This window comes from Neoarius graeffei, chromosome 1, assembly GCF_027579695.1.
Source record: "Neoarius graeffei isolate fNeoGra1 chromosome 1, fNeoGra1.pri, whole genome shotgun sequence".
NCBI lineage: Eukaryota > Metazoa > Chordata > Actinopteri > Siluriformes > Ariidae > Neoarius > Neoarius graeffei.
Window position 1 is genome coordinate 37,014,093 of NC_083569.1, and position 144,179 is coordinate 37,158,271.

At 43.0% G+C, this 144,179-nt stretch overlaps 3 protein-coding genes across 3 annotated transcripts in view; 2 read left to right on the plus strand and 1 right to left on the minus strand.

Annotated features, from left to right (window-relative positions):
• Positions 1-13,452, plus strand: part of eif2b3 (eukaryotic translation initiation factor 2B, subunit 3 gamma) — a 183,459-nt gene extending 170,007 nt beyond the window's left edge. The window contains exons 10-12 of the mRNA XM_060931294.1: positions 110-258; positions 4,744-4,847; positions 10,017-13,452. Coding sequence (XP_060787277.1) covers positions 110-258; positions 4,744-4,847; positions 10,017-10,069 — 306 coding nt within the window. The 3' untranslated portion in view covers positions 10,070-13,452. The remainder of the gene's footprint in view (positions 1-109; positions 259-4,743; positions 4,848-10,016) is intronic.
• A 19,563-nt stretch (positions 13,453-33,015) lies between these two features.
• ptch2 (patched 2) lies at positions 33,016-65,818 on the plus strand. The gene is made up of 22 exons (XM_060931309.1): positions 33,016-33,626; positions 36,160-36,352; positions 45,221-45,410; positions 45,537-45,606; positions 46,541-46,632; positions 48,760-48,955; positions 49,049-49,170; positions 49,478-49,625; positions 50,263-50,394; positions 50,543-50,698; positions 50,794-50,886; positions 52,570-52,695; positions 53,410-53,528; positions 53,698-54,449; positions 55,275-55,417; positions 55,523-55,703; positions 55,791-56,071; positions 56,661-56,798; positions 56,905-57,047; positions 62,345-62,735; positions 62,842-63,364; positions 63,491-65,818. Exons 1-22 carry the CDS (start codon positions 33,375-33,377, stop codon positions 63,523-63,525), a joined length of 4,476 nt encoding a protein of 1,491 aa, XP_060787292.1. The 5' UTR covers positions 33,016-33,374; the 3' UTR covers positions 63,526-65,818.
• A 36,792-nt stretch (positions 65,819-102,610) lies between these two features.
• The window catches only part of kif2c (kinesin family member 2C), a 43,675-nt gene continuing 2,106 nt past the window's right edge, over positions 102,611-144,179 (minus strand). Inside the window, exons 4-21 of the mRNA XM_060931321.1 lie at positions 135,811-135,859; positions 132,444-132,572; positions 127,462-127,560; positions 127,113-127,210; positions 126,937-127,032; positions 126,765-126,819; positions 126,439-126,601; positions 121,518-121,608; positions 121,345-121,408; positions 121,168-121,253; positions 114,647-114,789; positions 114,183-114,387; positions 107,908-108,018; positions 103,619-103,686; positions 103,370-103,457; positions 103,117-103,191; positions 102,947-103,040; positions 102,611-102,848 (exon numbers count right to left, since the gene is read on the minus strand). Of these exons, the coding sequence (XP_060787304.1) occupies positions 102,784-102,848; positions 102,947-103,040; positions 103,117-103,191; positions 103,370-103,457; positions 103,619-103,686; positions 107,908-108,018; positions 114,183-114,387; positions 114,647-114,789; positions 121,168-121,253; positions 121,345-121,408; positions 121,518-121,608; positions 126,439-126,601; positions 126,765-126,819; positions 126,937-127,032; positions 127,113-127,210; positions 127,462-127,560; positions 132,444-132,572; positions 135,811-135,859 (1,779 nt within the window). The 3' untranslated portion in view covers positions 102,611-102,783. The remainder of the gene's footprint in view (positions 102,849-102,946; positions 103,041-103,116; positions 103,192-103,369; positions 103,458-103,618; positions 103,687-107,907; positions 108,019-114,182; positions 114,388-114,646; positions 114,790-121,167; positions 121,254-121,344; positions 121,409-121,517; positions 121,609-126,438; positions 126,602-126,764; positions 126,820-126,936; positions 127,033-127,112; positions 127,211-127,461; positions 127,561-132,443; positions 132,573-135,810; positions 135,860-144,179) is intronic.

Sequence of the window (144,179 nt, forward strand, 5' to 3'; positions counted from 1 at the left end):
CGCACGTGTCAAGCTCATGGTTCAGTCGACCGAGGCTGAATCGTGGACGACCGTGTCCACCTGAGACGTCGACGCCCATTTTACAGAAGGTCCTGCTGTCTTTTCGAAGGTCGGAGGAGACAGCATCATCGGCGCGGCGAGCCAGATAGCAGACAAAACATCCATCAAACGCTCAACCATCGGCGCGGCCACTACAGTCAAGGAGAAAGTCAAGATAACGAACTCGATCATCATGAATGGTGTCACTATTGAAGAAGGGTAGGTGCTTTGGAGGAAATTATTATTGTTGTTTATTTTTATGGGTTCGGATCATACCTGCATCCAGCGCTCCAAGCTGCTTCTAATACAGCTAGGATTGAGCGATCACCATATCGAGACGAGCCATTTCTGTATTTCGGGAGTCGAGACAGAGGACAGGCCACGCAGCGTGATCAGACCGTCCTGCTACGAATAGCGCGAAGGGGGGGATGGAGGCTGCGTTTTATTGTTTGACAAAAAACAGAAACTTGTGTTGTCAAACCACTGAAGGTGCTCGCTGACCCTGAACAGGCCGCCGCCGCCGCTGCTGCGAGCACCCAGAAAAAGTGATGAATGTCAATGTAATGATTGCCAGAAAGAGACAAGTGCATCACTGTACAGGTCGCGCAACCAAACGCCAAAAAGGCACGCTCTTGCAAAACGTCCTAGAAAGAGAGCTTGTAGGAACTGAACGAATTCCAGCTTTCTCCTCATATTTTTTTTTTTAAGCTGATTTGTAGGACATTGCAAAACAGACGAGCGAGCGAGAGTGAAAGAAGTCTGGTTTTGTCCAAATCCAAGGAAAGCTTTATGGAGGGTTTATTCTTTTTTCCAGCGCGAGGTCGGTGCCAGCTATGGGGACCCTCACATCCGAATTAAAGCTCACATGAAAGCGATGGGTGAAAGAAACGAGAGAGTGGGGAACAGCAATTCTTTCAGATTGATAAAAAAAAAATGTAAGAGGGGATTAGCAATGTTAAAGAAAGCACTTGCATTTTTTCGGTCTCTTTGTTTGCATGGAGGAGTGGTTGTTTACAAAGCTCTGGGGACTCTGGGCGAGGAGGGGGGGTACGGAGCAAGGGATGAGAAGGGGTGGAGGGCAAAGGAGAGGCGGAGAGGGAGGGGGGGGTCACCATGAGGAGGAACACAGTGTCAGTAATTAGTGGTGTTTCAGCACGGCTTCTTTGGTGGTCTCTCTGTTTAATTCTTCAATCCTTGTAATCTCTCATCACTACCGAACCGACCCCCTTCTCGCTCTCTTTCTTTCTCTCAGTCGATACCTCCTTTCCTTTCAATGATTTCTCGACCAGACACTCTTCAGCACCTTACTTGAATATGAAACATCGCTCTGTGTGTGTGTGTGTGTAGAAGGTTCCTAACCCGAAGATGAGAACGGCGGAACAGCAGCCTCTCTGTCCTCACAATCAGGGGGAAAGTGCTAATCCTCCGGAGTGATTTTTCACTTCCGAAAATGCCAGCCCTTCCGCCGAACACAACGCATAGGCCATTTGCATATATATGTTTTGGCTGCGGAGAGCACAGTGGGCCGCCTCGCACATCAGACGCCGCCGCCGTTGTTTTTAATCCACGCACTAATGGGCAAGTATGAGGAATAAAAGAAACTGGCAGAAAACAGAGCAGGATCGGGTTTCCCCTGCAGGGGGAGGGCGGCGGCAGCAGCGTTCGGGTGCACAAAGGACAAGACCCTCAGCTGTGCAATTAGTGCAAAGACATGAAAGTGGAAGACTGGTGTGTTTCTGAAACGTATTCCCGCACCCGAGAGCGCGAGAGGAGAAGAAAGCCAGGCTTGGCTCAATCAAACTTCAAACTGTGCAAATACGATTTTACGGTGCCAAAGTGAGCCTAGGAAAATATTATTCTTCGTGCAGCGTAAACAGCGAGCAGCTTAGAGCGCCGCGCGCACACGTCACGGCATGCACGTTTTAAAGCGCTGTCCAGTAAACACGAAACCGCTCCGAACTCGTCGACAACATCTCTAACGTCGTCCTGATGTAGGCATGACAACAGATCCACGTTACGGATCCGACTCGAGGAGTTAGTCCAGGTCAAATGCAGGCCCATATACGCACATACAGAGATGTGTGTGTGCAAAAGTTTTTGCCCTCACCCCACCCGTGATGATGATGATTTTTTTTTTTTTTTTTTAAATAGCCAAAAAAATAAATTTTTGGAAAAATTGAGCAGTTTGATATACACTACCGTTCAAAAGTTTGGGGTCACTTTGAAATGTCCTTATTTTTGAAAGAAAAGCACTGTTCTTTTCAATGAAGATCACTTTAAACTAATCAGAAATCCACTCTATACATTGCTAATGTGCTAAATGACTATTCTAGCTGCTGGTTTTTGGTGCAATATCTCCATAGGTGTATAGAGGCCCATTTCCAGCAACTCTCACTCCAGTGTTCTAATGGTACAATGTGTTTGCTCATTGCCTCAGAAGGCTAATGGATGATTAGAAAACCCTTGTACAATCATGTTAGCACAGCTGAAAACAGTTGAGCTCTTTAGAGAAGCTATAAAACTGACCTTCCTTTGAGCAGATTGACTTTCTGGAGCATCACATTATTTTGTGGGGTCGATTAAATGCTCAAAATGGCCAGAAGAAATGCCTTTTCTATTCATTTTACGACTTGTAAATAAATAAAAGTGTGACTTTTCATGGAAAACACAAAATTGTCCGGGTGACCCCAAACTTTTGAACGGTAGTGTACTTCGAACCCAAATCATGAAGTCAAGCTTTGGCTATGACCTTGATGTTCTCCAGATCTGCAAAAGGCAGCATATGACATCTGACAGAGCTGGAACAGATGTGGGGGGGAACTGGCAAAGACGAGACGGGTTACATGGAGCCGAATGTATGGATCGAGGAACTCCAAAAACCTAAGCGATAACCAAAGAGGAATCGAACCGGAGGCAGATATGAAGATAAACTGGGATTAAAGTCAAGAGGAAAAAAAACAAACAAGATATATAACATATAGTACTGTGCTAAAGTCTCAGGCACTGGATTTTTTTTTTTAAATATATACAGGAATCACCCTGTCCGTCTGTCCATGTGTCTTGTAAGCGCAACTCCTCCCGAACGGCTTGCTGGATTTTGATGAAGCTTTACACAATCGCAACGTACCACTTCAAGACGTGCATGAAGGAAAATAATCCTGGTCCAACGTTTCAAAGGATGACTAATAGGAATTTGAGTCATGGTGGTGTTTTTTTTTTTTTTTTTTTAGTTCACACACAGTTTCAATTGACAGTTATTCTATAGTGGGTTTACTCAGTTCTAGTTTATACAAACTTTGTTGTAGGTTTCTATTTTATGACGTCTACATTATCAAGTCAGTACAAAAACGTTTTAAAGTTCCAAACGTTCGTGGTTTTTGTTTTTTTTTGTTTTGTTTTTTTCCCCAGCACAAAATTAAATGTTACAGGGGAAAAAAGTTTGTATCTGAGCAGCGTATTCCATAACAGAGCACTTTTCCGATTAAAAAAAGAAAATGTAACGAAGGCTACTGGGTTTTGGTGCAGAATGAAGAAGCGAGTGTGACAGTCAAAGTGTCCAGAAGAACTCAAACTGCCCTCACTGGACCTGAGACTACCAGTTGTTTTTTGTTTTTTTTTTAAAGCAAAGGATCGTCTCAGACTAAGTACAGGAAGCTTGTTCCTTGCTTCTGTAACTATATAGCGTGAACGTGCGTCTGTGAAGGCTAAAGGCCAATTTATGCTGACAACCCAGCCTCATTCGCCGGTTAAATATAACATGCAATAACATGCATTGTTGGCTACAGACCGAAACATACTTTCAGAATGCACTGGCCAAGGCAGGACTAAACTCCATGTGCCTTCTAATAATAATTAAAAAAAAAAACAGAATAGTAATTTGTAAGCTAAAAAGCCTGTGTCTACACTTTTTTCTTTCGCCGAGTGGCAGCGGTCTTCAACTGGGGCGGGACATGACTGAATGGGTGTTTCTGATTTGTCAGCTGTCTTCAACTGGGGCGGGAGGGCGGGACATGACTGAATGGGTGTTTCTGATTTGTCAGCTGTCGTCCTTAAGGCCAATTTATGCTGACAACCCAGTCCTCGCAGATGGCGTCGCAGATAGCGTCTGCATAGGCCCCCCCACCTTCGCAGAGACCACCGCAGAAGCCTCGCAGACAGCGTCGCAGACAAGAGGGCTCTGATTGGTCCACTCTACATCCGCTGTACACGCACTTCCGCTTCCCTACTTTCCCGGTTTGGTTTGTTTTCACGACCGGCATTTTTAAAAACACGAGCGAAGATGGAGCAGCACGAAGAGCGGTTGATCGAGGAAGTGAGGAAGTACGTACATCTATACGACTCCAGTTCTAGTCATTATAAGTAACCGGAGGATAAACACTCCACTAACCACACCCAACAACTACTCCTAGCGACTTCGCGCCCCCTTGCGTTGTGGCGGTGAATAACATCGCGCACGCCTATTACTCCCCGCTCAACGATAAATTACAACTGTGTGCGAAAAGCTGTCTGTGAAAGCCTTGTCGCAAGAGCATGCAGAGGCCTTTATAGAGTAGTAATAAGGGTGTAATGACCGAAGTGCTGAGCTAATTGACATCCGCATAGCTGGACATTTGATTCGTCACGTCCGAACAAATTACAGCAGAGACTCATTGTGTGTGTGTGTGTGTGTATTCACAACTGATTTCAATCTCTGTTCGTCCTCAGGTGTAACATTCAAGGCAGCGTGATCTGCAACAACGCCACGATAGGACGAGGTGCCGACATCAAGTACTGTCTGGTGGGAAGCGGCCAGCGCATCGAGCCAGAGGGTGAGCACATGCGCTGTTTTACAGCAAACACAACATCAAGTCGGGCCTTTGTGTTTGTTTCTGTGCGCTCTTGCACGGTCGTGCCTGGCTTTTTGAGCTTCAGTGCGTGTCCACACTGTTATGCGTGTGTGGCTTGTCTGTTAATCTGTTTCAATAGCGCATTAAAACGTAAGCTTGCGCGAACAATTGCGCTTTATTTTTTAATATTGTTAATCCCTTCAGTGTTGGATCATACTGTGAGGTGTGTGTGTGGCTCCAGGCTGTTGTATTGCGGGTGGTCTGCACTCACTCTCCAGCCTCTCCATCAATGACTATGCCTAAGGCAGCCTTAAGATGTCCAGAGGCTTCCTGGTCTAATTGACTGAACAACAGGGTGTTGCTGCCTCAGCAACCCCCCACCCCACCCCACCCCTCACTCGCACGCACACTTTTTTTTTTTTCCCTCCCCCCATCGCACACACCCAAACTGCATTTCTCCACCCCCCACCACGCTTTCCTTTTCCCTAGTCACTTGTGAGCTGGACCCGATTAGTCAGCCATAACCTCCTAAAAGACAGGGGCTTATTGAAGTGCTCCCAGAAATCCCAAATTACAAGCTAGACCCCTGTACTTCCCAAAGCATGGGTACACACACACACACACACACACTGCTGAAAGCACAGTGAGCAACTGCAATTCAGTTGCCCCAGCGAAACCAAGAGCATTTTATTTCTTTAAACATTGCATTTAATAAGTGCATCCGTCCTCCAGAGCCAAAATCTCAACGCTTTAATTTAAAACTAAAGGATCCAAACCAGGAATGTGTCAAACTGCTGCGTTCTCTGACATGCCTAAAGCCCCCGCAGTAAAACATTGTCGGTTATCGATGCCGTGCTGCGACGCAACTTGAAAGTCACGTCAAGCTGCGAGACACAAAGACAATCCTGCAAACGTTTACACCTTATTCAAAGCACATCACGGCCTCTCGGACCTCTACTTCTCCGTCGGTATGTACAAACAAAGGAAGGACGTTTGTATTCCTGTGGACTCCATGCCCGGAGAGCTTTTTTCCACTCACCACCTGTGCCCTTAATGTTATCATGACCACTCGGCTTATCACACCAGTAAGCCTATCTAACTCGCTGTTGAGTGATTAGAGCACTCGGGAAGCCAGTAGACTGCACTGGAGCTCTACTCCGGTGGTCTCGTGCAGTCATTGTCCATTAGCTTCACACTTCAACCTGACAGCTTCTACACGCGCGCGCGCACACACACACAAGCGCGTGTGCTTGTTCAGACTGTTTCTGCGCTGTTCACCCCTGCTGCCCGTTAGCATGCGTTAGCCGAAGTGCAGCCATAGGCATCTCGTGAAGTGTTTCAGCTCAACAGTTGCTTTACAAGGCACTTTATACAACCCCAATTCCAAAAAAAGTCGGGACGCCGTATAAACTGTAAGTAAAACCAGAATGAGAGAAATTCGCAAATCGTGGAAACCCTATATTTCATTGAAAATAGGAGAAAGACAACATAACAAAATGTTGAAACTGGGACATTTTATTGGTTTCAATTTGATGTCCGCAAGACGTTTCAGAAAAGGTGGGACAGGGGCGTGTTTACCACTGTGTTGCATCACTGTGTAACAACACCCTGTAAAGGTTTGGGAACTGAAGAGACCAGTCGCTGTAGTTTTGAAAGAGAAATGTTGTCCCATTCTTGTCTGATATATACAGTTTCAGTCGCTCAACAGTTTGGGGTCTCCTTTGTCGTATTTTGCACTTCATAATCCACCAAATGTTGTAAATGGGAGACAGGTCTGGACTGCAGGCAGGCCAGTTTAGCACCTGGACTCTCTTACTGCAGAGCCAAGCAGTTTGGCATTGTCTTGCTGAAAGAAGGAAGGCCGTCCCTGAAAAGGATTTAGTCTAGATGGCAGCATATTGCTCTGAAACATGGATATATCATTCAGCATTAATGATGCCTTCCCAGATGTACAAGCTACCCATGTTATGCGCGCTAATGCATCATCATACGTTCACAGATGCTGGCTTTTGAACTGTGCACTGATGATAAGCTGGATGGTCCCTCTCCTCTTTAGCCTGGAGGACGTGGTGTCCATGATTTCTCAAAAGAATTTCTACTTTTGATTCGTCAGACCTCGGGACAATTTTCCACTTCCCCTCAGTCCATCGTAAAAGAGCTCAGGCCCAGAGAAGGTGGTGGTGTTTCTGGATATTGTTTATATCTGGTTTTAACTTGCATTTGTGGCTGCAGTAATGAACTGTTTTCACAGATGATGGTTTTCTGAAGTGTTCCTGAGCCCATACAGTGATTTCCACTACAGACACGTGTCTGCTTTTAATGCAGTGTCGCCTGAGGGCCTGAAGATCACAGGCATCCAGTGTCAGTTTTCAGCCTTGTCTCTTGCATACAGAGATTTCTCCAGATTCTCTGAATCTTTTAATGATATTTTGTACCACAAATGATGTGATCCCCAAATTCTTTGCAATTTTACATTGAGGAGCGTTATTGTTAAATTGTTTCACCGTTTGCCCACGCAGTCTTTCACAGAGCGGTGAACCCCTCCCCATCTTTACTTCTGAGAGACTCCGCCTCTCTGGGATGCTCTTTTTATACCCAATCATCTTACTGATCTGCTGGGAATTAACCAAATAATTTTTTTTTAGCATTATACAACTTTTTCAGTCTTTGATTGCCTTTGTCCCAATAAACAAAGCAATTAAATTTCTCTGTTTCAACATTTTGATGTGTTGTCTTTGTACCATTTTCAATGAAAATGAAATAGTGGGTTTCCACGATTTGCAAATGATCGCATTCTGTTGTGAATGTTTGATACAGTGTCCCGACTTTTTTGGAATTGGGTTTGTAAGGTTTGAGTCTGTGCAGCGAAAGCCAGCATGCTGGGGTGTCCTGGGAAATTCATTGGCACTCCAGGACTTGCTGTCAAGTGTTGGAGGCCATTAAAGATGGCGCCCAGGCTGATGATACCTGCTGTTCTTGTGGCATGCTCAGTTTGTCTTTGCCCAAACTTTAAATGCCAAAAAAAAAAAAAAATTGTCGATTCCTTCTCACTAAAATCCATCTTTATTTGCAACATCAGTCACCCTTGCCAAGGTTTAGCTTGGACTTGGGAGGTTTTCAGTAAAAGGAGAATATTTTCGTATTTATCTGTCTGGATGACACGTATTTATAAATAGGGCCTCGTCTGTCAGGCCACGTCCATTTCCTTTGTCAATACACAAAGGGATGGAGATAAACTTTGGAGGCAAATGCACAGACTTTCAGAGACATGTTTGCTTTTTTTTGATTGAAAACATAGGGGAAAGCTTGCTCGAGTCAACATTTCAGCCTACGTAATTATTGAGTGACCCTCAAAAACAGACTTTTTACACCAATATTTTGCATGTGTGTCCTTGGCAGCAGGATAAATATACTCTCATGCTAGTTAGCCCTCAACACACTGGAAGATGGTCGATGCCTATGCATTGGTACAGTTCGGTCAGAAGTTTACATACAGTGACATGAATGTCATCTTGGATATGAATGTCATGGCAATATTTGGGCTTTCGGTAATTTCTTTGAACTGCTCTTTTTCTGTGGCAGAATAAATGTACAGCATACACCTTTAATAAAAAAAAGACTAGAATTTGATGCACAAGTTTTAATTTTCTTTGGGTTTTCTGAAATCAACACAGGGTCAGAATTATACATGCAGGGTCAAAAATGTACTTACGCTCACGTAGATTATTAATTCAGAGGTGCTGAAACTTCCAAAATGTCTCTTATCTTGCCAAGGCCGAGGTCTCCTAACTTCCTGTTAGTGACCATGATTGACTACAGCTGGTAGCTTCTCTGCACCTTCATAAAAAGGGTTTGTTTACAGCACTCTCTGGATTGACCAGCACACAGTAAAATGGGAAAGTCCAAGGAGCTCAGTGCAGATCTGAGAAAGAGGATCGCAGATATACACAACTCCGGAATGTCTCTTGGAGCCATTTCTGAACAACTACAAATTCCAAGATCAGTTCAAACAATTGTATGCAAGTTACTGAGAGGTGTAGTCACTTTGCCAAGCCACTTTGCTTCAGGAAAACCCAAACTGTCACCCTCAGCTGAAAGGAAACTGGTTTGGATGATCAGGAACAACCTGGGAACCTCCATGGCACAGCCTTGCCATGAACTGGAAGCTGATGGATCTCTGTCTCCAGTTCAGATCACCATGGACTAAGAGGCTGCTATCAAAGAAATAACCCCCTGCTCCAAAACTGACCCCTTCTAAAGTTTGAAGCTGACCACACGGACAAAGAAAAAGCCTTCTGGAGGAAAGCTGTATGGTCCGATGAGACAAAGATTGAGTTGTTTGGCCACAATGACCACCATGTACAGAGGGACACTGTACCAGCTGGTAGTGGTGGTAGGATCATCATGCTCTGGGGCTGTTTTGCTGCCAGTGGAACTGGTTCATTGCACAAAGTGGATGGAATAATGAAGAAGGAGGACTACCTCAGAATTCTTCAGCATGAACCATTGACTTGCAAGTTACAACAGGGCAATGAACCCAAACACACATCAGAGCTGGTTGTGGAGGATAAAGCAGGCTAACATTAAGCTTAAAACAAGCCCTGACTTCAACCCTATTGAAAATATATGGACCGTGCTCATAAGTCGAGTCCATGCCAAGGAAAAAAAAACAAATTTAATTGAACTCTACCAATTCAACCATGAAGAGTTGTGAAATATCCAACCAGAATTCTGCCAGAAGCTTGTTCATGGTAAACAAAAACGTTTGGTCAAGGTGAATCTTGCAAAGAGACATTTTGACCCTGTGTTGATTTCAGAAAACCCAAAGAAAATTTAAACTTGTGCACCAAATTCTTGTTTATTTTTTTAATTAAAGATGTATGCTCTACAATCATTCTGTCACAGAAAAAGAACAGTTCAAAGAAATTACCGAAAGCCCAAATATTGCCATGACATTCATATCCAAGATGACATTCATGTCACCGTATGTAAACTTCTGACCACAACTGTATATATGGTGGATGGTAATATTTTCATGACTCCTGTGATACGATCTCAAGCTGACTCTCCAAGACACGGAGGGCCTCCTGCCTGCTTGCCCTTTCTGATTGTTACCATTTACATTTGTTTTTTGTTTTTTTTCCTTTTCAGCTGAAAGGACCAATGAGGTCATTGTTGGATCAGATCAGCTCATGGAGATCTAGAACCAAGGAGAAGACAGCTCATGGGCATGACAAGATTTTCACCAAAGAAGTCTTGGACACCACTTTTTTTTTTTTTTTTTAACTGAACATGTTCAAATAAACATGGAATTATTTATCTTAGCTGACAGTGTCTTATTATTTTTTCACCGTAATGTCCTGAGTCGGGAGCTTCTGCGTTTCTTGGATCATATGAATGTTATTGAGCTTTGGTTTCTTTACTGCATCATGTACAGGGCAGCCAGATAATATGCTTAAATATGAAATGAGAAGGTGTGTGTGTGTGTTTAAATTCCAAAATGATGGATAGAATAGGTTGAACAACTTCTATCAAGAATGTCATTTCGGTGTGTTTTTTGCGACCATGCTTAGATGTCATGCTATACTGGTGTTTGTACTCCCAGTCCTGCTCAGTGGTGTAGGTTCTCCAGCTGCCTGTGAGCGACGACATGCCCTGCTGTCAGAAGAAACGGATAAGCACAATAGGGTTAACTTTATTTGTACACCAAAAAAAGCAGAGCAATGGACCACCCAGTGAGAACATAACAGCTAATCGTCTCCCTCACCCTCCACCCACCACCACTACTCCAACTCGGAAGATGCTCTAAAGAACTAGTCTTCGAGATTTTTTTTTCTTTTTCCTCTCTTCGCTGTCAACGATTTATGACATTCCATTGCAGCTCCTAAATTACAGGCTTGACATTAGTTCTTCAGTCACGAAGCCTGATGAGCCTCCGGAAGATTCTCAGTGATGATTTATCATGGCTTGCTCAGTCTCCGTGGCCAACCCGAGTCATTTAGTGTCACTAATGAAATGATCATGAGTTCTTTGTCTTTGCAGCCTTCGCCTCCCTGGACTTTGTCGTTTTTCTTTTTGGACATGCTGAAATAATTTCCCCTGACTTTCGAACGGCCCGCTCTAAATCCATAAACTAATATGTGTATTTATGAGGCGATTGCTGCGCTTTTTGTCCTCCCTTTTTCCTCTCTGGCTGAGTTCTGTCCAATTCGAGACCTTCAGCACTTCATCACGTCGCCAAGCCGCGGTAGTGGGGATTGGTTTGTGCTGAATTTATCATTTATTCGCCTGCCGCGCTTGATTATTGGCCTGAAAGCTTTTGCACGTACCAGCCAAGAACGAAGAACAGACCGAAATCAGGATGTCAAATCCCCGGTCTCTTCCATATGTCTGTCCTGGGTTTTGTTTTGCTTTTTCAAACTAATACGTACCACGTGTGTACTTGTGATAGCTAATCAGAAGCTGTGCCCTCTGCCCTGTCTCTGCATCATCCATGGCCAGACCTCCGTGCTGTGCTTACGAGTCACTGCATGGGTCATTTGGGGAAAAGGTTTGTATATTTAGGCAGAGCCTCCTGGAACCCCAAGAGTCCCGACAGTTAAACTGGGATCGGAGCCCACCAGAGCTGTGTTCAGTGTCAGTCCCCACCCTCCGGGGCTGAACGTGACAGATGCTTGTGTTTTCCAGCGCCCAGGTTCAGATGTCAGCCGACAGATCGTACATCAGGCCCCGCTTACTGTCTCTGGGTAGCTTCCAAGAGGCGCATGCTCATTCACGGCAAGAGATGAAGGGACAGGATGGACTCGAATCGGACGAGACAAAAATGTGTCCGGTGTTAAAAAACAGACTTTCTGGAAAGAACTTTGTATAATTTATACGCGTCGTTGTGAGAAAACTGGTGTTCTGGAGGTTTGTCGAAGAGGCTCGTGTCTTCTGCAGGTGATCCGCTCCAAAACGTGAGCACATTAGCGGCTAAACGAGCATTAAACGTTGTGGTGTAAGTGCGTCGGCACTTGGGAAAGCTCGAATGGTCATAAATCATTGAGAGTGACATGATTTGAACGTGGAACAAGTCCAGATACCCCACTGCCAGCCAAGTCATGGTGAAGTCCCGGCTCAAGCGAGTGGGAGGAAGGACTGAGCAAACGACCGAACTGAGTTGAGTGGTCAGTGCTTCAGCTCTGAGGAACCCTCTGTGTGTGGGGTGGTTTATTTGTGTGTGTGTCTGGTTCGAGGGCATGGGGGATGCTCGGCTCCAGGACTGAGCGTGGTGCAGGGTGTGAGACAGCCTTCCTCGGCCACCCAAGTGGCAGAAAACCTGCGTGTTTGCAGCTGACCCCTACACATTAACAGAACACTTCCTCAATTTGTCTTGTGTGTTCTTGAGGCCCAAACGAATTTCCTCTCTTTCGCAGCCACCTTTTGAGACGCTGCATCCCCCGCAAGCCTCCCTCGAAATCACGCCCACCTCCAGCACATACACACACTTAACAATTAGTACTTTCTTACTGCCGAACAAAGACAGTATGCAGGCTGTGTGGCCTGTAAAGGCGTATAACCTCAAAGACACGCGAGGCGAGGCGAGGCAGTGCAGCGCAGCATGCAGCTTTGAAATAAACACACAGGCCACGGTACAATGATCCGAAAGACAATTTGCACTGTTTCGAGCTATTGTTTAACTCGGTCAGCTGCTCTAGGGCCGTGAAAGGTTTTATATTCTCTTTTGTAAAAGTTTGCTTTTCGTTTTTGTGTTTAGTGGAATAGATAGATAGATTGGAGTACCAAGATTTTTCCTCGATTTGATCAACTCCTTGCTGTTATATTTCGAAATATAGACAAAATCATCATGAAAAGAACTTCTTCATGGAGCAGCCAGATCATTTCCAAGCCCTATACCATACAGGTTTGACTAATATGAATGTGATTGTCTGGCATAATGATGATAAATTATTAATAATTTAGTTTTATTTGGTAATGACATTCACTGCAAGCAACACTGTCTCTTGAGACCTTTTGTCAGATCACCTGAAAATGCACTCTGTCTTGTTCGCGCTTTATCGTTCTCTTCTTTCTCTCGCTCTGTCTGTCTCTATCCTCTTTCATGCTCATCGTCTACACATATTTTGATATTCCTCTAAAGGGGGGGAAGAAACTCTGAAAACAAAGAGCTCTGATTTCTTGCCACCTGCTAGCTCTGCCCTCAACAATACCACTGTTAAAGGACCACAAACAAAGACGCCTCGAGGAAAGTTTGGGGGACCATTCATTACGATGACAAAAGAGACAGAAATATATTATCATAATTAATCTTATCTGTGACTGTGGGTGGCAAGTCTTTCCCATTTGCGACTGATGGGTCTTTACAATGCCAACATGTACACATCAGTGTGTCACAATGCATGCTGGGGCCTGAGAATATTTAAGCTTTGTAAACATTCACTGAACAAGTCCCGCGTGTTAGCAGGAGACCAGCGTCACCCCATGGCTTTTAGGATGGGCAGAAAAACCCTTTTCGGCCTTTTTGGATACAAATGTAATGTGGCTTCTGTTTTCAATGGCTAATCTAAATAATAAAAAAAAATCTGTATGGATTGTGTGGTTTATATATATACATACACAATGTCTTGCATTACAAGCTGGAATTAAAATGAAGATGAAAAAACAAATCTGGAGTGTGCGTAGGTATTCACCCCTGCAGAGTCAATACTTTGTAAAGCCACCTTTTTCTGCAATTACAGCTGCAAGTCTCTTGGGTCATGTCTCTATTAGCTTAGCACATCTAGCCACTGGGATTTTTGCTCATTCTTCAAGGCAAAACTGTTCCAACTCCAAGTTAGATGGTTTATGTTGGTGTACAGTAATCTTGAAGTTATGCCACAGATTCTCAATTGGATTGAGGTCTGGGCTTTGATTAGGCCATTCCAAGACATTTAAATGTTTCCCTTTAAACCACTCCAGTGTAGCTTTAGCAGTATGTTTAGGGTTGTTGTCCTGCTGGAATGTGAACCTTCGTCCCAGTCTCAAACCTCTGGCCGACTCAAACAGGTTTTCCTCTAGAACTGCCCTGCATTTAGTGCCATCCATCTTTCCTTCAGTCCTGACCAGCTTTCCTGTCCCTGCAGATCAAAAACATCCCCACAGCATGATGCTACCACCATCATGCTTCACTGCAGGAATGGTGTTCTCAGGTTGTTGGGTTTGCGCCACACATGGCATTTCCCATGATGGCCAAAAAGATCAATTTTAGTCTCATTTGACCAGAGAATCTTCTTCCATGTGTTTGAGGAGTCTGCCACATGCTGCTGGGCAAACTCCAAATGTGGTTTTTTAGTTTTTTCTTTTTTTTTTTTTCTGGCTACTCTCCCATAAAGCCCCGCTCTGTGGAGTGTACGGCTTAAAGTGGTCCTCTGGACAGATACTCCCATCTCCACTGTGGATCTTTGCAGCTCCTTCAGTGTTATCGTTGGTGTCTTTGTTGCGTCTCTGATTAATGCCCTCCTTGCCTGATCTGTGAGTTTTGGTGGGCGGCCTTCTCTTGTCAGGTTTGTAGTGGTGCCATATTCTTTCCATTTTGCTATAATGGATTTAATGCTGCTCCCTGGGATATTCAAAGTTTGGGATAATTTTTATAACCCAACCCTGATCTATACTTCTCCACAACTTTGTCTCTGACCTGTTTGGAGGCTCCTTGGTTTTCATCTTGCTTGCTTAGTAGTGTTGCAGAGTCAGGGTCCTTCCAGAACAGGTTGATTTATACAGACATCATGTGACAGACCATGTGACACTTTGATTGCACACAGGTGGATCTTAATCAACTAATTATGTGACTTATGAAGTGAATTGGTTGGACCAGCTCTTATTTAGGGGTTTCATACGAAAGGGAGTGAATACTTGTGCACACTCCAGATTTCTGTTTTTGCATATTAATTATTGTTTGTGTCACAATAAAACAACAACGTGTGCACCTTTGAAGTGGTAGGCATGTTGTGTAAATCAAATGGTGCTAACCCTCCAAAAATCCATTTTAATTCCAGCTTGTAATGCAGCAGAACAGGACAAACACCAAGGGGGATGAATACTTTTACTATATATATATATATATATATATATATATATATATATATATATATATATCACATACTCAAAGGACACTTTAATAGGAACTTGTTCTTGATTCTAAGATTCCTGTTCTTGGCTGCCAGGACTGGAATCCAGTTAAGGCTTTAGGGCCTTGCTCAAAGGCCCAGCAGTGGACCTCTAGCAGTGTAGGGATGTTAACTCACAACCTTCCAGGACACAGGACATTAACCGCTGAGCTCCCGCTGCACCGTGTTCCCTGATGGTGTCTTGTCTTTGATTGCACTGTAACGTAGAAACTTAAAGACATATATTCCATTCATTTTTATCGCCAGGAATTCATTTCTTAGAAATATTTCTCCCTGACTTTTTTTTTTATTGACAGCAACCACTGTGCCTTTATTTTATATACAATTGGAAATGATATATATATTTTTTAACATTGGTGTAGTTCTGTACTAATTGGACAGTCATGAACAAGGACACACTTTGAATGACACTCTATGGTCCTAAACTTGATCCCAAAGGTTCCTCTGTCTGTAGTACGTTAGAGTTCTCACTGTCTCATCTGTCTGTTGAGGTCAGTTATTATTATTATTATTATTTTTTGCAGTCGATACACTTGAATATTTTAAGGGGCAGCAAGATAGATTTTAAAAAACCATCTATCATTAGCTATACAGTGAGTAAGTCTCATATTATTTGTTACAATGCACCTGCTGAAGCTATGAGAGATATAGCAGGTCAAATACACTCGGCGGCCACTTTAATAAATAGGAACTTGTTCTTGATTCTATGATCCCTGTTCTTGGCTGCAGGAGTGGAACCCAACGTGGGCTTCTGCTGTCGCATGCCGAGATGCTTTTCTGCTCACCACGGTTGTAAAGAGTTGCTATGAGGAAGTTGCTAAATCCTTCCTGGCACCTCGAACCAACCTCTGACCTCTCTCATCAACAAGGCGTTCGTTTCTACCCACAGAACTGTCGCTCGCTCGCTCACTCACTCGGTGTTTTTTGTTTTTCACACCATTCTGTGTAAACTCTAGAGACTGTTGTGTGTGAAAACCCCAGGATATCAGCAGTTTCTGAAATACTCAAATCAGTCCATCTGGCTCAAACCAACACCCATGCTGCAGTGAAAGTCACACTTTGAGATCACAATTTTTCCCATTCTGATGTTGGAAGTGAACATTAACTGAAGCTCTTGATTTGTATCTGCATGATTTTATGCATCGTGCTGCTGCCAAGGGATCGGCTGATTAGAGAACTGCATAAAACCGCAGGTGGATGGGTGTACCTAATAAAGCAGCCAGTGAGTGTGTGTGTGTGTATATATATTTTTCAGTCAAATTATTCTTGTGTTCATCTCATCCTTGAAGAACCTTTTCCATCGGTCATCCAGGATATGTCATGAAACATACATTGTACAGTATTTCCTGCAAACATTAACTCAACCCTGTTACTGGACCGCATTCCGCCGACAAAGTTCAACAAGAAGTTACATCGTCAGAATATCCTGAGCATCATGGCAAGAAGAAAAGCAAGGTTCTTTTTTTTGTTTGTTTTGTTTCATTTTTAATGATGTAATGAACTGATGAGGCCACATTAGTCATAAGTGTGACCAAAATTACAGATTGGAAGTACAGAATTGTTAAACAAAAGCTACAAAGTAAATAATTCGAATGTCCTGAATGTTTTCATGCTGCTACCATCGATGGGCGTTAACCACATTTTGTGTATTGCTAATTCTATAATTCTTTGCTCAGCCCTATTACTCATCTTGGAGCAAAATGCAGCCATTGTGAGCAAAGAAATCTTGTAAAAATGAGTGGGATGAATCTTTGAGAATCATGCGAGCTACACGCCACCCGCCATAATCGTTGAATTGAGTAATAGGACCAAGGTGCGTTTTGTCTGTGTTCTTCCTTTTTTTGCTTTTTTGTACCTTTTAACCCTATAAGAATACCTGTTCAAGCAGGACATTCCTGTCATTGTCATAACTACAGTGTCTTGCAAAAGTATTCCTCCCCCTTGGTGTGTGTTCTGTTTTGTTGCATTACAAGCTGGAATTAAAATGGATTTTTGGAGGGTTAGCACCATTTGATTTACACAACATGCCTACCACTTTAAAGGTGAAAATTGTTGTTTTATTGTGACACAAACAATAATTAATATGGGGGAAAAAAACAGAAATCTGGAGTGTGCATAGGTATTATTCCCGAAATAAGAGCTGGTCCAACCAATTCACTTCATAAGTCACATAAATAGTTGATTAAGATCCACCTGTGTGCAATCAAAGTGTCACATGATCTGTCACATTATGTCTGGATAAATCAACCTGTTCTGGAAGGACCCTGACTCTGCAACACTACTAAGCAAGCAACATGAAAACCAAGGAGCCTCCAAACAGGTCAGAGACAAAGTTGTGGAGAAGTATAGATCAGGGTTGGGTTATAAAAAATATCCCAAACTTTGAATATCCCAGGGAGCGCCATTAAATCCATTATAGCAAAATGGAAAGAATATGGCACCACTACAAACCTGACAAGAGAAGGCTGCCCACCAAAACTCACAGACCGGGCAAGGAGGGCATTAATCAGAGATGCAACAAAGACACCAACGATAACACTGAAGGAGCTGCAAAGAGCCACAGCGGAGATGGGAGTATCTGTCCATAGGACCACATTAAGCCATACACTCCATAGAGTGGGGCTTTATGGAAGAGTGGCCAGAAAAAAGAAAAAAACTAAGAAACCACATTTGGAGTTTGCCCAACAGCATGTGGCAGACTCCCCAAACACATGGAAGAAGATTTCTCTGGTCAAATGAGACTAAAATTGATCCTTTTGGCCATCATGGGAAATGCCATGTGTGGTGCAAACCCAGCACCCTGAGAACACAGTCACTACAGTGAAGCATGGTGGTGGCAGCATCATGCTGTGGGGATGTTTTTGATCTACAGGGACAGGAAAGCTGGTCAGGATGGAAGGAAAGATGGATGGCACTAAATACAGGGCAATTCTGGAGGAAAACCTGTTTGAGTCAGACAGAGGTTTGAGACTGGGATGAAGGTTCACGTTCCAGCAGGACACTGAACCTAAACATACTGCTAAAGCTACACTGGAGTGGTTTAAAGCGAAACATTTAAATGTCTTGGAATGGCCTAATCAAAGCCTAGACCTCAATCCATTTGAGAATCTGTGGCATAACTTGAAGATTGCTGTACACCAATGCAACCCAGCTAACTTGGAGGAGTTGGAGCAGTTTTGCCTTGAGGAATGGGCAAAAATCCCAGTGGCTAGATGCGCTAAGCTAATAGAGACATACCCCAAGAGACTTGCAGCTGTAATTGCAGCAAAAGGTGGCTCTATGCACACTCCAGATTTCTGTTTTTTCATCTTAATTATTGTTTGTGTCACAATAAAACAAGTGTGCACCTTTAAAGTGGTAGGCATGTTGTGTAAATCAAATGTTGCTAACCCTCCAACAATCCATTTTAATTCCAGCTTGTAATGCAATAAAACAGGACAAACACCAAGGGGGATGAAAACTTTTGCAAGACACTCCTTGTATTACTAATCCATCAGAATTCTCTTCAGGTCAGTCGGTTGTTTTCATGAGTAAACCAAATAACCAGCTTGCTAAGGTGACTGATGTACACCATGAATAAAATGTTTATATTGCATTATGTCATCATGTTTCATTTTAAGCTCTTATGGGAAAAATTATCCATAACAGGAAGTGATCCGACATGAAGTGAATTTCCTGTTCCCAGACCGAAGTGGATTATTATCCAATAACAGCACATCCTGAAGCGTTTTATTCCTTTTATACTGCAGCAATTTGCCAACAACAGTTTGTTTGTTTTTTTAATTAATGAAAAACATTTTATACTTTTTAACTGTTACATTTAATATTCTGAGATGACTTATTTCCCTTTATCACTTACATTAGCAGCAACATTCCTTCACAAGACTTTTTTTCTTACTTTTGTGTTAAAACAAAAATGCTGCTTGCCATGTGAGCAAGAAAAAGTGCAAAGTCCTCTGTCCGAAGCGTCCCCTGATTAAAAACATGCACTCTTACAAAGCACTGACACCTGCGCCTCCTTCCATACACATCTCCTTACAACTTACAAACTTCACCACGTCCATGGCATTTTTCGCAGACGCTCTTATCCAGAGCAACATACAACATACCTAGAACATCCTGGGGAACGGTTGGGGGTTAGGTGCCTTGCCATTCCTGTTGGTCCAGGCAATCAAACTTGTGACCTTTTGGTCCCAAAGCTGCTTCTCTAACCATGAGGTCATGACTTCTCCTATAATGATACACAGCATTTCTTTGTTATACAGTGGTGCTTGAAAGTTTGTGAACCCTTTAGAATTTTCTATATTTCTGCATAAATATGACCTAAAACGTCATCAGATTTTCACACAAGCCCTAAAAGTAGATAAAGAGAACCCAGTTAAACAAATGAGACAAAAATATTATACTTGGTCATTTATTTATTGAGGAAAATGATCCAATATTACATATCTGTGAGTGGCAAAAGTATGTGAACCTCGAGGATTAGCAGTTAATTTGAAGGTGAAATTAGAGTCAGGTGTTTTCAATCAATGGGATGACAATCAGGTGTGAGTGGGCACCCTGTTTTATTTAAAGAACAGGGATCTATCAAAGTCTGATCTTCACAACACATGTTTGTGGAAGTGTATCATGGCACGAACAAAGGAGATTTCTGAGGATCTCAGAAAAAGCGTTGTTGATGCTCATCAGGCTGGAAAAGGTTACAAAACCATCTCTAAAGAGTTTGGACTCCACCAATCCACAGTCAGACAGATTGTGTACAAATGGAGGAAATCAAGACCATTGTTGCCCTCCCCAGGAGTGGTCGACCAACAAAAATCACTCCAAGAGCAAGGCGTGTAATAGTCGGCGAGGTCACAAAGGACCCCAGGGTAACTTCTAAGCAACTGAAGGCCTCTCTCACATTGGCTAATGTTCATGTTCACAAGTCCACCATCAGGAGAACACTGAACAACAATGGTGTGCATGGCAGGATTGCAAGGAGAAGGCCACTGCTCTCCAAAAAGAACATTGCTGCTCGTCTGCAGTTTGCTAAAGATCACGTGACAAGCCAGAAGGCTATTGGAAAAATGTTTTGTGGACGGATGAGACCAAAATAGAACTTTTTGGTTTAAATGAGACGCGTTATGTTTGGAGAAAGGAAAACACTGCATTCCAGCATAAGAACCTTCTTCCATCTGTGAAACATGGTGGTGGTAGTATCATGGTTTGGGCCTGTTTTGCTGCATCTGGGCCAGGACGGCTTGCCATCATTGATGGAACAATGAATTCTGAATTATACCAGCGAATTCTAAAGGAAAATGTCAGGACATCTGTCCATGAACTGAATCTCAAGAGAAGGTGGTTCATGCAGCAAGACAACGACCTGAAGGACACAAGTCGTTCTACCAAAGAATGGTTAAAGAAGAATAAAAGTTAATGTTTAGGAATGGCCAAGTCAAAGTCCTGACCTTAATCCAATGGAAATGTTGTGGAAGGACCTGAAGCGAGCAGTTCCTGTGAGGAAACCCACCAACATCCCAGAGTTGAAGCTGTTCTGTACGGAGGAATGGGCTAAAATTCCTCCAAGCCGGTGTACAGGACTGATCAACAGTTACCGGAAATGTTTAGTTGCAGTCATTGCTGCACAAGGGGGTCACACCAGATACTGAAAGCAAAGGTTCACATACTTTTGCCACTCACAGATATGTAATATTGGATCATTTTCCTCAATAAATAAATGACCAAATATAATATTTTTGTCTCATTTGTTTAACCGGGTTCTTTTTATCTACTTTTAGGACTTGTGTGAAAATCTGATGATGTTTTAGGCCATATTTATACAGAAATATAGAAAATTCTAAAGGGTTCACAAACTTTCAAGCACCACTGTATCGCAACAGGAGGATCTGCTGTCCAAGTTGCATTGCATTTAAGTTTGCAAATGTTAAATCTTTTATTGTTCAGAGTCTGAATATTCTGGACAGAGAGTAGCTGGGTGCTTATTGTATTAGTACGTGCCATTAACAGAAGCAAGGCTTATAGCTGTGGTTGTTTATGTTTTGTAGGGGTGGGGGGTGCATGATGGCAGCTTTCTGGACAGTGCATGGTCATCTCCTGAGTTTATTTATCCAAGGCCTGCAGACGTCAGGCCGGACCTCCCTGAGTTTGTTAGCCTTAAAGGGGCCCTGACCGCACGGAGCAATTCCTTGCATTCCACATGAGCCCTCATCGAATTAAAAGTAAAAAAAAATGGAGTTGTCTTTCTCGGCATTGCTGGAGCAAATACACATGCTTCATCACCCTGTTATAGTTCATGCATGTGATTGACACCCACCTCCCTTCCGGCTGCCTACAGTTCCAGCACCATCTGGTGTGGTGAGAAATCAGCATATTAGATTTGAGGGAAATGTGAAGTCGGTGGCACGGTGGTGTAATTGTTAGCACTGTCGCCTCACAGCAAGAAGGTTCTGGGTTCAAGCCCAGTGGCCGACGGGGGCCTTTCTGTGCGGAGTTTGTATGTTCTCTGCATGCAGGTGTTCCGGTTTCCCCCAAAGACATGTAGGTTAGGTTAATTGGTGGCTCTAAATTGACCGTGAGCGTGAACTGTTGTTTGTTTATCTCTGTGATGACCTGGCGACTTATCCAGGGTGTACCCTGCCTCTCACCCATAGTCAGCTAGGATAGGCTCCAGCTTGCCTGCGACCCTGAATAGGATAAGCATGGATGGATGGATGGATGAAGTAGCTACACTCATTTTATTTCCTTATAACTGTAAATTATGCCTGACTCTTGTATTGTAGCAGAGTAACCAAGCACTGTAATATCATGATATGTTTTTAAAACTAATACACTGCAATAATTCCTAGCTGAAATCACTGCCAGGCCCGTGGCTATGGGTGACGCAATCTCACACCATACCTGCCTTTAGTCCGAGCAAACGTGCTCACCTTGCTTCACCTCATCTCGTCTCGCCTCAACCCATCACCCCTTTATCTCTAGATGAGGCCTGATACTAGCACATTGGGGAGGATAAAGGAGTCAGTTATCTGTGCTATCACTTGACTCAAAGGAGGAATTCAAGGTTAAATTCATTATCATTTCTCTTCACTGCCAATGAATAGTGAGATTATTCCAGTCCTGGGACTGAACAAGAGGCCTGATTGGACTGTACACATGACTAAGATTTTCTATACACGGATATAAATCAGTGAAACCTTATAATTTATCATTTCGTCACAAATGACAACTTGTGCACAAGGGTGGGGCTTTTACAATACCAAAAGTACCCACTATAATTAACATGATAACGTGTTACCGCTACATGATACTGTATATAGCACCTTACCGGATCTGTTTAAATATACTACACTAGCGTTCAAAAATAATCCGACACTATCAGGGAAATCAAATACTCTCCAGTACCCACAAAGGTAGAACTCTTTAGCAGCTCTTAAGTTTCATGTGTTTATGTTCGAAATGTACTGTAAACTTAATTCAATTTCTCAGATAACTAAAAATACACAAGATTGAAGATAGTGATAAGCCTTTGAACCTGAAAAAGGGATTTTTTTTTTTTATCCCTGGATCACGTCTTTGAGCTTCATAGTGTTTCTTCTAAGACGTGTTGGCGGAAAGTGAGTCGTGAACATGCCCCATAAGTCTGTTTTATTTTTTTAGTGACAAGTTCTCTTACCTTTTTACAACTTCTTATTTAAAACAATGGATCAAAAAGTTTGATATGTGTAGGTATGTATATATTAAATGGACACAAGTGTTTTACTGGGAAATACATTTGGGAACTTTTTGTTTGTGCATGTGTCTATATAATAAAAAGAAAATCACATGTCGGCTTGAAGATATGACGTTTATCTTATCGTGTTGAAAAACTCGCATATTTTCATACAAAATGCATCATGGATCTGAGAGAGATATTTAAATAATATTGGCTGGCATTGAGTGGTCAGATGTATTCAGATGTATCAGATCTATCAGATGTATTCCATTCAGCTAGCAAGATACTGAACGAGTTGACGATGAGTAGCTGAATGGAATATATCTGATATACCATGAAAAAAACAGTCATTATTATTATCATCTCATCTCATTATCTCTAGCCGCTTTATCCTTCTACAGGGTCGCAGGCAAGCTGGAGCCTATCCCAGCTGACTACGGGCGAAAGGTGGGGTACACCCTGGACAAGTCGCCAGGTCATCACAGGGCTGACAACCATTCACACTCACATCTACAGTCAATTTATTTATTTTTTAAAGATATTTTTTGGGGCTTTTTTTCACCTTTATTGGATAGGACAGTGTAGAGACAGGAAATGAGTGGGAGAGAGAGATGGGGAGGGATCGGGAAATGACCTCGGGTCGGAATCGAACCCGGGTCCCCAGATTTATGGTATGGCGCCATATCCACCTGAGCCACGACGCCCCCACACCTACAGTCAATTTAGAGTCACCAGTTAACCTAACCTGCATGTCTTTGGGGGAAACCGGAGCACCCAGAGGAAACCCACGTGGACACGGGGAGAACATGCAAACTCCGCACAGGAAGGCCCTCGCTGGCCACGGGGCTCGAACCCGGACCTTCTTGCTGTGAGGCGACAGCGCTAACCACTACACCACCGTGCTGCCCCATTATTATTATAATACTACATACTCTCTTCATATCAGCATTCTTGAAGGCCGATGCTAGCTTACCTGTGATTTGGTGCTGTTAGCGCAGCAGTCCAGTTACCTTCCAGCTGGTGTAGCGTTAGCGAAAGCCAGTGCTAGTGCAGTCAAGCCAATTATTATTATTATTATTATTATTATTATTATCCCTGTGCAATTGACTGAGTTACTTTTAAAATCGACATCGACAGCTACACAAAATGGAGCGACCTGGCAGCCAGAATTATCTCAAAATCTTCCGTATTTAACAAAGCAAACCTGGTGGCCATGCTTGTTTACAAATTGTCACAGTCGCTCGCTAGCGTGGACGTTTTACATCTCTGATGTGTGACGTCATGTTGCCTTGAGAACAGTGCAATAACGTAAACCATATTCAACGCTCGTTCTTCACTGGGTAGAGTGAGGTAATACACTTAGGATAAGCAATATGCTAACAATATTGCAAGCTATCGAACCAAATAAATAAAACCCACTAGGAGGGAAGTGAACACGTTTTTATTCCATCGAAAAAGTATCCTGTACGTATAATAATTCCCAAAATTTCACTCAGATGATGTCACTCCCAGTGTTTTCCCACTGATTTGACGCACATGGTCAAAGTGGCGAATCGGTTCAAAGTTAAAATCCTTTTGATTAACTTATAGATTTTTTTTTTTTGTGGATGTGTCCATATAATATAAAGAACATTACACGGTGGTGTGAAGATATGAAGTTTATCTTCTCCTGTTGAAAAGATTTTGAATGAAATACATTAATATGTGTATATATTATAAATGTATATATAATATGAACGATACATTCACCACACAAAGATGAATGTCATATCAACACTCCACCATGTAATATCCTCTAAATATATAGGATACAGAAATACACCGAGGGCCTCCCACCCAGGCAGTATTTTGATGGTTGAATGTTCTAGCTTTCTTCACAGGCTCTACTTGGAACATTTTCTACAAAAAAAAATTTCAAAGTGAAGACAAAATGAAGAATCCCTTGAAGGTGCCAGATTACAAGTTATAAATAAATGAGTTTTTTTTTTAAATGACTTTCTTGGCAGGCTTTAATCATGTAATGTTTAATACTGTCACAGGAATAATAACGAAGTCGTAGTAAAAGATGTTGCTGCTGTTTAATTATTAAATTACCTTGAGAGCCCACAGTAATTGGCTAATGCTGCTGTGGTTAACCTGCCATATATATAAATTCCCCCTTTCTTAAACTTGTAAAGATTTTTTATTGCTCATTTTATTAATTTTAGAATTGATGGTGAAGCGAATAAAATAAAGAAATAACTCCGTCAATCATGTCTGTTAAAACATTTCCTCTCTTCGGCCTATCAGGCCAGACATAATTGACGAAAGCGACATAAACAGACCCACAGTGCTCCTTCCATTTCAGACCTGTTCACTTTCTCAGGGAACTAAAAGGGCACAAGATCACTGATCATTGAAAGTGCAACCTTAATGACATGGCATTTACCCCTGATGAAAGGTACTTTTGTTTTTCCAGATAGCATTTGGATTAGGGGCGGCATGGTGGTGTAGTGGTTAGCACTGTTGCCTCACAGCAAGAAGGTTCTGGGTTCGAGCCCAGTGGCTGACAAGGGCCTTTCTATGTGGAGTTTGCATGTTGTCTGCGTGGGTTTCCTCCAAAGACATGCAGGTTAGGCTAATTGGTGGCTCTAAATTGACTGTAGGTGTGAATGGTTGCTTGTCTCCATGTGTCAGCCCTGTGATAACCTGGTGACCTGTCCAGGGTGTACCCCACCTCTTGCCCATAGTCAGCTGGGATAGGCTCTAGCTTGCCAGTGACCCTGTACAGGATAATGGATGGTGGGATAGTACTAGTAGTGATCATGTTGGTGCTGTTTAATTCTTTAATAGTAGGAAATTCATGCCTGGGTGAAACATTTACTTAGGATCACTCACTCACTCACTGCTGTCTTTGTCACTGGTGAAAATTAGTAACCTTGTCAGTTTGTCGTCTGTGGCGTCTGGCCTCAGCTCTTTCTGCAAGCTTTGTCTCAGCAAGCGCTTTGCCCTGTCTTAGTTTGTTTTGCCATGCATCAAGGTTTGATGTTTCCTCGTACCAGTTTTGCCAAAACCACAGATGTTCAGATCCTCTTTGGCACAGTCTTTCTTTCCACCTTTTTCTTGGGCACCCTCTGGACCTGATTCCACTGGCTAATTCACCAAATAGGAGCTGTTTTGCGGGCGGCACGGTGGTTTAGTGGTTAGCACTGTCGTCTCACAGCAAGAAGGTCCTGGGTTCGAGCCCAGCGGCTGGCGAGGGGCTTTCTGTGTGGAGTTTGTATGTTCTCCCTGTGTCTGTGTGGGTTTCCTCCAGTTTCCCCCACAGTCCAAAGACATGCAGGTTAGGCTAATTGGTGGCTCTAAAGTGACTGTAGGTGTGAATGTGAGTTTGAATGGTTGTTTGTCTCTATGTGTAAGCCCTGCGATGATCTGGCGATTAGGGATGACTAGCTGGATGACTGGAATAGGCTCCAGCTTGCCTGTGACCCTGTAGAACAGGATAAGTGGCTACAGATAATGGATGGATGGGTTCTAAAGACCGGGTGGCACAGTGGTGTAGTGGTTAGTACTGTTGCCTCACAGCAAGAAGGTCCTGGGTTCGAGCCCAGCAGCTGGTGAGGGCCTTTCTGTGTGGAGTTTGTATGTTCTCCCTGTGTCTGTGTGGGTTTCCTCCAGTTTCCCCCACAGTCCAAAGACATGCAGGTTAGGTTAATCAGTGGCTCTAAATTGACTGTAGGTGTGAATGGTTGTTTGTCTCTGTGTCAGCCCTGCAATGACCTGGCGACTTGTCCAGGGTGTACCCTGCCTCTCGCCCATAGTCAGCTGGGATAGGCTCCAGCTTGCCTGCGACCCTGTAGAACAGGATAAGCAGGTACAGACAATGGATGGACGAATGGGTTCTAAAGACAGGGTGGCGCAGTGGTGTAGTCGTTAGCACTGTTGCTTCACAGCAAGAAGGTCCTGGGTTCGAGCCCAGTTTGCATGTTCTCCCCGTGTCTGCTCTGGTTTCCCCCACAGTCCAAAGACATGCAGGTTAGGCAAATTGTTGGCTTTAAATTGACCGTAAGTGTGAAAGGTTGTTTGTCTCTATGTGTCAGCCCTGCGATGACCTGGCGGCTTGTCCAGGATGTACCCCGCCTCCCGCCCATAGTCAGCTGGAATAGTCTCCAGCTTGCCTACCTACAACCCTGTAGAACAGGATAAGCGGCTACAGATAATGGATGGATGTATGGGTCCTGAAAACTAGTTGGCACAGTGGTGTCATCATTACCACTGTCGCCTCACAGCAAGAAGGTCCTGGGTTTAAGCCCAGTTTGCATGTTTTCCCCGTGTCTGCTCTGGTTTCGCCCACAGTGAGTGTGAATAGTTGTTTGTCTCTACTGTACTGTATGTGTCAGCCCTGCGATGACCTAGCGACTTGTCCAGGGTGTACCCTGCCTCTCGCCAATAGTCAGCTGGGATAGTCTCCAGCTTGCCTACCTACAACCCTGTAGAGCAGGATAAGCGGGTACAGATAATGGATGGACGGATGGGTCCTGAAGACCAGTTGGCACAGTGGTGTCATCATTAGCACTGTCGCCTCACAGCAAGAAGGTCCTGGGTTAGAGCCCAGTTTGCATGTTCTCCCCGTGTCAGAGCAGATTTCATAAATTGACCGTATGTGAGTGTGAATAGTTGTTTGTCTCTATGTGTCAGCCCTGCGATGACCTCGTGACTTGTCCAGGGTGTACCCCACCTCTCGCCCATAGTCAGCTGGGATAGTCTCCAGGTTGCCTACCTACAACCCTGTAGAACAGGATAAGCGGTTACAGATAATGGATGGACGGATGGGTCCTGAAAACCAATTGGCACAGTGGTGTCATCATTAGCACTGTCGCCTCACAGCAAGAAGGTCCTGGGTTCGAGCCCAGTTTGCATGTGTCTGGTCTGGTTTCGCCCACAGGCGTATGTGAGTGTGAATAGTTGTTTGTCTCTACTGTACTGTATGTGTCAGCCCTGCGATGACCTGGTGACTAGTCCAGGGTGTACCCCGCCTCTCGCCCATAGTCAGCTGGGATAGCCTCCAGCTTGCCTGCGACCCTGTAGAACAGGATAAGCGGCTACAGATAACGGATGGACGTATGGGTCCTGAAAACCGGTTGGCACAGTGGTGTCATCATTAGCACTGTCGCCTCACAGCAAGAAGGTCCTGGGTTCGAGCCCAGTTTGCATGTTCTCCCTGTGTCTGCTCTGGTTTCACCCACAGTGAGTGTGAATAGTTGTTTGTCTCTACTGTACTGTATGTGTCAACCCTGCGATGACCTGGCGACTTGTCCAGGGTGTACCCCGCCTCTCGCCCATAGTCAGCTGGGATAGTCTCCAGCTTGCCTACCTACTGTACAACCCTGTAGAACAGGATAAGCGGCTACAGATAATGGATGGACGGATGGGTCCTGAAGACCGGTTGGTACAGTGGTGTCATCATTAGCACTGTCGCCTCACAGCAAGAAGGTCCTGGGTTCGAGCCCAGTTTGCATGTGTCTGCTCTGGTTTCGCCCACAGGCGTATGTGAGTGTGAATAGTTGTTTGTCTCTACTGTACTGTATGTGTCAGCCCTGCGATGACCTCGCGACTTGTCCAGGGTGTACCCCGCCTCTCGCCCATAGTCAGCTGGGATAGTCTCCAGCTTGCCTACCTACTGTACAACCCTGTAGAACAGGATAAGCAGCTACAGATGACGGATGGACGGATGGGTCCTGAAGACCGGTTGGCACAGTGGTGTCATCATTAGCACTGTCACCTCACAGCAAAAAGGTAATGGGCTCGAGCACAGTTTCCATGTTCTCCCTGTGTCTGCTCTGGTTTCGCCCACAGTGAGTGTGAATAGTTGTTTGTCTCTACTATACTGTATGTGTCAGCCCTGCGATGACCTGGCGACTTGTCCAGGGTGTACCCCGCCTCTCGCCCATAGTCAGCTGGGATAGGCTCCAGCTTGCCTACCTACCTACAACCCTGTAGAACAGGATAAGCGGCTACAGATAACGGATGGACGGATGGGTCCTGAAGACCGGTTGGTACAGTGGTGTCATCATTAGCACTGTCGCCTCACAGCAAGAAGGTCCTGGGTTCGAGCCCAGTTTGCATGTGTCTACTCTGGTTTCGCCCACAGGCGTATGTGAGTGTGAATAGTTGTTTGTCTCTGTGTCAGCCCTGCGATGACCTCGCGACTTGTCCAGGGTATACCCCGCTTCTCGCCCATAGTCAGCTGGAATAGTCTCCAGCTTGCCTACCTACAACCCTGTAGAACAGGATAAGCGGCTGCAGATAACGGATGGACGTATGGGTCCTGAAAACTGGTTGGCACAGTGGTGTCATCATTAGCACTGTTGCCTCACAGCAAGAAGGTCCTGGGTTCGAGCCCAGTTTGCATGTTCTCCGTGTCTGCACTGGTTTTGCCCACAGGCGTATGTGAGTGTGAATAGTTGTTCGTCTCTACTGTACTGTATGTGTCAGCCCTGTGATGACCTCGCGACTTGTCCAGAGTGTACCCTGCCTCTCGCCCATAGTCAGCTGGGATAGCCTCCAGCTTGCCTGCGACCCTGTAGAACAGGATAAGCGGCTACAGATAACGGATGGACGTATGGGTCCTGAAAACTGGTTGGCACAGTGGTGTCATCATTAGCACTGTTGCCTCACAGCAAGAAGGTCCTGGGTTCGAGCCCAGTTTGCATGTTCTCCCTGTGTCTGCTCTGATTTCGCCCACAGTGAGTGTGAATAGTTGTTTGTCTCTACTGTACTGTATGTGTCAGCCCTGTGATGACCTCGCGACTTGTCCAGAGTGTACCCCGCCTCTTGCCCATAGTCAGCTGGGATAGTCTCCAGCTTGCCTACCTACTGTACAACCCTGTAGAACAGGATAAGCGGCTACAGATAATGGATGGACGGATGGGTCCTGAAGACCGGTTGGCACAGTGGTGTCATCATTAGCACTGTCGCCTCACAGCAAGAAGGTCCTGGGTTCGAGCCCAGTTTGCATGTTCTCCCTGTGTCTGCACTGGTTTTGCCCACAGGCGTATGTGAGTGTGAATAGTTGTTCATCTCTATGTGTCAGCCCTGCGAAGACCTGGCGACTTGTCCAGGGTGTACCCCGCCTCTCGCCCATAGTCAGCTGGGATAGCCTCCAGCTTGCCTGCGACCCTGTAGAACAGGATAAGCGGCTACAGATAACGGATGGACGGATGGGTCCTGAAGACCAGTTGGCACAGTGGTGTCATCATTAGCACTGTCGCCTCACAGCAAGAAGGTCCTGGGTTCGAGCCCAGTTTGCATGTGTCTACTCTGGTTTCGCCCACAGGTGTATGAGAGTGTGAATAGTTGTTTGTCTCTGTGTCAGCCCTGTGATGACCTCGCGACTTGTCCAGGGTATACCCCGCTTCTCGCCCATCGTCAGCTGGAATAGTCTCCAGCTTGCCTACCTACAACCCTGTAGAACAGGATAAGCGGCTACAGATAATGGATGGACGTATGGGTCCTGAAAACTGGTTGGCCCAGTGGTGTCATCATTAGCACTGTTGCCTCACAGCAAGAAGGTCCTGGGTTCGAGCCCAGTTTGCATGTTCTCTGTGTCTGCACTGGTTTCGCCCACAGGTGTATGAGAGTGTGAATAGTTGTTTGTCTCTGTGTCAGCTCTGCGATGACCTGGCGACTTGCCCAGGGTGTACCCCGCCTCTCGCCCATAGTCAGCTGGAATAGTCTCCAGCTTGCCTACCTACAACCCTGTAGAACAGGATAAGCAGCTACAGATAACAGATGGATGGATGGGTCCTGAAGACCGGTTGGTACCGTGGTGTCATCATTAGCACTGTTGCCTCACAGCAAGAAGTTCCTGGGTTCGAGCCCAGTTTGCATGTTCTCCCTGTGTCTGCACTGGTTTTGCCCACAGGTGTATGTGAGTGTGAATAGTTTTTTGTCTCTGTGTCAGCCCTGCGATGACCTGCCGACTTGTCCAGGATGTACCCCGCCTCTCGCCCATAGTCAGCTGGAATAGTCTCCAGCTTGCCTACCTACAACCCTGTAGAACAGGATAAGCGGCTACAGATAACAGATGGACGTATGGGTCCTGAAGACCGGTTGGCACAGTGGTGTCATCATTAGCACTCTCGCCTCACAGCAAGAAGGTCCTGGGTTCGAGCCCAGTTTGCATGTGTCTGGTCTGGTTTCGCCCACAGGCATATGTGAGTGTGAATATTTGTTTGTCTCTGTGTCAGCTCTGCGATGACCTGCCGACTTGTCCAGGATGTACCCCGCCTCTCGCCCATAGTCAGCTGGAATAGTCTCCAGCTTGCCTACCTACTGTACAACCCTGTAGAACAGGATAAGCGGCTACAGATAACAGATGGACGTATGGGTCCTGAAGACCGGTTGGCACAGTGGTGTCATCATTAGCACTCTCGCCTCACAGCAAGAAGGTCCTGGGTTCGAGCCCAGTTTGCATGTGTCTACTCTGGTTTTGCCCACAGGCATATGTGAGTGTGAATATTTGTTTGTCTCTGTGTCAGCTCTGCGATGACCTGGCGACTTGTCCAGGATGTACCCCGCCTCTCGCCCATAGTCAGCTGGAATAGTCTCCAGCTTGCCTATCTACAACCCTGTAGAACAGGATAAGCGGCTACAGATAACGGATGGACATATGGGTCCTGAAAACCGGTTGGCACAGTGGTGTCATCATTAGCACTCTCGCCTCACAGCAAGAAGGTCCTGGGTTCGAGCCCAGTTTGCATGTGTCTGGTCTGGTTTCGCCCACAGGCATATGTGAGTGTGAATAGTTGTTTGTCTCTGTGTCAGCTCTGCGATGACCTGGCGACTTGTCCAGGGTGTACCCCGCCTCTCGCCCATAGTCAGCTGGAATAGTCTCCAGCTTGCCTACCTACTGTACAACCCTGTAGAACAGGATAAGCGGCTACTTATAACGGATGGACGTATGGGTCCTGAAAACCGGTTGGCACAGTGGTGTCATCATTAGCACTCTCGCCTCACAGCAAGAAGGTCCTGGGTTCGAGCCCAGTTTGCATGTGTCTACTCTGGTTTCGCCCACAGGCATATGTGAGTGTGAATAGTTGTCTCTGTGTCAGCTCTGCGATGACCTGCCGACTTGTCCAGGATGTACCCCGCCTCTCGCCCATAGTCAGCTGGAATAGTCTCCAGCTTGCCTACCTACAACCCTGTAGAACAGGATAAGCGGCTACAGATAATGGATGGATGTATGGGTCCTGAAAACCGGTTGACACAGTGGTGTCATCATTAGCACTCTCGCCTCACAGCAAGAAGGTCCTGGGTTTGAGCCCAGTTTGCATGTGTCTACTCTGGTTTCGCCCACAGGCATATGTGAGTGTGAATAGTTGTCTCTGTGTCAGCTCTGCGATGACCTGCCGACTTGTCCAGGGTGTACCCCGCCTCTCGCCCATAGTCAGCTGGAATAGTCTCCAGCTTGCCTACCTACAACCCTGTAGAACAGGATAAGCGGCTACAGATAATGGATGGACGTATGGGTCCTGAAAACCGGTTGGCACAGTGGTGTCATCATTAGCACTCTCGCCTCACAGCAAGAAGGTCCTGGGTTCGAGCCCAGTTTGCATGTTCTCCCTGTGTCTGCACTGGTTTTGCCCACAGGCGTATGTGAGTGTGAATAGTTGTTTGTCTCTGTGTCAGCCCTGCGATGACCTCGCGACTTGTCCAGGGTGTACCCCGCCTCTTGCCCATAGTCAGCTGGGATAGTCTCCAGCTTGCCTACCTACTGTACAACCCTGTAGAACAGGATAAGCGGCTACAGATAACGGATGGACGTATGGGTCCTGAAAACCGGTTGGCACAGTTGTGTCATCATTAGCACTCTCGCCTCACAGCAAGAAGGTCCTGGGTTCGAGCCCAGTTTGCATGTGTCTGGTCTGGTTTCGCCCACAGGCGTATATGAGTGTGAATAGTTGTTCGTCTCTACTGTACTGTATGTGTCAACCCTGCGATGACCTGATAGATGATAGAGGAGAAGCAATAAATAAATAAATAAATAAATAAATAGTTCTTCTTATCAATAGACAGCACTCCCAGTGCTGGTGCTGGATTAGTGAAAGAGCTCTCTCTCTCTCGCCCCTCCCGCCTCTATTTTTTTTTTTTTTTGGAGGTCTCTGCCTGGGTGGTCTCTCTCTCTCTCTCTCTCTCTCTCCGCTCCGCCGAGCTGTTGCTTAGCAGCTAATAATAGGCGATGTTTGCAGAGTAATTTGCCTCTTCCTCCGGCCAATGAGAGCCAGAGCGCCGCTCCATCAAAACCCGGGCGCTTTTTTTCAGCTCGCGCTCACAGACCTTCCTCCAAACGCTGAAGTGCTGTGCGAGCGCGGCCACACTGTCCGGAAAGAGCTCGCGCACCACACACACTTATATACATATATACATATATATACACACACACACTTCCACACACTCTTTCTGACTGAGACTGAGAAGGAAAGGAAAGGAAGGGAAAGGAAGGGAAAGGAAGGGAAAGGAAGAGCGTCCAGACCGAATGAAGACCGAAGGATCTGCCCGGATTGGAGCCCAGAATGTTGGCATGGTGCTGCAGGAGATCGGTTCACAGGAACACTAGCACGCACAGATCCTCGGAGCCGCGCGCGGCGGATGCGGCTGCGCTTGCGCTCGCGCTCGCTCATCCAGGATTACCAAGGCGCCTCTCCTTCTTCTTCTTCTTCTCTTTCATTTTGTTCTCCTCTTCCCAGTCTCGTTCGGACTATGGCCTCGGCTCCCACACTGGCGGGGGCCGAAGGGTTTGGAGTTTTACCCCCGAGCTACACGCGCTCCGGTAACCCGGACCTCCTCACCCGCAGAGCCGCTTACTGCCACGCCGCTTATGCGCTCAAACAGATCGCCAAGGTGACCGACACTCAGGCTCCGAGTGCACAAGAGTGCACACACTATTATTATTATTATTATTATTATTATTATTATTATTATTATTGTTTCCTTTTCTTCTTGTTTGTTTGTTTGTTGCATGTGTGCTGCTTTTCATCTCTTAGAAGTGACGGATCATTAATGCGCTCGTGCAGGACGCACGCGCACTCACGCGCACGCGCAACATGACCGGCTGTAACTATAATAATAATAATAATAATAATAATAATTTATTGACTTGCACTACCGTTCAAAAGTTTGGGGTCACCCGGACAATTTTGTGTTTTCCATGAAAAGTCACACTTTTTTATTTATTTACAAGTCGTAAAATGAATAGGAAAGACATTTTTTTCTGGCCATTTTGAGCATTTAATCGACCCCATAAAATAATGTGATGCTCCAGAAACTCAATCTGCTCAAAGGAAGGTCAGTTTTATAGCTTCTCTAAAGAGCTCAACTGTTTTCAGCTGTGCTAACATGATTGTACAAGGGTTTTCTAATCCTCCATTAGCCTTCTGAGGCAATGAGCAAACACATTGTACCATTAGAACACTGGAGTGAGAGTTGCTGGAAATGGGCCTCTATACACCTATGGAGATATTGCACCAAAAACCAGCAGCTCGAATAGTCATTTAGCACATTAGCAATGTATAGAGTGCATTTCTGATTAGTTTAAAGTCATTGAAAAGAACAGTGCTTTTCTTTCAAAAATGAGGACATTTCAAAGTGACCCCAAACTTTTGAACGGTAGTGTGTGTGTGTGACATTCTGAATCAAATCCAGATTTCCAGACTGTAATGCATGAAAGATTTCAGATTTCATGAAGCCCTGAAACATGGTAAATTCTGAGTTTTTAATGATCCGAATCATTTCTGAGTATCAATATCGGAGGCGAATCGAACAGCTTCCTAAAGAATCACAATTCAGAGGAATCGATTCGTTTTGAATTGCTTCCTAAACCAGTGATGGGAATCGTTTAAGATTTTGCCTCTTTTGTTTGTTTGTACTGCAAGAACTAACCATCCTAATATAAGGAAAAGCGCAGTAAATTTGAGAACCTTTCGCCTATAATCAATCTGCCAGTGCAGTAAGATAATTACATCTTCAAATAAGTTGGTTGCAATCTAGAACTAGGTTTAATAATCTCAAACTTGGTGTCTTGTTTTCTTCTAATAAGAAATGCTAGATCTATTTTTCAAGATATGCTAAGATATTTTTTTGCAGTGTACTTGCTCGTGCAATCCATGAATGGTTGTAGGTTAAATGCTCGAGTCCCAGGCATGCCCATATGTCATGTTCTCATCTCTGATTAGTCTAGTTAGACAGAATATGTCCTTCATGCGCCCATCCATTTGGTGTCAAAACTTCATCTGGTGGATCAGCAGCCCAGTAATGAGATGCTGTTGAGGCGAGATGATGATGATTTAGTTCTTATCGGAGATCTACACTTTATCACTACCTTCATCTGGACCTAGTTGTGTTTGAAACCTATTGGTCTGTTCTGTAACTTTATAGTTATACACTGTAGTTTTATATTTATACACACATGGGGAGAGAGAGAGAGGGGTGTTTAATAGAAATGTGCAAAAGATCTGAGACACTTCCTGGACAACTAAAGCAGAAATCATACATCTAAAAATTGACAAAACATATCTACAGCAACTTCCAGAAGAAGAAGAAGTCGTTGATAAAATATACAAGTTATACACGTAATGTATAACAACTTCCTCTGATTTCCTCATGTCAGCTTTTCCAAACCATTCGAGGAATGTTTGAAGAAATGCAAAACCCAATGAAGGTTGCTCCTACATAGCGTCTGCTGTGCATGAGTTTGTGTGTGTGTGTGTGGTCCACATCAAGCTGTGACGTTTGAATTGCTTGGCACATGAAACTGGATAGCTCAAAATCGCCATTTCCGTTTCCTCGAAGCCAAACAGTCACCCAGGCGCTGATTATGGCTCGTTTAAAAAGCGCCCGTCCTGCAAGGTGGTCAGAGAGGAACCAGAGTAACATGATGTTTTATTCACTGTACGAGCCTTCCAGTTATCAGGGTTATGCAATAGTGTTTAGCTATTTAGCTCATGGAGGGCTTTCGGCGTTCAACTCGGGTCACTTTGGATACGAGAGAAAATAAGCCTGCACTCAATAAGTGTGAGCTGCATTGTATTGCAGCTTGTACAAACCAAGCACGGAAATACAGATTGTAATAACGAGTGAAAATTTAGCAGAAATCAAAAGTAGAACGCTTTTTTTGTGTGTGTGTGTGTGCCACTTTTACATTCAAAGTTGATACATATTACTAAGGAGTTAAATTTATGGCCTGTATGTGGCGTTCCGATTTTTTCTCAATAACTAAATCTGTGTTTTAAAATACAACAACAAACCACACAGTGTGTTCTGTGTTGATGCCTGGTTGTGAAATGCTTTACAGATCCAGGCTTTGTGTGGCATTGCTCTGAATCTGAAATAAGTGTCTATGGACCAAGTGACTAAGTGTTCCTCTCTTGTGTCACAGGGGAAGGCTGTGGGTCAGAAAGCTCCGCTGTGGCTCCGGGCAAGGTTCCAGGCTCTCCTCTTTACTCTGGGTTGTCATATTCAGCGACACTGTGGAAAAGTGCTTTTTATTGGACTCCTCGTCTTTGGAGCCTTCTCGGTTGGCCTGCGAGTGGCCGCCATCGAGACAGACATCGAACAGCTATGGGTGGAAGGTGAGTCTGTGCCGTTTGGTCTTTTTGGAGGGTTTTGGCTGGGATTGTAATGGGTGAGCCAAATGAACTTGTTTGTGAGTGTTACGTTCTGGTGTCAAGTCGTGGGGGGTCTCGGAAAAGAGAGAGACAGCACCATATGACCAAGCACACCATTCCTTTTGCTTCACTGCCTATTTTTGGAGAAGCTTCCCTGTTTTACTGCTGTACAAACAAGCTGACTGACAGCAGGGTACTGAATGGAAATTAGATTTTGCTTCTAGCTGTATGTACGGTTCTTGGGATTTTTTTTCTCTTCTTTTTCTTTCCACCAGCCACTCTGTGGGCTTGCAGTATGCAGTAGCGAGGTCTTTGAACATGGACTGTGGGCTCAGGAATTCCATATCTCCTGTCACGCACAAGTAGTGTTCTTTTTTTTTTTCTAGTGCATGCAAGCCTTCTCTTGTTCTCTCCCCATCAGGCAGTATTGTTTGCCTTTGCGCCGTGTGTGTGTGTGTGTGTGTGTCTGGTTTTTTTTTCCCCCCTTCCCTTCCTCATTCGACGTCGTTTCTGCACGCCTCACTTATCTCTGCGTTTTCGGGCATCTTTATTTGGTTTTCACACTGCCAAATTCCTTCTAAGCCCCCTAGGCTTTCGCAGTGGTGCTGATCCCCTGCACAGATGGGCTGTGTGAATTGTTAGCCATCTTGGAGGCACTGACCCCCACCCCTACCCTCCACCCTCCCTCCCTCCGGCTCTCTGTGTGGTCCTTAACTATTCTTGGATTCCGTTCAACAATAAAGGCACCCTTTTCCTCTAGCGACAGGGCAAAAAAAAAAAGGGAATACAGCTGAAGTTTATTCACCTGTTCTACACATATATGGATATAAACACGTATACTGACATGGTACGGCGCTATAAATGCATTATAAATCTGATTTTAGTAACTTGTTAGTGCATGATTCCGTGAAGGGGAAATGTGGATTCCAGGGATGTTTTTTTTTTGTCTAGCCAGTTTACGTGCTGTAGTGAAGTGAACTGATTTAATTATATGGTTTTTTTTTTTTTGTGTGTGTGTGTGTGTGTGTGTGTGTGTGTGTGTGTGTGTGTTTGTTTTGCCATTTGCACTCGTTTATGCTCATATATATTCCTTCACATGTATATCATGTTGTTTCATTGCATACATGAGTGTTGTATGTGGGCCATGCAGAGGGAGCTGTCAGGGTTCGTCACAAAATTAGGGCACCTATGGAAAGCAGACATACAGCACAAAGCTCAGAGAGAGAGAGAGAGAGAGAGAGGTGCAGATGCTGTAAAAGGGCTCTGTGCCTTTAAGAGGCAGGGCCCATGTTACTAAAGTTTCTGCTTGCGTTGTTTCCCCCAATAGCCCATTGACAAAGCTGCTCACCACTGAATGGAGAGTAAGTGGTTTGGTAACATGGAGAGGTTAGTTCTCACACACAGGCACACACAAACACAAAAGTCATACGGACAAAGGCAAGGCTTTTTTAAATAGATCTTTTAATACACAGCACTGTTCGCAAGTGTTTATTAAAGTTTCGTCTCGCCATAGGACATCAACCTGCTTCGAAAGAAAAAAAAATTACTCAATCAGCTGAGAATCCAAAATGAAAAAGGACACACAGGGGTCACTGTTTATACATGTGCAGCATGAGAGTGGTGCCTGTAAAAGGGAAAAGGCTCACATTTGTCCAGCTGTGCATTTGGGATCATCATATACCCTAAGCACCATCACTCCAACCTCTGCCCCCACACCCACCCACCCACCGGCCGACCCAACTGTCACTCTGGCCATCAGGACCACCCGGGCATCCGTGATTGCTTCCTCCTTCCCTCAAATGAAGTGCAAAGAAGAGAGACCACAGAATGTGAGGGAGTTCGGGAGAACCAAGAAGCCTCCGTGTGCTGCATTTTGTCTTTCGGCACACTGAAGTAAAACCTCCCTCCCTCCCTCCTTGTCCCTTATGTACTCTTTGAGCCTACCATCTCTTTCTTTCTGAAACGTAATGAAGAACGAGAGAAGAAACAGACTCTTCAGGGACATTTCTGATTCGCTACTGTCTACTGTATTAAGCGTCAGCATGTTCGTTTTTACTTATTTCAACATTTTTTTTTTTAATCGGTAAACACAAGTTTGTACTTGTATCATTATCATCTGCTGTGTATATTTTTTAAATAGATTTTTTTAATGAAAGATTTTGGAAAAAAAAAAAAGTCTGCCTTGTTTTAAGAGGGCTGAGGTCATTGCTGGAAGCTTGGGAAAGTGCGAGCTGGACCCCATTGTCAGGAAGAAGAAAAGGGGGGTAATAAAGTAGAATGTGGGGTGAAGGGTTGGGGGCAGGGGAGAGCAGTGTTTTATCAGAGCTATCCTTAAATGTTCTATACATCGGAACTTTATCACCATGTGTGTACCCGTTCCAGGGGATAATTTGTTCGGGGAATGAAGTAGGACTCTCTGAGGTGGCCACCATCTTGTTTCAATCATATAGCAAGCCATGAGAGAATGTAAGTCTGTTTCTCTTTCAGAAGGAAGCATAAACAACAGCTTGTTATTGACAAGCCATACCATTGCGGTGGGCTGGGAAGACCAAAGTATTCATGCGCACTCACATGACTAACGGTTTAGGAACTAAATGTAAACGGTCAATATTTAAAAAAAGAAAATGTCCGTTGGGTTAAAAGGACGGTACCGTTTGTTAAACAGAAAAAGATGTTTGTGTACTCGTGCACAAGCTGAGGTTAATTCATCTCATCTGTCTTGACACAGTTTTGGTGCGCTTGACAGACATGGGCAACACAAGCAAGCTGTGCAAACATTATGGAAAAAAGAGAGCAAAGCTTTCTGGGTAGCAAGCTTGGCTGAGATTTTTAAAGTCACCACACACTGGCGAAGAGCATGGATGGTGGGAGAACAAACATCGTCACATTCGCGTCAATTCAGTGACCCTTTCCTCTGCCGCTCAGAGACCAAGCATAGAAGGGAGGGAAAAAAAAAGAAATGAGGTAAATCCAACAATTAGAAATGGATAATTCTCGAGTGGCTGCTTTAACAGAAAGGACGCTCTATGAAGCATTATTGGACGCGAATGGCAAGTCGCAGCAGCGGAGCTGCATAAACAAACTCGGACCTCACCAGTCGAAAGAACAAACAAGGCCCGAGTCAACCTGGGTCAGTTGAAAATGTTTATTTCAGCCCACCCCCTTCCATTTCCCAACCCCCTACACACATCCACCAGAGCCCAGACTCCCAGCACTAGTTCCTCAAGAACAGCCTAGGAGTTGAATACTCAATTCAGCAGGCCTCCCTTTTCCCCGAGTCCTGCTCTGCTAGTCCCTTTCAAAGAGCAAAGAGTTCTCCCTTCAAGTCTCTGACCACAATCAGTACATCTGGCTGAGCATTTCCCCGACAACATACAACAATTTTATAGACGCTGACGGGGCAAACTGCTCTATAAGTATCTCAGTGAGATGGTTCTCATACGAACAAGGCTACGTACTTGGCTGGTTGGTTTTAGTGTTATTCGTGCTATACCTCTGGTGCGCCGTGACTTCTATATGCTCTGTCTATTCCCTTATTAAATTAGACTGCTCAGAGGCTGTACATTTTCCATCATTTTTCTTTGTGCGGAGATAACATAGAGTGTCTTTTGATTCTTATAGAAACGCACAGTGCTGTGCAGAAGTCTCAGGCACGTGTAAAGAAATGCCGGAGACCAAAACTAGCTGAAAAATAATGAAATGAAATGTTTCAACATTAAAAAAATAATAATAATACTGTAATAATGAAACGAAGCTAATATTTGGCGTGATATTAAAAAAAAATAAAAAAAAGAGTGCAGTTTGATAAGGAAATGAGCTGTAGGTTTTACTGAGCGTCTTACAGAACCAGCCCCAGTTCTTCTGGACACTTTTATTGTCACACTCGCTTCTTCATTTTGCACCAAAACCCAGCAGCCTTCATTATGTTTTCTTTTTTAACCGGAAAAGTGGTCTCTTATGGAATACGCTGCTCAGATACAAGCTTTTTTCCCCTGTAACATTTACATTTGTGCTGGGGAAAAAAACCGAACGTTTGGAACTCCGAACATGTTTTTGTAGTGACTCGATAACGTAGAAGTCATAAAATAGAAATCTATAACATGTCTATATATGTTTCCTTCTTTGGTTAAAGGGATTATATTTATATCTTCGAACTTGAGAAGAATAAAAAATGGCTCTTGGGCTCAGTAAATTCATTTCCAGTCTGAATAAGACCAGCAACGTGGAAAACTTTTGCTTTTCAACATGGCTTGAATGTATGTTTCAACTACACATTAAGCTGTATTAGCAGCCACTGGAGTGCCTAATGTGGGCATTTTTCCACAACAGCCAACACTAGGGATGATTAGCATAATTAGTACAGGCTTGGCTATACATATGGAAATGGACAGGGTCTAAATGCCAGCACTAGTTGAAATTTATGTCAGTGCTGACAGAAGCATCAGGTTTGAATAGATGGTAAGAGGAGCTTAGATTTTGTAATCTGTCTTGATTTGTTTTTGGTTCTATTTTTTCTTTTTCATAAAAAAAAAAAACGAGATCAAAGTATTATTTAAGAACAAACCCATAGTGAACGAACCACTTGACGGAAACAGAAACACCCTTGACATAAGCAGCGTTTCTTTAGGTAAAGTGAATCCATCCCTCCCTTTTCTTACACATTGTTTCAGCTGCCTGGGAAAAAGTCTCGATCCATTTGTTTTTGTTGAGTGGGTTTCTCGCTTTAGTTTTTTTTTTTTTTCCACTGTTTGTTGGGAAACATATATATAAAAGGGGGGCTGGAAACGAGAGTATCCCCCCATGCCCTTGCCTCGGCTCTGGGTGAGCCAGAGGTGGAGCCGTCGCCATCTCGCCCAGGGGCGGTAGAGTAGAGACGGGCACAAACGCTCCTTCAGGGACGTCCCATTCATAGTGTCCGTGATTGAGAGTTGCACTCGAACTGCAGCTTCGAAAAACGTTTGTCCTTTGGCCAAAATCGACCCTTTTGTTACCCCAGTAAGTAGCGTGCCTTCAAAACAGAGAAGCAAAGAGCCTGGAATGGCTGAGATGAATCAAAGTCTAGGTGGCAAATGGACTCGGTTTGTACGTGGTGTATGTCTTTGTGCTCGTTGGCACTCGCTTGTGTCTTCGTATTCGAGTTTTTACTTGGGTGGCAGAACCAGGTAAAAATGTCTCTTTCAGCACTCTTCCTTGTGGGACTTCCTCCAAATCAGCATGGGTCTTTTCACTGGCCTCCTAATCCCACTAATCTGGTCCACAACACTTTGAAGGTGGCCTGGTATAATGGAGTGAGGACTCAGTGCCAGCAACTCCACACTACAGCACCACTTGCAACTGTTACACACACACACACACACACACACTAGAAGCCACTTAGAATGATCCTGGAATGAGATCCATTTCTTATTGTCCTGGTGAAATGGCTTTAGTTGGGTGTTTTTTTTTTTTTTTATAGTTTTGCAGCAAAAGTCACACAGCTTGTTATTTCCATATAAACGTTTCTTACTTCCGCTGTTTATAATTTTTTTTCAAGCGTGATGATGATGATAGTTTATCGGGAACTTTTATCGAAGCCGTGGTATTTGACACCGCCGTAACCATGAACTGGTATGTTTATGTCATGCCTGGTGTCGCACTCTAACTTGGTAGGATACAGTGTGCCGCTTGCTGGGTGGTCCAATGGGCGTGTAGGAGAATGCTGTTGAGAGGGTCCAGCAGAGGGCTGACCCATGGAGGAAGAGGGTTTCTTCTCCATGCTTCATTACATGTCAATTTCCAGACCGCCTGCTGGGAATGTAGGCCCTCACACAAGCGCCGTTCCTAGCCCAAGCCGTAAGAAAGGCTGTGCGAGAGATTAGGATGGATTTAGCGTTTAGCATTGGTGTTTCAGTCGCAGGGCAGAAAATGTGGGGGCAGTAGATAAGCAAATGATTAGTTTACAAGATATTGAGGTTAGTTTGTTTTTTCTTGGTGGGGAGCAGTGGTCAGACCCTCCTGGTGGATAATTGGCCTGTGGTGGTGATGTCACTCCCAGGGCTGTGAAAAATGATGGGAGACACAAAAGAGGTGCTCAGCCTGTGTGAGAGAGAGAGAGTGCTGCTGAGATATCAATACACATCAGCCTTTTATAGTATGTTAATAGAGTCTCATTTTTACTGCTTTGAATCAACTTTCTGGCTATTAAAAGTCTGTATAGTCCTCCCTCAGGGCTGGACTGATTTGTAATGGGAAGTTAGGTAAACCTCTTTACAGCGAAGCGCAGGTTTCCTGAAAACCTCCCCCTGAAACCAGCATAGCAATGGAGCACTCAAAACCTCCCCATTCTCAAATACGTATTCCAGCTCCTATGCCCATTTCCTCCCGTTCCCTGTGGCTGTATTTCTGGCTGTGAAAGTATTTGCGCTCCTGTCTCTTTAAGCGCACAGCAGTGGTGGGTGGAAAGAGAGAGAGAGAGAGCGAGCGAGCGAGCGAGAGAACTCCCATCTGGAGACTGGCTGAGCAACAGCTCTCACTCGGCCCTCTATCTGGGTGGTCCAGATGGGAGGAACCAGACACAAATAGCTATAATTTACTTCAGGAGCCCCTGTAATTACAGGCCCAAGGACTGCAGCTCGATTCCTGCAGATGTCTGAATGTATTAAATGTGAACATGGCATCAGAACAGCAAGACGAAAAAGGAAAGAAAAAAAGATAATAAATAAAATCACGCACACATTTCTGTGTTGCAAAAGGATCAGTACATGGAAAGTACGTCGGAAAATGTAGACCAGTTGCAAGAGAACTTCCAGTGACGATCACTGAACAGGATACCGAACGCTTTGTGCATGTAATCAATTTGTTTGCAGCCATGCAAGATCAATTCCCCGCTGTGTATACAATAGCTTGTATTTTGTATGACTGCACTGCATTTTAACTCGTATCTCGAATAAGACTGGTCATGCAAGTTAAACAAACATTTTGATAGGCGCTTGCATCTGCTTTTAAGGCAGAATAAGCAAGACTTTTTTCCTCAGCCAACCCTGGGTGATATGCGGGAAGCAAAACATAGCTTGTCGACCAGTCACTGCAGGCTTGTCATCATGTACTGGGATGTGGAAAGGGATACAGACAGGCTCTGATCTGGGCCACTGTGTTTCATGAGGAGTTGGCAGAGCCATCGCTACCCCATGCACTCTTTTCACCACCGCCTTTGTTAATTAGGGGGTTGGACTCTAGATCTTCCTCCACTCCCTTTGATGTCTTTCATTTCAGCTCTGCGTACCAAATGAACAGTGTTTGTGCCTGTCCTTTCTTTCTGCTATTCCTCCAGATAGGTCCAAGCGTAGCTCCAACTTTTGCTAGTTACATACTAGTTCGTACATGCTATGTTCGACGAAACCATAGTTCTCCAAGGGTATACCTGTTTTCAAACCAGGACACTATCCAGTCCATCCGTCTTGGTGGCATTTTCTGTTCATGGGTCATCTTGGGAATAAAGGGCTAGTCATGGAGTGTAAGGTGGACTTAAAGACCTCCAGGCCTGAGGATTGGGCTCTTGTACCAGGAGCCAGATCCTAGGTTTGACAAAGCAGGATTACAAAATGGGTCGACTTTCTCTCATCTCATTATCTCTAGCCGCTTTATCCTGTTCTACAGGGTCGCAGGCAAGCTGGAGCCTATCCCAGCTGACTACGGGCGAAAGGCGGGGTACACCCTGGACAAGTCGCCAGGTCATCACAGGACTGACACAGACAACCATTCACACTCACATTCACACCTACGGTCAATTTAGAGTCACCAGTTAACCTAACCTGCATGTCTTTGGACTGTGGGGGAAACCGGAGCACCCGGAGGAAACCCACGCGGACACGGGGAGAACATGCAAACTCCGCACAGAGAGGCCCTCGCCGGCCACGGGACTCGAACCCGGACCTTCTTGCCGTGAGGCGACAGCGCTAACCACTACACCACCGTGCCGCCCCTGGGTCGACTTTAGGATTCAAAATATCCATACATCCAGATCGATTGACGGCCAATTTGTGTCTCAGGTTATTGAGAATGCACGCCTTTCTCAGTGGGTCCAAGATTAAAACCGAGAATTAGATCAAATTTAATTAAACGAGAGGAAAATAGTTATTAGAGGCAGTACTAAGACCTTTCACGAATGGGCGAACCATTTTTGAAGTATAATTTTTTTGTTTTTATATCCAGCTGTATCCTCTGAAATGTGGATTGAATTAGATGTGAATGTTGGCGAGGATGAGGCCAGGAGTTGTTCTATCTTTGGCCAGGCTACTCAGGCTTAGTCTGTCCTTTGAATAGCGAGGTGGCAAGGTTGGCCGAGAACTGGGCACAGGCTAGCCTGTATGTTCCAGCCCCTCAGAGTTTGGGAGAATTTGCAAGTTTGGGATCTCGTGCAAAGCCCTGTCTTCCTAGCTTGGTGGGACAGCATTAGCGGTGTCATATACTTTACACAGCTCTGGCTCTCTTTTCCAGCCAAAGTGTCTCGTGTGACCCTCACATCTGTTTCTGGGATTGGTTGGACATGTGAGATACATGTGGGATTTACAACTGCAGAGCTTAATTAAGCCTGGTGCTTATTGAGAATCCAAATATCTGTCTGTCTATCTATCTATCTATCTATCTATCTGGCATCATTAAACTTCAAACAACTTGTGAGTTTAGCCACGTCCCTGATATTTTGTTGCATAAACATTTAGCGAATGAACAGTTGGTCTTCGGGGTAGAGGGAATAAAAACAAGCTAACTTAGCATGATTGTCCGTTTTGCTCTCTCGTGCCCATTAATTGGTTTTGGTCTCACCTCCTTTCTTTGTCTCTTCCACTCTTTTAGCTGGCAGTAGGGTGAGCAGGGAATTGCGCTACACAAAGGAGAAGCAAGGAGAAGAGGCAGTGTTCACCTCACAGATGCTCATACAGACACCCAAACAGGAAGGAACCAATATTCTTACCCAGGAAGCTTTGTTGCTCCACCTGGAGGCAGCTGTATCCGCCAGCAAAGTCCAGGTGTCTCTTTATGGAAAGTGAGTGCAACCTCCAGTAAGATTGTGGGATACATACAGTGCGTGTGTGTGTATACATATATGTATGTGTATGTATTTTTTAAGAAATACAGACCTGACAACTATTCAAACAATTTCTTCCCACAGATCCTGGGATCTTAACAAAATTTGCTTCAAATCTGGAGTTCCAATTATAGAAAACGTCATGATTGAGCGGGTATGTTACCATTAAGACACGCTGTTTCCTTGACTATTTACATTTGCCTGTATCAAAAATGGGATATATCACTCTTCTGGTATAGACGTGCTATATTGATGATTATGATACATACAGGATACTTTTTCCATGGAATAAAAGCACGTATTCTATTCCCTTCTCGCATGGTTTGATAGCATGCGGTATTGTTAGCATATCGCTTATCCCACATATATTACGTCACTCTACCCAATGGAGAATGAGTGTTGAATATGGTTTATGATATTGCATGGTTGTCAAGACAGCATGACGTCACACGTCGGGAGACATAAAACTTCCGCGCTTGCGAGCGACTGTGACAATTTGTCAACAAACATGGCCGCCAGGCTTGCTTCGGTAAATACGGAAGATTTTGAGAGAATTTCGAAAGAGAAAAACGCGTCGAACGCTTGAAAGGAATGTGTATGTGTAATAATAATAATAATAATATTGGCTGTATTTTTTTTTTCAGTATATCAGATATATGCCATTCAGCCACTCAAGTAGAGTCAAGTTTATTTTTATAGCGCTTTTAACAATAGACATTGTCGCAAGCCTGTGGCGACGGTGGCAAGGAAAAACTCCCTCAGACGACATGAGGAAAAAACCTCGAGCGGAACCAGACTCAAAAGGGAACCCATCCTCATTTGGGTGATAACAGACAACGCGATTATAACATTTTTAGCAGTTTTAACATGAAGTCTGTTTCGTTGCTGTTATAAACTCTTCATTGATGGAAACTTGAGTGCAAACTGTTCATGACAACCGCAGTCCTAAAGTTAGCAAGTCAAAGTTAGCTACTCGTCTTCGACATCATGCTAGCTGAAAGGAATATATCTGATATACCATGAACAAAAAAGCCAGCCAATCTTATTTAAATATTTACCTTATGGAAATTGCTCTGTTTTCATTTTAGATGATTGACAAGCTTTTCCCCTGCATGATTGTGACCCCACTGGACTGCTTCTGGGAGGGCTCCAAACTGCAGGGAGGCTCAGCCTACTTACCGTAAGCACGACCCTCTTATCTGACACTTTCACATACTGACACATACAAGCTGTACATAGCATATCTTAGTTCATACAGCTAAAGTTAACCTCAGGTGGCTGGACGGGGCATACTTGACCTCCCTAAATGTAACACATGCTCTGTTAACGAGAGCCCCCCTGCCTCCTTGGCAACACTGGCAGTGACAAACTTCAACATCAAGCTCCAAGCAAAAGGTTGTTGAGAAGCCAGGGCTTGCTTCCTTCATCACCTGGACTTGTGCTGTCATCAGAGCAGTGACAGGGCTCTTTCCATTTATTTTCACCCATCCTGCTATAAAAGCCAGGCAAAAGAAGCCCTCATGGATAGTGGACAGAGGGAGGAACAGAAGAGATGGCTGCTGCTGGGTGGGTAGGAGGTGGGGGTGGATGTCCAGGCGGGTGGAGGGGGTATGCTTTTGGTCAAACAATGGTAAGCATTCTCTGGGTTTACGACTGAGTGTCCATCAGTGAGGGGGCCCCAGCTTTGTCAGCACTGGGTAACACTGTGCATTCTCATGGTAATCGCTCGGGTTCTGAGCTGTAAGTTGTCCAACAAATAAAATGGGCATTATTCAAGTCTTGGGTCCAGAGAGAGAGAAAGAGAGAAGCATGCAACAAATTTACAGCAAACTTTGATCTACGTACCTATTGCTTCAAGTTATCAAAGTGTCTAGCATAGTGGTTGGACAGGAAGAATTTGCCCTGCATGTTTTGTTTTTGTTTTTTCTTCGTTTTTACTGATATAGATTTATAAATCATTTTAATCAGATTATGCACTGATGTGCATGCAATAGATGAACATGTGTTTTTGCTATCTTCAGTTCACTCAAGGGGCCTTTGCAAATTTCAGAGATCCAACCACTGCTTCTAAATTTCAGGGCTTAGTGGGTTTTTTTTTTCTTTACCAAACAAATGATTTTCTCTTTTCCTCAGTGTTTCACCATGTGTGCATGGCGCTAGGGAAGAAGTGAATGTCTTTTCTTGCTTTCACTTCAGTAAATTTGAGGGTTTTTGAAAGCAGAGAGAGAGAGAGAGAGGAAAAACTTGACAGAACAAAGAACAGCAATCTATGGAAAAACAAAAGGACCTAGGCCAGTTCACTCAAGCAAAAAATAGGAGATAAAGGAGGCTCTCTTTGCAGGCAGGAGCAAAGGCGCTTGGTATGTGGGAATGGGAGAGGCACAGCTTTATTCGAAGCTACTCTTCATGAGTTATTGGAGATTGGGCCCAGTGTTAGGACACTATTCCCTCTCTCTCTCCCTTCTGCAGCCAGCACTGGCCACTCTGAAAGACCCCCCGCTCTCCTTGGTGCATATATCAACCTGCGTTTGCATCATTTTAAGGGATATAAACAGAAGAATGACTAGGCTGAGAATATCGCTTTCTCCCAGTATTTCTCACTTGCTTCATCTTGATCTCTTTTAAAGCCTTGACACTGCATAAGTGGCACAGTGATCAGATTAACTGCAACGGTGCATAAAATTGCTCTTTTTCTTCAATTGGTTGTGTCCATGTTGTCATCTGTGAGCATTTTTTGGCTCATTTGATCACAGTGGCCATGATAAGACGCTTCCCCGTTGACCATACATGGAAAGCAGCGGTGAAATGCAGCCTTCAGACATCTCCGTACAGCGTAGTACTTTCCTGTTATTTCAGATGTAGATTCGAGTTGGGGCTCTTTGGTATTGAGTAGGAGGCTGTGGATTAGAGCCTTTAGCCAGAGACCCGGCAAGCATCAGTTTGGAGCTATAGAATGGGTTAGTGCAGATCTCGACCCACCGCGACTGCTCCTGGCATCTTATCAAGATGTTTGGGAGGCAGCGGTAATTGTTATGACTCTATGTACAAGGGTTAAGATACCGGAGTCCACAGCCTGCTAGCGCTTTACGCCCTAGCCGTGTAATAGGATAATAAACGCTACTTTATACTGTGGCTGTGGCCCAAATGAAACCAGCAAGAATCTAGTGCTGTCCAGCCTAGAGACCAGGCAATAGTGAATAATGATGATGGGAAGGCAGAGGAGGGGGTGGTACTGGAGTTGTGTTTGCAGACATCCAGATATTAATAGTCATTGATGCATGCCGTGTATGTTGTGTGGCTTCTCCAGGGGCATGCCTGACATTCAGTGGATGAATCTGGACCCTCTGAAGCTCATGGAGGAGTTGAGCCAGTTCACCTCATTGGAAGGTTTCAAGGAGATGCTGGACAAGGCTCAAGTAGGCCATGCATACATGAACCGGCCCTGTCTTGATCCCAATGACCCAGACTGCCCGCTCAGTGCCCCCAACAAGCACCTGCGGCAGGTGGGCATGGAGCTTTTATGATGAATGCCACATTGCCACGAATGAGATGAAGATTTTAGGTGTTTGAATTACATTTGTTGCTATGCTGTTCAGAGTCCAGATATTGCTATGGAACTGCAGGGTGGCTGCCATGGTTTCTCAAAGAAGTTCATGCACTGGCAGGAGGAGCTGATCCTGGGGGAACGGATGAAGAGCTCGCAGGGGGTTTTGCAGAGGTGAGAACGGAAGATGAGTTTCTGAACCTGATTCCAGCGAAGTATAGAACCGTTAACGGACAGCCAAACTGTATAAACGCTACACACCAGAATAAAACGGTATTGCAGACGAAAAGTACCATCTCATTAATAATGGACATACAGGTTAATGGAGAACATAGTAGAAACCGAGCAAATGACATCCTGTCTAACTTACTATTCACAGTCTTGTATGGTCGTCCATGTAAGTCAACTTCATTTGTATAAATAAAAGACTTTGTCTAGGAGGACAAAATGGCTCACCCACTGCTTCCTTTTCCTCTTGCAGTGCAGAGGCTTTGCAGACCATGTTTCTCCTCATGAGTCCCAAGCAGCTATATGAACACTTTAAGGATGACTATGAGATCCATGACATCAACTGGAATGAGGATAAGGCCACTGCGATCCTGGAGTCCTGGCAGAGAAAGTTTGTCGAGGTATTTTTTTTGTGTCCTAGTGCCATTGAAATGATACATGAGCATGTCTGGATCTCTGGATTTACCTGCCATAGAGCTCGGGGCAGGGCTGGGTCTCGGGTGAGGCTAAAAATGGAGGGGACTTTCTGTGTATAGTCAAGAATGGCAGTGTTTGCCTTAATTCCATCAATCCACGTAGTAGATGGAATCCTCCTAGGAGACTTCTGTCAGACTTCCAGTTATAGAAATAAGCCGTTTGAGAGAGAGAGAGAGAAATAGTGAGCAAAAGAGGGAAGTGGAGTTGGCAGAAACAAAGTGCTGGCATATTTAGTTCCCCTTCAGGTTGTTGGCTCTTCGTAGAACCGATGGAGTAGCCTGAAGGGGAATCTCATCTGATCCATCTGACCCCTGACCCTGGCATCTGTGCTCTTTATTCCATGCTTATCAAACTTCCTGTGGGCTCACATTATGTTGTTTGGGAGTTATTAGCATTGAAACAATATGAGCTGACCTGCTTGGAAAGTAATTTTAAATGTCATCACACGATGGAGATGTCTGTATTTCAGTAATATGCTCTGTAGAGTAATAGTAACATTTTTCTTATCTGTTTAGTTAATTGGTTCTGGTTGTAGCTCCTGATGATTTGTCCTCTTGCTAGGTGGTCCATGGAAGCATTCCTCAGAACTCCTCCTCTGACGTCCACGCTTTTTCTACCACTACACTCAATGACATCATGAAGTCCTTCTCCGATGTCAGTGTCATCAGGGTCGCAGGAGGTTACCTGCTCATGGTAAACTAGTAGTTACAACCAATGTTATTATAACAACGCTAAAGACATAGTACTGTATATGCATCTAATATGCTGTTTTGTGTGTGAAGCTGTTGCGTAACTTTTTTTTTTTTTTCCTCTGTACATTTGTGTGTTTATGTGGGTGTAGCTGGCCTATGCATGTGTGACCATGCTCCGCTGGGACTGTGCTAAGAGTCAGGGTGCGGTGGGACTCGCTGGAGTGCTACTGGTGGCTCTATCTGTAGCTGCAGGTTTAGGGTTATGCTCTCTGTTGGGGTTGTCTTTCAACGCTGCCACTACACAGGTACACACAGACACCCCTGAACATGCTTTAGCCTTGTTTCTCATAACCGTTTATTTCGCACAGATTCTAAGACAGAACGGTGTAATCCTCCACAGGTGCTGCCATTTTTGGCGCTGGGTATAGGGGTGGATGACATGTTCCTTCTGGCTCATTCTTTCACAGAGACTGGCTCCAACATCCCCTTCAAGGCAAGAGGCTCTCGGATATGCTACCGCAATCCACGAAAAATCGAGTCGTACATGAGGTGATAGCCGACAAGGCACGTAGGGTCGAGTTGGCTATAAGCCATGTACGACAAGATTGAGTGGAATAACTATTTTATTATTAAACTTTATTATTATTACAGGCTCGAGGCCCACAAAGAATACGTTACAATACATACATCAATAAAACAATACACCACACATTCATATACATAAAAAAGCTAATAAAGGCACTCATACCAGTGTTCCAAAATCACAGGCATGTACCTAACAGAGCTATGACTTGGATCTACTAATTGTGCAATAAGTTGATTTGTAGAGCGGTCCAGCCTGCTCATAAACTTAAAGGTGAGATTTCTCACCAGTGCCGTGAATGTAGTTAGACCTAGTTTGCAGAACAACCCACTTGCTCTAGTACTTCTTGGTTTCTTCAAAAGAATCCTGAGACAGTCATTGTAAGCTACTTTCAGCTTGAGCAAGCTCTCCTTCTTGTATCTAACCCAGAGTGGAGCTGTGTAAAGAGGGGAGCAGTACGTTCAAAACAAGTTGACTTTAACATCTGTAGTGCAGTGATGGAATTTTCTAGCCAGCATGTTAGCTTGGACATATAACACTCTCCTCTGTCTGCTAATGTCGGCATCATCCCCCAGCGTATCAGTTAGGATATGCCCCAGATATTTTGTTACATTAGCTACTCCCAGCTCTTCTCCAGATAGATAAAAAGGAGGGAACTTGATTTTGAAATCATCCTTGGTCCTACAAAACATTACCACACTCTTCTTAGCATTATATTTAATGTCAAACTCTACCCCATAATCAGAACAGATATTGAGGAGCTGTTGGAACCCACTGCTACTTGGGGATAGAATGGTAAGGTCATCTGCATATAAGAAGTGATTAATCAACGCGTCACCAACCATACAACCTTGTTTGGCATGCCCCCAACTGCCTAGACAGGTCATCCATATAAACATTGAATAAGGCTGGAGATAAAATTCCCCCCGCCGTACCCCGTTACTGACATTAAAAGGTGTAGATAGGATGTTCCCCCATTTAACCCGCACACTTTGGTTAGAGTACCAGTAAGCTAAAATTCGTACCAGACTACTGGGGACTCCCCTTTGCTTGAGTTTATTAAACAATTTAAAATGATTGACACGATCAAAAGCTCTCGAAGCATCAATAAAACCTACAAGGACAGTAGAGCCCTGTCTCCTATATGCCTCTACAACCTCTTTCAGTGCATAGATACATTGGTCAGTGCTATGCTTAGGCTTGAAGCCAAACTGATTGTCGGTGGTAGTTATGTAGTTACTTACTCTTTCAAGAATTAGACTTTCAAAAACTTTAGAGATATAACTTTATTCTATCCACAGTCACTGGATTTTGAGAAACAGAGCATTTTTATTTTTTGCAAATTGGATAAATAAAAACTTTTTGTTGGAATGAGTTTTTATTTCGTCCTCGGTTGGTTCAGCAGCACGCGCCGCCATTTTGTTTTTCTCTACTCACGGTATATGAGCTGATAGCCTAGTAGTAGAGTAGCCAATCAGAGCGTGCGATTGCTCCTATCCAGTGAATGTGTATAGAATAATAAAAATATATCTCCACTTGTGCTGCTGCATTTAGACTGTGTGTTTACTTTGTGCCCTTTGTTCCCTCTTTCAGGAAAGGACTGGTGATTGTCTCAGAAGGACTGGCACTAGTGTGGCTCTCACCTCTATTAACAACATGATCGCCTTCTTCATGGCAGCCCTCGTGCCCATTCCTGCCCTTCGGGCTTTCTCATTGCAGGTATCACTCGGACTGTGAGCGTGCATGTGTGTATGAATTTGTGAGTGAGAAACCTGGAAACGTCTGCACCTTGTGAAGGCTATTTAGTAAGCCGGCAGGAACAGTAGCACTCTGAAAAGGTCAGTGAAGAGTAGACATAATAAACGACTGACTGCTTTTGTTAGGGTGGTTTTTTTTTGCCATCCCTCTTTCTCTATGTTTATGGCTGCTCCCCCTCTGTCTACCTAAAAACGAAGCCTGTCTCTCAGGTTCTTCTACAGAGTCAGGGAGAGAGATAGAGAAGAGCGAGTAATAGGATGTGTGAATACTCAGTATATCACCAAGCTGTCAACCCACATTTCTCTGATCTCTCTCAGCAAGCACTGGGTGGTCCTGCTCTTTAGTGATATGGAGTATAATGTCTGCCCCAGGCAGGCAGGCAGGGTGTGTGTGTGTGTTGGGGGGTTAATACTGCTCAGGCTAGTCGTATCCTTAGGAGTCCCCTTTCACTTGCTTGTTGACTATGTTTGGAGCCGAAGGAGGGGGTAAAGCTGTGTGATTTAGGATGCATATTTTACTATCCAGGATTCAGTCTCAAGGCACTAAAACAGTAAGGGAGCTTGAATGCAAAGAGTGTTTTTTATCAAGTCGAGACAGCAGCTGTGGAGTTCTGTGTTGTAAATGAAAGCTCTGTGCCTTTCTTCTAATCGCTCCTGTACTTTGCACTGTCTCCAGGCTGCTATTGTGGTGGTGTTTAATTTTGCTATGGTCCTGCTCATCTTCCCTGCAATCCTAAGTCTGGATCTGCATAGACGCAAGGACAAAAGACTGGACATCCTCTGTTGCTTCTACAGGTAGCCATCACAGACTATAGACACTATACCTGAGAAAAACCTGGTTAATACTAACTTTGTTCAATTCAGTCGGTCAGTTACACTGGTGTATTCAAAGATGTTTTATTACGTCATGTTAAACCTTATAGGGTCACACATCAATGTTGTTTATGTATCTACCTTTGCGCAGCCCATGTTCCTCACGAGTAATCCAGATCCAGAGTCAGGAGTTCTCTGATGCCAATGATAACCACACTCACCCTCATGGTCCAGCCACCCCAACATTTGCTGGTTCCACAATCACCACCAGCACCCACATCACGACCACGGTGCAGGCTTTCACCCAGTGTGATGCTGCTGGTCAGCACATTGTCACCATTCTGCCCCCAACGTCTCAGATCTCCACCAGCCCTCCCTCTGTGGTGCTGTCACCTCCAGACCCCAGACCAGCTGCTGACCCTTACGACTCCCAGCTATTCATGCCCTCCAGCTCTACCCGAGACCTGCTAGCCCAAGCAGAGGAGCCTCAAATGGGACGCGAGTGCGTGCCTCTGCCCTTTTTGCAGTGGAACCTGCCCCGCTTTGCGCGAGAGAAGTATGCACCGCTGCTGCTTAAGCCTGAAACGAAGACAGTGGTGGTGGTGGTATTTGTGGCACTGCTCAGTCTTGGCCTCTATGGTACCACCATGGTCCACGATGGCCTCTACTTGACGGATATTGTGCCCAGGGACACAAAGGAGTATGACTTCATTTCAGCCCAGTTCAAGTACTTCTCTTTCTATAATATGTACTTGGTCACAATGGATGGTTTTGACTATGCCCGCTCTCAACGCGAGCTCCTGCAACTTCACAACGCATTCAATTCGGTCAAGTACATTGTAAGAGACAGTAATCAAAAACTGCCCCGCATGTGGCTCCACTACTTCCATGACTGGCTCCGAGGTAAGAACTCATCCCATTGCTTGTATCATTTCCACGCATACAGAAAAGGCTTTGTTGGGGGGTGTGTTAATGAACATTTTATGCTTTACCATGTATGTTTCCATGGGCAAGTCCATCATAAAGTAATGCCATAATTTAAAGGCACCAATATACTTGTCTGAAGATTGGTTTATTGGGACTATAGATGACCTATCCAGCTTTGGACTGGGTATTTCAGCTCGCGTAAAGTGAAAATTTGCTCGAGCACAGGTAAAGGAAAGAGTTCAGTGAAAGTTCAAGCCTGTCTGTCATCTTTCCCCTCCCACTTTGGCCTTAGGGAGGAAGATCAGGAAGGGTCAGAGGTTATCTCTGCCTGCTTATAACCTCTGCACCTGGCCATAGACTAAAAAAAAAAGCAGAATAAACTGGAAGGAGAACCTAGAGCTGGTTCAGGAAAAAAAAATAAAGTTTAGAGTGAAAAGAAGACCGATATTTTGAAAGGAAGTGGAAACTGGAGGCGGTTCAAAGGGTCTTTCTTTCTGCCTGTCCCCCTGTGCTATTTCCTTTTTTGTGTGGAGATCTCTGTAATTAAAGAATTGTTGAGGAAATTGTTTTTCAGCCGTTGCCATACTTTGTAATTTGAAGGGCATGAAAGGTTCTTGCTGGTTGGTTTATTCAACTCCCACACACTCCCTAACTTGGGGAATGGGGGAATTTTATTTTACGTGTCTGTGCGTATGGATTGGTACTGAGTCATCTAATTCCCTTAAGAAAGTCAGGTTGTTCAATGGACAAACATTAGTTGTTTTTGAAATTCAGGCTAATATAAGATTTCCTTTTTAATAGGACTCCAAGCTGCATTTGATGCTGATTGGGAAGCAGGCAGGATCACCTATGACAGTTACCGCAATGGTACTGAGGATGGAGCATTAGCTTACAAACTCCTCATTCAAACTGGCTCGAAAAAAGAGCCATTCAATTACAGCCAGGTATGTGTAAAATCTGATTTTCAGTGTTTGATTGTTTAAGGGTGTGTCTGATATCTCAGTTAAGGTGCAGAAGCCAGTATTCATTCAGACTTGTTTCTGTCTTAGCTGACATCTCGCCGCCTGGTAGATAATGATGGTCTGATTCCCCAAGAGGTCTTCTACATCTACCTGACTGTATGGGTCAGTAATGATCCACTAGGCTATGCTGCATCACAGGCCAATTTCTATCCCCACCCTCATGAGTGGATCCATGACAAATATGATACCACTGGAGAGAACCTACGTAGTAAGTGTCCTCTTTAAACTCTTTCTCGATGAACTGTTCTATGTCTGTGCACATGTTGTGTCTTAATGCCCTGTCTTTTTCTCCCAGTCCCAGCTGCTGAGCCTCTGGAGTTTGCTCAGTTCCCCTTCTACCTGAATGGTCTTCGGCAGGCTTCAGACTTCATTGAGGCCATTGAGAGTGTGCGCTCCGTCTGTGAAGAATTTATGCGCAAGGGCATCCCAAACTACCCCAATGGATACCCGTTCCTTTTCTGGGAGCAGTACATTGGTCTGCGCCACTGGTTCCTGCTGTCTGTCAGTGTGGTGCTGGCCTGCACCTTCCTGGTGTGTGCCATCCTGTTGCTCAATCCCTGGACAGCAGGAATTATCGTAAGTCCACTTTTCCCCTTCCCCTGCTTATACCTATTTCCACAAGAAGAGCTTTGTTAGCTTGGAAAGTTAGCATAGGTTGAGTTCAGAAGCCAACGATGGAATTACTTTCTTCCCTGTCAGTCAGAGTGGCACTAACTAATGGGCATCGGTAAGCTCATATATCTAAATAACACTGTCCCACAAGAATCTTTTCTGAGAGAAGGGCAGGTTGTCCAGAGGGATCTAACGCACATATACCCATGTGTACACTACCGCACTCATTTATATTTTACTTGGCGCTGTAAGATGGGTTTTAAAGAAATGCAAAGGAGTGGCAAAGCTTTCCTCAAACCTTTTACTTGAAATTGCCTTTGTCCAGATATTTGGGGACTGGACAGATCTGCCCAATTGTGACCTTGGTCTGCTAAACCCATTAATCAGTGCTGTGTTTGGGATGGGGGCAGTTTGTGGTGGGCGGGGGTGGTTGTAAGTTTAATAAGTGGGAAACATTCCACGCAAGGTGGTGGGGCCTTTTGCCCAACCAAAGACGTCTCAAGATTGGTGATATGCTACACATTTGACAAAACTGTCTTAATTTCCTCCTTAGGTTTTCATCTTGGCTATGATGACAGTAGAGCTGTTTGGCATTATGGGCCTGATCGGTATCAAGCTGAGTGCCATCCCTGTGGTTATCCTTATTGCCTCTGTTGGCATTGGAGTGGAGTTTACTGTTCATGTTGCATTGGTAAGGAAGAAAACATTATCAGAATTTAGCTATGAAACTCAGAGTTTAATTTCCAAATTAAAAAGAAGGGTATACACAGTGGCTGATTCACTCCCGGGCTTTGCAGGGCTTCCTGACTGCCATCGGGGACAGAAACACGCGCTCAAGTGTGGCTCTAGAGCACATGTTTGCACCTGTGATGGATGGTGCCATCTCTACTCTACTTGGAGTGCTTATGCTGGCTGGCTCTGAGTTTGACTTCATCATGAGGTGAGTGATTGACAGTCTTACCCATGCTTTTGATTATATAATCCCTACATTAAGCTTTGGCGATATATATATATATATATATATATATATATATATATATATATATATATATATATATATATTTTTGGCCCACTTACTCTCACATACTGAAACCTGTCCAGAGTTATGGAGGTTTCTTTTTGTGTTTTTCTTTTTGCTTTTCAGACTACTATAAGTCCAGGTTTTGTGTAAGCTAAGAGTTTTAGGTATTTTTATCATTAGGCAAAGAAACAGATGTTGTGTTGGTATTCAGGGTTAGAGCAGGAGGGACAGGTGTGCAGGTGGCCATCTTTCACTCCTCACCTGGTCTCGTCACTCTTGCTCCAGAAGTTCAGGCCACCCTTAGTAGTCTTGCTTCATCACTAGAACAAATGTAGAAAACATTAAGAGTGTGTAACAGCTGCTCGTAAACACGTAAATACTCACTGGGTGGCGACACACACATTCTCAACCCTTCTCTTGGGGAGTACATCAAATATCCAATCATACGGTTGAGAGCTTCTGTGCCTAAAGAGGCCACCACAGAAGAGGGATGTTTGCCCAGTTCATCAATGGGTTCAAATGGTCAGGCATGCCTTGACCAAAATTCAAAAAGCCTCGGAGCACTGCCTTTGGCCTGCTATTTTCCCTGTCTCACTTAAATGTCTGGCTCAAAAAAAGAGCAAATAGTAGTGTTTTTCTGCTGAATCTGGGCTCTGCTGGATCCCGACCACAACCTTGAGAGCAGCCTCAAACAGGCCCACAACATAAAAATGGCTTAGTTAGAGAAGAGAGTAGAACAGAGAAGTACGTTGAAAAAAAAATCTAAATACCCCCAGGGTGGCTTCTTGGCACCACAACTGTTCAGACATTCTCCAAGAGTTTGAATGAAGTCAGATGGTGAAAGGACTTTTTTTTTTCCTTTTTTCCTCTTTATCCTAAAGATTGAGACAAAGCTGTATAAAGAGGAGGTGGAAAGGAGGAAGAAGAGTGTAGTCTGGTTGTTTGGGAAAGGGGGTTTCTTTTAGGATAGTGGTAAAGTAGAAGGAGTTGGGGGAGGAGGGTGGGATGGGCGGGGTAGTTGGAGCAAACCATTCGGAGGGTGCAGTGTGCCAGCATTGGGGCATTCACACTGGGAGGTCCTGTTTAGATGTAGGGAGAGAGAAAGGGTGGAGGAGAGACAGCACGAGTAAGCAGGCCCTCTAGCTGGGGAGTAGCATAAATATGGTCCTGTAAACATCTCCTGGCGGTGGGACACTGAATAAACACCAGAACAAGCTCAGCAGCCCCTCTCAGAAGGAGCCACCCCTTCCAACCCCTGACTCGGAATGGAAAAGATTACAGTTTATATAAACAACAGAATTCCTAACACTAGGTCTACTCTGGAGGTCTAACCCAAGTGGGGCCCATGGATGGTTTCTCACTTTTTTTTCACTTTTTTCTTCCTCTGTATTTTTTTTTTTTTTGCAGCTTTAATAAATTACATTCAAATTTCAGAATGTTGGCTTAGTAAAATAAACAATTATCTTTTTTCTAGTCTTTTCATGTATACAGGAAATCGGGAGTCAGAATGGCTCTCAGAAACGAAAGGTGGACTCCAATACAGCCTGCAAGAGTTGGCTTTTTAAAACTTCTCAACAGCTCGTGTGTTTTCACATGGAATATTACAAGCATTTTGAAAATATTGATTTCCTCACTCCTGGGACATTTCCCTCAAGTGCTTATCCTAGTCAGAATCTGACAGGTTAAGGGCATTGCAGCATGAATGCGAGATACCAGGCCATTAACATGCATCCTGGGTGATCAGATCATAAGTGGACAGCACATTACATTAATGGCATTTAGCAGACACTCATATCCAAAGCGATAGACAACATACCCAGATCAGCCTGGAGAGCAATTGGGGGTTAGGTGCCTTGCTCAAGGGCACTTCAGTCATTCCTGCTGGTCCAGGGAACCGAACCGGTGATCTTTTGGTCCCAAAGCTGCTTCTCTAAACATTAGGCCATGGCTAAAGTACAGGTGTGGTCAAAGATGTCTTGTTAAAAGACGCGTTGTGATCCAATGACCCAGACCACATTTGGAGATCATGTGGGACGTATAAGCTTGATTGCCCAAGTTGGAAAAGGGCATTATTGTGAGACTTCGGAAATTGTGCTTAACGGTTAATCTCTCTATCACTAGGCTAATGAATAAGGACGATGCTCTAACAGCAGCGACAAAAACCGTTACTTTTTATAGCTTCCCATATCATCTCATCTCCGATTCATTTAGAAGTGTCGTTAGCTGACCATTAAATGTGATGCAGCAGAAGACCATACGATTAAAACTTTTAAAACAGCCTGTAAAGATACATGAAATATAATTTTTTGGACATCCCTGCCTTAAAATAAATGGCATGTAAGACTGACATAATCCATGTGCCTTTCTCCGGTGGAAATGATGTATGAAATCCAATCACAAGTGGTCACTGAAGATGTATTCGTAACACCAGGTGTGAACGGCTATGCGTCTCGACTGTCCACTTGTGACCCGATCACCCAGGACACATGTTAATGTGAACAGGACCCCTGTGTGAACAAAGCTAGCTGCAAACAAAAGTGTTTCACACTTGAGCAGAAAGCTTCAGCTTTTTTTTTTTTTTTAAATTAGGCAGGCATGAGTGAGGGAGGTAGAAGGAGGCAAGACTGGATAGATGGAGACAATGAGAGCACATTTCCTCCTCATATTTTTGAAAGATCCTTTGCTTTAGCTCAGTCTCTGTGTTTAGTGTGGCATACTGCCGTACAAAGGCAAACTGCAGTATCGGCATATTGCGGCGGTGGCAAAAGACGGTCCGATAGCGTCACTTATTCGCTATTGGACTGTCTTTTGCCACCGACACAATATGCCAATACTGCAGTTTGCCTTTGCATGGCAGCATAGAATTCTAGCCTGACTTAATTTATCCGTCTTGTGCACTTGTCAGGAGAACAGTGGTGAAACACTTCCCTTTGGAGAAGTACAAGTAAACCTCCCCTAAATCCACTTGACTGTGGATCAGGACTAAAATTAGGTAATTACAGTTCCAACCTTAGCTAGCCAAGACAAACCTGTGGACTCATTGGCCAACGGACGGTAGCTTCCACTCTAAAACTTGAATGCGAACAGCAGATGTTCTAGAGATTAACTTAATTCCAGTTCTGTTGGGTGTGACATAAGGGAAGATGTTGGGTGTGTGTAGCATGGATTGTTAAAGGGAACACTTAAAGTCCGAGAATCCACATCCTTATTTTTACAGACTCTGTTTTTCTCTTCTTTACCTCCAGATATCTGCACCACAGCTAGAAAAATTACATTGTCTATGTATGTTTGAGCTTTTAACTGACGCACTCTCTAATTTTCCTCATACTCTCTTTCTTGTGGTGAGGGGCAAGTCTTCCTTTGGTGCCATGAGCTGAAACCCAGAGACCCAGATTCTCGTAGCTCTGCAGCCCATTATGACTGCTTCTCCTCTAGCACGCCAGCTGGGGCGCACAGCACAATGACAGCAGCTCTACTGAATGTAGAGCTTCATTCAACCTGCCGAGTGCTACACTCTTGTCGGCATTAATACCTCACCACTGTAGCCTAGTAAACTAGACCCAACCGCCTAGTGGGCAAAAATATTTTTTGCCTAGCGAATGGGTCTAGCCTCGCACCATATAAACAAAAACACCCCGGGCATCAAATCGTGCCCGCCAATCACAACGCAAGGTTTTTGTTTGGATTCTTTGGGCGGGCTTTTGCAGGAGTGACAACAAAGCTGCGCGACGCTGGAGAAAGCGCAACAGGAAAGATGGCTACGGCTAGTAGACAGCGCGCGTTTGACTCCGCTTTGGAATCAGTTTTAGAAGAATTAGACTTGGAGTTTTCGTTGAAACATGAGCAGGAAGAGGCTCTCCGCTCATTCCTTTTCAAGAAGGACGTTTTCGCTGTTTTGCCGACCGGCTATGGCAAAAGTCTGATCTACCAGCTAGCTCCGCTCGTAGCCAAAAGGATGGGGCTAGTTTGTGCAGTACGAAGAATTAATAAACAGCTTTGAAACATTCCTTTTTGATTGTTTCTTATTTTCCCGTTATTTTAAATTTAAGGGAAATTATTTCACCAAACACCACTAAATAAAAACTCTCAAAACAGTTTAAGCAAACCCTTGAAAAACACTTGGAAAAAAATGTGTATGTGGTACAGACTCCAAACTTGTGGTCATTATCTCCAAACTTCTTAATATCTAGAACCTGTTTATTAATTGATACGCATTTTGAAAAATTATTTATTTCAAGGCCTCCCCCACTGCTTTCTGTCGCTCTGACTACGTCACAGTCACTGTTGCGCTGATTGGTCAGAGCGTTGGCCTATACGCACAGAGACAGTTTGAAAGACAGTGGTTTGTTCCTCCTACCCGCTTCGGAAATGTCTACGGATCGAGGCCAGACTAAATATTCACATTTAGTCTGGCTTGCCAGGCTATCACCACTGGGTATGGATGGTATTTCTGATAGCTTTAAACTGTCTACATCCAGGATTACTATGGACCAGATTTACTCAAAATAAGAAAACAGTCACTGCTATTGGATTTGGTGACCATTGGAAGCATTTGACCTTTGGCTCTTGGGGTTATTGTTTTATTGTCTGACCTTGTACAGAGGAGACCTGTGCTGCTGTGGTGTGATTAAGTCTAACGTGAACATAGGAGGAGGAAGAAGGATTAGAGATGGGGTGGTATGAGTTATTGGCCTGCCCAGCATAAATACAGAGGTGATGTATCTTGTTCGGTGTGAAATGAGATCTCAGTGAAATGGGATATTAAGTTGTTGAGAGGGAAATTACATTAGCAGCAGCAGAAGTCATGAAACAGAGGGGGTTAATAAGAATATGCTATGACCGAGAGCAAGAGAGCATGCTTTTTGGAACGAGGTGAGTGTTTCTGACGTGTAGAATCCGCTCACTAATGTAAACACACTTATTCAGGAAGTGCCAGTGCAGTGGTGATAGATGAGGGTTCCCAGAGGGAGCGAAAGAGAGTGCTTGCGCCAAAGATGGAGCATAGGAATTTCTCTCCAGATTTGTCAGTTTGCCAGGAGAGAAGACATGGCAAGAGGAAATGGTGGGAGGAGAAAGACAGCAACACAGAACTTAGGACCCACTGTTTTTTTTTTTTTGACAATAGCCAGATCATGTCACCTTTAAGTTGCATATGTTAATTGTTGGTGTGCTATTGTTAAGTAAAATGTGCCATCCCACTTTTGTTTCCTCCAAAGGTACTTTTTTGCAGTGCTGGCCATTTTGACATTGTTGGGAATTCTAAATGGCTTGGTATTGCTGCCTGTTCTGCTATCAATCGTGGGCCCTCCAGCTGAAGTCATTCTTCCCAATAATGCCAATGGTCTTTCCAGTCCCTCACCTGAGCCCATGCCCAGGATTATGAACAACCATGGCTACTATGCTGGGCACATCCCTAGAGCACCACGACAGGCCTTCACTGAGGTCTCGGACTCTGAGTACTACTCCGAAACAACCAACACGTCTGGGATTGGTGATGAAGACTACAAGCACTGTGACCGAAATGCCTACATAACCACACCTACGCAGCTGCCAACTTCCCACATCCTGCTGGAGGCCAGCAAGAACCCATCTTTTCCGAAGCTCACAGTAAGTTTCTTGTGTTGGATAAAGTCAATAAAGTAGTAACATTGCTGTCTCCAGGTTTTACTTCTTGTTAGTTGCCATCACTAAGCTGATGCCTTGTATTTCCTAGGTGGTAAAACCTTATAGTGAAATTCCATCTGCAACGAGTCCAAAAGATCCACCCAGTGAGGCAGGCCAGAATGCCGTAAATTCCATCAGTTCACAGATCACGCGGTGGGACGGCAAGCCGGAGTACCAGGGATCTAGGCAACACCCTTTACCCAATGACAGCGCATACTGTCATGAGAGGACTACTCACTGCGGTGCCAGGCTACAGCAAGGCAGAGGGCCACAGCAAAACAGGACTAAAGCTCTGCCCCATGGTGCCAATACACTGCAGCAGCCAAGCAACACTGTCACCATGGTTACAGCCACTGCCTCAGTAACCGTGTCAGTGCACCCCAATCTGCCGGGGTCATATCAGGGTACCATGCACGAGGTCTTTGAGGATAGCGTATCGGACTCTTTTGAGAGCTCTAAGAGGACTTCACAAACTTACGGGAGAGCTAATCAGCCTTCCAAGAGAGACTCTTTACAACTCCAAGATCTGGAATCCCTAGATAACAACCAGCATCAAGCTAAACAGGGTCTAGGTAAGGTTCATAACCGCTTGCACGTCAACAATATCAAGTCATACTGTATGTAAAAAAGTGATTGAAGGTTTTAATTGTGCGCTTTTTGTTTTGTTTTTTCCTTTTTCCATTCTTTGTATGTTGCAGGTGGTACATGGACCCAAACAGCCAAAGATTGCTAGACAGCACACATCATTACCCCTACAATCCCACAACCCCTTTTGTCTGGAATCTGTCTCTGGCTGTTTTGGGAGGTCCCTATGCTCTGTCTTTCTGAACTGTACATAGACCTCACAGATAAGAGGATTTATTTGAAAAGATATTAAAATGATATACTAAAAGAGGGGAAAACTATTTAAAAAAAGAGTACTGTATCACTTGTGTATTCTCTTCTGTAAAAGTCAGATATATAAGAGGATTCATAGGCTTTGTTTCCTCTTTTGTAAAGATTAAGAAATGTGTTCTATGTAAAAATTCAGAGAAGCTAAATATTAGGTTATTGAAAATGAAAGGTCAGTGTTCTTTTTTTGCTGCTATACATCATATATGATGAGATGATTTGCCTTGAAAATGCGTAGTACCCCCTCCTCGATGTAAGCTGTAACATTACATTAACATATTCTTACACTGCAAACTTTTTCAGCTTGTCCCCAGATTACATTACGTTGATACTGTATGTATTCATTTGGCAAACACGTCTATTCAATGTGACGTGAGAGAGAGAGAGAGATGGAATCTAGTTCGAGCAGTTAAGGCTTTAGGGCCTTGCTCAAAGGCCCAGCAGTGGACCTCTAGCAGTGTAGGGATGTTAACTCACAACCTTCCAGGACACAGGACATTAACCGCTGAGCTCCCGCTGCACCGTGTTCCCTGATGGTGTCTTGTCTTTGATTGCACTGTAACGTAGAAACTTAGACATATATTCCATTCATTTTTATCGCCAGGAATTCATTTCTTAGAAATATTTCTCCCTGACTTTTTTTTTTATTGACAGCAACCACTGTGCCTTTGTTATTTTATATACAATTGGAAACGATATATATGTATATTTTTTTTAACATTGGTGTAGTTCTGTACTAATTGGACAGTCATGAACAAGGACACACTTTGAATGACACTCTATGGTCCTAAACTTGATCCCAAAGGTTCCTCTGTCTGTAGTACGTTAGAGTTCTCACTGTCTCATCTGTCTGTTGAGGTCAGTTATTATTATTATTTTTTTTTGCAGTCGATACACTTGAATATTTTAAGGGGCAGCAAGATAGATTTAAAAAAAAACCATCTATCATTAGCTATACAGTGAGTAAGTCTCATATTTGTTACAATGCACCTGCTGAAGCTATGAGAGATATAGCAGGTCAAATACACTCGGCGGCCACTTTAATAAATAGGAACTTGTTCTTGATTCTAAGGTTCCTGTTCTTGGCTGCAGGAGTGGAACCCAACGTGGGCTTCTGCTGCTGCATGCCGAGATGCTTTTCTGCTCACCACGGTTGTAAAGAGTTGCTATGAGGAAGTTGCTAAATCCTTCCTGGCACCTCGAACCAACCTCTGACCTCTCTCATCAACAAGGCGTTCGTTTCTACCCGCAGAACTGTCGCCTGTCGAACCCCAGGAGGTCAGCAGTTTCTGAAATACTCACTCGAACCGACACCCATACCACAATGAAGGTCACACTTTGAGATCATAATTTTTCCCATTCTGATGTTTGAAGTGAACATTAACCGAAGCTCTTGATTTGTATCTGTATGATTTGATGCATCGGGCTGCTATCAAGAGATCGGCTGATTAGATAACGGCATAAAACGGCAGGTGGATGTATGGGTGTTCTTAATAAAGTGGCCAGCGAGTGTATATGGTCAACTTTGAATTATCATTTTCCCCAAATGTCACTCTGAAAGAGAATCTTATTTAAGTACAAAGGGAGGTCAGGTTGTTGTTTTTTTTTCCTTTTTTTTTTGGCTGCTTTAGATGTAATACATAGTTGAAGTCCTGTGTAATGGTGGATGAGGTTGTTCTCATGCAGGCTTCTCCAGCTAGGCCAGTGTATCACTCATAGAGCTCATTCAAGCCAGTATTTCTTCTTTTCCGTCTCTTGGATTTTGAATTTTTCAATACTGGTCACAACACTGCCAGATTAAACCCAGGGAAACATTAGATTTAAATGGCAGCTTTTTTGTTTTTCTTTTTTTTTGTGACGGAACTAGAAACGGAACAATATGTAGCTACTGAATCTAAAAGACGACAAAATACAACACCACAAAGTCAAGCAAGCGATCCACAGTATACATGTACATGACGTACATGACGTGGTGAGATAGCAGAAAGGAAAGACTAGGGGATGGGGGTCCTGTACTTCTATTTGAAATGTATGTCATGCCATATGAATTATTTATATAAAAAATTTTATTTTTGTAGTTTGTACAGATGTTAGTCACTAGACTGATGTTATATTTTTAAAGAGTAAATATATTATAAATGCATATATATATATATATATATATATATATATATATATATATATATATATATATATATATAATTCTATCTATTTGTTGCTTTTTTTTCTGGGGGGGGTGTAAAGTTGTTTGGAGTGGAGGATTTCTTTTTTTTATTATTTGCGGTTAGATGAGAAGAAATTCTGTTTGGAAAATGAAGGAGGGGTTTGTGGTTGTCGCTGTCCACCTTGTGTAGATGTCCTTGCCTTTCTTCTTCATCGAAAGATTTGAACAAATATCTTTTTGTTGTCTGAAACACTGACGTCAGAAATCTATGTGCAAGAAAGAAAGAAAAAAACACAACTTTTGTGTGACCATCATTTCCCGTCACCCTTAATAAGAATTCAACTAACAAAATAAACGTTAAAAGTTCAACTTGAACGTTGTTCTGTTTTCTTTTCTTCTTTAAAAAAAAAAAAAGGCCTCGTGAACTGTTATGAAATAGACGCGGATTGAATTCTTATCCAGTTCTAGTGATATTCAGTACAATGCCGAGGTCCTTCTCCTTACGGGGGCTCCACAGGATGTGTTTGTGTGTGTTTGGCAGGGCTGGGGTGTGAGGTGATTTGAGGGAACAAGCTGCTCAGGTGCAGTGGGGGAGGGTATAGGGTGTAACAACCTGGCTTCACATTTCCTGTTTGATTGTTATGAGTCCTGAGGCGAGAGTCCCGTGTGCATTGAGCCCACCTATGCAGATGAAAGGAGCACACTGTAAATTCCTCCACCTCCCACAACACTGCCTCCCATGTCTGAATCTGATACATCTCTGGCTTTTCGAGTTCCTGTCCGAGTTTCTGCAGTTTGTACGCTCCAAATGACATCATATGCTTTGGCAGAAATGGATTTAACGGGATTGTACACTATGAAGTCATTTGCTCGGCACAACGTTTTTTTTTCCCCCTACAAACATCTTCCAATAAAACAACATTCAAACTAAAAGTATAACGAGCTCCCTTTCAGTCTCTTGATACCACGGTGCTCTTCAATGCTTGATTCTGATTGGTCAGAATTTCCCATAACAGCATGGTTTTGACGGACAGCTGCAAAGTTTATATTAATACACTCTGATTAAACAGATGAAAGCAGGTGGAGGATGTGGTAGTCTGAAGTACGTAAAGGTGTAAATTTAGAGGGGTTTTTTTTTTTAGACACGGGAAAGACTTCGCAACAGAAAGAGCTAGTGGTTTCTCAGTAACATGACAGGCTGAATTTTTTGAGAAAGAAGTGAGGAAATGTTTATCGCTGGACAGTAACGGTGTACATTTACTTGCGTACTGTGCTTAAGTACACTTTTTGAGTATCTGTACTTTTACTTGAGTATTTTTACTCGAGGCGGCACGGTGGTGTAGTGGTTAGCGCTGTCGCCTCACAGTTTGCATGTTCTCCCCGTGTCCGCGTGGGTTTCCTCCGGGTGCTCCGGTTTCCCCCACAGTCCAAAGACATGCAGGTTAGGTTAACTGGTGACTCTAAATTGACCGTAGGTGTGAATGTGAGTGTGAATGGTTGTCTGTGTCTATGTGTCAGCCCTGTGATGACCTGGCGACTTGTCCAGGGTGTACCCCGCCTTTCGCCCGTAGTCAGCTGGGATAGGCTCCAGCTTGCCTGCGACCCTGTAGAACAGGATAAAGCGGCTAGAGATAATGAGATGAGATTTTTACTCGAGTAAATATCGTACTTTTCACTCCACTACATTTCTATCAAGGTCTTACTTGGTACTATGAAGTGGATGTTTTTTCTTTTCTTTTCTAAAACGTGATTGTTTTTTTCACAGGAGACACTGAGACAGCCGATCAGTAATCACTAGGGTCACATCACGTCCATAGACTGTATAAAATCAAGTTCAACGATTTCTCAGCAGCATTATTTGAACATGATCAGTTGATGGCAGAATGGAAGGAGGCGGTTCTTCTGGAGAATGCACGCACTCATGGCTATACGGTAGCTAGAACCCGCGTTTCAGTTTTCTGAAAGGAGTAAAGATTCATTTCATTTGAAATGTTTGCTTCGTTTGCCTAAAACGAACCACATCACGGCCTACAAAAACTCGCCGTCCAACCTGCAGAAGCATATTGAGGGATGTAAACGTTTTATTACAAGAGAAAGCTTGCAATGAAGTTGTCTGTGCTTTTAGAGCTAGCGATAATGTTGCAATAGCTATGCAGTCTGGTTAGTCAAGTTGCCGTCGTCTTGTCCACGGCTAACATTAACACATAGCTAGTTAACTTGGACACTGTTAGCTAGCATGTAAAAACGGAGTTACGCTAACATGAATAACGTTAACTTATCTGAAGTCCTTTCAGAAATGTTTTAGCATAATCTTGCCAAATAAACAGAATGTAGAAATATTTCTTTTCTAGTAGTGTTAGCTACCCAATATGATTTTGAGTTTGAAAAGAGTTTACTAGCATGTCAGGTGGAGCTTCACTGACTAGCTAGCTTAACGTTAAACCACCATGATGGCACAGCAAGTGTTCATTTCGTAAATCCAGTAGGTTGCTTGAGAGGTATTAGGTTTTGTAAGCGTTGTGGCAATAATACAACGATGCGTTGACAGAAAATTTACATTTAATACTGAAGTATTTTTAAAAGCAAGTACTTCAGTACTTTAACTTAAGCAAAAAATTGACTGGACAACTTTCACTTGTATCGGAGTAACATTTGACCAGTGGGATCTGTACTTTGACTTAAGTAATGAAGTTGGGTACTTTGTCCACCTCTGAACACAAGTGATAACAGGAACTAGTTTGTTTTGTGGATGTTCCATAACATTAAACTGAACTATATAACGAATAAACAGTGCATCATTCGTTCAGTAATAAACATTAATTACTGACAACTTGCTGTGGTATAAAAAGAACAAAATGATATTTAAAATGTCACATCAACACTGCTTATAGAAGGGACCTCAAGAATATCATATATATAATATGTAAACTAAAGCTACAGAAATATTTTCTTATAGGTAGTCTGTGCATAAGAGTATTAACCATTTTTTCCCATTGTACACTGTACATTTTTATTCATACAGGACACTTTTGACGGAATAAAAACACGATTCTATTCCCTTCTAGCGGGTTTCATTTATTTGGTTTAATAGCATGCAATATTGTTAGCATATCGCTTATCCCGCATGTATGATGTCACTCTACCCAATGGAGAATGAGCGTTGAATATGGTTTACGATATTGCATGGTTGTCAAGACAACATGACATCACATGTCAGAGATGTAAAACTTCCACGCTAGCGAGCGACTGTGACAATTTTTAAACAAACATGGCTGCCAGGTTTGCTTTGTTAAATACGGAAGATTTTGAGAGAATTTTGAAAGAGAAATATGCGTTGAACATTCAAAAGGAACGTGTATGGATAATAATAATAATAATAATAATATTGGCTGGTCTTCGACTCGTTCAATCTCATGCTAGCTGAATGGACTATATCTGATACACCAGTGTTTCTCAACCATTGGGCCGTGGGCCGTGAAGTGCCATCTAGTGGGCTGCAAATTTTTTTCAAGTTGAAGTTAATTTTTACTCGCAGTAGGGTACAATTGCTGGGCTGCATCCGACGTCACATCTGCCTCATTAAGCTACGGTCACACTACAGCTCGTGATGCTTTGCGATGGGTTATTGATGAAAATGAGGCACAGAGTGCATTGTGCGCACACGCTTGGGACCCGGTCGTTATGGAAAACACGATACTGATTTGAGTGCAATCAGCACATGCAGATACGGACGCTGTTTTCACAGAGGCTTTGTGAAGCATCATCATTATCACGGTCATGTTTGTTTCTAGCCATGTTTATAACGCTGTTTAAATACTCAGGTTTTCATCTGTGTGTCCGTGTAGAACGATGTCTGCAGCACCAGGTAGTTTGAGACGTCGGGGAACTCAACGGATGGATAATTTTCCAACTCATAGGAAAAATCCTTCTTTGTTAGCATGTAAGGATCTAATCCCATTGAGCGGTTTCTGTATCCATGTCTTGGTTTTAATAACTTGCTTGTTTGCTGGACACAAACATGGCAATAAGTTCTTGTGTTAATGGACCAGACTCCACTTTTGGATCATTAATCCCTTTTGACTGAGAATGACCTGCATGCATGGGTTTGGCTTCTGGCACATCCATACAGTTTTAAATACAATACCTACAATTAAAAACAGTTTGGTTTTTTTTGCATTTATTTAATTCCTGGGCTCCCATCTGTAACAGGGAGTGATGTCGCATCCCATTAATACACTTTACAATAGATTATTAGATTCTAATAGAATAGATGAGCCAAAATAATTGGGGATCTTTTTAATGGGCCCCGATTCAGTACAAGTATGAATAGGTGGGCCTTAAAGTAGAAAAGGTTGAGAACCCCTGTGATATACCACTCAACGCCAGCCAATATTATTTAATTCTTCATTGAGATCAAAAGTTTGCATTTCTATGTAACTGATATGTTCTGTTTATCTCATCCAAATTTAAATCAAAGCATTATCAAAAAGAGAGAACTCAAGTTTCCTATATGTTTTCTCCACTGAACCCAAAAGCTAGCAGTTCTTGATGTTTCCCTGGTGACTTTGACACGAAATACGGTTTCAGAAGCTTCCCTATAAGCTTCATGGGAATCACCCTTATCAGGCAAGATGAGGCTTGAGATGGGAAAAGACAGGAAGTGAACGTGGGTGTCAGTCTGAGGGAGATGAGCGAGTTTGTATGCGAGTGGATGTATAAATTGGGCTGGTGGAAATGTTTGGGGGGGGGGAAAGACAGTTGGAAAATAGAGCATGGCATCTGGCACTGACTGAAAGATGTTCTAAATAGCCTAAATGCACAGGCAGCTGGGAACAACTGATCACTGCATGTAGGTGGCGAGGATCAGGGGCAGCAAAGCAAGCGCTAAAGAAAGAGGTGTGTGTGGCGGGGGGGGAGGAAGACAACACACGTCAACACATGATCTGTTTGGCTTCTTGGGTGGTCAACAAGATGAGTGGCTACAGTTGCCTCAATTCATTTGGGCGGATTAGTAAAAAGGGCATGTGTGTGTCTTTTATAGACCGGCAATCATTTTTACGTCTTCTGTTGACGGAGGAAAAAAAGAGATTACGGTTTTATGTATTGTTTTCCTCGCTGACCCAGTGGTTTGTTTTGAGAAGGTTTTATAGTTAGACCATGGCGCATTTCTTTTCTTCATGAAAGTTTTATTTGGCGGCCTATGTCTTGTAGTGTTATAGTATTTTTGTGGTTTACGTTGCAATGTGCTCTTTTTGGACAACGTTGTTCCTCTTTGCACCACCAAAGAAATGAAACGGATAGCCGATGATTGTACAACTGTAGAATGCAGCTTTCAGAAAAATGCCTACGTTCTGGATCCGTGCAAATGAACACAGCGATGATGGAGTCGTCTCACATATTTCAGCTCTGAGTTATAGATCCAAGGCTCCTAATCACAATCAATCCCACAATCAATATTTATACAACGTGCTTCAAGCTAACAAATGTGTTTGCAATCTTTCATCTCTCCTCCTCTCGAGCGGGAACAATATGAATTCGCAGACAGGCCCCTTGCCGCGTAAACATGTTTAAATAAACAGGAACCCACGGAATGCCTGTTTAATTGATTCATTCTGGTCCTGTGTTGTTTGCAGAAGGGCCCAAATGTGCGCTTGTAATGCAAACCCAGTGTTTAGAAGTGGTGTGCTTGGTTAAGACAATAATGGCTCGAATGCCTGTGATGTCGGGGTTCTGCTTTGGACCTTTCTGTGGGTTGCTGCCTACAAATTGTGCGTCACAACAGCTCAGTGCACATAGCAGAGTCTTGGTTCTAAAACGAAACGCGTAATAATCATAAGGTGGTGTGCACTGTATGGTGTGCACTCTGGTTTAAAAGTCTTTTTTTCCCCAGATTATAATTAAACACATCCAAGTGGTAATAAAACGTAATGAAGGGAGAGAGGAGACTGGCAAAGCTGTTTCATGTGGTCAGGCGCAACATGTTGAGGGGCGTTGAAAGCGGGGCCACATGTGTCCTCGGGTGCTCTGGGTTTCAGTTTCTGCCCATATATGGGCGCTTGAAGCCGTGCACAAATGTAGATTCATGACTATGAAGATGCATGCTACAATATAGGCGTGCCACGGCAATAGAAGTGGGAAGAATTGAGTCTCGTGTACTGAGGAAGAAAAAGAAAGGCAGACTGGTACTGATTTCACTCTCACTGGCTCACTGCAGTTATTTCGCAGTCCTGCAAAACAGGTCATCCTGGAATAAAGTGGTGTATAATGGTAATTAACCACCAGGTGGTGCTATTCAGGCTAAAAAGTCAAGTTAAGTCAGGTCAGTTACCATGGCTACACAGTGATGAGTGTCATTACATATCATCGTCCGCAGAATTATTAGTAAAGACTGGCAATGGACAAAAAAATTACTGTCTCTGTGGCTCAAAACGTCCTGAGTTGACACTTCGGACAAATTCCATTTGTCATTCATCAACATGGAAAAGATGAAATCACATGAGACAAAAGACAAATTCATAAATCGGGCATTGACTAGAAACAATAGCATAGGCCTGAAAATGCCCATTTCCATTGTTGGGGTAATAATTACATTTATAAAACATTTGCAACCGGAATGAACCTGCCTGGAAGTTCAGGACGCAAGTGTATTTTGTTCCTTGCACAGTGAGGTGGATGGTTAGAGTGGCAAATATTTCCCCAGGGATCACAGTTGGAGATTTGCAGAAGGTAGCAGCATTTTGAGGTCACCAAGTCTCCAAATCTATAATTAAACACAATCTCCATGCCAATAAACTATTTGGAAGGCATGCCAGAAGAAAGCCTTTTCTTTCATCTAACCACAAACGTAAGTGGCTGGAGCTCACTAGACACTACTGGATCTGATTAGAAGCAGGCTCGGTGCTCAGATGAGACAAAAACAGAACTGTTTGGCAACAAACACTCAAGATGGGTTTGGCATAACAGGAAGAATGGTTATAAAGAAAAGAAACCACTGTTTAGCATGGAGGAACCATGGTGTTACGGGGTCAAGTTTTCCTCCAAAGGCTCGGGAAGCCTTGTTAGGATACATGACATCATGAACTCCATGAAGCATCAGGAGATTTTAAATGAAAATGTGGGTACGACTGGTTTGTGGTTGGATGTTCTGTAAGGACGGTGATCCAAATTATACAGCCAGGTCTCCTGACTGTCCTCTGAACTAAATGCTATTGAAAATCTGTGGGATGAGCTGAAGAGGAGCAGAGGATGGAGAGCCTGAAAAGTAATTGCTTTCACAAGTTTTATTTTTTCTGAGTATAAGGTTACTTCGAATAAAGGTCAGATTTCTCTCACAAACTCTTTTTTTGTTTTTAGCATAAAATATCACAACTTCAATTTAGTTTAAGGACTAATAACTGGGGGAGGCACGGTGGTGTAGTGGTTAGCGCTGTCGCCTCACAGCAAGAAGGTCCGGGTTCGAGCCCCGTGGCCGGCGAGGGCCTTTCTGTGCGGAGTTTGCATGTTCTCCCCGTGTCCGCGTGGGTTTCCTCCGGGTGCTCCGGTTTCCCCCACAGTCCAAAGACATGCAGGTTAGGTTAACTGGTGGCTCTAAATTGAGCGTAGGTGTGAATGTGAGTGTGAATGGTTGTCTGTGTCTATGTGTCAGCCCTGTGATGACCTGGCGACTTGTCCAGGGTGTACCCCGCCTTTCGCCCGTAGTCAGCTGGGATAGGCTCCAGCTTGCCTGCGACCCTGTAGAACAGGATAAAGCGGCTAGAGATAATGAGATGGGATGAGACTAATAACTGCAAAACTGATTAGTGACTCTTTTTAAAGCACATTTGTTTCATACATTTAAGGCATGCTGAAACTGTCGAACTGAGACTTACATGAAAACAGGAAGTGACTCAAAAGTGACTCAATATTCTAAATACAATGGCTTTCATCACCAAAATCCATCACTGTTGCAGAACAAGTAAAAAAAAAAAAACACCTTTTCCAGACACACACATATATACATACATACATATATATATTGGCCATCAACCTTTTTGGATGGGTTGATGGCCAATTTCGCTGGTACTTGTGACTAGTGACAATAAAGGGTTCGTTCATATATATATATATATATATATATATATATATATATATATATATATATATATATAGGGGGCTGCAAAAGTAGGCATACAGTAAGGATTATACGCGACCAACAGCAGCAGGACAATTTCTACTTTCAGCAGGATGGGGCGCCACCGCACTTTGCACTCAGTATGCGTGTGCTACTTGACAAAGAATTTCCCAACAGGTGGATTGGATGTTGGGGAGCCATTGACTGGCCACCACGTTCGCCGGGTCTCACCCCATAGACGACTTCTTCTGGGGATGTGTAAAAGATAGGGTTTTCGCATGCAAGCCACATTCTGTTGATGCCATGATTCAGTTCATACAGGAGGCTTGCCAGGAAATTGATGCTAATAAAGACCTTTGTGCCAGTGTGTGCATGGGTGTCCACACTCGATTAGTGGAGCGTGTGAATGCCGGGGGCAAACAGTTTGAACATTTGAGGAATTGATATGTTATTATTGATATGTTTGTATAATGAATAAAATAACGTATTGTGTGAACATTTTGTTTTTCATTACTGTATACCTACTTTGCAGCCCCCTGTGTGTATGTGCAATATATATTAGTGGTGAACCGTTACTATTAGAACTGAGACTTTAGCTCAGCCAAAATTTAGCCAGACACACCAAAAAAGCTACAGAACAAAGGATTTTGCAAGGGATTAGCAGCTGGTTGCCAGGTAGCTCCATTGTGTCTCATTGTCGATGTCGATTTTTTCAAAGAAGCTAAGTAAATTACAAAGGGAAATGAATACTTAAGTATGAGTGAAAAATACTGTGGCGAGTGTGTGTGGAAGAAGAGTCTGCAGACAGAAATCTTAGTTTCTTGGTTATTAGTAGGGTTGCCACCTGTGTCTGACAAAAATCCTGGACATTTCGACCATCCAACCGACCTTTTTGCTTGTAAGCAACGGCGCCCTTCGCACATCTAACCCGAGACAAAAATCGCCCTTCTACGCTGAAATTGTATTGCTCTAATTGGTAAAAATGACGCTTTTGCTAGTTATTTGTTTAGTTAATTGCTTTACATAATATAGCAGGTCTTCATTATTTTGGTTTATTTCCAACAGTTTTTGGTTGTGGACACCTGGGGGCAGTAGTGGGCACAGGTAAAAGGGGAATACATAATTAAGTTTTGTTTGTTTGCTTATGTGGAATAAAAATAAATAATCTAATTTTTCATTGTATCTAAGAATACCTGAATGCAACAATGTAAGGTGTAGTGTCCAACAGCTTACCTGATTGCTTAGAGTGTGGTGTGTGCTTTGCTTGTGCTTGCCTGTGCCTCTGCTGCTCTTGGCTAAACAAATACATAGGAGGACATGTAACTGATATAACTGGGCACATACAGTACATACAGGAGTATGTACTACACTACACTATTTCATTTAATTCACCAAAACCTTACCTAATCTTCCATTTATATTTGGTGTTTTTCTTTGCTGCTGCTATGAGTCCTGGCTGATTTTCAATGAATGTCTTGAACTCAGTACAGGACAACTGAAAGTTTAGCCTGACTTGAAGCTCAGCCTTCACCATTGCAACAGAGAGTCGGTTTCTTTTATCAGTCCAAGCATCCTCCATTGCCCCTTTTCCACCAAAGTAGTTCCAGGGCTGGTTCGGGGCCAGTGCTTAGTTTGGAACTGGGTTTTCTGTTTCCACTGACAAAGAACTGGCTCTGGGGCCAGAAAAACTGGTTCCAGGCTAGCACCACCTCTCTGCTGGGCCAGAGGAAAGAACTGCTTACGTCAGCGGGGGGGGGCGGAGTTGTTAAGACCAATAACAAGACCGAGAAAGATCGCCATTTTTAAGCGACGAGAAGCAGCAGCTGTACAAACGCCAAGTCATCCATTATTATTATTGTTGTTGTTGTTGCTGCTGCTGCTTCTTCCGTGTTGTTTTTGCTTTGATATTTGCGCCAAGGTTTATGCAAACGTAGCGCCGTAACTGACGTATACAGCGATATAATGACGTATTCAGCGAAGTAATGACGTGGCTCCGCTTAGCACGGCGAGCTATGGAAAAGCAAACTGGTTCTCAGCTGGCTCGCAAGTTGAAATACACATTCTGCCCATCATGTACAAAAAAACGGGACATTCAGTGTCCCGGATTTTTATTTTTTTTTCCGGGACAGACCATGAAAATCCGGGACAATCAGGAAAAACCGGGACAGGTGGCAACACTAGTTGTTAGCCTGTGCTACTTACTCCCGATAGCACTGGCTTGACTACTTTATTAGCATTCGCTAACACTACTGATGAACGCTACACCGGCAGGAAGATTACTTCACTCCTGCGCTAACAGCGCTGACTCACGGTTAAGCTCGCGTTGGCCTTTGAGAAGGCTGAGGGTGATAAATTTTTGGTCCCTCCCACTATAAATCAAAATCTGATTGATTGATTAATTCATCTGTCACTTCCTACATAAACATGCACTGCCATGGCCTTCTGTCCCGGTAATGAAGTCTGAACCAATGAGCGAGCCAGCTCTAAACTCTTCTCTGCCTAGAGACAACAAGCAAAAAAAAAAATCTCATTGGATAACTCTATTTTAATGTTTTCAGTAATGAAATTATGAAAGCAATTAAAGAATGAAAGAAAATAAATATAACATTTGAAATGCTGATATGTTGGGCCTTCTCTGAAGGCCTAGAAGGCCTGAACGGTTTCCGTCTGATCTCATCTCATTATCTGTAGCCGCTTTATCCTGTTCTACAGGGTCGCAGGCAAGCTGGAGCCTATCCCAGCTGGCTACGGGCGAAAGGCGGGGTACACCCTGGACAAGTTGCCAGGTCATCACAGGGCTGACACATAGACACAGACAACCATTCACACTCACATTCACACCTACGCTCAATTTAGAGCCATCAGTTAACCTAACCTGCATGTCTTTGGACTGTGGGGGAAACCGGAGCACCCGGAGGAAACCCACGTGGACACGGGGAGAACATGCAAACTCCACACAGAAAGGCCCTCGCCGGCCACGGGGCTCGAACCCAGGACCTTCTTGCTGTGAGGCGACAGCGCTAACCACTACACCACCGTGCCGCCCCGGTTTCTGTCAGATATTTTTTATATATATATATATATATATGCACACACACACAGTGGTGCTTGAAAGTTTGTAAACCCTTTAGAATTTTCTATATTTCTGCATAAATATGACCTAAAACATCATCAGATTTTCACACAAGTCCTAAAAGTAGATAAAGAGAACCCGGTTAAACAAATGAGACAAAAATATTATACTTGGTCATTTATTTATTGAGGAAAATGATCCAATATTACAGGGGTGGCATGGTGGTGTAGTGGTTAGCATTGTCACCTCACAGCAAGAAGGTCCTGGGTTCGAGCCCAGTGGCCGGCGAGGGCTTTTCTGTGCGGAGTTTGCATGTTCTCCCCGTGTCCGCGTGGGTTTCCTCCGGGTGCTCCGGTTTCCCCCACAGTCCAAAGACATGCAGGTTAGGTTAACTGGTGACTCTAAATTGAGCGTAGGTGTGAATGTGAGTGTGAATGGTTGTCTGTGTCTATGTGTCAGCCCTGTGATGACCTGGCGACTTGTCCAGGGTGTACCCCGCCTTTCGCCCGTAGTCAGCTGGGATAGGCTCCAGCTTGCCTGCGACCCTGTAGAACAGGATAAGCGGCTACAGTTAATGGATGGATGGATCCAATATTACATATCTGTGAGTGGCAAAAGTATGTGAACCTTTGCTTTCAGTATCTGGTGTGACCCCCTTGTGCAGTAATAACTGCAACTAAACGTTTCCGGTAACTGTTGATCAGTCCTGCATCCAAGAGTCCAAACTCTTTAGAGATGGTTTTGTAACCTTTTCCAGCCTGATGAGCATCAACAACACTTTTTCTGAGGTCCTCAGAAATCTCCTTTGTTCGTGTCATGATACACTTCCACAAACATGTGTTGTGAAGATCAGACTTTGATAGATCCCTGTTCTTTAAATAAAACAGGGTGCCCACTCACACCTGATTGTCATCCCATTGATTGGAAATACCTGACTCTAATTTCACCTTCAAATTAACTGCTAATCCTAGAGGTTCACATACTTTTGCCACTCATGGATATGTAATATTGGATCATTTTCCTCAATAAATAAATGACCAAGTATAATTTTTTTTTATCTCATTTGTTTAACTGGGTTCTCTTTATCTACTTTTAAGACTTGGGTGAAAATCTGATGATGTTTTAGGTCATTCATTTATATATCCTCTACAAATATGTGCATGTCCTGATAAACCCTCAGCTGACACACTAGGGGCCTCTTGTCTGAACATTGGGGGTTCAGGTCCCATCCAAGAAGACAGATGGATTTCCTATTAACCGTTTTTAAGAAGCATTGAAGGGATACCCTTTCAAGTGGAGCAAGCCACATTTTTGTCTTGCTTCTGAGCATGACAAGTAGCATAAGCAAAAAAAAGTAAGCAAGCAAGCAAGCAAGCAAGCAACATCCCTTAATAAAACTGAAGAATCCCATGGATAAATGTATTTGGCCCATGCCAGACCAAATAAAGGCAGTCTGCGTCAGAAGTCCTACAAATAGCAATGAAAACTACCCATTCATTTGTGTGTTTAATAAACCACTGCCTCGGTGAGTAGCTGTGGTTGCACACCTGTGCTGACAAGTGTGCTGTCCATTCGGTGTTTTAAAAATGGCCATAAACAGTGCTGCCTGACAGGCCGGAGTGCTGCCAATGCCTGCTACGTATCAATCGCCTGTTACATCCAACACTGCCAAATGTGTACACACACCCATTCCTTCACACAAACCGGTGCAAAAGAGAATACAGTAGATGAATTCATTCACACTAATAGCATTTTACACTCAGATATATGAATGTGGTCGGCTGCTTGTGGAAAAGAAGCAAACTAAATATTTGCATAATATTTCTGCCTGTGGTAGCTATCTGCACTTTTCAGTCTGAAGTTTTGCTCTGTTTCAGTTCCTTGCATCTTCAGGCCAAGTAATCAAGGGCTATGGGATGATGATTATATATTTTTATTATTAAAAAAAAATAAAAAAGTGAATAGTCCCTGTATTTAAACAGTTTGACTGCCCCCTAATGGATAGAGAAGCATGTTACATCCTTGGAAAGTCAGGAAAGAAACAAATGGGAGTCTGTTATTCAAATATGATGACATTTTCATCAGTTTAGTTAGATGATCAGGTCAGTTTTTTTCTCGGAAATAACATGAGCTACCTGAAAAACTCCTTTGTATCCCAACCTCTGCATTCATCTCATCAACCAGTACACTAAGAAAGAAAGAAAGCACAACTTTTATTCATCACACGCTTGTGAAATTCCTCTAACCCATCTGAAGCAGTGAACACACACACATACCCAGAGCAGTGGGCAGCTGTGCTAACAGCGCCCGGGGAGCAGTTGGGAGTTAGGTGCCTCGCTCAAGGGCACCTCAGCCCAAGGCCGTCCCATATTAACCTAACCGCGTGTCTTTAGGGTAAACCGGAGCACCCGGAGGAAACCCATGCAGACACGGGGAGAACATGCAAACTCCACACAGAAAGGCCGCTGCCAGCAGCTGGGCTTGAACCCAGAACCTTCTTGCTGTGAGGCGACCTAGCTAACCACTGTAAGTGTGTGTTTAAAACACACTTACTGAACACCTTATCAAAGCACTTTTTGTAACCCATATCCAGGTACAATACAATTATCAGCAACAACTATTATCACTGAGATCGCAGTTTATCCCCCCCCTTAATTCAGATGTTTGATCTGATGTGAGCATCAACTGAAACTTTTGACCTGTACCTGCATGATTGTATACCTTGTGTTGCTGCCCCATGATTGGCTGATTGCAGTGGCGTGCACAGATAGACACGAGGTGGTGCTCAAGCACCTGCCTCTCTGCCCTCTGTCCAAAAAAGTGCCCTTTTGATTTTTTTTTTACAGTTTACTGAGGCCAATGTCAACATGATCTTTTAGAAAAGCCGCGGCATTAAAAGCGTGTGTGAAAATAATGTCCCGATGTGTGCCCCCTCCGCACACACACCGGACCTCTGTCTCTCTTGCTCTGTCACGTGAACAAGCGTGCAGTGCATTCAATGTGAGGTTGCAGCAGCATAGCGTCCTGGAAGCCACGGCCTTGTCATAGCGCAGACAACACATTGGGCAGTCAGTCAGCTCTTCCCCTGCCCCACCAGCCAGGTAACACATGAATTGAGTGAAAATGTATTGTTTGCCCTCTAAGCCCAAGCTGTAATTATTTTGTCGTGAAGTAGCCCGTCGCATACAGAAACAACTGCACATAAGTATTATATTTTTTGCTAGACCATTTTCAGATTTAGGAAAACAAAAATTTATTTTTCTATTTTGTTCAACTAGAGATTCCTGGCAAAGTCAAAAAGCCTTGATGTAATAAATTAACATTAAGTGGTTGTTTTACACCTTTAAAAACTAAAACGGGTCAGTGGCGACCCGAACACAAGAGGAGGGTTAAATCTCAGACTTTTATAATAAGGTGTTCCACATGCGCAAAAAAGTGCCCTTTTTTCCCCCCAGAGCACTTGCCCCCCAAAATGTCTGTGCACACCACTGGCTGATTGGATAATTACATGATGAGCAGGTTGTACAGGTGTTCTTATTAAAATGGCCAGTAACTGTAAATTATAATGTTGCTCCAAGAAAGTACAGCAAGAACTAATTCGCATAACCCTGAGTGTCTGTGGTCTCCTTATTATTTCAACACTGTCACTGTTTTGCTGGATTATATGTTACTGTAAGATTGTGTGGTGAGTTTATCTGTGCTGTAATGTATTATATCACATGATGATGTATGTACGGTGTGTATTATATCACATTATTATACATTTCTTTGTGTCCACCATGTTTTTCATTCTGGGATTCATCACCTCCTCCATTTCTTTTCCTCAAAATAACCTTCATTCATCTCAGAAATATCTCATCTCATTATCTCTAGCCGCTTTATCCTGTTCTACAGGGTCGCAGGCAAGCTGGAGCCTATCCCAACTGACTACGGGTGAAAGGCGGGGTACACCCTGGACAAGTCGCCAGGTCATCACAGGGCTGACACATAGACACAGACAACCATTCACGCTCACATTCACACCTACGGTCAATTTAGAGTCACCAGTTAACCTAACCTGCATGTCTTTGGACTGTGGGGGAAACCGGAGCACCCGGAGGAAACCCACGCGGACACGGGGAGAACATGCAAACTCCGCACAGAAAGGCCCTCGCCGGCCATGGGGCTCGAACCCGGACCTTCTTGCTGTGAGGCAACAGCGCTAACCACTACACCACCGTGCCGCCAGAAATATTGCTAAGATAAGAAATATAATACCTTTTGTTACCTCCAGGTTGGGTTATTGTATGCCTTACTGTCTGGATATACAATATATTGGGTATTTATTGCACTTATTGGGTAACTCCTATAAAGAGTTACCCAATAAGTGCATAAACAAGCTGCAGTTACTTCAGAATGAGGCAGCAAGAGTCCTTACTAGAACCAGAAGCTATGACCACATCACCCCTATCTTATCCACACTGTATTGGCTCCCAATCAAATTTTGCATTGATTACAAAATACAACCCCAAATCAAAAACATTTGGTATGGTATGGAAAACGCAAGTAAAAAAAAAAAGAAAGAAAGAAAGCAGTGATTTCTAAATTTACTTTGACTTGTATTTCATTGCAGACAGTGTGACCCCCAAGATATTTCATATTTTGTCTGGTCAAATTCATTTCATTTGTTAATATCCATCCATTCCTGCATTTCAGGCCTGTAATACATTCCAAAAAATTGGGATGGGGAAATTTACGGCTATTAATGAGGTAAGACAATTAAATAATGATGTGATTTGAAACAGGTGATGTCAACAGGTGATTGTAATCATGATTTGATACAAAATTGATATCCAGGAAAGGCCGAGTCTTTGAGGAGCAAAGATGGGCTGAGGATCTCCAGTTTATCAACAAATGCATGAGAAAATAATTGAAATGTTATTTTTTTTTTAAAAAAGCAATGTTTCTCAAAGAAAGATAGGAAGGGATTTGGATATTTCACCCTCTATGTTGCATGATATCATTAAACAATTCAAGGAATCTCAAGGAATTTCAGTGCATGGGGAAAGGGCACAAGCCTAAGCTGAACACCTGTGATCTCTGATCATTAGATGGCACTGCATCAAGAACCGTCATTCATCTACAGCTGATATAACCACATGGTTACTTTGGCAGACCTTTGTTAAGCTCTCCAATACAGAGTTATAGTGGTGCTTGAAAGTTTGTGCACCCTTTAGAATTTTCTATATTTCTGCATAAATATGACCTAAAACATCATCAGATTGTCACACAAGTCCTAAAAGTAGGTAAAGAGAACCCAGTTAAACAAATAAGACAAAAATATTATACTTGGTCATTTATTTATTGAGGAAAATGATCCAATATTACATATCTGTGAGTGGCAAAAGTATGTGAACCTCTAGGATTAATAGTTAATTTGAAGGTGAAATTAGAGTCAGGTGATTTCAATTGATGGGATGACAATCAGGTGTGAGTGGGCAGCCTGTTTTATTTAAAGAACAGGGATCTATCAAAGTCTGATCTTCATAACACATGTTTGTGGAAGTGTATAATAGTACGAACAAAGGAGATTTCTGAGGACCTCAGAAACAGCATTGTTGATGCTCATCAGGCTGGAAAAGGTTACAAAACAATCTCTAAAGAGTTTGGACTCCACCCATCCACAGTCAGACAGATTGTGTACAAATTTAAGACCATTGTTACCCTCCCCAGGAGTGGTCAACCAACAAAGATCACTCCAAGAGCAAGGCATGTAATAGTCGGCGAGGTCACAAAGGACCCCAGGGTAACTTCTAAGCAACTGAAGGCCTCTCTCATGTTGGTTAATATTAATGTTCATGAGTCCACCATCAGGAGAACACTGAACAACAATGGTGTGCATGGCAGGCTTGCAAGGAGAAAGCCACTGCTCTCCAAAAAGAACATTGCTGCTCATCTGCAGTTTGCTAAATATCACATGGACAAGCCAGACAGCTATTGGAAAAATGTTTTGTGAAGGATGAGACCAAAATAGAACATTTTGGTTGAAATGAGAAGCCTCATGTTTGGAGAAAGGAAAACACTGCATTCCAGCATAAGAACCTTATCCCATCTGTAAAACATGGTGGTGGTAGTATCATGGTTTGGGCCTGTTTTGTTGCATCTGGGCCAGGACGGCTTGCCATCATTGATGGAACAATGAATTCTGAATTATACCAGTGAATTCTAAAGGAAAATGTCAGGACATCTGTCCATGAACTGAATCTCAAGAGAAGGTGGGTCATGCAGCAAGACAACGACCCTAAGCACACAAGTCGTTCTACCAAAGAATGATTAAACAAGAATACAGTTAATGTTTTGGAATGGCCAAGTCAAAGTCCTGACCTTAATCCAATCGAAATGTTGTGGAAGGACCTGAAGCGAGCAGTTCATGTGAGGAAACCCACCAACATCCCAGATTTGAAGCTGTTCTGTATGGAGGAATGGGCTAAAATTCCTCCAAGCCGGTGTGCAGGACTGATCAACAGTTACCGGAAACGTTTAGTTGCAGTTATTGCTGCACAAGGGGGTCACACCAGATACTGAAAGCAAAGGTTCATATACTTTTGCCACTCACAGATATGTAATATTGGATCATTTTCCTCAATAAATAAATGACCAAGTATAATATTTTTGTCTCATTTGTTTAACTGGGTTCTCTTTATCTACTTTTAGGACTTGTGTGAAAATCTGATGATGTTTTAGGTCATTTTTATGCAGAAATATAGAAAATTCTAAAGGGTTCACAAACTTTCAAGCACCACTGTACATCCACAAATGCCAGTTAAAACTTTACTGTGCAAAAAGGAAGCCTTATGTTAACTGTGTCCAGAAGTGCCGTCGACTTCTCTGAGCTCAGAGGCATCTGGGATGGACCATCACACAGTGGAAATGTGTACTGTAGTCAGACAAATCAGCATTCGAGGTCTTTTTTGAAAGAAATGGATGCTGTGTGCTCTGGACCAAATACAAAAAGGACCATCCAGACTATTACTTGCAACAAGTCCAAAAGCCAGGGTCCGTCATGGTATGGGGTTGTGTCAGTGCCCTTGTCAAAGGTAACTTACACTTCTGTGATGGAGCATTAATGCAGAAAAGTACATTGAGGTTTTGGAGCGACATATGTCGCTCTTCAAGACGACATCTTTTCCAGGGATATTTCAACAAGACAATGCAAAACCACATTCTGCACACATTACAAAGGCATGGCTGTGGAAGGAGAGGGTACCTCTCCCCTCTGTCCCCAATAGAGAATATATGGCGAATTTTGAAACAAAAATATGACAACGACGACCACGTACTGTTGCCTGCTTTAAGACCTGTTTGTAGGAAGAATGGGACAAAATAACACCAGAAACACTTCGTCACGGGGCGGCATGGTAGTGTAGTGGTTAGCGCTGTTGCCTCACAGCAAGAAGGTCTGGGTTCGAGCCCCGTGGCTGGCGAGGGTCTTTCTGTGTGGAGTCTGCATGTTCTCCCCGTGTCCGCGTGGGTTTCCTCCGGGTGCTCCGGTTTCCCCCACAGTCCAAAGACATGCAGGTTAGGTTAACTGGTGACTCTAAATTGACCGTAGGTGTGAATGTGAGTGTGAATGGTTGTCTGTGTCTATGTGTCAGCCCTGTGATGACCTGGCGACTTGTCCAGGGTGCACCCCGCCTTTCGCCCGTAGTCAGCTGGGATAGGCTCCAGCTTGCCTGCGACCCTGTAGAACAGGATAAAGCGGCTACAGATGATGAGATGAGACACTTCGTCACTTGGTGTCTTCAGTCCCTAAACATCTTTTAAGTGTTATGGGAAGGAATGGCAACATTACAAAGTGGTAAATGCTTTACCGTCCAACTTTTTTGAAATGTGTTGCAAGAATCAAATTTGAAATGTGTATTTTTTTTGGGAAACAAACAAACACACAAGCAAACAAACAAATTCATGAGGTAAAACATACACACATACACATATACATTCATATATAATTGGCTTGTTCTTGGATATATTTTTCATTCCACTTTATGTTGTACAGTGTTTTTTGTTTGTTTCTTTCTTTCTTTCTTCCCCCCCCCCCCCCCCCCCCCATGTCTAATAACTTGCTGCTGTAACATAATAATTTCCCAGATTGGAATCAATAAAGTTAATCAATCAATCAATCAATCAATCAATCAATCAATCAATCAATCAATCAATCAATCAATCAAAAACACCCAATGTTGTGCTGTTGTATTGTTTTGAGTCAATGATTATTTACAGATCATTGTTTTCAGTTTTAATTTTAATTTCAACATGCTGTCCCAACTTTTTCTGATTTGGGGTCTTTTATGACCCACCACCCTACTTAGATCAAAAGATGCAGGCTATTTGTTGGTACCTCAAATAGTGAGATCATCAGTTTCTGAAATAATCAACCCAGTCCATCTGGCTCAAACCAACATCCATGCCACACTGAAAGTCACACTTTGAGATCACAATGTTTTCCCATTCTGATGTTTGAAGTGGGGGCAGCACGGTGGTGTAGTGGTTAGTGCTGTCGCCTCACAGCAAGAAGGTCCGGGTTCGAGCCCCGTGGCCGGCGAGGCCTTTCTGTGTGGAGTTTGCATGTTCTCCCCGTGTCCGCGTGGGTTTCCTCCGGGTGCTCCGGTTTCCCCCACAGTCCAAAGACATGCAGGTTAGGTTAACTGGTGACTCTAAATTGACCGTAGGTGTGAATGTGAGTGTGAATGGTTGTCTGTGTCTATGTGTCAGCCCTGTGATGACCTGGCGACTTGTCCAGGGTGTACCCCGCCCTTCGCCTGTAGTCAGCTGGGATAGGCTCCAGCTCGCCTGCGACCCTGTAGAACAGGATAAAGCGGCGAGAGATAATGAGATGAGATGAGATTAGTTTGGATTATATATAAAATGCTGTCATGCATGACAGTATGTCTGCCCATGCTGAGAACCTCATTCGCATGACATTTCAAGAAGGAGCGGTTGAATATTTGTCGGATTTAGAGTTGCAACCAGAAGTTTACATACAGTTTAGAAGAAAGACGCATTAACTTTTTCCACCATGTCTGACAGTAAAATTGAGGAAACGTTTCCTATTTTAGGTCAGTTAGGATCCCCAATTTTTTTTTCATTTGTAAAATGTCAGAATAATCAGAGAGATAATTTTTCTGAGAATTTTTAATTACTTTCATCACAGTCAGATGTTTACATACACTAAGTTGCAGAGGTGGACAAAGTGCCCTACTTCATTACTTAAGTCAAAGTACAGATCCCGCTGGTCAAATGTTGCCCCGATACAAGTGAAAGTTGTACAGTCAATTTTTTACTTAAGTTAAAGTACTGAAGTACTTGCTTTTAAAAAAACTTAAGTATTAAAAGTAAATTTTCTGTCAACACATTGTTGTATTATTGCCACAATGCTTATAATACCTCATGCCTCTCAAGCAACCTACTGGATTATTTTGTGAATTCACAAAATGAACACTTGCTGTGCCATCATGGTGGTTTAACGTTAAGCTAGCTAGTCAGTGAAGCTCCACCTGACATGGTCGCAAACTCTTTTCAAACTCAAAATAATATTGGGTAGCTAACATTACTAGAAAAGGAAGATTTCTACATTCTGTTTATTTGGCAAGATTGTGCTAAAACATATTTCTGAAAGGACTTCAGATAAGTTAACGTTATTCATGTTAGCGTAACTCCCTTTTTACATGCTAATTAACAGTGTCCAAGTTAACTAGCTATGTGTAAACATTAGCCGTGGACAAGGCTACGGCAACTTGGTGGGCAAATCCATAGAAAGTGATTTGACTAACCAGACTGTATAGCTATTGCAACGTCATTGCTAGCTCTAAAAGCACAGACAACTTCATTGCGACCTTTATCTTGGAATAAAACATTTACAGACCTCAATATGCTTCCGCAAGTCGGACAGCAAGTTTTTGTAGGCCTTGATGTGGTTCGTTTTAGGTAAACAAAGCAAACATTTAAAACAAAACAAGTCTTTAATCCTTGCAGAAAACTGAAACGTGGGTTCTAGGTATGGCCATGGGTGCGTGCATTCTCCAGAAGAACCGCCTCCTTCCATTCTGCCATCAACTGACCGTGTTAAATAATGCTGCTGAGAAATCATTGAACGTGATGTGACCCTAGTGATTACTGACAGGCTCTCAGTGTCACCTGCGCAAAAACCATCAAGTTTTAGAAAAGAAAAGAAAAAACATCCACTTTCAAAGTTGTTTCATAGTAACAAATAACGAGGACCTTCATAGAAATGTAGTGGAGTGAAACGTATGATAATTTGTCTTTCAAATGTAGTGAAGTTAAAGTCATAAGTTTCCCAAAAAAAATACTCGAGTAAAGTACAGATACTCAAAAAGTGTACTTAAGTACAGTACTCAAGTAAATGTACTTTGTTACTGTCCACCTCTGCTAAGTTGACTGTGACTTTAAACAGCTTGGAGCATTCCACATGATGATGTTTTGGCATTAAAAGCTTCTGATAGGGGGCGGCACGGTGGTGTAGTGGTTAGCGCTGTCGCCTCACAGCAAGAAGGTCCGGGTTCGAGCCCCGTGGCCAACGAGGGCCTTTCTGTGTGGAGTTTGCATGTTCTCCCCATGTCTGCGTGGGTTTCCTCTGGGTGCTCCGGTTTCCCCCACAGTCCAAAGACATGCAGGTTAGGTTAACTGGTGACTCTAAATTGACCGTAGGTGTGAATGCGAATGGTTGTCTGTGTCTATGTGTCAGCCCTGTGATGACTTGTCCAGGGTGTACCCCGCCTTTCGCCCGAAGTCAGCTGGGATAGGCTCCAGCTTGCCTGCGACCCTGTAGAACAGGATAAAGCGGCTAGAGATAATGAGATGAGATGAGCTTCTGATAGGCTAATTGACATCATTTGAGTTAATTGGAGGCACACCTTCAAACACAAGGGCCTCTTTGCATGACATCATGGGAAAAAAAATCAACCAAGACATCAGGAAAAGAACTGTGGATCTTCACATGTCTGGTTCATCCTTGGGTACAATTTCCAGATGCCTGAAGGTCCCACGTTCATCTGTTCAAACAATAATACTCAAGTATAAACACCATGAGAGCACACAGCCATCATACCGCTCAGGAAGGAGATGGCTTCTGTGTCCCAGAGATGAACGTGCTTTGGTGCGAAATGTGCAAATGACTCATAGAACAACAGCAAAAGACCTTGTAAAGATGCTGGCTGAAACCGGTAAGAGAGAATCATTAAAACGAGTTCTGTACTGACATAAGCTGAAAGGCCACTCAGTGAGGAGAAAGCCACTGCTCCAAAGCCACCATAAAAAAGCCAGATTACAGTTCGCAGCTGCACATGGGGACAAAGATCTTAAGTTTTGGAGACATGTCCTGTGGTCTGATAAAACAAAAATTCAACTGTTTGGTCATAATGATCAGCGTTATGTTTGGAGGAGAAAGAGGGAAGTATGCAAGCCTCAGAACACCATCCCAACTGTGAAGTATGTAGGTGGCAGCATCATGTTGTGGGGCTGCTTTGCTGCACGAGGGACTGGTGCACTTCACAAAATAGACAGTGTCATGAGGAAAGATAATTACGGTATGTGGATATATTGAAGCAACATCTCAAGACATCAGTCAAAAAATTAAAGCTTGGGCATGGATGGGTCTTCCAAATGGACAATGACCCCAAGCATACCACTTGCCAAGTGGCTTAAAGACAACAAAGTGAAGTTATTGGAGTGGCCATCACAAAGCGCTGACCTCAATCCTATAGAAAATTTGTGGGTGGCATTGAAAAGGTGTGTGCAAGCAAGAAAGCCCACAAATTTGACTCAACTCCACCAGTTCTGTCAGGAGGAATGGGCCAAAATTCCAGCAAGATATTGTGAGAAACTTGTGGAAGGATACCCAAAACGCTTGATCCAAGTTAAACAGTTCAAAGGCAATTCTACCAAATACTAACCAAGTGTATGTCAGCTTCTGATTTTGATGAAAGTAAATTATCTAAAAAATTCTCTCTGATTATTCTGACATTTTACAAATAAAAAAAAAAAATTGGGGGGATCCTAACTGACCTAAAACAGGAAAAGGTTCCTCAATTTTACTGTCAGACATGGAGAAAAAAAGTTTGCGCCTTTTTCTAAACTGTATGTAAACTTCTGGTTGCACTGTATATGGAGTCATCACCATAACCAGTAGTCATCACTGTAACCAGATTCTGGAAATGATACATTTAAATAATGTTGGCTGGCATTGAGTGGTATATCAGATATATCAGCCATTCAACTAGCATGATATTGAACGAGTTGAAGACGAGTAGCTGAATAGAATACTGTATATCTGATATGCCACGAAAAAAAGCCAGCTAATATTATTATTATTTATACACATTCCTTTTGGGTGTTCAACGCATCTTTCTCTTTCAAAATTTGCTCAAAATCTTCCGCACTTAAAGAAGCAAACCTGGCGGCCATGTTTATTTACAAATTGTCACAGTCTCTCGCGAGCATGGAAGTTTTAAGTCTCCGATGTGTGATATCATGTTATCTCAACAACCATGCAATATTGTAAACCATATTCAACGCTCATTCTCCATTGGGTGGAGTGAAGTAATACACATAGGATAAGCGATATGATATCAAACCAAATAAATGAAACCTGATAGAAGGGAAAAGAATAAATATGTTATTTACCAGCTGGGAGGCCCGTATGGTGAAATACCGTGACTGAGGTCTTGAAAGTACTGAGCGAGGCCCTCTGGGCCGAGGTCACGGTATTTCACGATACGGACCGACCTTAAGCTGGTAAATAATATATTAATTTTTTTCTTTACCAAATTCTAACAGAAAACGAGAGCGCCCGAAAGGGAAAACCGAGCCGAGCCGCCATTTTGAATCCTCATTCATGGCTGTAATGCAAATTGCTTCCTCCTTGGTATACAAGTGCACTTCCATGGCAGGAAAAAAAACCTACATTTTGCCGCCTATGTAGTCCCCTATTTATACAAAATTGAGTCATTCAGGATTCAGCCATGTTTTTGCTCGGTGTTAGCAAGTTACAGGTTTTTAGCTTTCTCCTGAAATGGTTTATTTTATTTTGTCTTCCTCAGGGTAGTAAAACTTGCTTTTGCTGTGAACACTGTCGTTATCGCTATCCATGCTGTAAAATTAATGCTATTTTGAATCCTCATTCACGGCTGTAATGCAAATGGCTTCCTCCTCGGTATACAAGTGCACTTCCATGGCAGGAAAAAAACTACATTTTGCCGCCTATGTAGTCCCCTATTTATACAAAATTGTGTCATTCAGGATTCAGCCATGTTTTTGCTCGGCGTTAGCAAGTTACAGGTTTTTAGCTTTCTCCTGAAATGGTTTATTTTATTTTGTCTTCCTCAGGGTAGTAAAACTTGCTTTTGCTGTGAACACTGTCGTTATCGCTATCCATGCTGTAAAATTAATGCTATTTTGAATCCTCATTCACGGCTGTAATGCAAATGGCTTCCTCCTCGGTATACAAGTGCACTTCCATGGCAGGAAAAAAACTACATTTTGCCGCCTATGTAGTCCCCTATTTATACAAAATTGAGTCATTCAGGATTCAGCCATGTTTTTGCTCGGCGTTCGCAACAGTTAGAGGTTTTTAGCTTTCTCCTGAAATGTTTTATTTTATTCCTTCTTCCTCAGGGTAGTAAAACTGGCTTTCACTGTGAACACTGTCGTTATCGCTATCCATGCTGTAAAATTAATGCTATTTTCCTGAGAAATGCTGGCAAAAATTTATAAGATTTTTGATAAAAATCTTATAAATAAGATAAATGTTGACAAAAATTGCTACTATGTATGTTGTTGTTGTGAACGAGTGAGTCGCCAGAGGTCCGTAACCGGGGTCCGTACCGTAGGATACGGACCCGCTTGCCAGCCAGTCAGAGCGCAGGATTTGATGGAACCCGCACCGTGAAAAAAATAAATGTCTTTATTCCATCGAAAAAAGTGTCCTGTATGTATAATAATTACATTTATTGCATTCGGTAGACACCCTTTTCCAAAGCAACTTACAGAAATGCTTTAAAGTCTCTTTCAATAAATACATCCTCATACTAGTTCATTAGGACATGGACTAAGAGTACTATCAGTCTAAAAGATTGCTGGGAGGTTAGATCAGTTGCAGAAGATGAATAGTGTGCAGAGGCAGACCCCCCAGGAGCGAGTTGCAGTAATTCAGTCTCGAAATGACAACCTACAGAACAAGCACCTGAGTGGATAGAAATGGATGAATCCTTCTGATGTTACAAAGGAGAAATTGGAATGAGTGTCAGTTTAGCAATGTGAGAGGAGAAGGACAGCTGATTGTCCAGGGTTACCCCAAGGTTGTGTGCAGTGACAGATGGTGAGACCTAAGAGTTGTCCAGGGATATCACAAGAGCCTGACATGAAGATGAATCACCTTGGATGAACAGCAGTTCAGTTTTGCTGGGATCAAGTTTCAGCTGATAAGCTGCCAGGCTTCGATAAGATGTTGGCCAGATACACTGAGATCTGACCAGGAACATGAGGGTCTGAGGGGGCAAAGAAGAGGATAAGTTGAGTGTCTTCTACATAGCAGTGGTATGAAAACCCATACAAGCAGGTTTAAGGTCAGAGCAAGGTCAAGGTCAATGTCCGAATTAAGTTTTCTTCAACAATTTCCTTCTTGTTTGAAGTACATTTAAAGGTATTTCAAGCACGCAAGAACCACGATTTAAGATTGAACAATGTTTTAAGTTTTACGTCTCTTACAAAGTGCTGACACTGGAGAGTCCTTCTCTAAATGTGAAATAGAGATCTCCTTACAGAACACTTCATATACAATTTTTGTAAATCTGTTTATTATTAGATTATGTCGACTTCCATAAGAGTCCCTGTGAATTATTCATGCACTATAGAAACAATAGGGCGGCACAGTGGTGTAGTGGTTAGCACTGTTGCTTTACAGCAAGAAGGTTCTGGGTTCAAACCCAGTGGCCGACGGGGGCCTTTCTGTGTGGAGTTTGCATGTTGTCCGCGTGGGTTTCCTCCTGGTGCTCCAGTTTCCCCCACAGTCCAAAGGCATGCAGGTTAGGTTAACTGGTGACTCTAAATTGACCGTAGGTGTGAATGGTTGTTTGTCTCTGTGTGTCAGCCCTGTGATGATTTGGTGACTTGTCCAGGGTGTACCCTGCCTCTCACCCATAGTCAGCTGGGATAGGTTCCAGGTGCCTGCGACCCTGCACAGGATAAGCGGTTATGGATGGATATAGAAACAATAATGTATTAGAATGAGCGCATTAGTATAAACCTGCAATGTCTTACAGAATTTGAGACCTTCTGTTATAGAAAATGTATCAAACATTTTCTGGCCAATCAGAATTGAGCATTCCACAGCACCGTGTTATAACCAGTGTTAGCATGTAGCTGGAAAAACAGCAGCTACATCTTCAAAAATGTGCCGTTTTCATATGAAAAAGTAATAGTGAAAATGGCGCCAGACTCAAGATAGCAGGAATTTCAGGATAGTGAAATTTATTTCTTCACATCTCCCAGCTTATTAGGAAGCTGGGGTCAGAGTGCAGCATGAGCAGTGATATGGTACCCCCGGAGCAAAGAGGGTTTAAGGTCTTCGCTCAAGGACCCAGTAGTGGCAGCTTGGTGGTGCTGGGGCTTGAACCCCTGACCTTCAAAGTATGAAACTACTGTGTAAAACAATGTGTTGTGTTCAGCCTTTAAAGCTGCCTCTCTACATTATATATGAATGTTGTGATGAAACCCAAACAGCATTTTCTATGTCGGGTTTATCTGGTAGGATGTCTGGTAGGATCAAAGTCATATTTTCACATGACCTCTCTAACTGGACCATGGTTCTGCTAATCAATTCTCTGTCATAGATGCTCAGTCCTACACTTCAGTGGCATTTTCTCACCCTAATAATGTGTTTCATGTGAGCCCTGAGCATTTGTGTGTCTGTTGGCCCCTGTAGCTCTATTTGATTCTCTCCTCTCTCCCTGGACTCCATCTGTCCACATGAATATTTTTCTCGGCTCAGAAAGAATTGGCAGCGGCCACCGCTCGGTTCCCATCACCTTCACAGACTAAATAAACAGACAGAACCACCCAGCAAGTCCGACCAAGCACAGCAACCTCGGTTCTCTTTCCTCCTCCATTGCCGCCTTCTTCTTTCCTGCCCTGTTTGACTCTGCCTCTCTATTCAATAGTGAATGAATCCCGAATGAACCTTTCTTGACTCTTTTTAAGTGAATCTGGTAAATCGATTCATGAGCATGAAGCAATCCAGTGTGTTTATCAAAGAGCAGTCAGACAGGATATGAATAAAACTTGTTACAGTTCACTTGAATGGGAAAGAATGTGAATTTTTGCTTTGCCACACCTAGGTGTACTTTAACCCAATGAATTCACAAACCTCAAAAACTACAACAGAAAAGAGAGCGAATGGGCTGTGGTTCCATATATATATATATATATATATATATATATATATATATATATATATATAAAACCTGTATACATAACTAGGTTTCACCTCCTCAGAAGAACTTTGCTTACACAGCTGATGAAGGACTCTTCGAAATATTCTGTGTCTCTGGAAGCATTTAATTCCTCTACATAGATTTGACACTGACCAAGAAGAAACTTGACCACGCTGAAAATAATGCACTTAGATTTTAATTGGCAACTCACATCCATCCATTGTCTATACTGTTTGTCCTACTGCGGGTGAGGTGAGCTGGAGCCAGTCCCAGCTGACATTGGCTGAGATATGGGGTACGCCCTGGACAGGTCACCAGTCTACCATGGGACTAACAGACAGACAGACATTCACACACACTTTAGAGTAGCCAGTTGACCTAATCTGCAGGTCTATGGAAGGAAACTAACCTTCTTGTTGTGACAACAGTGATAACCATTGCACAGTTCTAGCACAAACACTGACTTGGTTGATAATCAAGTCAGTTTTATTTGTATAGCACTTTTAACAATAGACATGGTCTCAAAATACAACCCCGATTCCAAAAAAGTTGGGACAAAGTACAAATTGTAAATAAAAACGGAATGCAATAATTTACAAATCTCAAAAACTGATATTGTATTCACAGTAGAACATAGACAACATATCAAATGTCGAAAGTGAGAAATTTTGAAATTTCATGCCAAATATTGGCTCATTTAAAATGTCATGACAGCAACACATCTCAAAAAAGTTGGGACAGGGGCAATAAGAGGCTGGAAAAGTTAAAGGTACAAAAAAGGAACAGCTGGAGGACCACATTGCAACTCATTAGGTCAATTGGCAATAGGTCATTAACATGACTGGGTATAAAAAGAGCATCTTGGAGTGGCAGCAGCTCTCAGAAGTAAAGATGGGAAGAGGATCACCAATCCCCCTAATTCTGCACCAACAAATAGTGGAGCAATATCAGAAAGGAGTTCGACAGTGTAAAATTGCAAAGAGTTTGAGCATATCATCATCTACAGTGCATAATATCATCAAAAGATTCAGAGAATCTGGAAGAATCTCTGTGCGTAAGGGTCAAGACCGGAAAACCATACTGGGTGCCCGTGATCTTCGGGCCCTTAGACGGCACTGCATCACATACAGGCATGCTTCTGTATTGGAAATCACAAAATGGGCTCAGGAATATTTCCAGAGAACATTTTCTGTGAACACAATTCACCATGCCATCTGCCGTTGCCAGCTAAAACTCTATAGTTCAAAGAAGAAGCCGTATCCAAACATGATCCAGAAGCGCAGACGTCTTCTCTGGGCCAAGGCTCATTTAAAATGGACTGTGGCAAAGTGGAAAACTGTTCTGTGGTCAGACGAATCAAAATTTGAAGTTCTTTATGGAAATCAGGGACGCCGTGTCATTCGGACTAAAGAGGAGAAGGACGACCCAAGTTGTTATCAGCGCTCAGTTCAGAAGCCTGCATCTCTGATGGTATGGGGTTGCATTAGTGCATGTGGCATGGGCAGCTTACACATCTGGAAAGACACCATCAATGCTAAAAGGTATATCCAGGTTCTAGAGCAACATATGCTCCAATCCAGACAACGTCTCTTTCAGGGAAGACCTTGCATTTTCCAACATGACAATGCCAAACCACATACTGCATCAATTACAGCATCATGGCTGCGTAGAAGAAGGGTCCGGGTACTGAACTGGCCAGCCTGCAGTCCAGATCTTTCACCCATTGAAAACATTTGGCGCATCATAAAACGGAAGATACGACAAAAAAAGACCTAAGACAGTTGAGCAACTAGAATCCTACATTAGACAAGAATGGGTTAACATTCCTATCCCTAAACTTGAGCAACTTGTCTCCTCAGTCCCCAGACGTTTACAGACTGTTGTAAAGAGAAAAGGGGATGTCTCACAGTGGGAAACATGGCCTTGTCCCAACTCTTTTGAGATGTGTTGTCATGAAATTTAAAATCACCTAATTTTTCTCTTTAAATGATACATTTTCTCAGTTTAAACATTTGATATTTCATCTATGTTCTATTCTGAATAAAATATGGAATTTTGAAACTTCCACATCATTGCATTCCGTTTTTATTGACAATTTGTACTTTGTCCCAACTTTTTTGGAATCGGGGTTGTAGATTTCCAGAAAAATATACATTTTAAACAGGAATTTATAAATTTATCCCAGTTGAGCAAGCCTGAGGTGATGGTAGCAAGGCAAAACTCCCTGAGATGAAATGAGGAAGAAACCTTGAATGGAACCAGACTCAAAAGTAAACCCATCCTCATTTGGGTGATAGATAGCGTGATTATAAATAATTTGCTTCTATAAGTATGTCCTATAGAGTCAAAAAGTGCAGTAACCAGGAAATGCATTATAGTTTTGACAAGAAGTCTATTTTGTTGACGTTATCAACTGTTCATTGACAGAGACCTGAGTTCAAGACTGTTCATGACAACTGCATTTATCATGACAATTGTAGACCTAAGCCATCATAGTAAAACTGTTTGTATCGATTGTCCAAAGCCATCCTCTAAGTGTATCTTTAGGCTATCCATATGGGGCCATCCTCCACAGGAGCCATACTCCGGCCAGAAGGATGGATCAGGGGCTGTCCATGTGAGGCTATCCTTGCAGGAGTGAAGTGATGAGAACTCCAGCCAGAAGTAGGGCATCAGGATGGATCAGGCAGATCCGGAGAACAGGAGAAGTCAGCATCACTGGTATCTCAGGAGTGGCATTTGTAGCTCGATAGAGAGCGAGAGAAACACACATTGTCAGGTACAGTACGCCAACTGGCACGTATTGGTTAAGAACAGTGTATATTGTGCTCTGAGTGCAAGCAGGAACTCCGGTAAGACTAATGACAGCATAACTAATTGGGAGAGCCAGACAGTAACACAGACATGAGCGTGCCCTGGGACATAAAGTAGCAAGCCACTCAGGCACTAATAGCATCCAAACATCCCAGTTTAGCAAAACAATCTATGCCTGAGAACCCACTAGATCTGCACCGTTACCTAATAAAAAGCTGTTAACAAAAAGCTTGACTAAACAAATATGTTTTCAGCCTAGACTTAAACACTGAGACTGTCCGAGTCCTGAACATTAGATGGAAGGCTGTTCCATAACTGTGAGGTTTTGTAAGAAAAGGCTCTGCTGCCTGATGTAGCCTTCACTACAGTATTTGAGGTACCAACAAATAGCCTGCATCTTTTGATCTAAGTAAGGTGGCAGGTTATAAAAGACTGCAAATCAGAAAAAGTTGGGACAGTACATTGAAATTAAAAATGAAAACAATGAGCTGTAAATAATCTTTGACCTGTATTGCACTCAAAACAATACAACAGCACAATATTTGATGTTTTAGATAGATACTTTATTGATTTACTTTATTAACACAACAGTCTCTAGAGTTTACACAGAATGGTGTGATAAACAAAAAAACATTGAGTAAGCAACAGTTCCGTGGGTGGAAATAAACGCCGCATTGATAAGAGAGGTCAGAGGAAAATGGCCAGATTGGTTCAAGCTGCCAGGAAAGATATAGCAACTCTTTACAACCGTGGTGAGCAGAAAAGCACCTCAGCATGCAACAGCAGAACACACTGGGTTCCACTCCTGCCAGCCAAGAACAGGAATCTTAGAATCAGGAACAAGTTCCTCAAAGTGGACGGTGAGTGTATGTCTTAATCACATTTCACTTAATTTATTAGTTTATTAAGATCAATTTTCATTTACAGTATCTCTGTGCAAACAACTGTAAGAAAACTGCAATAAAAAAACAAAAACAAACCCCATTCATGTACTGATTGCCAATACAGTTAGCTAGCAGTGTGCACTTTCCCATGTGATGCCTTAAGACTCCGAAAGTAGGAATAAAGTCTTTATCAGAAAATCAGAAGATAAGTGAATGACCAAACAGGAAATATCACAGTTAACTGATCAACAGCCCATTCATTATAGCACAAAATAAAGTGTAGAGATAGATTTGCTGGCTGAAAAACATTATGTTGGAAACACAGTACAGAGTCGCCCATCTTCTCATGACCGGATACAGACTAAACAGTAATCATGCAAGACTGAGTTCTGCTTACATCATATGGCCACCAAGGAGCCATTACTGATTTGTGCAGTGTGAATGTAAAGGAACTATTGCATCCATTTTTAGCTTTGCAATAACATGAGAAAATCAGCAGTGTGGTCTTTGAATATGGTTTGGAGAAGCGTGCTGTATTTTAGGGGAATGGGTTTGTGGAATGCCACCCAGAGAGAAGGGTAGTGTGTGTTCAGGGGGGATGGGGTTATTCTCGCAAAAGAAGCGGTTGGACTGGTGGGCCTCACACAGAGACATGGGGCCACCCAGTTTCAGGCTGGTTTATTTATTTTTATCCTTTGGGGAGAACTGTTCAACGAGAGCTGTTTAGTAGGTCTTTGATTTGTTGTGTCGTCTTTTGCTTGCAGGGCATGTGTAAACTTCACTTGGAACTTGTAATTTGGAATTGTGTGTTAAGGGTCAAGGAAGAAGGTGGCCCAAGAGGAACTGATGAGATGACTGGGGGGGTCTCAAATCACATTGACATCATCAGGTCAGACTGTAGCTTTGAGGTGAATTGCTTCAGTATAAGAAACCACCTAGCAAAACATGTCAGAAGTGATGGACAAATTCCAGAACACATTATGGCATAAGATCAGTTGTCTTGGAAAATGGCGTCAATGTCATCCCATAGAGGATTTTTAAAGGAATACAGGATTGGTCAGTAGTTTTGTACTGAACACTTGCAAAAACCATAAAGCCAGATGCCAGACTATATATAATATCTCGATAAAATACTTTGACCAGTTGGTTCCATTAGCATTTGGAATGAAGCAATCAAGACGTGATTGAAGTGTAGACTTTCAGCTTTTAATTCAAGGGCTGGAGGTATGTACAGTTAGGTCCATATATATTTGGACACTGACACAAATTTTGTTTTTTACCTGTTTACTGAAACATATTCAAGTTATAGTTATATAATGGACATGGACAAAGTCCAGACTTTCAGCTTTCATTTGAGGGTATCCACATTAAAATTGGATGAAGGGTTTAGGAGTTTCAGCTCCTTAACATGTGCCACCCTGTTTTTAAAGGGACCAAAAGTAATTGGACAATTGACTCAAAGGCTATTTCATGGACAGGTGTGGGCAATTCCTTCGTTATGTCATTCTCAATTAAGCAGATAAAAGGCCTGGAGTTGATTTGAGGTGTGGTGCTTGCATGTGGAAGATTTTGCTGTGAAGAAAACATGCGGTCAAAGGAGCTCTCCATGCAGGTAAAACAAGCCATCCTTAAGCTGCGAAAACAGAAAAAACCCATCCGAGAAATTGGTACAATATTAGGAGTGGCAAAATCTACAGTTTGGTACATCCTGAGAAAGAAAGAAAGCACTGGTGAACTCATCAATGCAAAAAGACCTGGACGCCCACAGAAGACAACAGTGGTGGATGATTGCAGAATAATTTCCATGGTGAAGAGAAACCCCTTCACAACAGCCAACCAAGTGAACAACACTCTCCAGGAGGTAGGCATATCAATATCCAAATCTACCATAAAGAGAAGACTGCATGAAAGTAAATACAGAGGGTTCGCTGCACTGTGCAAGCCACTCATAAGCCTCAAGAATAAAAAGGCTAGATTGGACTCTGCTAAAAAAAAAAAAAAATCTAAAAAAGCCAGCACAGTTCTGGAAAAACATTCTATGGACAGATGAAACCAAGATCAACCTCTACCAGAATGATGGAAAGAAAAAAGTATGGCAAAGGCGTGGTACAGCTTATGATCCAAAGCATACCACATCATCTGTAAAACACGGCAGAGGCAGTGTGATTGCTTGGGCATGCATGGCTGCCAGTGGCACTGGGTCACTAGTGTTTATTGATGTGAGACAGGACAGAAGCAGCCGGATGAATTCTGAGGTATTCAGAGACATACTGTGTGCTCAAATCCAGCCAAACTGATTGGTCAGCGTTTCATAATACAGATGAACAATGACCCAAAACATAAAGCCAAAGCAACCCAGGAGTTTATTAAAGCAAAGAAGTGGAATATTCTTGAATGGCCAAGTCAGTCACCTGATCTCAACCCAATTGAGCATGCATTTCACTTGTTAAAGACTAAACTTCAGACAGAAAGGCCCACAAACAGACAGCAACTGAAAACCGCTGCAGTAAAGGCCTGGCACAGCATTAAAAAGGAGGAAACACAGCATCTGGTGATGTCCATGAGTTCAAGACTTCAGGCAGTCATTGCCAACAAAGGGTTTTCAACCAAGTATTAGAAATGAACATTTTATTTACAATTATTTAATTTGTCCAATTACTTTTGAGCCCCCGAAATGAAGGGATTGTGTTTAAAAATGCTTTAGTTCCTCACACTTTTATGCAATCATTTTGTTCAACCCACTGAATTAAAGCTGAAAGTCTGAACAACTGCATCTGAATTGTTTTGTTCACAATTCATTGTGGTAATGTACAGAACCAAAATTAGAAAAATGTTGCCTCTGTCCAAATATTTATGGACCTAACTGTATATTAGATATGAAGATTCTTTTCAATACATGGGTGCAAATTCTTTGCAGTCAATGACTGCCTGAAGTCTGGAACCCACGGACCATCACCAAATGTTGAGATCCCTCCCTTGAGATGCTTTACCAGGCCTTTACTGCAGCCTCCTTCAGATGCTGCTTGTTTGTGGGTCTTTTCGCCTCTAATTTCGTCATCAGGAAATGAAAAAGCACGCTCTGTTGGGTGCAGGTCAGGTAACTGACTTGAATCACAAGCTTCCAATTTTATTAGTTTTTTTTTTTTAAATAGAACCATTAATGAATTTAGGGCCACACGGCCCTAAATTCTCCGCTATTTTTTCCTGCTTCACTGTGAGCCAATACAAGATACATCATCATGCATCACGTGGTGGGCTTTCCCCATTCGTGCAAGGCATTGTGGAATACAAATTTGAAACAGAAGAAAACAGAGGAGGACGGGAATGAAACGTGAAAGACCGACTACAGTAACAAAGTGAGAAGAAAAGACGTTATGTTGCAAAGGAAAGGAAGCGCAGGACCAAACTAATAAATATTGGTCGTCAGTGAGCACCTCTGTGTGATCAGCTGTTCGTTTAGCGACAGAATGATGGAACTGTCAGTGCACCGTCAAGGCAGTAATGCAACACTGGACCAAAAGAAGGTAAACCTGCACATGTGCACACTGGACTTCCTCCGTCTGCTTGACTGCGCGAAGTGAGCGATTTCATGCATGTTATTTGCTCGGGAATCTCTTCAAATTAAATAACTTCCCAGCCACAGAACGGCCTGATATTTTGTGAGGTATTACAGAAAATCACCACAACGACCAAATTTCAGCTGATTTTATGAAACAAACAAAAAAAAACCCCATACAACTCTAAATTTCTTTGCTTTAAGAAGCTCTTGGGTTGCTGCTACAGTATATTTTGGGTCATTACCCATCTGTACTGCATCAGTTTTGTAGCACTTAACTGAATCTGAATAGAAAAGTATAACTCCATACATTTTAGAATTCATCCTGCTACTTCTATCAGCAGTCACGTCAATAAAACAGCAGTGACCCAGTTCCAGTGGCGGCCATACATGGCCATGCCATAATACTGCCTCCAACATGTTTGACAGGCGATGTCTGCTTTGGATCATGAGCCCTTCTCCCCCCGATTTCTCCTTACTTTCTTCTTATCCTACTGCTACAAGTTCATCTTGGTCTCGTTTGTCCACAGAATCTTATTCCAGAACTGAGCAAGGTCTCTTTTTTTTTTTTTTTTTAAAGCTGTTTTCCAACAAAGTCTAATCTGACCTTTCTGTTCTTGAGTGTTACCAGTGGTTTACATCTCGATGTAAACCCTCTGTATTTACTTTCATGAAGAGGTCTGTTCAGTGTGGACTTTGACAACAATGGGCTGACTTCTGAGTGTTCTTGACTTGGCGAGATCTTGTGAAGGGGTTCCCCCTTCACCAAGGAAACAATTCTGTCTTCTGGCGCTGCTGAACTTGCCAGGGAATTCCTCCTTTTTAAAAACGTACCAAACTGGCCCGAGTTTCCCAAAAGCACCATCGCACAAAGATTGTCGTTAAAATGGTAGAGCGAGCAGCACAATGGATGCTCTTCTCTCCTAGTTAAAGCCTAGGTCACAACCGGACATACGATTTTTTGGACGTGCGATTTTTGGCGTTTCCCAAACCGCTGCGGTTTTTTTGTTCATGAAGAAAGATGCACGTTGGCTGCAAGTTTGTCTTGCAACCTGAAAAAAAACGTACGCGCCCGTAGAGTTTGACATGACAAAGAACCTCTGCAGCCAGTCTACGGCTCGAAAATCAGCACGTCACACACGCGCCCTCCGTGCGTTTCTTGCATGTAGACCGGCCGTAGGAGCACGTACGGCCGGTTGTGACCGAGGCTTAAGATGCTCTTAGGAAACCCACCCCTGTTCAGCTTTAGAAATCATTTGGCCACTCCACGATTCTGCTCCCTCTCCGATAGGTCTGGGTTTTTTTTTTTTGGCCTAACGCTGGCCTCCTTTAACTTGCCTCAACACCTCTTTGGACCACCTATTCAGAACTTCTGTGAGCAGTTACCAAATGCAAATTCAAGACCTGGAATAAACTCTAGACCTTTTCATCTCCTTAATTTGTTGCAAAAATGAAACTGCTGAGTTATTGTCCAGTTACTTTCATGAAAAAAAATGAAGGGGCTACTTAAAATCCTAAAGGGTTAAGGCAATATTTACCAAACCCATTGAATCAAAGCTGAAAGTCTACACTTCAGTCACATCATTGCTCGTTTTCAACTTGTGGAGGCAAAATAAACAAATTGTCTCATTGTCTAAATAATTACGGACCCAACTGGATATTCTATCCATCCTGGCAATTATAATTTCTACAATAAAATACTGAGTTCAAACCAGATTAATACTTCAAATGTGCTTTACAGTTCCTTCATTAAAATTAGGCACCAGAAACATCTCTGCTGGTACTTTTCCCTCTCATGAAAGACCAAGTTCAGGACTGAACACAACCGTTAAGACCAAAGTGTCACAAGTAAACATTTATTCAGTGAATAAAAAGGTTTATAAAAATGACACAAAAACATCCAAACAAATTGTAATTAAACTTGGAAGGGCGCATTTAATGCAACATTAACAGTCAACATTCAAAAGAACCCAAAAAACCCCCACTCCACTTGGTTTTCCACTCCATTTGCATGGTCATGCCAGATTGGGTGACCTGGCTTTTAGTGCCTTTATAGCTGATCGCAGAGCATGATAAGATCCTACATCAAAAGGGACAACAAAATCTTTAATACATTTGCATTTGACAGGATTGGGATCTTTATTACTTTTAGAAATTGATCCAGTTTGTAGAACGAACCTTGAAGTCGCTCCATGTACGCATCGATTTCTGGTAGACCGTTTACAATGTCGTATAACGGGTGTGCCATCGCTTGGGTGATTTCATTGCTAGCCTGAAAGACAGCAAATGGCACATGACAAGCACAAAGAAAAAACAAGTGACATGCTGAAACTTGTGAAACTACATACCTGCATCTCTTCGTAGAACCTCTCCTCCAATTCCGAGATCCGAGCCATGGATTCAAGTGCTGCAGGAATACCCTCCTGAAAATTCAGTGACCAGAAAAACTTGAATAGAGAGAGTCGTTTTACATAAAAAAGCCCCCCAAAACAACCAACCAACCACATCATCCATTTGCTTTACGGGCTTTCCAGAAGTCTCCATCTAAAAGATGCGAAAACCCCTGCTCTGTAAGCTGTGACCGTGAGAAGCTTCACTTACCTCCTCTAAGGAACTGCTGCCCTCCTCTGACTCCGATAGCTTAGTGTTCTGTACAGCTCCCTTAGACGATCCATTCAACTCCTTCACCCTACCAGAGACCAAAACAAGTACTGTATGAAGCCAAGTCTAACCACTAGAGGGACCTTTAAGACTACAAGGAGGGTTTTTTTGTGCAACAGAAGCCAAGTAATTAGATGCACGTTTACTTCAAAATGCATGTTTAGTGATGAAAGTAGGCGTGTACTGTACCTGTCTGCATAACGTAGTGTATTTAGTGTGTAATCACAAGAGGCCATGCCAGGTGAGATCATGGCAATCTGAAAGGCACACCAATTTATTTATTTAGCGGTCCCCTTTTAATAGATCCACTTTACTGAATAAAGCCATTGCTGCAGCGGGTATAGAAATATTACTCGGTGGCGAGAGTTAAACAATTCTTGTCTGTACCCAAGATGGTTTTGGTCATGCCTTACCTTAACTAACATTAATGTAAGCACACAAGGAACTTGTGCATTAATAAGTCACATCAAGTAACTTGGAATAATTAAAAAACACCTGCATTGACCTACATTTATACCATCAAGGAGTAAAATTCTGCTGACAGTTCAGCGAGCGATAAACATTCAAGAACTTCATTTCTTCAAACTTGTGGCCTTATTTTCATCTTTGGTCATTAAAGGGATCCTCCAGCAGATTTATTCTCACTTATTTTTATGTAAAGTTAGTCGATTTCAAAAATCAAGCTTGCATTTCCAGAGACTGAATAATACGGAAGAGCGATAGTTCCACTAAGAAATACATATATTTTTTTACATTTCTGAGAAAAAAAACCCTCAGAATTTTCGAGATTAAAATCAAAAATTTCAAGAAACAATCTCAACTTTTGAGAAAAGTCAAAAATTGAGAAAAAAGTCAAAATTTGTCAAGTTGTGAGAAAATAAACTCGAAATTGAGAAAAAAAAAAAAGGTCACAAATTTAGGCTACCAGGAAGTACCAGGTCATTCAGAGCTGACGGAGACTTAGTCTGCTACTACTGTGTTTAGTGCTGCTGAAATGGACGACTTAATCAAAATGTTATTTTGGGATTGGGTTTAATAAAGAGATCCTTGCAGTCTTGGCACAGAATCACAATATTGTGATTTCTATCCGGACTTTGAAGAGGCGGTGTCGTGAACTTATGTAGTGGTTCTGTGATATGGCCCTTTTCCACTACCCTTTTTCAGCTCACTTCAGCCCGACACGGCTCGCGTTTCGACTACCTCAAAGCAGCACGACTCAGCTCGCTTCAGCCCTGCTTAGCACCCAAAACTCGCAGGGTTTTGGAGTAGGGCTGAAGCGAGCCAAACCGAGCCGAGTGGGGCTAGGGGCGTGAGGAAACACTCCCCTGTGCACTGATTGGTGAGGAGGAGTGTCCTCACATGCCCACACACGCCCCGCAAGCACGCTGGGATCTATAAACACCGTAAACCCGGAAGAATTACGAATTACAAGAATTTCTGAAGCCTTATGTGCCTCGCCTCATCTATACGCTCTTGCCAGTATCTGTTGGCGTTGTCGGTGACAACAAGCCACAGCACCAACACCAGCAACACTAACGACTCCATGTCCTCCATGTTTATTGTTTACTATCCGGGTCGTGAGACTACCACTTAAAAGATCACTGATGTCACTGTTTGCGCCGCCTAACGACATCACATGACGTCCACCCACTTTCGCTAACTCCACCCAATGTGTCCACCCACTTCCAGCCAGCACGGTTCAGCGCAGTTGTAGTCGAAATGCAACTCCAACAGCCCCACTCAGCTCGACTCAGCACGGCACGGCTCAGCCCAACTCAGCCGCGTTGGTAGTGGAAAAGCGGCAATAGTCTCTAGCAAACAAAGCCGCTGCCTAGAAGTATTTGAATCTACGTGAATCACATCACCAACCGACTTCTTGTACCCCGGTTGTCACAACTCTGAATTCCATGGCTCTGGTCTCAGCCATTCATGTCTACCGGCCGCGAGTGAGTGTCACTTCCGTATGGAAGCCCGCCTTCTACAGATTTCTGACTTTTTTTCTTGAAAATTTCGGCTTTAATCTAAAAAATTGAGTTTTTTTTTCTCAGAAGTTTCCAAATAAAATATAAAACCCTGGCCCTATTGCTCTGCCGTAGAATAATGTTCGAGAAAAATGAAGTCAGATGGGTGATGCATGCGATGACGTCAGGTAGTGGCTGCTTGGAGCAACTCGGCTGTTTATATTCCGTTTAAAAGCATTTTTACTGAATTGATCAGTTTTTAAACAAGTATCTCATTGTGTAGCTTATAAATGCCACAGTGATGCTACAAAGAAAGCACAAGCTGGAACTAGACTGCATTTCTGCAGAGAAAATGCAAAGTCTGCTTGCTCAGCTGCGAGAGAGAGAGAGCATCACTGACAGAAATTGGATCAGACATGAGACAGCATGCTATAAATTTTTAACATGATCTAGAGTGTGTGTGTAGTATGTATGGCTGCACGCTCCAAAATCTCAGTTTAAAATGGCTCAACTGGCAGCACAACGACACTTCGTGTTCTAAAATCTTTAACATGAGCTACATGGTGCTGGGTAGATTAACAGAGAGTGTGGCATGGTTTAAAACAGATTTTAGAGCACCAAGTGTGCAGCATGACATGACACCAAGTTTTTCCTCCCAAAACTCCACTCATTTGAATTGGGGGGGAATGAGCAAAAAGAAAGGAAAAGATGAGTGCAGGTCAGAACCGATTGCATGTACGTGTTGGGGAGTTAGCCTGAGGCATCACGTGAAGTTTGGTGGGTCTCTGCCGAAGAGTGTCTGAGCAAGGCGATTCGATTCGCACACTACACTGGTTTAGGATGCTGCAGGTCATGTCAAGAAAGATTTGAGCACAAAGTGTCATGTTGAGCTGCTTTAAACAGATTTTTAGAGCACGCAGCCACACACATTGTAGCGCATTTAAAAAAATAAAAATAAAAAAAAATAATAATAATATAGTGCAAGGTCTCTTGTATGAGCCAGTTTCTGTCGGTGACCCTCAACCACAGCTGAAGAACCACACTTTGCATTTTCTCTGTGGAACTGCAGTCTAGTTCCAGCTTCTGCTTGCTTTTTAGCATCATTGTGGCATTTATATGCTACACAATGAGGCATACTTTAAAAACTGATAAATTCAGTAAAGAAAAAAAAAAAAAGCGCTTGTAAAACTACAAACATAAAACGGAGAATATAAAACAACCGAGTTGCTCCAAGCGACCACTACCGGACATCGCATGAAACCCATCTGACATTTTAAAGAAAATTCATTTTTCTTGAACACCATTTGGTCTCTGAAAATGAAAAAGCTTGATTTTCAAAATCTACGACTAACGCTGCTTTTCCACTACCAACGCGGCTGAGTTGGGCTGAGCCGTGCCGTGCTGAGTTGGGCTGAGTCGAGCTGAGCGGGGCTGTTGGAGTTGCATTTCGACTACAACCGCGCTGAACCGTGCTGGCTGGAAGTGGGTGGACACATTGGGTGGAGTTAGCGAAAGTGGGTGGACGTCACGTGATGTCGTTAAGCAGCGCAAACAGTGACATCAGTGACCTTTTAAGTGGTAGTCTCACGACCCGGATAGTAAATAATAAACATGGAGTCGTTAGTGTTGCTGGTCTTGGTGCTGTGGCTTGTTGTCACTGACAACACCAACAGATACTGGCAAGAGCGTATTGATAAGGCGAGGCGCATAAGGCTTCAGAAATTCTCGTAATTCTTCCGGGTTTACGGTGTTTACAGATCCCAGCGTGCTCACGGGGCGTGTGTGGGCATGTGAGGACACTCCTCCTCACCAATCAGTGCACAGGGGAGTGTCTGCTCACGCCCCTAGCCCCACTCGGCTCGGTTTGGCTCGCTTCAGCCCCACTCCAAAACCGTGCGAGTTTTGGGTGCTAAGCAGGGCTGAAGCGAGCCCAGTCGCGCCGCTCTGAGGTAGTCGAAACGCGAGCCGTGTTGGGCTGAAGTGAGCTGAAAAAGGGTAGTGGAAAAGGGCCATAATTTTACACAAGAGTGCTCGGAGAGCACAATATCCCCCGCTGGTACAAGCTTGATAATCAAAGACTAGAACTCTGGTAAAATGCGACTGAATTGAACAAAATAGTATGCGCATTACGGATATAGAACAAAGAATCCTGTCAAGTTCCGTGAAATTCCTCAAAAAATTGAGAGAGGAGCCGATTTCAGAAGGCGAGTACCCTTCCTGGGACGACAATCTCCCTTCGGGCCTTTTGGCCAGTGGGGGATAAAAAGTTTGAGAATAAACCCGCTGGAGGATCCCTCTAAATAAACAAACAGTTAATGCTGTTATATTTGGTTAACATTTGAACAAATGTCAGTGCTACTTTAAACATGACCCATGATTTATGAATGCTGTGTTTGATCATTTATTCATGTTAGCTAAAGAAGTACATCATAAGACTTTAATGTAAGGCATTTATTTTTTATAAAAACACTGGCTTTACAACCATCTTTTTTTGGTCTGCTACCCAGCTCTGATTACCATGCAGGTTCTTGAGTTCTCGCCTATGAAGGAGTCTCGGAGCACCTGGGTGAGCTTGCTCATCCGGAAGGGGATGTGTTCACTGTTCTGGCCCAGAGATCGGATGCATTCCTGGGAATCGGATGTGTTAACAATAAGACATGAGGGAATGCGTGCATGCCCAGAATTCTTCCAATGTAGAATACAAAACTGATGCCAGTCATAGCGACTGGCTCACCATCAGGCTTAAATCAGCCCAGTTTAAAAAATAAAGCGCCATTATTGGAACATTTTGCAAAGGCGTCAGAATTCATATGCATACTCGCCCGCCACTTTATTAGGAACACCTGCCCATTCATACAGTTATCTAAAAATCAGCCAGTCAAATCAAGCGGCAGCCAGCCAAAACAATAAACCATCATGCAGATACAAATCAAGAGCTTGAGTTACAGTGCACATCACGGGTAAATTCAGGAGCAAGATCAAAGTCTCATCTCATCTCATTATCTCTAGCCGCTTTATCCTGTTCTACAGGGTCGCAGGCAAGCTGGAGCCTATCCCAGCTGACTACGGGCGAAAGGCGGGGTACACCCTGGATAAGTCGCCAGGTCATCACAGGGCTGACACAGACAACCACTCACATTCACACCTACGGTCAATTTAGAGTCACCAGTTAACCTAACCTGCATGTCTTTGGACTGTGGGGGAAACCGGAGCACCCGGAGGAAACCCATGCGGACACGGGGAGAACATGCAAACTCCGCACAGAAAGGCCCTCGCCGGCCACGGGGCTCGAACCCGGACCTTCTTGCTGTGAGGCGACAGCGCTAACCACTACACCACCGTGCCGCCCAAGATCAATGTAATTCTCCTATTTTATATTAAACTCTGGTCAAATATCTGTAACATTCTGCATTCTCTGCAATTTTTTTTAACCTTGTGCAATACCAGAAAAATTCAGTTGAAATCAAGCCATTTGAGGTGAATTGGTCCGCCTCTGAAAAAACTTGGCATTTGAATTTCCCGGCAAACGTTGATTTTCGTGACGTCATGTGCGGGACGCCGCCCTCTGAATCCTACGTCAGCGCCGGTTTATGAGAAAACGACCTGGTGGTTTTCTGCAAATTCCTTCAACATTATCACGTAATTATTAAAATCGTAGGAGGGTGTAGCAACACCAATCTTGATGGGATTAGTACTCATCATTTTCCAAAAGACCGGACAATGAGAGAGAAAACGGGAGCGCTTTGTGCGAGGCACCCGGAAAAATTGGCTACATGCTACAACATTATCTGCGATGCTCATGTCACAAGGCCCGACGACTGACAACTATTGGCAGTGGGAAATGGGCTTCACGAGGCAACTTGATCTGAAAAAAAAAGATGCAGTTCCATCTGTCACAATGTCCAAAGCAACACCGTCTCCATCTGTGTCAGCATCACCAAAGGAGCCAGCCGTGTTAGTCTCCCCTGACGGAAGGCGAAGTGCCGCATCCACTGAGGCCCTCGAAGCCGAGGACCAAGCAGAGCCGAGAAAAAGACCAAGAAAATCGGCAATTCATAAGTTGACTGTTGCCAGGGTAAGAAATAATTCTGACATCTCATTATATTCTTCATCCAAAGGTGAAGTAACATTGCACTCAGGTGACGATTCCATATTTCAATGCAAAAATCGCTAGCTGCTAAACTTGGTCTACACAGGCTGTGCACTGAAACCGTGCAACTCGCGCAGCCTGCTGGCGCTTCCGCAGGTGACGTCACGAATCTGGCTCCAGACTCCCTTGGGATTTTTCCAGACGCGTTTTGTTATTTTATATTTTTTTCTGCTGTAGACAGATGGCCTTGTGCAAAATTACTAGGGCTGAGTTCAAAAGATCGATCCACGATCCGATATCGATTCACGTTCAAAAAATACGAGATCGATTCAAAAACGTGTGGATCGATCTCTTCCAGGTGGCTATAGGCACTATTTTCTCGACCGGGCAAGGACCGCTATAAAAAGCAGGTGCCGGCAAACGAAACCGAAACTTAAGAACGCGAGATGGCTGAAGCCGCACAGCTAAAATCACCGCCTGGCCTGAAAGCTGATGTATGGCATTACTTTGGATTCAAACGTTACGAGGACAGAGACGAAGTCGACAGAACAAAAGCAGTGTGCAAACTGTGCCACATAGAGGTAAAATATAGTGGCAATACAACCAATCTCCGCAATCACTTATCCAGGCACCACGCTGACAGTTTCAGCTAAACCTGCGGCGAATCAAACTGCACTGGAGAAAGCATTTGGTGTTAAATTACAAACACGTATGGGGCTGTTCCTGTCAATAGGGACAGTTTTTACTTTAAAGTGACAATCCAGCAATATCTGTAAATGGATATCGAATCGGATCGTGACCTTATGAATCGGAATCGAATCGATCCAGGAAATCTGGATCGATTCCCAGTCCTAAAAATTACCCTTCTGGAATATAGTGTGTAAAGGGACATACTTTCATAAAAAAAAAAAAATTGGTCCAGGATATGCACTTTAAAATGTTCACAAACATCAGAATGAAGAAAAACTGATCTGTGCCTTTGATCATAGCATGGACGTTAGTGCCTTTGGACCAGAAGAACTAGTTTGAGTATTTCATAAACTGCTCTGGGACACACCCCATTAAGTGAGTGACAGTTCTATGGGTTGAAGAGCATTAAGAGATTAGAAGAAAACAGTGAGAGCTTTGAGCTGCCAAGAGGGATATAGATAAGTAATGCCGATAACGACTCTACAACCGTAGTGAGCGTCTACTAGATTTGCATAAAACAGCACTAGTTGTGCCAAGAGCACTATTCAGGAGACTGAACGCCAGCAGGGCCAGACAGCATCTCTGGCTGGGTGTTCACAGAGATATTTGACCTATCCCAGGCACAGTCCGTAATCCCCCCACACGCTTTCAACAGTCAGTGCGTTTACATGCACATAGAGAGAATCGAATTTCTGCCGTTGCTCGACTGAAATCGAAGTTCAAAATGCCATGTACCTATACACCTTAATTCGGCTGAAATTGAACGAACTTGATTTCTCGGAATCGAGCTACACGACCTAGATTATGCCATTTCTGCTGAGCTACTTAGTGCATGTAAACCCTATTGAGCTACGTAGTCGAGCTACTTACGTCAGCACTGCCCCTTCCGGAAGTGACGAGACCACAAGCGGGAAACACAACAGCCTTGGTCGGCATGACAATGGCATGAATCCTTTCTTTTTGTGGCATTGTTTGCACTGTTAAAAAATGTAGCTCACTTACTGCATCACCAAATACATCTGTACAGCTGTTGCATAGCTGTGAATTGTGTACATAAGTCATTGTGTGTACACACACACACACACCTGAAGAATGTCAATAAAAAAACAAAACAATTGAACTTTGTGTGTTTATTAAGACACAAATTGTAAGCAAAAAATGGACTTTAGAAAAATATACAATTGTGCAAAATAAGTTGTCTTACAAAACAGTGGTCTGCGCAGGACAGTTTGTAGCCATACAGTCTGTTAGAGCAAGCCTAACAGCTTGAGCACAGAACTTGTGAACACAGAACCGCCAGTGTTGCCAGATTGGGCGGTTTTAAGTGCATTTTGGCGGATTTGAACATGTTTTGGGCTGGAAAACGTCAGCGGTATCTGGCAACACTGCTGATAACTTTGTTTGTATTCTTGAATAGCTCTTCTTCATGACGACAACCGGAAGTGTACCAACACGATGGGGCGTGTAGCGCCACCTGTGGCTCGGGTGCACAATGTACCTCACACAATAGCTCGATTTCCTTGTGTGCATGTAGGATTGGATTTCTCTGGCACCCCTGCTGGGACCCTTAGCTCGATTACCGACAGTAGCTCGATTTGGATGTGCATGTAAACGCATTGAGTGACCATCACCCAGTAGTAATGAAGTACTCTGAAAGGCTGGTCAGAGACTTATTCACCCGACACCTTGGACCCATTACAACTAGTATACAGTCCAATCACGCAACTGATTACACACAGCCAGGGGCCATTTGGACTCCAGGAAGGAAAACTGCGTTAGAATTATGCTGTTGGTTAACTAATTCAGTATTTAAAACACAATAATTCCTGCCAAGTTGGAAAACCTGAGACGTAACCAGTCCCTGAATCAGTGGATCACCAACTTCCTGACAGAGAGGCAGACATGTCTCACTCTCAGCACTGGAGCCCTCAGGGGATTGAGTCCTGAGCCCCCTCCTATACTCATTGTACACTCTACCACCATCAAGACCATCCTGACAGGAAGCACAATAGCCTGTTTTGGGAACACCACCAAGGAGGATGGGCAGGCTTTCCAAAGGGTGGTGCAATCAGCTGAGCGTACCATCTGCCCTGAGCTCACTGCCCTACTACCCATCTCCAGCAAGCAGTGCTGGGCCAAGGCCAGGAAGGACAGTGAAGGACCTCAGTCATCCAAACAATGGACTCTTATGGTCTTTTCCCAGTTTTCAGCTGTCCAGTCTTGGTGATTCCATGCCCATGATAGCCTCAGATTCTCATTCCTAGCTGACAGGAGTGGAACCTGATGTGGTCCAGAGCCTAATCTAGGAATTTGAAAATAGGGGACAGAGCCCTCACTAGTTGTAGAAACGGGACAGAAAATATTAACATGGGTAAAACTATCCCTCATTTGTTCCAGTTAGTGGGGACAGAAAAATAAGTAATACACTGGTAGATATTTTCAAGAGTACATCTATAAACAGAACAGTTTTATTAATAAAACTAAATACATGTAACAAACATTCATATCAGATGTTAATCTATATATCAATTATGGCACTATACATATCCTTTAATACAGTGATATGAAAACCATCTCAGCAAACACTTATCCACAGTTTATAGTATTGCACAAACATTATGATCAGATCTGAACTTTAAAAATGTAGTGAAGTGTTCATACTTTTTTTTTCTTCGTTGCATTGTCTTTAGTTTCATCGCGTTTTGATTTTGTCTCTGTTGCCTCAGGCTCATCAACGATAACAGCTGAACTCGTATCTGCCTGGACTGTCACTTCAGTGGTAACATCAGCGACTTCAGTTTCCTATTTCATTTTCTTCTTGGTTGGTTCATCGGTAGTACTTGTATCGGGTTGTGTAATGTCAGCTGGATTAGTATCTGTCACTTCTGTGTCTTCGTTTTGTTTCCTTTTTTCGTCCAAAGGTCTTTCAACGTGACCATGCGTTTTGACATTATGTTTAGATCAGACAGAACGATATGCCATGTACTTTTGGGTATTTTTAAAAACACTTCACACGATTGGTTGAGATACACTGTCTTCCGGTTCAGTGACCAATGATATAATAGTTCACAAAACTGTTTTACCCGCTAAATAAACCATTCGGAATACTTCGGTCCTTTCCGATTGGTGTGTAAACAACGCTATATTTACCGCAGTGCTTGCTAGCTGGTGCTGACAAATTGATACGCACAAGATTCAGTAAAACGCGACTACACACTCTACTTATAAATGCGCGACAAAATGAATAGATACGCAATATCACTCTCGTGCCCAAAAAGTAGATGTGCGACAGACAGATTAAAAAAAAAAAAACGCGTATTACATGCCCTAGATGAGGCCCTGTGGTCTCCTCCTGTTGTAGTGCCTTCGCCTCAAGGTTCAATGCACTGCGTTCCGAGATGCTTTTCAGCTCATTGCAGTTGTAAAGAGTGAGCATTTGAACTACTGTAGACTCCCAGTCAACTCAAACCAGTTTGGGGTGGCTTTCCCAAAAGTCTCTTAATGCCAAGAGCATCTTAACTAGGAGAGAGTGTGTGTTCATTGTGATGCTTGCTCTACCATTTAACGATGATCCTTGTGTTACGAGGTTTTTGGGAAACCCACCCTGATAATTCTCCTCTGCCCTCCCTCATCAGCAAGGTGTTTTTCAGCCTGCAGACCCTTCTGCACACAGGAAGTTTGTTTTTCCACACCCTTGTGTGAACTTCCCAGGACAGCAGTAATTTCTGAAATACACAAACCAGCCCACCTGGTACTAAACACGCCATAGCTAAACGCAGATCACATTTTTCTGCATTCTGAAGTTTGAGGTGAACATTAACTGGAGCTCTTGACCTGTATCAGCATGATTTTATATTTTGTTCTGCTGCCTCGTGATTGGATAACCGCATAAACAAGCAGGTGTACAGATGAGTAAGTATCTAGAACCAATAATTCAATACATTGATTTAAATTTCATAGTGCAGCAAGAAGTGACAGTACCCAGATGAGCATACTGGAAAAAACACAGTACCTTCAATGCCAGGAGGCTGCGATTGATCTCCGCTGTCTCCACCATAACCTGCCGGTCATTGCTGCTGACATCTGTACCCCGCTCATTCCCTGCCAGGTCCACCAGAGAGAATTTCCCGTGAAGCAGCCCATGCCGCCTCAAGATTACCTGCAGGACGGCATGGGAACGGGACGAGTTGGCATTGGCAAATGTCTGGCCAGAAGTCCTAGAACAGAACAAGACATCCAAATCAGTCAAGAGCACTTTTTTTTTTAAAAACATATACCCAACTTGAATCATAAAGCCATAATGCTGACAGGAATCCGTCCCATCCCCAAACACTGCACATCATTAACTAGTCACTAGTTCCCACAGGACCACAGTTAAAGGATCAGGAGATATTTAACGAAATGCTTTTAGTCATTTGTAAGTATTTTGCTCCACATATCGGAGAAGGGGGAAAAAATAAATAAATAAGTGTGTACCTGCATGCACTCCCCTTCTCAATCATCTTGATAACATCTTCAACAGACAAGACTGTCATTTCCTGCAGGCCAACAACCTGTACCTGCTGGTTTTCATCCTCTAGCACACGCAGTTTTGCTTTATTATTCAGCAAGTCAAAGACCTGAAGAGACAAGCAGTTCAATAGCCTTTTTTTTTTTTTAAACCCCAGCTAAAGGGCACTAGCAGTTTAAGCCTTTAAAAAATGCTTAAAGGAGATACGCAGAACCACGGCCTCACTTTTTGTTTATAAATGCCTTGAGACCTCAAGAATGGCATAAGGATGTGACATTCTCACTCAGGCAGTGACCTCCCCATGCTTGTTGCTAAAAACCGGTGACGTCCCGTCCTGGGTTTTAATAATTGTTTGAGCTGAGCAGTAATGGCGGAGTACTCAGTATGGAGAAAATGGAGAATGAGTGGACCAGTCATCTGATTTCTCCTCATATGCTCACCTCAGCAGCAATATCTTGCTCTTGCGTGGAAGAAGCGAATGAACGAAGAACTGAAAGATTTGTTTTGAAAAAAAACAAAAAAAAAAAACTAACCGGCAATAAGGTCAGCCTTCAAGAAGCAAGAACGCAGACGGGTAAGATGTGACTCATTTGGATACAAAACAACAAAAATACTCATTTACCTGCATTTAGATTAATACATGTAATTTGTATTGTGTGTTTAAGTTACTGGTATAAGATTTAATTTGCTTCAGAATGTGATTGTCTCAGTTCATCTGATTATTTAATGAGCCTTTTATGTTTTATCAGTGAAAATGCATTGTAGGTAACAGTCCGTCTAGAAACTACAAATCCCATCAATAACTTCCGCGGTGACCTACGTCACGGCTGGACGGGATCACCTACGTCACTTCCTCCATGATCCCATAAGTAACCCGGAAACTTCCAACTCTGTCTCTTTGGTGCTGTGAATCTCGTCGCAACCGGCGCGTTCTACAGAGATATAGAGGCCATTCACCAGAGCATCTAAGATACAGATGTCTTTCTCCCGAGAAAAACGATTCAGCACGGTTTTTGTTTACCATTGGCCATGGTAGAACTACTTAAATCGTGCTCTCTCTCGGTTGAGCTACAGCCGGTTTGTCTATTATCAGTAACGTTATGACTGCCGCCCAAGCAGTTTAATTACAAGTTAGAAGCGACCGGATTCCTTCTAACTAAATCGCTGTGCACATTGTTGATCAGAGACCTTCACGAACGACAAGCGTCGGACCAAGAAATTCTCTGCGCCTTCTACGGAATCGACTCACGTGCTCCTGTGGACTCAAAGTCTCGGAACACCTCTATAATCTTGCACTGGAAGCAAGATACTGAAGTAAGGCTGGCATTTTTGGGCAGAAACTAGTCTTAGGAATTAGCTTTATGAAGTAGTGTGAATTTAAACTCAAATTGTTTAATTGTGCACATTGATTTTGTATTCTACATTGTTGCATGTTCTCTCAGTTGTTTTAAAAAATAAGCCGTGCATGCTCTCTTCTATCCTTACTAACATCCTTGATTTCCTTATTACACATTTTGACCTCATCAAGGTTTCAGTGGATTTAGGAATGTTATAAGCTAGTGAATTAGCAACCTAGAGCTAATGCTTTTGTTCCCACCACGTGGTCATGCTCACCCAGAGTTAATTCTTTTGTTTAGGCCACAGGCCTCACAAACACACCTTAGCTAGCAACCCAGAGCTAATTCTTTTGTTGGAGGCCACAGGCCTCACACACATGCTCAAGTATATGACTATCATATTTGAATGTATTCAACTGCTATTATTCAATTTTATTTTTGTTATAATAAATTCAATTTATTGTGAAACTGTGTGTTTATTTGTTGTACCGATATTTTTGAAGTCACACAATCTCAAAGAATTCCAAGGTGCATACGAGTTGTGTAATACGGTAAGTGATCCATTATTGTTGCATTGGTAGTGACCATAACAATTTGGAATATCATAATTTAGCTGTTTGATAATTTATTATTAACCACCCAAATTAATGGTATTACTGAGACTGATTTAATGAGACTGATTCAATGATTTAATGAGATTAAGCTGTCGATTTTAACTCCCAAAAATACATAATTTTTTAAAATTCCCATTTATGCAGCATACAAGAGTCAAGGATGGAGATACTATCCACTCAAATGTATTTAAAAATAAAGGTTCTGCGCATTTGCAATTGCACCTACAGCATGCATGTACATGTATGCTGCACAAGTTATAACACCCATCCTGTTTTAATGAGAGTCAACCCACAATCAATGAAGTCAAATCAGTCTTAGTTGAGCGAGTCGGTAACGCCATTTCTTACTTTCACTATAAATTTTTATTTATATGACTTTGGTCTATAGCTGTCAAAAGCCTTGGCCTTAAAACTGGTTACCGCTGTGACGTCATGCGCTCAGGGCTGGCTGGCTCAGCTCAAATGCCAAATTTGCGATCGATTTTAACTCTCAAAAATACATAATTTTTTAAAATTCCCATTTATGCAGCATACAAGAGTCAAGGATGGAGATACTATCCACTCAAATTTATTTAAAAATAAAGGTTCTGCATATTTCCTTTAAGCAAAAAAGTTTAGGCAAAATAAATAAATGCATACATTATTACACACACAAAAACAAAACCCAAGTGAATTAGCTGCAGATCTATCCAAGAGCTAATGCTAATACTGTATTCAACAGGCATGTTCATCGGACATGCTCATGTCCAAGACTCCTAAAGCCCCAGTTATATTCTTTGCAGACGCGCACACGGGCATGTAGCTGTTCCTATTAAACGACTTTCTCGTCCAGGTGGAGGACTCATGCATAGTACTTTCTAATTGGTGCCCTTTTAGTGTAGTAGTCTAGATAAATTAGACCATACATCCTGTGATTAAACTTATGCCATGTGGGCCCTAGCGAACCCTCACACTACTCATGGATGTGGAACATGCAGCACTAGCCCACCTTGCTACACCACTCAAGCAGAGCTACAACAATGGTGCATGGATGGAGCTCTTGAAATCTTTGGGCCTATATTTATGAATCTACAAAATACTGGCACAGTCGGCATGTATGCAAAGTGCTGAGAAGGACTGTCTTGGAACACGTGTGCACAGTTATTAGGCTAAGTGAGTACTCGGACCCTACCATGATTTCTATGTGCATTTTCCAACCCCAAGCTACATACACTTGAATGCTAATTGGATTTAAACACTTGGGTGGTATTTGTGTAATGAGGGAGGGAGGGTGTGGCCTAGTCATTAACACCCTATATTAAGCTGTGCATAATTATTAGGCAGCTTCTTTATCTCAGGCAAAAATGGGCCCAAAAAACAAACAAACAAAAAAAGAAATTGTAAAATGCCCATCAGAGGGATGCAGACTTGAAATAGCCAAGTTATTGAAAAGTGACCACAGAACAATCAAACGTTTTGTTGCAAATAGTCAGTCAACGGGGGTCGCAAAAAACGTGTGCAGAAGACAACACGCAAATTAACAGCACAAGACTTAAGGATTAAACATGAAGCTACCAGGAACCCATTATCCTCCAGTGCCACCATGTTCCAGAACTGCGACCTACCTGGAATGTCCAGAAGGACAAGGTGTTCTGTGCTCAGAGATATAGCCAAGGTAAGGAAGGCTGAAACACGACCACCACTAAACAAGACGCACAAGCTGAAGTGTCAAGATTGGGCCAAGAAATATCCGAAGACAGATTTTTCAAAGGTTTTATGGACAGATGAAAATGAGAGTGACTCTTGATAGACCAGATGGATGGGCCCGTGGCTGGATAACTAATGAACACTCAGCACCACTTTGACTCCGATGCCAGCAAGGTGGAGGAGGGGTACCAGTATGGGCTGCTATTATTAAGGATGAGCTAGTTGGACTATGTCAGGTTGAAGATGGACTTAAAATGTCAACTTCCAAACCTACCGCCAGTTTCTAGAAGATACATTTCTCCCCCCCCCCCAATCTGTCCCTCTGAGTTACATGTCGGTCCTGGGATCGAGATGCTGACCTCTTCTGCTCCTCGGACCTGCTTGATCAATCCTGGTGCCCTGTGTCTGGTTGGGGTCTCATCGCATCGCTCCTGTGGAGGGCGGCCCCATGTGGACAGTTGGGGGTCGCGCCTGGAGAACGGTCTGGACTCTTGCAGTTGACTTGAACAGTTTTGCGCTCGGGTTTCCAGCATCAACGAAGTTGACTTTGTTAGGACTGTTAATGTTATAATCATGTCTGTTGTTGCCCGGATGAGGATGGGTTCTCTTTTGAGTCTGGTTCCTCTCACGGTTCTCCTCATGTCGTCTAAGGGAGTTTTCTTGCCACCGTCGCCACAGGCTTGCTCGTTGGGGATAGATTAAGAATAAAATTAGCTCATGTTTAAAGTTGTTCAAATTCTGTAAAACTGCTTTGCGACAATGTTTGTTAAAAGCGCTATACAAAAACTTGACATTCTTCAAGCAGTGGCCCAGGAAGAAGTCTGCATCATTCAAGGCGGCCATGATTTTTATGCAGGACAATGCATCATCACATTCATCCAAGTACTCTACTGCTTGGCGAGCCAGCAAAGGCCTTAAAGATGACCGAGTAATGACATGGACCCCTTCCTCACCTGACTTAAACCCTACTGAGAACTTGTGGGGCTCTTCTTAACCGTGAGATTTACAGTGAGGGAAAACGATACACCGCTCTGAACAGCATTCAGGAGGCCGTGGTTGTTGCTGCACAAAAAGTTGTGCGTCAACAAATCAAAACGCCAACAGACTCCATGGATGGAAGGCTCATGGCAGTTACTGAAAAGAAGGGTGGCTATATTGGTCACCGAATATTTCTGAAATGCCAAAAGTGCTTGTTACTTACTCTAAAAATTAAAATAAACAAGTGAGATGGGAAAATTTTAGCTTTTCATTTAGGTGCAGAATAATTCTGCACACTAAATGCTGCCTAATAATTATGCGCACTTCTACATTCCCCCGAGAAAGCCTAAACTCCCTTTTCCTTTGTTAAGCATTCAGATTGACCGAGAGCACTGTATTTGTTCAACAATAAAATTAATCTTCAGGAATACAACTTGCCAAATACACTACTGTTCAAAAGTTTGGGGTCACCCAGACAATTGTGTGTTTTCCATGAAAAGTCACACTTTTATTTCCCACCATAAGTTGTAAAATGAATAGAAAATATAGTCAAGACATTTTTCTGGCCATTTTGAGCATTTAATCGACCCCACAAATGTGATGCTCCAGAAACTCAATCTGCTCAAAGGAAGGTCAGTTTTATAGCTTCTCTAAAGAGCTCAACTGTTTTCAGCTGTGCTAACATGATTGTACAAGGGTTTTCTAATCATCCATTAGCCTTCTGAGGCAATGAGCAAACACATTGTACCATTAGAACACTGGAGTGAGAGTTGCTGGAAATGGGCCTCTATACACCTATTGCCGCTTTTCCACTACAAACGCGGCTGAGTCGGGCTGAGCCGTGCCGTGCTGAGTCGAGCTGAGCGGGGCTGTTGGAGTTGCATTTCGACTACAACCGCGCTGAACCGTGCTGGCTGGAAGTGGGTGGACGTCACATGATGTCGTTAAGCAGCGCAAACAGTGACATCAGTGAGCTTTTAAGCGGTTGTCTCACAACCCGGATAGTAAACAATAAACATGGACATGGAGTCGTTAGTGTTGCTGGTCTTGGTTCTGTGGCTTGTTGTCACCGACAACGCCAACAGATACTGGCAAGAGCGTATAGATGAGGCGAGGCGCATAAGGCTTCAGAAATTCTCGTAATTCTCCTTCTTCCGGGTTTACAGATCCCAGCGTGCTCGCGGGGCGTGTGAGGACACTCCTCCTCACCAATCAGTGCACAGGGGAGTGTCTGCTCACACCCCCAGCCTCACTCGGCTCGCTTCAGCCCCACTCCAAAACGGTGCGAGTTTTAGGGGCTAAGCAGGGCTGAAGCGAGCAGAGTCGTGCTGTTTTTTGGTAGTCGAAACGCGAGCCGTGTCGGGCTGAAGTGAGCTGAAAAAGGGTAGTGGAAAAGGGCCATATGGAGATATTGCACCAAAAACCAGACATTTGCAGCTAGAATAGTCATTTAGCACATTAGCAATGTATAGAGTGGATTTCTGATTAGTTTAAAGTGATCTTCATTGAAAAGAACAGTGCTTTTCTTTCAAAAATAAGGACATTTCAAAGTGACTCCAAACTTTTGAACTGTTGTGCAATTGTGCACACAGGGTTAGGAGAACCCATTTTAAATCCATAGGGCAGAAATTCCCGTGACGTAACCAATTATCCACATGTGCTGCTGTGCCCACAAGACAAACATTAACCTCGTTAGAATTAAATCACAGTCAGATCACAGCATTCCCTGCAGATTAATTGTCAATTCCTTTGGACAGCAAATTCTTGGTAGGACTAGAAGATCAAATGAGCTGAACGTTTACATTGTTCACGCAAAATATAAGCAAGCTAAAACTTCAAGTAGTTCCATGTTTCGGAAGCCTGTTTACACACCTTGCCGTTGTAGATTTCAAAAAAGGTCACGTATGGGCACAGGTCGGCATATTTTTTCTGCTGCAGAAGGGTAAATACATCCTGTGCTATAAAATGGGTAGATAAAATAATAAAAAGAAGTTAGCTTGCTGTAAAACAAATGGAGTATGTGAAGAGAGTTAAGCATTAACAAGTCACCTGCCAGGGCATAGACTCCTTTAGAGCTGTTTTGTGCCTTTCCTGAGAAATCTCCACCCATTGTCTATAAAGCATGGACGGGAAGGAGAGAGGGGAAAAAAAATAATAAAAAAAAAAGTAATGAGGATTTCTCCTTCATTTTATCAATTTAACAAAACTGACAGTATACCTACATGGGTCTTTCCGCTACCAGTTTGACCATATGCGAAACATGTTGCCCTGCCACCCTCAAACACAGTCTTAACCAGAGGTTTGGCAGTGAACCTGAAAATAGAGTAGAGGGGAAAGAAAAAAATCCTTTAGAGATGTATAAACATGTAAAATCAGTTACCAATGGCCAAAACTGGATGGTGAGACAGGAACAAGTAATTAGGGAATTTTCATATCCGGAATACATTTTGCTTTATTCTATCCACATTCACTGGACGAGTAATCGTGCGCTCCGATTGGCTACGAGGCTATCAGCTCGTATACCGCGAGTAGAGAAAAACAAATTGGCGGAACGTGTTGCTGAACCAACCGAGGACGAAATGAAAAATTCTCACAAAATTGCTACTGTCATTTTGCCGGCTTGTTCACATTCTATAGTCCCTTCCCGCACCATGTGGTGCATAGGTCGGCGCTGATCTCCGTTTCCGTAGCCCTCGACCTCTCGCCTATTACATAGCTAGGGTTACAGTGGGGGGGGGCGCAAGCGGCCGGGTCCTCCGGTAACCACAAGAGTTTGACTCCCCACTTGCATCTGTATTGCAGCGTGCCTTTCCAGACCATTTTTATGACTGCCTTTGGTATGACCCGACTGCGAACAGAACTCGCGATCTCCCGATCGAGAGGCGGACACGCTAACCACTAGGCCAACTCGCAGTGTTTACGTTCTATAAGCAGAAATTTGGTCGGATGTTCTGTATAAAAGCTTTTATTTTGTGAATTCGCACGAAAATAAAAATGCCGTTTCTCAAAATCCAGTGAATGTGGATAGAATAACAGTTATTCCACTTAACCTCGTTGTACATGGTTTATAGCCGACTCGGTGCTACGCAGTTTGTCAGCTATCATCTCATGTACGACTCGATTTTGTGGACTAACTTAAATGTAACGTGATTGAAAAAGATACACCATGTAGTCACAGCTATTGCCAGTATTCAGTCATTTCTGGCCTACCTTAGGGGGAAAATAAATAAATAAATAAATAAATAAATAAACAAACAACCCAGCACTAATTTCCCTTTTCCACCAAATCAGTTCCAGGGCTGGTTTGGGGCCGGTGCTGGTTCACAACTTGTTCAACTTGCAAGCCAGCTGAGAACCAGTTTGCTTTTCCATAGCTCACGGTGCTAAGGGAAGCCACGTCAGTTACGTCGCTGTATACGTCAGTTACGTCACTACGTTTGCATAAACCTTGGCATGAATATCGAAGCAAAAACACGGAAGCAGCAGCAGCAACAATAATAAATGACTTCGCGTTTGTACAGCTGCTGCTTCTCGTCGCTTAAAAATGGCGATCTTTCACGGTCTTGTTAGTCTTAACAACTCCGCCCCCCCGCTGACGTAAGCGGTTCTTTCCTCTGGCCCAGCAAAGAGCTGGTGCTAGCCTGGAACCGTTTTTTCTGGCCCCAGAGCCAGTTCTTTGTCAGTGGAAACAGAAAACCCGGTTCCAAACTAAGCACTCGCCCCGAACCAGCCCTGGAACTGCTTTGGTGGAAAAGGGGCATAAGTGAAAAGAGTTACTCTAGAATTTGTATGAAATAAAACCTGGCCTAAACCTGGCCTTGGAGTTCTAAGTGCTATGCATTAACTTCTAGCAACCAGCTTATCCCATGTACCAAACAGATACAGACAAAGGTAAAAGGAAAGGTTCTCCACATCAAACCTTTTAAAAGTTAAAATAAGTAAATAAAATTTAAAGAAAAAAAACCCCCACACAACCCACAAGAGTGCTCTGAGAGCACTACATCCTCTGCTGGCAACTATGCCATAACTCTGGTAAAATGCAACTGAATGAAATTGCAATATGCATATTACCGACATACAACAAAGAATCCTGCCAATTTTTGTAAAATTCTTCCAAAAATGGAGACGAGTTGATTTCAGAAGGAAAAAAACTCATGAAACTGTCAAAGTATAATTGCTAATCAAGGGCTGTAACTGGTAAAACGTGACCGAATTGAACGAAATTGTAATATGCGTATTACCAACATACAACAAAGAATCCTGTCCAGTTTCGTGAAATTCCTCCAAAAATTGAGAGGGGAGTCGATTTCAGAAGGTGAGCAACCTTCCCGGGACGGATACTGCCATGACATAATCCCCCTTTGGGCCTTTTGGCCAGCGCGGGATTTAAAACAAAACACCCTCCCCCCCAATTTCATTTCAGGGCCAGCTTTTATGATTCTTATACCCTGTCCACACTAGGGATTTTGTACCGATACGATAAGGTAAGCGTACCCAATAAGCCCATGTACCATTTAAGCCCACTTTCAACTTTGAGGTCAAATTACAAAAAAGGAAAACTTTTTTTTTTTTGCCAAAAGTTACTTCATTCAATTAAATAATTTGTTCTTTACGAAGTGTTTTTTTATTGCATACCAATAACATTTTGTATGGTTGAATTAGCCCCGCCCATGTGTATACAGTCCCAGGACAACTGACGAGAAGACACAGAAAAACTTTGCACTTTTGCAACCTGTTAGAAATCCCCAATTTTCAACACTTTTCAGCTACATCTTTGGTAAGTATATTGATATGTCAAATAAGAAGCAAATGTGCTGATTTTTATTGAAAAAAAAAAACGATGTGTTTTCTTAAAATTATATATTTTCTCTTTTAATGAAAAGATGAGTTTTGTGAGCTTGCAAAAGTAGCTAACCTCTCAAAAAAAAACGCTAGTGTTGCTAATCCTTCTCCAGCAGAACAGTTAAAGTTGTTAGATAGAAATAGTGACCATTTTATGATTTGTTTAACATTGATATTTAAATATATGTATCATAAAAGGCCCTGTTTAGTTGTGTGTTTACATAAATTAGCCTTTTGTACAGGTGGGCTTAAATGGTACCACCCATTGAAATGTATGCAAACTACAGCTAGCAAATGCTAGGCAAAAGGGGCAGTGCTACAAGCAGCATCATTTTGAAGCATTATATATGTAACGGCCAAAGTAGAATTCATATAGATGTGAATTACAATTTATGTTAAAAGGTATATAATTTCATTTGAGTGTGTAATTTCATATAAGTAGTTTATTTCATGATTAAGATGATGAATAATATGTGGCAAGGTTAAAAGAATTAGAATTCATATGTTAAGAATTAGAACTGTCTCACGCTTCTTAAGAATTCATATGTGAAGAATTCGAACAAGAATTAGAACTGTCTCACACTTCAAGAATTAGAATTCATTCAGCTATATAAGAACGGTCTCACGCTTCTCAGGGGAGATCTCAAGAAGCCGTGGAAGCGAACAGTTTTTCTTATCTGACTCTCTGACTCACCGACTCTCTGTATCTTAGAACCTTTGTAATTGTTAAACGAGGATTAAAAAGTTCAACTTTCAAGACGTTTCAAGTGGATTTATTGCAAGGCACACGGACACACAGAGTGGAAACAGTTACTTTGGGACAGAGACTTCGTCAGCGTAATCTATAGCACTTTTCTCAAGGTCTCACTACGAACGAGCCTCTACAATATAAACATTATATAGCGCGAGTCCTCAATGAGCCCACGCCACCAGAGGGTGAGACGTCTTACGTCATGAAATTTCTTGACTGGGGCCCAAACAACACGCACCATCTCCCTTCAAGGGAGAAGGTTGAAGATGTGGAAAAAAAGTTCATACCGTGCAAGGCAAACCTAGTGGGAGCTGGCCCATTCTACCTCAGCAACTACACTGAGGTGGAAAATGTATACAAACAAACTTAAGATGATCAAATCCGCTCGCTGATCCGCTTGCCTGAAATGAAACAAAATTAGATGAAATGATTCATTGTTCTGTGTTGTTTTGTCATGTTTGTCAGTTGATCAGATGGTCATATTTATGAAAAAGAATGTTTACAGCACACTTTCATTGTTATTTCATGTATTGATATATTTATATTTCATTAAACAACATTATTCTATGAAATATGTTGAAGTGGGCTTAAAGGGTACCGATGGTACCCTTTAAGCCCAGCCAGACTTTTGACTTTTTTACTAAAATATCTTAATCGTGTATTTTGAAATTCACATCAACTCATCAATAAGCATTGAGATGAGAGGTAAATCTTACTATTTAGCAAATCATTTCACTAAAACATTGTGTGAATATGGATGAAAAATAAAGAAATTTAGATTTTGGTGGGCTTAATGGGTACGCTTACCTTACTACTTTCATACCGCAACACCTGTCCAACACTAGCAACTATACCGGTATAACTGTATCAGTACGAAACCCACAAATGTATGGGTTTCGTACCGATACAGTATCGGTACTGTAGCGCTTCGCTGTAGTGTGGACAGATGAAGCAGTTCCGTATCGATACAAATACCTACGCAATGAACCATTCCTACGTCTTCTGGGTTATTCATACAATACAATACGCACGTGCTTTCCAGCTGTAAATAAAACGTCAAAATGGCTCAAAACGACCGTGGAGCTACATGGAACAAAGACGAAGTTGTGTTTGTTGGAGCTTTGGGGGCAAGACGAGTGATGCCAGGAACAGCTGGAATAGGAGATTCGTTTTCTTTGTTTCTTTCTCAACTGCCTCGCGCGTTTTATACGATTCGACTGAATAAATGACCACCAGAAATACAGACTGTACACTGACAACAAAAAGCACACACACGTTGTTTCATCCGCCATATTCTCGGAAGGAAGTTACTCTGTAACCACGGAAACATTTCGCGCACGCGCATTTCAACTACCGTGAAAGAAAACCGCAAACATTTCTCGCTAGTGTGGACAGATGCACTAAACTGTACCGGTATACTTTGTATCGATACAGTTATACCACTATCGTACCGGTATACACGTGAACACAGCTATATATTCAATATCACACACTCCTAGGTGGAATGTGCATGCCTCTAATCCATAGCTGCAAACAAAGCACCCAGTTACCTGTAAACTAAATCATTGCTGGCTTCTTCGTCAAATGAGTAATCAAAGTGGAAGGACTGGTTTTCAAGGTACTTGGTGAGATCGACTTTCTGCTTGGGCTCATGAAACAGGAGGACTCCGTTTCCAGGGATCGTCACCACATCAATCTCTTTCTTAGCCATTTCTGAAAGAATCAAAACTGTACTCGGTAAAAGGGAACACTGACCGGAAGCAAAACGTATGGCACACTTGCTCCAATATTTATTACAAAAACAAACAAAAAATTCTCAAGAACAGGTCCTTTATAGCCAGCCATTCTTAAAAAAACAAACATTTTAGCTTCCTACCTTTTTTATTTAGCGGCCGCTTGCGAACGCACACACAGATCCTGTGAAGCTCAACCTTCAAAACCACAAATGTGTTTAAAATTAATCAAGTATTCACCACTTACAATGAAAAGCATGAACAGGTTCTTATAGTGGAGGGCATTTTGACAGCATGCACCGCTAATCCACTTACAGGGTCACTCAAAGACAGCGGGACTTTCTCCACAGTCTCCCGATACTCTTCAACCATCTGGTAAAACTGTTTGTTGGGGCGGTTCATATCGCCGTACTAAGGATAAATGGAGACGTGAGGACGTGGTATTGCTTTCCATTTAAAAACATTTAGCTTCACAAATATACCACACATACCTTTCCTTTCTTGGTCTGGGTTTCCGGGTTTTTCGTTGACACGGACAGCCTTTTGCTTGCCATTTTATTTACTTCTGGAACTCGTGATTGGCGCTGGTCTAAAAGAAAAGGGGAAAAAAAAAGGTATTACCGATGCAAACGAATTATTTTATTGCCCATCAACAAAGTTAGTTTCAGGTCTTCATTTTCTAAATCGCTATGTAAATCAGCCTCAGACTATATCAGCACAGAAAACTGCTTTGAATGAAAAAATTGTATTTTATTTAAATGCAGAATTTAAGTTTGCGCTCAAATAGTGCAAACAAAACAGGAAATTCAAATGTGCAAACAGAATGCACTCTTAACTGACTTGCAGTGGGTGCAGGAGCACATTTTGAGGCCTCGCTTTCCGACACAGCTTCAATGGCAGGAAGCAGAGGAGCAAATTGTCTTCTTGCATAACTTAAGCCTGTCGTGACAGAGAAAGAATCATGGAAATCCACATATACATACATACATACATACACACTTCCAAATTTCCACAACTTCCATTTTGCTTTCAATTGCTTAAAAGATTTCAAAGCAGATACGCAGAGCCATGGCCTCACTTTTTGTCTATAAACACCTTGAGACCTCAAGAATGGCACAGGAAGAGTTTTAAGCGTTAACAATAAATCTAATAGTCATTTTTACGATTAAAGTGATTTATATAGGTAGCGGTCTGAGTGAATGACCTTGACGTCCGTGACGTCGCCACAGGAAGCCTATCGATCTCATCGCCATTTCTGCTATACTAAAACACAGAGCTGAGTGCAACTCCGATCCTCCATTTTGAGCTAATTTATCGCCATGCCACGTAGATGTGTTGCTGGTCGGTGCAGCAACATGACAGAAGGTGGATTTACGTTGCATTCATGGCCCAAGAATGTTCAAACTGCAAAGATTTGGACGTGTTTTGTGAGAAGTTCACGGGCACGTTGGGTGCCTACGAAGTGGTCTCTCCTCTGCTCTGCACATTTTACTGAAGACTCGTACGAGACCTCTGATCTGTTGAGGAGCGTTGACAATGAGCCCGTATTGAAAGAGGGTGCAGTACCAACAACTAAAGAAAAAAAAAATACAAGAAAAGGAAAGCAAGTTCAGTTGCACCAGTTTTCCCAGAGCGTGAGCAAAGGGTTGTTGCTAAAACACGGGACAGAACATATTATTGCTCGGGCAGTGACCTCCCCGAAGTTGTTGCTAAAACCGGTGATGTCTCGTACCAGGTTTTAGTAATTGCCTGAGCTGAGCAGTAATGGCGGAGTACTCAGTATGGAGAAAATGGAGAATGAGTGGACCAGTCATCTAATTTCTCCACTGGATATGCTCGCCTCAGCAGCAATATCTTGCCCTTACATGGAAGAAGCGAATGAACAGAGAACTGAACGTCAGATTGTTTCAAAACAATTGGCCACAAGATCGGCCTTCAAGAAATGAGAACACAGATGCGACTCATTTGGATTTAAAAAAAAAAAAAAAGTTTACCTGCATTAAGATTAATACATGTAACTTGTGTTCAAGTTACCGGTATAAGATTATTTCATTTGCTTCAGAATGTGATTGACTCAGTTCATCTGATTATTTAATGAGCCTTTTACGTTTTATCAGTGAAAAGTATTGCTTACTTTCACCATAAATTTTTATATGACTGAGTCGAGGTGGAGGCTGTGGATTCCTACAAGTACCTCGGGCTGTGGCTGGACAGCAAGCTGGACTGGACTTGCAACACCAACCACTTGTACAGGAAGAGACAGAGCAGGCTATACTTCCTTAGGAGGCTGCGGTCCTTTAACATCTGCAGGAAACTCCTGTGGATGTTCTATCAGTCCGTGGTCACCAGTGTTCCGTTTTACACCGTGGTGTGCTGGGGGGGGCAGCACATCCAAGGAGGACACATCCAGGCTGGACAAACTGATCAGGCGGGCCGGCTCTGTGGTCGGCATGAAGCTGGACTCTCTGGTGACGGTGGCAGAGAAGAGGTCTATGGACAAACTACTGAACATCATGGACGATGCCAGTCACCCTCTGCACACCGTCATCAGCAACCAGAGGAGCCTGTTCAGTGACCGAATGCTCCTTCCCAAGTGCAGGACGAACAGACTCAAAAACTCCTTTGTCCCTCACGCCATCAGACTGTACAACTCCTCTCTGGGGGGGAAGGGGGGGGGGGACAGAGGATGGGAAGGAGCAGTAGCCTAGCCTGACCAAAAAAAAAAAAAAAAGGCAATACTGGACAATGTGCAATACCTCTCCAGCTGGACTTCTCATATCTTAATATATTTGTATATTTAAATACTTAATTTATTGATTTAGAAGTTTTCTAAAGACTTGATTTATCTAGAAGTTCTCTTTTTTCTATTCTATTCTCTGTTTATCCTGTAATGATGCTACTGGAATTTTAATTTCCCTGAGGGAACCCTCCCAAAGGGATCAATAAAGTTCTATCTAATCTAATCTCTTTGGTCTATAGCTGTCAAAGGCCTCGGCCTTAAAACCAGTTACCGCTGTGACGTCACGCACTCAGGGCTGGCTGGCTGAGCGGGGCAGCTCGAATCCCAACTTTGCGGTCGATTTTAACTCTCGAATATATTTAAAATTCCTATTTATGCAGCATACAAGAGTCAAGGATGGAGATTCTATCCACTCAAGTTTATTTTAAAATAAAAGGTTCTGCGTATCTGCTTTAAAGTCACTAAAACATCAAGTCCACAATTTTATACTGCCACAAAAAACACACATCACTAGTACTAGAACACACTGTTCAATACAAAACATGGCTTTTGAGCCTTTAAATGTATAACTATTGCCCTACAAATTGGAGGGGCTTTCTGGCTGTTACTAAACAGCTGAAGAATGCAAGCAAGGACACGTGCTGCCAGTTTCACCAACTAACCCAGTCTGACTGCGAGTCAAGGTAGAAATCCTAAATCATATTAGTTAGTTTAAACCTAATGTAGCATTCCAGTCACAAATAATTAAAAAAAAACCCACATTCCACCATCAGAACCACAATTTGACAAACAGGAAATGCAGCGAGTGTCCATCTTTCACTGTATGACTTCCAGCAAGGTCAGTGATGACAAACTTATTTAAACCCTAAAACAAGATAAGAAAATGGACTGAGTTTTATGAAACGGCAAATCAAAATGATCCATCGCTTGTATTAACTTATTCTACACTTATTTCCTCTCCTTGCCCCTCACATTTAAGCGTGCATGCTAGTTCGGTCTTAGTCCAGACCACTGAGCTCTATATAAGAGTCTCGAGAGCTCATAGCCGATTTCCCGCTGTAGAGATGAGTGAAGCCATCTGGCCACCATCTTACCACTCCCATCGTGTGTATTTGGCTTGTGTGTTAAACCGTGGTATACGATCAATATCCTGGACCCCACCCCCTTCATTACCTCCTCTTATTTTCTCAACTTTACCCCCCATCCCTTACGTATCTTTATAGCGCTCCTTCACTGCCCCCCTCCCCTTTTCCAGTGCAGTCTGATTTTCTTTTGAATGTCTCTTTATGACAATTTTTTTTTTTTTTACAGAGATTTCAGTTTTTCCTCTCGTACAGCGTACTTTTCTCCTTCATACATTTCTATCTATATATAAAATATTTAAAAAACCACCATAAAGCAACTTTTCCAATTTTGTGTAGCTTCCAGTAGTCTAAAGGGGTGTTCACACAGCAACTTTTACTCCGGTGTAGCACCGGGGCTGCCCCGGTAGAGCGTTCACACGGTACAAAGTTATCCCGGTGTCGCCCCTGAAAGCTGCTTAAACCGGTGCAAATCTAACCCTGCTCGGGAGGGGGTTTAAGAAATTTACTCCGGAGTAAATGCTAGTTTGCGGGGCAGCACCGATATAAAATGGGCCGTCTGAACGCTACAGGGGTAGACTCGCTACGCGTGAGGAGAGTTGATTACATACGGGCATTGCATAATTTGCATCCTGGTATTTTGCGCTTAAATGTCGAATATTAACAACAGAACTGCGTGTCTTCCAGTGTTGCCAGATTGGGAGGTTTTAAGTGCATTTTGGCGGATTTGAACATATTTTGGGCTGGAAAACGTCAGCAGTATCTGGCAACACTGGTGTCTTCATCCACGTTGTTTTCCCGGTGCTTGGTGATGCCATGACAAACGGGAAAAGGAAGTACATTTTCACGCATGCGCATATTTCATTTCCGCATTATTACTATCGTATAGCGCGGTCGCAAAAACTGCCGTGTGATCACAAGTGGGGCTGCACCGGTGCTAACATGCTTCTCTCTAGTAAGCAGGTTTGTGACGTGTGAACGCTGTGCAAAATTTACACCGGTGTAAGATATATCGCGACAAAATACATCGGTGCAGCATCGATGCAAATATGTGCCGTGTGAACACCCCTTAAATTACAGTTCCGCTCCGCGACGTGAGTGGCAAGATGTCAGCCATCTGGCTTCACTCGGACAAGCCTATGAGCTCTCCAGATTTTACATACAGCTCAGTGGTCCAGACACAGAAGTTCAGCAATAAATTTGGACAAGTTTCTCAGAGCTCCTCAACATCGGCTGACTGACTCGTACCCCTTTTCCTCCAAATCAGTTCCAGGGCTGGTTCACAACTCGTTCAACTTGTGAGCCAGCTGAGAACCAGTTTGCTTTTCCATAGCTCACGGTGCTAAGGGGAGCCACATCATTACGTCGCTATATACGTCAGTTACGTCGCTGCGTTTGCATAAACCTTGGCACAAATATCGAAGCAACAACACCACGGAGAAGAAGCAGCAGCAACAACAATAATGGATGACTTCGCGTTTGTACAGCTGCTGCTTCTCGGCACTTAAAAATGGCGACCTTTCGCGGTCTTATGATTGTTGTTGGTCTTAACTCCGCCCCCCCCCCCGCTGACGTAAGCGGTTCTTTCCTCTGGCCCAGCAGAGAGTTGGTGCTAGCCTGGAACCGGTTTTTCTGGCCCCAGAGCCAGTTCTTTGTCAGTGGAAACAGAAAACCCGGTTCCAAACTAAGCGCTGGCCCCGAACCAGCCCTGGAACTGCTTTGGTGGAAAAGGGGCATTGGTAGAACATCAGTCAAGAAAACGAACAAAAAGGAAACATTTTTGGAATATGGATTTACAAGTCCAAAACAATAAACCTGGAATAAAATACATGTAGGCTGTCCAAGGCTTGGGGGTCACAGAAAACAAAATGTCCATTTAGAGCCCTTCGCCCGCCCCCCGTTAGATAACGAGCAGAGTTCTGGAAAAGGCTTTACTACAGGACTAAGCAGAAATGTTCCGTGTCCGAACTCTAGCATTAAGAGAGATAACGTGCACTGACCTGAGGGTCTAGGAATAGTAGTTGAGGGCTGCTCCTGACTGGAGCCCTCATCAGCAGGAGTCAAGCCAGCCGATGGAATGGTTGGTGGTCGAAACAGACAAGTCTGGCGAGTGGTCATCCTTCTGGGCACTGGAAGGCAAGTTAAACTACTTGATGCAGGATAAGTGATAAAGTCATTCTTTCTTAATGTGTGCATGCTTCAAGCCGAGGAGTTGATTTGATCAAGCGATCAGTGCGTTTGCTGGAGCGGCCACTGCTGAATCATCGAGGCGAATCAGCACAGTGAATTTCACTACTGATCTGAAAGGGGGACTTGTAGCACAAAAGGGTGTGGAGCAGTCATGTGCCAATATGTCAAAATATGATAAATACAACTGTACATCACAGGCAAAATTACGAATTATAAATCACCATCTACCTCTATATTTCCATCAGGCTTTGAACCACGGATTATATTAGCAATTTTGCACAAGACATTGCACAGTATATCTACCTCTATGTTTGCCTCTCTTTTTTTTTTTTTTAAATGTTATCTTCATTTTTCACTCTACCTTTATATTTTGCATTCCATATATATTTCTTTTTATATTGGTAAGCGTAGTTTGGTCAGGCAGTTGCAAAATAAGAATTAGTACCCAATAATAAACCGCTGTGTCTGTTATTGTGTATGACAAAAAAAAAAATCTTGAAAATTACTATTCAAACTTTTCAAAGTATTGAATTTGAATCATCTGCATGTTTGTCACATGCAGGTGATCTGCAGGCACAAAGTGCTAGCTGCTCTAAAGTAGTCTGGCCAGGCAAGCTATCTACAGCTCTTCCAAGCTCCCGAAAAATCGGGAACCAATCAACTTTGAGCATCTCCAACGGCCCTGGGTAGAGGCGTGTTCAAGGCACTGACGTAGTAGAACTGCGACCGGAAGCCATAGATTGTTTACAGAATCTATGCCGGAAGCGCTTCATTCACGCTTCCGCATCTATTACGCATAGATGCTGTATTGAAAGCATTCAACGGGAAGTTCTCATTGAAAACGGAGCAAAGAGCAGCCCTGGAGGTATTTATTGAAAGGAAGGACATTTTCGCCTTGCTCCCGACCGGCTTCGGTAAGAGTTTAATCTACCAGTTAGCCCCGTCGCGTATGTCAGAGGAAAGAGTGATGTGATTGGTTTAAGCTTCGTCACAGCCTTTTCTGGCTTCGACCAGTAGCACACAGGCATTTCAGGGAGGCGGGTCAACCACGGGCTCTGGGAAACGGTTGGGCTTAATATCTTGGCCAGACCAATAGCTTGCAGAGCTTTGAAGTCGCGTTAGCCAGGCTAGCTCTAAAGTACCTTCAGTGACACTAACCCTACTAAAGCTAATTTACAACCTCCTCAAGGAGTTGGAGAGTTAACTCACACTACGACTGTCTTACCGCCACGTTTGGCTGCATACAAATGAGTGACATTAACCTTGCACAGGCTAAGCCACGACTTTTCTAGAACAGAGAGCATAATCTCAAATTGGATTTGAGGCCTTGCTGTAATTGAAGGATCGTCAATTTCACCGTGTGCTTTATCTTTTTAAAAAGGTAAACGGCAACAAGGTACAGGATCTGATCCGTCCATCCGGGTCGCAGGGGAAGCTGGAGCCGACCCCAGCTGACTTTGGGCAAGAGGCGGGTTATGCCGTGGGTATATCGGCAAGCTCTCACGAGGCTAAACAACCATTCACACACCTACAGTCAATTTAAGGTAGCCAGTTGACCTAATCCACATCTTTGGATTGAGGGAGGAAACCCACACAGACACGGGGAGAACATGCAAACTCCGCACGAAGGCCCTGGTCAGCTGCGAGGTTCAAACCCAGAAGCTTCTTGGGGCTGAGGAGGCAGCAGGGGTGGGGAGTGTGGCTGTATGAGGCAGGATTAGAAGTCAAACCACGAGCCTCCAGTAGCATGCATTTGAAATGATCACTGTCATTAGACTCCCACCTTTAACACTCCACGCCCTTTTCAAAATAATTTCTTGACATGGAGAAGTACCAAAGAGTCGCCTCTACGTCAGCATTGGCCTTGCAAGGTTCAGGATGTTTTTGACCAGATGACGATGCTTTGAACCATTTTCAACCCATAAAAATGCTTTTTTTAAAAAAATAAAAATGGTAATTCCGTCAGCATTGATGCATTTCACCACAGTGCAGTCACATTTAGTTTCCAGTGTGCAGTACCTCTCAATGAAATGGGGGGGGATATCACTGTAGCCAGGTGCTCATGAGCACCAGTAATTTCATACTGGAAAGCTCCCCCCCTTTTAAAAAATCTGGAACGAGAAACTTCTTAACTAAATAGATTTTTCCTACATAGTGTGTGTAAATACTCCTATGAACAGTGTACGAATAAATAATTGTGTCAAGCTTGATAAGTTAAGCCCCATGTATCCAGATCTAGTCCTTTTTAGTCCTAAATTTCTACATTTGAAGAAAAACTTGTAAAAAACTGGGGGGGGGGGGGGGGGGGGGGGAAGGTTCATGCATTGGATAAGTAATTGATCAATAATCATGCTCTCAAACTGAAGAACAATCATGATCTTGTTATCCAACCAAAGTTAAAATTTCTATCCATCATAGTGCTTCTTGTATTTTAACTAAACTCCCCTCACCTGATCAGCTCGAGTTCTGCTATGCTTTTGTTGCGACACAAAATACAGAAGTTTGCCTTGATATTTAGGCTGCAAGTGCCTCAAATCATATCGAGGTGTTGAATCTCAGGAGTATCACATGATCAGCACACGACTTTTGTGAAGAGGGAGGATGGACTCGCAGAGCTTAGCATAACCCAGAAGTTCTCAACCTTATTTGGCCAGTGGGTCTCCTGTACATTAGTTGTTCATGCTAGAACAAAACACTGCTGTAGACTATACAGCCTGAATAAAAACGGACCATTTGCCGTTTAGGTCATGGCCAATGATATAGGACTATTATTGTATGTTGTGGTTAGAAACACAAACAGGACTCAATCTTCAAATTACTTTAAAATGAGCCGTAAGTCATGTTTATCTGCATAAAACTCTAGAGCACTGGTTGGTTTATATTAAACAAAAAACACCCCACCCAACAAACCGTAACCTCAAGGTTGAGAACCTATGGCATAATCATTTGGATCAGATTTAGATCGTTGAAGCCCCATCTGTGAGCATGCATAGGTGAGAAAGGGACCATGTGCCGTTTTCAAACCTGGGTTCGTATGCACACCTGGCTCCTCAGAGGGACCAGCTGGAGGGGCCACTTCAAACAGGAAGCACACATTAACATAATGCAGCTCCATAGAGAGAAGGAAAAAAAAAAAAAACCCAAAACCCCTCTGGTGAATTAAATCAAGTCACTTACACTCTGAAGGGGCAGGTATCTTTGACGACTTTGTAGGAAGCTCTGATTTCTAAAAGAGGGAGAAAGAAAACGCACGATTACCAGTGACAATTCTGCCTACATGAGTACTTGCCAACTTGGTTAGAGCTAAATATTAAAAAAAAAAAAATGTAATAATAAAAACCCCAATATTAGCCATGTGCCAGTGCCCAATCCCAAACTGCTCCAAATGTCCTCCACAACAATGGCAGTTCTTGACCAGCAAAATAGGTTCAGCTCAGATTTTCATGACTGGTATTTATTTTAAATTAACAAACAAACACACAAACAAAAAACAAAACAAAAAAACAAAAAACACACAACTCAGTTTAAAACAGTGAAATTAAATATATGGTCAGAAGACGGCTATTTTACTGCAGCAAACACAGGTGAAGCCTGTCCGCACTATAATGACAGGCGTACTAACACCTTCTGCGTGCTTCGGCAGCACATTGATATCTGAGCTCCGTATCAATGCGCTGCCGAAGCGCACAGAAGGTGTTAGTACGCCTATCATTATAGTGCGGACTTTCCATAGCATAGAAAATCGCTACATTTCAATTTGTGTAACTGAACTTGTTTCATATCACTGGTCATATAAACCTATGTAAACAGGAAAAACGCGGAAGAGTTTGGTCGCATCTAACTACAGCCCCAAAAAATGCCGTTGGCCATACTGAGCCTAGCTACATTGCTAACAGGAGTGACAGCGCGTCTGACTGCGTCTGACTGACTGGGAGGTCGCGCAAAGCTCGGACAGGTACGGAGCAGCTTGTCTCAATTCAGATAAGAGCATATTTCATTATGGAAGTACGGTGGACTGTTCCTTTAATCAGAATCATTTCATTAATGAACAAGAGTTTGAATGTGATTGGTTCATTCTGAGCAGCCACATGACACAAAAGGTGTGCACACTTATGCAACCAGACTATTGTAAGTTTTTCATCTTTTTTTGAAGTTTTTTTTTGGTTGCTACAGTATCACATTAAACGTGGAAAAAAAAGACGATTTATCTTGGTTTCATTTCTCTTGCATCACAATCTGCTATTATTAAAAAAAAAAATGAATATGTCGACTTTTTACAGCCACTGTATGTCAAAATGGGGTTCATCAGTAAGTGGTATGGAGTATTTTCTTGTATACATATAAGATTTATTTTATACATTTGCTTTCTGCACATTAAAACTGCATGGCTCCATAGTTAGAGTCCAGGTGCTAAACTGGCCTGGCCCCAGTCCAGACCTGTCTCCCATTTAAAACATTTGGCGCATTATGAAACGCAAAATACGATAAAGGAGACCCTGAACTGTTGAGCAACTGAAACTGTATATCACGCAAGAATGGGATAACATTTCTCTTTCAAAACTACAGCAACATTTGATATGCTGACTTAATTCACAAATGTTTATTACGTTGTTAAAAGTAAAGGTGATGCAACACAGTGGTAAACATGCCCCTGTCCCAATTTCTTTGAAATGTGCTGCTGAAATGAAATTCAAAATGAGCACGTTTTTCCCCCCCCCAAAAAAAGCCTCTCATTTTCAACATTTGATATGCTGTCTTTCTACTATTTTCAGTGGAATATAGGGTTTCCATGATTTGCAAATTATCACATTCTATTTTCATTTAGACTACTGTATTCAAGTATGGAGACCCTTTCTACAGCAGGATTTAGATAATACAGGTAGTCATCGACTTACGACCTATGCGACTTACGACTGATCGACTTTACGACCGTCTAGTTATGACTGGCAAGTGTTTCCCAGCTGAGCTAGCTGAGTGTACGACAGTTTCCGCCCCAGCTCTCGGCAGCGCCTCTCGCCACGTACAACAGTTTCCGTCCCAGCTCCCGGCAGTGCTTCTCGCCGCGTACAACAGTTTCCGCCCCAGCTCCAGGCACACGTGCAGTCTCTCTTGCGCTCCATCATACAGTTTCCACCCCAGCTCCCGGCAGCGCTTCTCGCCACGTACAACAGTTTCTACCCCAGCTCCAGGCACATGTGCAATCTCTCTCGCGCTCCGTCATACAGTTTCCGCCCCAGCTCCTGGTTTATGAAACGAGCAAATGCTCCCGCCAGCCCGAGCACTGCAACAGCTGATGAAGTAGATGACCCACAGCCAAGCACCAGGGTGAAAGGACAGTAAACGCCCCCTTTAGGTAAAAAACAATTCCATCTGTTTTTTTTTTAAATTATGATGTACTAGTCATTCTGCATAATTCTTGAAAACTTCAGCAGTCTATCTGCATAAGTAAAAATTTGGCGGCACCTTGAATATAGTATCATTTGCCCATTTTTGCATGTTACCAGTGGCCCTCCTTTTTTGTGTACATTTCATTTGATTCCTGTGAGAACAATATTCAGCTGGCAGGCAACAGATGGCAGCATTTATTTACTGTGCCCCCCCCCCCAGCCCTTCTGCAGTGATAGAGGCTGGACTTCCCAGAATGCTGTGGCAGCAGACATTTTTGCTAAGAACATGTGCTCTACTGTTACCCTTTTTCCCAGTTTTCAGCAAAAGTTGGTCCAAAGGGCTGGTAAGTAATTGTTTATGTAATAATTTGACCCATTTTGCTACTAAAGTAAAGGTCCCTTGTTTGTTTAATAAAATCACCAGCAAAAAGCCAAGTAATCAATAAAATTTTGCCAAAGTGCCAGTTCTAACATGTGTTCAAATGTCTGTCCATTACATCAACAACTGTTTTTGGATCCTCTTAGTGGCTCTAACAAAACATTTAAAAATCTGAAGTTTAACAAATACTTTCTCCTACTGTTATTTTCCTCATACAATGGAAAAATGTAAAAACTACATCTATTTTGCAATAGTACAGAGGAGTGCAGGCCTAAATGTATGTCTGTCCATTACGTCAACAATAATGTGCAAATTGCCTTCTGACTGATTTTCAAGCATCTGTTTTGTAAAAAATATTGTACTCCTCACATATTTTATGAAAAATTTGGATAAAACTTATGTTTATATGTTAGAAAGGCACAAGTAATAACTTTAGGCCTGCTTTTTGTTAAATATGCCAACAAAAACGGCTTGAAGGGCAACATTAATAAAACGGTGTATTTTTTGCAACTTTGACATAGTGATTCATGCATGCTTTCAATTTAGTTCATCAAAAACTACACTTAAGTAATACCATGTTAGTTCAGCTAAAAAAGGAAGATAAAAGTTTTACAACACTTATAAATTTGCCTAATTTTTACTTGTAAAAATGCCAAAAATGTTTTAAAAAAAATTGTCTTGACAAAGTGTACCTTATTTATATTACCGAATATGTTTGAAATTGGTATTTCATGTATATAATTTGAATTTCCAGGTCACTAAAACAGCATAGTCACCATGTCTGATTCAGAAGATGCCATTCCCCTTGCATTATTGGCTAAGAAAGAGAAGTGCCGAGAACAGTGGTGAGCCAGTCAAAAACGAAAGCGAGATGTGGAGAAGACCAAGGTAAATGAAGCTGAACTAACCAGAAAGAGGCTTGCAGAATGTGACCGTGTGAGAGAGTGGATTGAACAAAAGAAAGCTGAAGACCCAGATGACTTCAGAGAGAAAATGAGACTTGTTAAACAGAAATATCGAGCCAACATGTCTGGTTACAAGCAGAGGTGGGTTCAACAGAAAGATGCAACAGCCAAGCGAGTAAAGCGAGCTGAAGCCTGCATGAAAAAGGAAAAGTCAGAAGCAAAAAGGAAACGGAACATCCTGAAAGTGAAGATGTGGAGGGCAAATAGAAGAACACCAACACCTGAAACTTCTCCCTCACCTACTGCATCACACAGCACCAGCTCAATCACTCGAGGAGGAACTTACTCCGTACTACCTGATGGTCGCAACTGGACCTGCCTTTGCCCTTGAGAAGGACACCACAGACTCATATGGTAACACTTTTGCCAAAGGTGCCAAGATTGTTGAAGGAAACTACCTTGAGCTCCTGCCAAAGAGCAGCACAGTGCATTTCAAAGAAGAAAAGAAAATTGCATGCTTTCACACAGGTTGCATTAGAGGCATATGCCCAGAACTGAAAAGGGAGGTGCGTTCATTCCGTGGCAACAAAATTAATGTGTATGAAGTGTCTTCAGATATTCATGAAATTCTGCTGACATTTTAAATGGAGTGACGGGACAGTATCTCATGAGATACAATTCACTTTTTTCTAGTAATAAGAAACTGTTTTATGCATATTTAGATCAGTTAAAGTGAATCTGAACACAGCTTTCAACTCATTCCTGTAAATTTAACTCAATTGAAATGTGAAACCTCCTGTATTTAAACACCAATTACTTGTTTTGATTTATAAAGTGTATATATTTCTGAAATTCACAGAATAGCTTTCATTTGATATACTGCACTTGTGTCTACTGTAATTTTCATTTTTAAGTCCTAAGGGGCCAAATATTGGGGCGTTCACTGTACTTTCACCCACCAGTGATGCCAGCGGTCACTAAATTTTGTATTTTGCCATGTTTTACATTTGTATTTTGGTAGGTTATAAACTAAAATGTTTTCTATTTTTCACACCTGTATTTCATATTTTTTGTTTTGCACATATTAAACGAATTGTACTGTACGCAGTGTTTGACTTAAACCAAATAATGAGCCAAGGTAATGAAATAAGAAAATGTTGATAAAATAAGACTTTAAGATGATTACAATATCATTACACATCACAATATACTTGCGTCCATTTAACATAGGCCGACTTACGACCAGATCGGTTTATGACCGGTCAGTCGTAACCAAACGCAGTCGTAAGTCGACGACTACCTGTATAGAGAACGTCCAAAGGAGAGCTACTAGGATGATAGGAGGATTGAATAATATGGATCATCAAGCTAAACTAAAAGCTACAGGTCTTGTGTCACTTGAAGTCAGGAGGTACAGGGCTGACTTACTACAGGTTTACAGGATTATGCACGGCATCGATAAGTTAGACCTGGAATACTTCTTCGAACTCAAGCAAGGGGACCGATTGAGAACAAGAGGCCACAGCAAGAGCATAATCAAACAGACATAATTTGATGCTTAGGAGATATAGTTTTTCCCAACGAGTTGTTACCCACTGGAATAGTCTGTCTGAAGAAGCAGTGAATGGTCAATACGTTAAATGAATTTAAAAGCTACATTGAAACCCAAGAATTGGATAAATCATGTGACTTTCCTTAGCGATTTCACTTCCAGTAAAACAGTTGGCGGCTGAGCAAACCAAAACAGCTGGTGTAGCACAAACAACTAGCAATAACTTGGTACGCTCAGCCTAGAAGCCACTGCTGGCTTTAGATATATTCAGAAGATTGATATGCACAATGGAATCGACCTCTACAGTCTGGGAAAGAAGGATGTGTCATACAATCTCGAAAACTACCCTTCAGTTCGAGAGGTCAGGGAACTTGACTATCTGGTGTTGCAGACGTCGTTCTACACCGCAAAACAGATGAAAGCGTGGAAGAGTATGGAGGCTTACAACTTTTTTGCACGTGGCTGGGTAAAGGACCTCAGTATCAAGTCACTGCCCAATGAATCCTGGATTGTAACTGTAAGGCTGGGGAAGAATTTTGTCACAACCTTCATGCATATGGACTTTGAGGCATGAGGAGTAAACAAAAACAGCTGGGGACTTTAGCGCTTGTGACTAAAAAAGGCCCGTAAAATAACATAGCAAGAAAAGTACTTGGAAAACACTAAGGACAGCTGAGCGGGAGATACAAACCTTTCACCAAGTGATCACTGAAAACTCGAGCATGCTTCGACTCTGCTCCCTTTGATTTCAGCAAGAGGTTCAAAAGCCACCTTTCTCAACGTCTTTTTGTGAAATCCTGTGTGTTTGTTCACCTTTTATTAGTTCACGGGGAACCCTGAAGAAACTTATCAGTTTGACTGATTCGAACCTAAAACAATGCAAGCATAAGCAGTCCTCTCAATAACTGCCGGCAACCGGGGATTTTGCCACCTACAAACGCTCCATTGCCGGCTACTCAGTGGTTTTTCAAAGAATCTAAATTCATAAGTTTTTACTTCATAATTTCTCTCATCTCATCATCTCTAGCCGCTTTATCCTGTTCTACAGGGTCGCAGGCAAGCTGGAGCCTATCCCAGCTGACTACGGGTGAAAGGCGGGGTACACCCTGGACAAGTCGCCAGGTCATCACAGGGCTGACACATAGACACAGACAACCATTCACACTCACATTCACACCTACGCTCAATTTAGAGTCACCAGTTAACCTAACCTGCATGTCTTTGGACTGTGGGGGAAACCGGAGCACCCGGAGGAAACCCACGCGGACATGGGGAGAACATGCAAACTCCGCACAGAAAGGCCCTTGCCGGCCACGGGGCTCGAACCCGGACCTTCTTGCTGTGAGGCGACAGCGCTAACCACTACACCACTGTGCCGCCCCCTTCATAAAAATAAAATTTTGCATTCAGGATCACTCAAAATTCACCATTTAACATCTACATTTTCAAAATTTTCCGGGGGAGGACCCCCAGAAGCCCCTCTTTTTCATACATCGCGGTGGCGGCTAACACAGCCTCCGCTCAGCTTACACTTAACATGGATCCCAGACGTCCGCTATTTAGCGGAATTCCACTATTTTTCTAGCCAGTGGTTTTTTTTTTTTTTTAAATCTCTTGTATATCTGTTAAAAATATGTTTAAGTAAAATGACCAGCAGAATACGTTCTGATTTGGTTTGCTTGTTTAGCGATGTTTTCGTCGGCTTCGTTTGTTCTCGTTGACATTCGGGAACACTCGGAAGTTAAATTGATGTAAATACCGCGAGACTGTACGCGATAGAACGAGAAAACAATATGGATACGCCCATTTGCTACAAAACGTGTTTTAACTCCGTTTGTGCTTTTGTTTCTAATGCGTTGAACTTAATATGTCGGGGAAAGCGTAGGTGCGCTTAGCCAGAGAGGAAGCTGAATCCAAGAAGAGATTAATGAATGTGGTGAATACAGAACTTGAAACAAAAGCTTATGCGAACAGAGTAGGCAAGAAACTATCCAAAAGAGCACTGCAGGAACATCAGAAAAAGCAGAAGGAAAAATCGGAGAAACAAAAGCAGAGAAAACTGGAGGAAAGATCACAGAATGCACCCCCAGAAAAGAGCATTAAACTCCTCTGCAGTGAAACCTTTCAAAAAGAGAAAGGTTTAAATCAAATATCTCCAATATTTGCTGTACATATGTATATATCTAATACCCTGTCCACACTAGGGATTTTGTACCGATACGATACTACTTTCGTACCGCAACACCTGTCCACACTAGCAACTATACCGGTACTGTAGCGGTATAACTGTATCGGTACGAAACCCACAAATGTATGGGTTTTGTACCGGTACAGTATCGGTACTGTAGCGCTTCGCTGTAGTGTGGACAGATGAAGCGGCTCTGCATCGATACAAATATAATGCGCAAAGTCACACACCTCAATCGATGTCTTCGCTGAATAAAACAGTGAAGAACGGAGACTCGTTTTCTTTGTTTCTTTCTCAACTGCCTCGCGCGTTTTATACGATTCAACTGAATAAATGACCACCAGAAATACAGACTGTACATTAACAACAAAAAGCACACACACACACACACGTTGTTTCATCCGCCATATTCTCGGAAGGAAGTTACTCGGTAACCACGGAAACATTTTGTGCACGCGCATTTCAACTACCGTGAAAGAAAACCGCAAACATTTCTCGCTAGTGTGTACAGATGCACTAAACTGTACCGGTATACTTTGTATCGATACAGTTATACCACTGTCGTACCGGTATACACGTGAACACAGCTTAATATTACTGAATCATTGATTTCTGCTCATATTCACGATTTTTGAAAAATGAATGTGGCTTATATTAGACCAGTATTGACTAACTCAAAGCAAAAAAATAAACAAATGAGGTGAACTATGGATACTATTGTTATATTATAACAATCAGTGGAATATTTAGGCAAGTATATTCTTCAAAGCTACATTTTCGTCTAATTTTTATAATTTTTTGCCACTTATGTCATAGATTACAAAATATGGCATCAAATAGATACACATTGTTAAATTCTGTTGCTTTTCTGTGTTAAATCTAGCTATGTAAAAAATGTGTTCTACAGCATCTTTAAATGTTAAAATCTCAACAGGAGAAACAACAAAGGATTTATAAGCAAACGTGGGAGCAGGGTAGGCCTTGGCTGCGATACGATTTTTATGGAATAATTTTTTTCCAAGTTGATTCCTAGTCAATATGAAGCTCCTAATGCTTTCTCTCTCATAAATGGTTAAATACAGAAAGCATGTTGGACATATTTTGGGTGCTATAGTCATGATAGTAAGTATATTTG

What these genes read in the sequence shown, in the direction of transcription:
- ptch2 (XM_060931309.1), top strand. Translation starts at nt 33,375, where the DNA reads ATGCGGCTGCGCTTGCGCTCGCGCTCGCTCATCCAGGATTACCAAGGC. An exon ending in GGAGGCTCAGCCTACTTACC is followed by an intron (nt 46,633 to 48,759) that starts GTAAGCACGACC and finishes TGGCTTCTCCAG; the next exon opens with GGGCATGCCTGACATTCAGT. An exon ending in CCAACAAGCACCTGCGGCAG is followed by an intron (nt 48,956 to 49,048) that starts GTGGGCATGGAG and finishes TATGCTGTTCAG; the next exon opens with AGTCCAGATATTGCTATGGA.